At 37.0% G+C, this 144179-nt stretch overlaps 5 protein-coding genes across 8 annotated transcripts; 4 read left to right on the forward strand and 1 right to left on the reverse strand.

Annotated features, from left to right (window-relative positions):
* Positions 1 to 15806: 15806 nt before the first annotated feature.
* MS3_00007501 (uncharacterized protein) lies at positions 15807 to 34315 on the forward strand. Its single transcript, XM_051215785.1, has 6 exons — positions 15807 to 16492; positions 22218 to 22488; positions 23599 to 23735; positions 25870 to 25969; positions 28367 to 28510; positions 33823 to 34315. Exons 2-6 carry the CDS (start codon positions 22224 to 22226, stop codon positions 33975 to 33977), a joined length of 801 nt encoding a protein of 266 aa, XP_051066320.1. The 5' UTR covers positions 15807 to 16492; positions 22218 to 22223; the 3' UTR covers positions 33978 to 34315.
* Positions 34316 to 35590: 1275 nt separating this feature from the next.
* PRIM1_1 (primase, DNA, polypeptide 1 (49kDa)) lies at positions 35591 to 44831 on the reverse strand. Of its 3 annotated transcripts, none has more exons than XM_051215788.1 (5): positions 44597 to 44831; positions 44174 to 44544; positions 42557 to 42868; positions 40763 to 41153; positions 35591 to 36239 (listed from the first exon to the last, which is right to left on the reverse strand). In XM_051215788.1, the coding sequence occupies exons 4-5, from the start codon at positions 41046 to 41048 to the stop codon at positions 35884 to 35886; spliced, it is 642 nt and encodes a 213-aa protein (XP_051066321.1). In that variant the 5' UTR covers positions 41049 to 41153; positions 42557 to 42868; positions 44174 to 44544; positions 44597 to 44831; the 3' UTR covers positions 35591 to 35883. The 3 variants fall into 3 exon arrangements, with proteins under 3 accessions (XP_051066321.1, XP_051066322.1, XP_051066323.1); XM_051215786.1 differs by having other exon boundaries at positions 35602 to 36239; positions 44174 to 44356; positions 44384 to 44831; XM_051215787.1 differs by lacking the exon at positions 35591 to 36239 and having other exon boundaries at positions 39618 to 41153; positions 42557 to 44124; positions 44174 to 44356; positions 44384 to 44544.
* Positions 44832 to 49926: 5095 nt separating this feature from the next.
* Positions 49927 to 73207, forward strand: FIP1L1_1 (pre-mRNA 3-end-processing factor fip1l1; the record flags this gene model as incomplete). 2 transcript variants are annotated; one of them, XM_051215789.1, is made up of 6 exons in its annotated part: positions 49927 to 50009; positions 50052 to 50357; positions 64273 to 65092; positions 67251 to 67322; positions 70124 to 71221; positions 71708 to 73207. In XM_051215789.1, 5 exons carry the CDS (start codon positions 49985 to 49987, stop codon positions 70323 to 70325), a joined length of 1425 nt encoding a protein of 474 aa, XP_051066324.1. In that variant the 3' UTR covers positions 70326 to 71221; positions 71708 to 73207. The 2 variants fall into 2 exon arrangements, with proteins under 2 accessions (XP_051066324.1, XP_051066325.1); XM_051215790.1 differs by having other exon boundaries at positions 49985 to 50009; positions 50049 to 50357; positions 71153 to 71221.
* An 11534-nt stretch (positions 73208 to 84741) lies between these two features.
* On the forward strand, positions 84742 to 98420 carry MS3_00010909 (uncharacterized protein). Its single transcript, XM_012946474.2, has 5 exons — positions 84742 to 85088; positions 85123 to 85221; positions 85253 to 85503; positions 95138 to 95243; positions 97385 to 98420. The coding sequence occupies exons 1-5, from the start codon at positions 84782 to 84784 to the stop codon at positions 97459 to 97461; spliced, it is 840 nt and encodes a 279-aa protein (XP_012801928.2). The 5' UTR covers positions 84742 to 84781; the 3' UTR covers positions 97462 to 98420.
* Positions 98421 to 128022: 29602 nt separating this feature from the next.
* Positions 128023 to 140139, forward strand: PGAM2 (Phosphoglycerate mutase 2). The gene is made up of 6 exons (XM_051215791.1): positions 128023 to 128239; positions 128829 to 129088; positions 131218 to 131392; positions 135528 to 135626; positions 136870 to 136978; positions 138149 to 140139. Exons 2-6 carry the CDS (start codon positions 128841 to 128843, stop codon positions 138268 to 138270), a joined length of 753 nt encoding a protein of 250 aa, XP_051066326.1. The 5' UTR covers positions 128023 to 128239; positions 128829 to 128840; the 3' UTR covers positions 138271 to 140139.
* Positions 140140 to 144179: the final 4040 nt, after the last annotated feature.

Below are 144179 nucleotides of genomic sequence, written 5' to 3' on the forward strand. Positions count from 1 at the left end.
AGTCCCACAACACGATGAAACGGCCCTCCAGTGCTGCCAGGTTTTCCATGGTGGTCTAACTTCAACTGACTCATGATCTTAACCATCGAAATTACCATAATATCCACAAAACCCATCTGAAATTAAATAATCATCAAAAATTGTGCTTGCAAGTTTTTGTATAGTCGGTTTAAAGAACAAATACTGAGGGTACACAAGAAACCAGGGAATTAAAAACGGACAAATCGGTAAGAAGAATTCGAAAATCCATTATCAAGCTTTCTTTGATCAAGACATAAACGGAAGTGTTACAAAATTCTTTTAAATAAAAGGATGAAGACCTCTGACTTGAATCGCTAGAACTTTAGCAATATTTAAGAGGCGAAGCTTATCAGGAAAACTGAATGATACAAAATAACTCACTCTAATTACTTTTGTTCTATCCGCTACATGACTACTATCTACAAAACGTAATATAAATGGACTGTTTTTTCTAACCTCTTTAAAACGATGAATAGAAAAGCCAGTCAATTCGTCGCTTAAGTTACATTCTATTATCCCTGGTTTCACTTTCTCCACTAAAGTGATCGTTATGTAACTACACAATCTTTGTTTATCACTTTCTAGTTGACTAGTGTTGATTAATCATAGAAAGAAAAAATTTTGTTGTAGATTCACATACAAGACAAGTATTTATCGAGGCAAAAATTGGTTTTGTCTGCTATCAGCACTTATGCACTAACCAAGATAAATATGTGTAGAACATATTCATCAAACATTCCATTAGGTTAGGTGCTACCAGAGATCCTTTCTAATCATATCGAGATCTCTTACAAGTTGATGGTGTAAAGTAAACATAATGCTTACAGAGGCTTACAAGCAACTACCTACAGGCTATTTTATTAACGTCCATGTCATCGTTCAGTAAAATAATATCACCTCATACTCAAGGTCGAAAATCATTTCTTCATCAATGAAATCTTTAATAACTGTTCCGAGTTATTAATAGAAAACTTCGATAGAAATCATGTCACTATCCGATCCGTGCTTCTGCGTGGTGATAATAATAAGCAGCAACCAAATCCAACTGAGCTAGCTGATTTTGTTAAATCCAACTGTAAAAACTATTATTTGAGCTACTAACTTGGGATAATAACCTTCAATAACTTAAATCTCCTTGATCTAAGTGAAATAACATTCTTGAAGCAATTAGTAACATCCATGAACTCGCAATTCTATATCCATCAGTGGTATCGGTAGTGGAGTGGTACGTTTGCGTTTTCAAAGTCAATATTGGCGTCAAAAGAATCAATAAAAACAGCACTAAGCAGAACACTTCAAATACTAAATTTAAATAAACATTTTCTTAATGTACTACATTTTTTCAATCACTTTAAAGGGTATAACAGTAAATTATGAAAACTGTATTTGAATTGTAAATGGTTTTTAATATATGTTTAATTTATAAGTTAAGTCATCCAAAAATGACATATTTTTTGCAATCATATGAGTGTATGCATCATGATTCTCCAAAACCAATACTTTTCTTACAAACTACTTAATATAGTAAGTAGTGTTGTATATGTGAAACATGTGATCTTTCTAGTCTGTTTTTCATTCTGATCATATGTAATTAAAATAACTCACAGTGTCATTGAATAAGAAAAAGAGAATTCAGTGAAGACATATATTTTCCAGATAACTATATATATATATACGAATGTACAGCTTAAGTAAATGATTTCGTCGAAAAGAAAAATGTTCTTCGTTGAATTCTCTGATAATATATATCAAAATATCATTTATGAATCATAGATAAACTTAACAGATTAATACTAAGCAATCGACAAGTTGCCAGTTATACATAATTCATTCGATGTTAACTACCTTAGCAAGAATAAAAATTAATTAATTTTTTTGAATTTTGGATGCCGGCTCAGTGGTCTAGTGGTCAAGTGCTCGTGCGCGAAACCAATAGGTCCTGGGTTCGAGTCTCGTAGGGAGCGAGGTCATGGATTCGCACTGCCGAGGAGTCCCACAATAGGACGAAACGGCCCTCCAGTGCTGCCAGGTTTTCCATGGTGATCTAGCTTCAACTGACTCATGATCTTAACCATTGAAATTACTATAATATTCATAAAAAACATCTGATTTTAATTTTATAGTTGAATTCATGAGTCAATTGAAGCTAGACTACAATGGAAATATTTTTAAAAGACTAATATTTGAACGAAGAACATTCTTTTCGATAAATTCTCTCCAGGTTCTACAGTTCATATATCCAAATTAATAATCCGAAAAATGGCCAGGTTAGGGCAAAGTACATGGTTTAAAATATGTGAATTTAGGATTGTTAAAAAAAACAATAAAATTGTTAATGCCGATATGACTCAGATAGAATGTTAACTTGAATCTGCATAAGTGTGAAGTGAAATTTAAGATCCATGATCAGAATAAATATAGGTCAGATAGGATGAGAGAAATAATAGTGAAGTTACAAATTCAATCAAATGTTTAGTGGAAGGCTATATTGTGTGAAAAATTCGTGTTTTAATTTTAAAAATTAATAAGACGTAATAAGGAGGGATAAATGCGAACTGAATGAATCATGTATAGGGGAGATTAATAATGATGTTTAACCAATGGTAATAATAATAAAGGCCAAAGAACACATTACGTCGAGAAATAGAATCAGATATGAAATGGATGAATAACAACTGGAAAGACCTAGAAAGGATTGCCCAGAAGAGGGTTGGATGGAGAATGATGGTGAGCGGCCTATGCTCATTCACGAGGAGTAACAGGCGTAAGTTAGCAAGTATTAATAATAATAATACAAAGATTTGTGAATAAAGATAACAGAGACAATTACAATTGACTACGAAAGGTCGTAGTCAATAGCTAAGATTACTATTGATTAATTGGATTTGATGTTGGCCAGGGGGGGAGGATTGGTTGAAGATATTTCTTCTGTACGCATAGCTCCGGTTTCTTCATCCGGATGGCTACTGCTTCAGTCGTTTGAAGGACTTTAAATCTGACAAGTTTTGGTAAAAAATTACTGACATAAATAATTGAAAAAGACCAGTTTATACTGGCACTATGATCAGTTTGTACTAAATGGGCAAATATCGAGCTGTTCACTTTAAACGATGTACTTCGTCCTTAACCTGGCCATTTTCCGGATTATAAATTTGGATATATAATTGTAGAACCTGAAAAGAATTTGTCGAAAAGAATATTCTTTATTGAAATATTTTTAATGTAGTGAAAATTCCCATTTTGCCATTTGGTAAATAAAGAAGGAGCAAATTGAGCACACTAGTCGACTGTTGTTTCAAATACTTAAATCATAGACATAACACGAAAGGGATTTTGACGAAAAAAACATACAGAAGCTTTAAGAAAACTTAAAACTAATGACAGTTTATTAGTCACGAAACCGGACAAAGGACATGGGATAGTACTCCTGGATAAAAATAACTACATAAACAAAATGAAAGCCCTTTTAAATGATAAAAGCAAATTTCAGAAACTGGCTGTGAAGAACGACGTAGCAGATACGATTGAAAAGCAATTAACAGATTCACTGAAAGAAATTAAACAACAAGGCTTTATTTCAGAAAAGGTGTTCGAAATGTTGAAACCTACAGGAACGATTACACCAAGACTATATGGCCTACCAAAAAAACACACAAGTGGCTTGCCCCTTCGACCAGTTTTATATATGAATAACTCAGCGTATCATACTATAGCGAAATGGTTGGTGCAAATTCTTAAACCATTACACAAAGAAATTGTCAAGCATACTGTCAAGGATTCCTTTGAATTTGTTGAGAACATAAAAAATCTATCAATCAAGAATAATTTCATGACATCACTTGATCTATCATCCTTATTCACTAAAAAATCTTTTTAGTTTAAACGGAACGATAAGCAAATTTTATCAAATGCTAGCTGTTGATTTCTTCTATGATCAACGGTTAGTAGAAAGAGAATAAATAGTAAAGTACTAGAACTAACAGTTGAACCTGAATTGACAGTAAATATAATCTGGAAGAAATAAATAACAAATAGCGTCACAAATTTTAAATGACATAGAATATTAGTTATTTACTTACTTCCTGGAGTGTTTATAACCAATCTAATGTTTTGGATAGAAACTGTGTAATATCCTATCTCTTTTACATATATCTTAAGTCTCGTTTAAGATATGTATATTTTCAAAGTTTAAATCAAACTATTTCTAGAGTTTCACACTAGACCAAAAGTTCTGCTTTAACTTACGGTTCAGCTAGTCAAAAAAAGCATTTAAAAACTTCATCACTAAACACCATTTTTTGGATAATTCACTCTTATTATATTGTGAAAAATACCACTGGTTTGTTGAATAGTCTAGCCCTAATCTACTGAAACTACATCGATCATTAATGACTCAACTTGGTTACCTGACCATATGTTTAGACAATGGTTCAATTGTTAGAGCATTAGATATTTAAGCAGTAAGTTACAAATTCAAATCCCAATCCATCTACATACTTTTGAGCAACCGGACAGTATCACTAACTCTCAGTTAAATAATATGGCTTATAGCCAAGTGCAATTACACGTGCTTTTTAAACGAATGACATTCAAAGAAAGTGACAGAAATTATTTACTGAGGATACCGTCTGCTGAAAGAAATTAGTTCAATTTATTTTTCAGTCTGCCATATGTCACTTACATCACTTAAATACATTAATATTGTTATGAGTATAAATATGTATTGCATTTATGGTATAAAAATCTTATTAACTTAAAACAAAACAGATGATTACTGAAAGTAGTTAAGACAATTATTTGTACAACAAAACTTTGAGCATTGTACAATAATCAACAAGAAAACATAATACGTTTAACGAAAAGGAAGAACAGATACATATTGTTAAATTAGCAAGAGTTAGATGTACGTCTTAAAGAAAGTGCATAATGGTCTAAAGCTATCTTACTAAACAAAATTCTGTGAATCAAAGTTCTCTAAAATTCTATTATCAACTAATCAGTAAGGAGGTTTTTGTCAACAAGGTTATATATCATTAATTGTGTTAATCCACCGTACCAAAGCAAAGCGTGACTCCTTAGAAAAGCTTAGTAACACTTAGTAAACATACACATTTGCATAATTAAAATATATTGGTTTTTTAGATGGTTGTGACAGTCGATATGATATTATTATTTTACGGAACTTTAGTCAATCGTAAGAAAGCTGGTGAACCGGGACGAATTTTCAATTAATCATCTACAACTTAACTGAGAAAAAAATTTATGAGATTATCTTCACCACCGACTGAATTCGAAGAACTATAATAAATCTTACCTCTTTAAACAGTTTATAACATAGTATTTTGACAGTTGTTGTGAATTCAGTCTCACATAATATCTATACTGATCATATACAGAATCATGAGTTGGGGTTTCGTCTTATTAATGATCCTTCTGTTTTCAATATTTTTCCATTTTCTTTCATTCAGTGGGAAAACTGTCACTAAGCTTAAGAGTATTGGAACATATTTTAACCGTGAATGATTTCACTGTAATTCCAATTTATTCAAGCAATGCCTCCCTCATCTTAAGCTTTGTTAATCTAGAACATGGATATTTTCTAATCTTGATAACTAATCTTACCTAAGTAAAAAATTTCACGAATTTTTTCTCGATAATGTTTCCTTTAACCGGTTGTGCTACTTATTAGTAGCTTATTTATAGAATATAAAATTAAGTGTAAACCTGCAAATACTTAAACAGATTATGACGGACAGCAAAATTTCTCGTGTCCATGTCCTTTTGATAGTTGTCTACACCATAAAAAATTAGTTTTGGAGAAAAAATGTTAAGGCCGCAAGAAGAAAAAAATATTTCGATTACTGTTGCGTTTTTAGCAATTTGCTGTAATAACTTTTGTATAATTTATAGAGAATAACGTCATTTAATGTAATTTTATGGTACATTGTTAATACGAATGCAAACTTTTGATACACATCTCCAGAAGTCTACAACACATGAGAAACAAAGGATTCGTTTTTACTATCTGCATTTGATGAGGCATGGAGACGATAAAATTCCTTATCGGTCCATTCTGCACACAAGATGTACATTGATGATAGATGAGAAAAAATGACTTCCTTTTTGATAAAATGTTTTATCTGGCAACTGAATATGTGTACGTTTTTATGTACCACAATATTGAAATGCTGCTGCCAAATAAACTAATTATATGTTACCTCTGTTTGACATATCAATATCAATATACTATTAGTTCGGTTAATTAATAACCAATGTTGAGGTATGTATGTCCAACTGTTGGTCAAATTTTTATAAGTCAAGCTGTGAGAAGACCAACAAGCATTATTTGCCTTTTGATGATTGATCATTCTGCCGTAAATTTTGACTTATAAAATATGATTAATGGACTAAATGGTTCAATGATTACATACCAGATGGCTTCCTCATGGTTTTACATAAGACTTTTGAATGTATCATTTAACTTAGAGCATGTATCCAATGTTTTGTACTCCATATTTTATGAGTTTTTACCAGAATCTTTAATTCTATGTGTTTCTCTGTCATGAACGTTCAATAAACCTCAAAATGACTCAGACTTCATCGTTCTTGAATTTTCATACAAATTGCATTCAGTTTCCATTCTTTACTGTTCGATCCTCTTGTCTCTCTGCTGCCAGACCTTCTGTTCACGACTAACATCATATACTACTGATGTCAATATAAGTAGAACACACCACACTTGTATAAGATTAATTGAATTAAATTGTTCTTCTAAATTAAAATATTTGAAGAAGGACATTTGGTTATGGTTTAAAATAACATTGTGTCATTTAGTTTACAAGAAGGTGCAAACATTTATCACATTCATTTAAAGGAGTTAAAATAGAGAAACAGATTAATCAAAAGTCATAACAATTGATCCAAGTTTTTCTAACAGTCCCCATCATAGTAGCTTAAAGGAAAGAAAAAACTTTCAAAATTAAATCGATCCACCACACACAAAAAATGTTGATCAGTGAGTTATTTTTGCATGAATTTCGCGTTCTTTCCTCACCCCTCTACTCTCTTTCTAGAACCATACAATACATGTTGTATTCATTTTAAAAAAAAACATTACTATATACACCAGCAAGTATCAAATGGAATAATACCCGTTCACATGGCAATAAATAAATCATTGTATTTAGTTAATAAATACCATCTGACCAGACGAAATTGACAACAACTGAAATCATTAGTTGCCTACTGAATATTTATTATTTATATTCCATACAACATTATCCGTTCTAATCAAAAGGATCATTTTGAATTAAGAAATGTTCTTGTTGTTAAATGTTAACATGAATAGGATTATGTTGTTACTAATCAATCGATACATTATTTATCCAACTATTAAACAACTTATTCTCAACATTCATTCGTTTAAAACTATTCAACGTCATGTACAGTAATAATGTCATTTTGAACAATTCATTTAGTTAATTATTATGAAATTACACTAAGCCTAGTTTAGTCAGTTGTATATTCTCATCAACATGTGATTCATCATGTTAATTAATAGTATTACAATCATCTATTTAGTAGATGACAATGTTACTGTCATCTTCGATTTGTTCTTCTTTTTTTTATATTTTATTCACTGCACAAAAATTATGACAGTTGTGTATATTTATCACCATAGTTTGTTTGTTTTTTCTGGTGCCAGTTTCAACAAAAAAATGATAAGAATGAATAGTTAGAACATGACTAAGAATATGGTCAGTGTCTGTATAGTAATTGAAATCGATTTCCGTTGATTTGTATTACTATAATAATAATCATAATAAAAAGTAGAAGTTCTAATCATCATGTAGTTTCTTTGGTTGTTTTAATATGTTTATCTATTTCTATCTAATCTTATTTGTGTTATTTTAAATATTTAACTGTTTTATAAGTGACTATTTTTATGTGTATGTAGTTACATAATAATTCTTTGGTATTTTTACTTTTGTCATTCTACTACCATTATTCTGTTTTCACTAGTGTTTTATTTATTGTTTCATTCATTAATAATGTTAACATATGCTTCTAATAACTATTATTATTATTATTATTATTATCAGCTTTATTCAATATTATATTTTTGGTACAATATAGAATTCTTAGCGTAAAGTATCTCAACAAGTTTCCGTTTCTTTCTTCTTCGTCGGTCCTGGCGATAAATATTGAGTGATCACCAGTTAGATGTTAGCAGTTCAGTAAATGAACATCTGAATATTGTGCATTCTTTTTCGCTGTATATTGCCAGCAACCACATTGGCTCTTATTGAGTTTTTTGTAACTTTGATAACGAAAGGTTGTACACTTTTCAGAAACGCAGCAGAATAGATCATGCGATTACTAAACATAATGATATATTGAAACAAACAAAAATAGATAATTTGTTGAAATATCTAGATGGCAAGAACACGTAGCCCAGATGTCCAAGCAGGCCGCCCTTGTTGTGCAATATAATGTAATAACAATATAATGTATAGAGATATTAATATGTCATATAATATGACAACTATATAAAATAGCAGTAGAATTCATGAAGCACGTTTCGTCTCATTTAGGACTGTTCGATGAGATATCTCTGTATAATGTATATTCAAACACAGTACTTCAACAGGATAACTCATACCCTTCTTAATACAGATACAAAAAAGATAAATAGTTTATGATTAAAAAATCCCTGATAAAAAGTTCAAATATCGGGTTTATCTAATTATTTTTGCTTTAGTTTAAAAAGAAAATATTTATTTATCCTCAAATGCATTAAATTACACATAATTATGTGATAACTAGTTAATCAATTTATATACATTGTCAACTTGTTTTCTAAGGTTTAATCCCATCAAGAAGAAGAATGATAATAACAAAAATATCAACTTTTAGGTCCGAGAATAAAGTCACCAACTATCCCATTGCGTGTTGACAGTTTATAGTTTCTGATGGTTAACCCGAATCTCATGTCTTTCTATACATGGAATGATAGATTGAGAATAGATAACCCTAAAAATAACGCACTCTACCCAGATCCTTTTATGCTTATGAGGGTTGAAAATTATGGAGCTTATACAACAAGAATGACTATTTATAGTAAATCAGTGTACATCGACCTCATGCGGTTATCCGCTAAGTTCTTTGGTTATGCCGTCCGGTTAATGTGACTATCTCGGATCCCTTGAGAGGAAATATCCCTTCTTGATATGAGTGGTAGCGGTGTCATAACCCTACACAACCTCGAAGGCCCTCGTTTTTAATTCATAAATTTTTTCCTGATCCTCTAATCAACCTTATATTTTTAAAATCATCTTCTCCTTTGGGAAAACATGTTATGACTCCTACAATAAGTTTGTTTGCGCCTAATTAGTTACCAAAAAACCTTGACCATATCATTTCCTGTAGTTCTGTTATGGAGGAAATTTTTTGTTTATTTGATTGTATATTCGACTGTCAAAACTAATGACTAGAATCACAATTAATAAATGAACTTAATGAAATAATTTGGCCGAGTAGTAGCTACCCACTAAACTGTATTATTGTATCAAGCTTCCAAATTATTAGAAATCAAGGGTAAGATCACTAACCAGAGAAATAGGTTTCTTAGTATCGCAATCTAACATGCTTATGTACAGAATCGGAACACAAAGTAGGCATGATAAAATCCCAGAGGCGATCAGACGAGACCAACTTGTAGGTCATTCATTCTTCAGTCAATTAAAACCTGCTGGTTAGGCTAAATTGTAGGACATCATATCAAGTTCATTTCAGTCATAAAAGTTTCATATGTGTTTAAGGAAGACCTAATCGGATATTGAGAAAAAAGTGAAGGAGACTTTTATATAGAGTTGACTTGTACTAATCAATATTCCGTTATTGAAACAGCACTGATATCTTTCAGGAATCTTAAACAAAATATAAAAAACCTAATGAAATTCAAAATTTGTTATCAAATTAGTAGATACTCAAAACTTGTCTCAGCAGATCTGAAACCTAATAATGAGAGGAGTTAACCGAAATAGAGTAACAAAATGTCGACACAGTTCTCGTCAACAGTAATGTAAAGAAATAGATTAAATAGGCCGTGATGATAGATAACACCAGATAACTATTTAGATTCAACTAAAAGACAGGAATAAAACAGATAGTTATCATTATTGACGAATCGGCAATCCGCTGGCATACTAAATAGCTGAAACGATGGACTGAACACTATGAAGAGTAATTATGTTTACATTTAATTACTCTCCAGCTTTCATTAATGAATTTACAGTCTTAATATAATGTTTAGATAATCCCTTCAAATATTTAAAAATTAGTTAACAATAAAAATAACTTAAAGTACACCACAGCGATTTAACCCAAGTGGTTTTAAGTGACAGTGGATCAGTACTGACCAAGAATTTATCTAAAAATTAGGGGCTGAAAGTATTTTCATCAGACTGGTTCTAATTGCTGATCATCTCGTCATGTATAAAAACTTAAACTGGACAAACGAGGTAAATTTTGATTCTCGGAGTAGATATATGGGTCAAATCTACATCATTTCATAGCTTCTTGAAAAATCGACACACAAGTAATCGCTTTCAGTTCTATTTTGTTATCTGAAACTGATGTTTTGATGGACAAGCTATTTGTCGGTGTCTGTTAATTTAGGCTTATCATTGAAAAATACTAGCCTACCTAATGATCGTTACTAGAACTTCATTAGTTTAATCAGAACGACCAAATCAAGTGACCTTAATACCCGCTTTTTACTTCTCTCAATCCTAGCTGTTTTGTCAAAGATATATCCCATATTTTTCTATATTTTTATGGCATAGCCTCTCGACTGTAACCCTTCTAGCCAACCTAGCGTACATAGGTAATTTAGTTATGCTTGATGATGCTAAGAAAGTGTTATACTCCAAACTTCTTGAGCAACAGTGTAAGGATGATTGAAATGTAAAGTGATACTTTTAAACACCTTTGTGCAAGTAACTCAACTGAATATATGTAGTGTAGTCTTCTGGTAAACTGATCACTTCTTGTATCTCATAGGTCTCACCAATTTCACAGAATTGGTGATCGAATGACTTTCGGTACTGGTTATGAATCTCTCCCAGACCCTAAAAACTTGGACGACCTATGATACTTGGGATATTCAGCTGTTGATCAACGTCGGTTATGTTGTGCAACATTAATTTCAGCTGTGAAACATGGTATATGAATGAAGAATAACAGGCAGAGGTTATGATTTTACCACAAAAATCATCAAAACATTCCCTAGTTATGGCGCAGCTAACATGAGAGTAATCCAAATATTAGACAAGGTGTATTAGTCAACAGTAATGGATTGATGAGACTGTATATATTCACTGATTTAGGTATTTTCCACATAGCCAGAAACCACCTCCCCAAAAGTTAAACGTTGGCTTTTATTTGAGAAGGATCAAATAAATTTTGTCCGGGCAAAAGACACAGATTCAACTCACAAAATCCATCGGTTACTGATGTAAACGATGCCGGAAGACACGGGCTGCCTGGTTGGATTCCTCATGATAATTGAAATATATAACCTCAGGTCTTATTTTTACGGTTGAATTCGTTGGTCTTAGCCAGTATATTTTTCAATAACTTTAATACCTTGATATCATTTTCTTCCTTTGGAGCTATCTTGTTTGCATTTCTCTCTTCTTTGCTCTTCATTTTGGCATTGCCACTAGAACTGATACTATTATATTAAATGAATATATCTATTCTAAATTACATTCTTTTGTGACCTCTATTTTCACATTTAACTAGTCATTTATTTTCTAGTAATTCAAATTGTGCTCATTGAATATTTTGTACAACAATGGCTTCTCGAATCTATGATTAATCAGTTTGTTAGTTTCTTTATTATTCGAAATTTATATGACGTTTATTTGAAGATTGACTCTGTTAACAAACTACTCACAAACCAACTTTATTGAGGTCACTACCGTAACAAGTAAATTTAAAATCAACTCCTTGATCATTTTAAATCAGTCAAAACAGATAAGTTTGAAAAATGGTAATGAAAAAAACATGTCTGGTAAATTTGACTAAGGTCAAAGTTGACTATAAATGTACTAGACACAAAGAATTCATAAAGTTTTTCAAACATGGTTATTTTAGGGTTTAACAACAGTTTTAAATTTTCTCTTCTTCAGTAAAAAAATATTGATTTGGTCTCTTGACATGTTTTTGTGTGAAGGTGAATGGCAGAAAAATTTAGCATTCGATGCTTTCTCAGACATATTTAATTTACACCAGTTACGAGTTCAGAAATCTGTCTTCAAGCTAGCCATTATTGAGCCCGAAAGGCACTTAAATTGATAAACAAACATAAATAATCTTATACCTAGGATGAATATGAGAGTATAACTTACAGCTATAAAGAAAAACAGTGTAGTAAGTTTGATTAAGCATAATAGTATCATGGAAAAACAATGTCTCAGAATAAACCCAAATCGAAATAATTACACAAAATTCAATATATTATTGAGTCCAAGTATATTTTTATTGGTTTTTTTAATCTTCTCATTGATGTTTAAGACTGCTACCTATCAGTTTCTTTTCAAATATATTCATTTGGTGCAGATTGTTTTGATATTGCTATTGAATCACTAGCATTATAAGCAGATTTGGGTGATGGTTAGAAGTGGACTACAAGATGCGCATTTCGTTCCATTCAGGACTCGTAAGCTAGATGTACCCGCATTCCAAAGTTTATTAAAACCCTAGTACTCGAATACAGTACCAGTCACTGGCTTTTGCAAGCAAATTTTTTTAAAATTTTTTGTTGTGAATGGTAACTTTGTTATTATGTCAAGAAATAATTAGTTCCTCAAGATTTCTTAGAACTATAGAACGTCCACCTATGCGAAAACAAGAATCAATTACTGGGAATTTCAGCACATACTTTATATTTTGGCAGTTGGATAAATCAAGAGGTTTAAATTTTCGTATGGCTAAGGCTTCAATAAATCTTAGTATACACCCTTTTACACTTTTGCACAACACCACAAAATCCGTGTTAAGATCAATCTTATGACCTGTTTCAACTTTGTCGGGCAATAGAGGATGATGGATGTTTATCATCTACTCTTATTGGGTCATTTGATTTTACCTGTTTTTGTAACCATTTAGGGACATGTTCAGACACCCTAACTTGGAGATCATGATTATTCCTTTGAATTCATACTGAAAAAAGCATTCTGCTACTGTCTTCCAAAAATGCATACAATCATCAACAATCTTTGATGGGAAAATTCTTTTTCTGGAAACTTTTGTACCTATTCAATAAATTCATAATTATACTACTATCTATGTATATTTCCACCTGTTATCGTTCAAATATAGATTATCTGTTAAGTATTTTCAAACTGACAACCCATTAGTTTCATAAAACTGTCCACACATTTAATTTCGTGAATCTGCACTGCTGAAAAGTTCTATGTCAGGATGAAACGGCCGTTCAGTGCTTCCGGGTTTTCAATGGTGGTCTAACATCCATCCATTCATGATATCAATTTAAACTCAACAATCTTCACAACCCTATACTGAAAGTTTAATTTCGTTTAGTTCCGAAGGAGTAACAGACAATGAATAAAAAATACAATTCATTTCGAGTGCTTTAACTCTTCCATCCCCATTAACACTTAACTGATAAACAAACTATTTTACAGATACTTTTTTTCAAAATATACATAAAGTAACTCGTTACAGTAGTAGTACAAATCATAAATACTTTTCACAACTATATGCATTACTTTACAATATCTTATCAGTACGGTAATAAATTCTTGTATTTCAATAGTTAAACATTTATCTATACTGTGATATATGAATTAAAGTCAGAAATGAAGTAGTAAATTCCTAACCTTATACATCCCTAAGCTTTAACATTCCTCTGATATTCTTCTTTTAATAAAGACAGTTGACGAATTACTATATTCGAATTTTTACATTAATTACTTAACCGTGTTGGATTATTTGTATTTATGCTAACTGCATACAAACATGTAGAGGGGTTGCCTATATGTCTGTCAAGTACGAATAACGAATCTCCTTTTTTTCTTCATGATTTGATGTGTATTTCGTAAGGACATGAAATTCTGTTAGAAAAATTAAACTTAATTACCTGAAGTAAAACAATAATTGAACAAATAGAATTGTATGTAAAATAGTTTCTAAATATTATGCAAAATTTAAAAAATAATTCATAATTAAATTTTTCAATATTATCTTTATACCAGAAGTAAAATATCTAGTTATATCTACAAATAATAGAAAAGATTCATGATGTAAGAAAAAGTGCCAGTGATAGGAGTGTCCAGTATTGAGGAATAAAAAGGTTATTAGAATAACATAGATGTGTTTTTTCTAAAGCAAAGATGGATAGTGGCTAGCAGTGGAATCCAGGATGCGCGTCCCGTCCTATTTGGGACTAGTCAGCTGGATGTACCTGTATCTCAGAGTTGATGTTCACTCCAGGACTCAAACTCAGTACAATTCACTTCAAACACCATCTCGTTATCCACTTAGCTACTCGCGTTATGGATTCCATTGCTAGCCACTATCCATCTTTGTTTAGATAGCTTTTGGCTTAAGACTAATATCTAGGCAATCTGTACAGGATACACATATGCCAACATGAGACTGATCAATTGCAGTCTTCAATAACAATGGGAAGATATAAGTAAAACAACACCAAGTGAATTTAACATAGATGTGTGTTATTCTGATTTACATTATGGAAATTTTTTGAAATTTTGAAAAAGAAATTGTAATTTGATACCTATAGAAGAATTTATCTGCAGAAAAATATCTTTATCCTGAAGCGTAATTGTTCTCAATTACAGGTATCTGAATAGTTGATTAAATTGGTCACTATTTACTTATTGATTTATTTTTTCATTAAAACAATTATTTTCTAGATAATAAAAAGGAAGAATGTATTTGTAAAATATCTTCCTTGAAAAAGCTTGGACCAGATTGCCAGGCGAAACGTTGAAATTACTTCAAATTCTTTCGCTGAGATCTTACAAATACATTCTTCCTCTTTAATGTCTCACATTAACTCGGCGCCCAAATATTGTGAAACTATTCGTTCAAATTTAGATGAAAGTTCTTATTAATTATTTTGTACTTTCAAAAAATAGAAAGATTCATTAAGTTAAAGATGTGATATATTTTGTATTCATTATCAAATTAAGTCATTTTCTTATAACTTAAGTTATAAAATGTTAGATGGTTTGATTCAGTTACCAAGATACTCTAGAATTAGATGTCGTGCTTATTGGTATTTACTAGCAGGTTATACAGTCAATAAGGATTGACTATTATTATGTAATGTTCTTAATTCTGGCACTTCAATCTAACGTTAACTAAATACTTCATCCTATAGAAAAATAATAGTTAACTATCAGTGCAACTGACAAGTTATCAAAAAATCTAGAATGTTTGTTAGAAATGGTTTTATACATTCTCTACCCTTATTATTCATTGAAAAAAATAAATTTATTCATCCCATTAATAACTATAACTCTGTATATCTTAAAATGCAGATGTTTTACTAAGCAGAAACGATTTTAAATTTTTTTCTTCTCTCTGTAGAATTGAAATTAACAGTTAGTTGCCATCAGTCAACACACCTGTAAATGAACATGTAAATTTGCTTAGCAAACAAATGAATGTATAGAACAAAAAACAAAAACAAACTTCTGTTCATCTTTATCATTCTGTCTACTATTTCTATAATTTTACAAGTGCTTTCTTTTTAGTTTCTAAACATTTGTTCACATATGGCCAATACTAAATTACAGGCAAATAAAATACTACTATTCAATTTATCCATATAGTACATTTATGCACAAATGCACACATATCATAATGCATAAATCATATAAACAATCAGTTATTGTTTTTTTTCTTCATTTATTTGTGTTGTACTGTAAAGAATTCACAGTTGTGCTTTGTTATTGTTGTTTTCTTTCATTGTGTTACTATAAGTTTTATGGGTTGTAACATGAGATAAACTGAACTGTTCATTGGCTATTAAATCTTGTCTTGATTCTATTGTTCTTCATATCCTTCTTCCTCACATCCTTATTTCTTTCTTTTTTTTCCTCTACATCCTTACACTCATGGTTCTCTCTATGGAATAGTTATTCTTAATGAAAATTATAACACCTAAATATATACACATAGATATACGCACGGAATGACAAGTATCATAGTTATATAAAAGCGTGAAAATTGTTCACTGATCATAAAATAAACTATGAAACATTGAACAGATTAATAATTATGTTATGATTAACAGACAATCGAATTATTTCTATTTAATTATCAATTTGTACATAATTCTGATGAAGTTTTACCCAGTAAACACAAAACCGGGATGATAAAAATATTAGATACAGAGAATAATTCATGATTGGTGAGTTAAAGTCTGGTTACTTTTTAGTTATCGCTCTGTTTTTAACTTCCTATTTAATAAGTTTGAGAGGCAAAGCAAATTTATAAACAATGTATGGATTTATGTCAAGTAATTGTTGACAAGTTCGATTCGATGTACTTAAGATAGCTGACAGTAAAGATTGAAGGCATTGGACGACATTTCTTAGTATCGGTCACGATTGTGCAGATACATTCAACCTTTGATGTCAACTTTAAAAATTGTTTCAAACATTTTATTCGACAGATTCATTTCCCTCAAATACTATTCTCTGTGCATAATCTTTTTACTACCACGGATACTACTAAAACTTCGGCATTTATCATAAGTTCGTTTTGTTGTCCTAATGCAGCGTGGCAACTTGTGTTGATCTATGTTTGTGCCAGTTTATTTGGTTCTTATGACTGATTAACAGTGCAGCTTAGGTTTCAAATGATAATGGTAATTGAAATCAGCTGTTCCAGAAAGTGGCTATCAGGACTCAGTAGCTAAGTGGATAACGCGATGGCGTTTGAAGCGAATGGTACTGGGTTCGAGTCCCAGAGTGAACATCAACTCTGAGATACAGGTACATCCAGCTGACGAATCCCATGGAGTCCACTACTAGCCACTATTCATCTTTGCTTAGAAAAACTTGTGAATTAAAGCAGTATCGAGGCATACGCACAGTATGCACATATGCCAATAACAGACTGATCAAATGCAGTCTTAAACCTCAATTGGAAGATACAAGCAAAACAATACCAAGTGAATGTACAGGATTATATGAGGATTTTAATATGACGAATATCACTAGTTCCAACAAAACATAATGTAAATATCATAACATTCGTAGAGGTCGAAATATAAGGTTTACCTTAGAAAGGTTTGTAGTGATACCAAATAAACCATTATCGTTATTGAGAAAGTTTTATTCTAAGTGTTTCATTATTTGTATACTGAAATTCATTTTTACAGCATTCTATTGATTATTGTTGTTCTAAAATTAATCATTCTCACAAATTTGGAAGGAAATCGGTAACGTAATTGCAATCTTAGAAACTAGAGGTAACATCTGTAGACTTAAACTCAACGCAATATACCATACATTATAAAAATTTGTTTGCGAATCGAATATTAGGTGACCTGAAGAAAATGTAGGAATAATAAACAATCCCAGGAAGTTTCTAAATTTATTACGGATAATGAAAACATTTTGCTTTCATCATATACTTTTCACAGTATCAGGCTATAAAATAACTATAGTGTTATACAATTTAACCCCTAAGTAGAATTCTTATTTGTGAATATGCTTGGATTAATATAGTACACTACTTCATAAGATATTGGTGGTGAATACTTTACACACCAGAAGATAGATTACTTCATTAATTTGGATAATTCTGATTCAAATGTAAAATTTACTGGCATTAGAAAGTCTCAAAAATTCCTAAATACATAAGCATGAATAATAAAATCATGTAACAAATAACATGACTCTAAGTAATTTTTATAATTTAATAATTGGAATCATGAGTCAATTGAAGCTAGATCACCATGGAAAACCTAGAAGCACTAGACGGCCGTTTCGTCCTATTGTGGGAATCCTCATCAGTGCGCATCCACGATCCCTCCCAGCGGGATTTGAATCCAGGAACTACCGGTCTGGCGCGAACGCTTAACCTCTAGACCACTGAGCCAGCATCCAACAGTACTAATGTCTAACTTCAACCAATCCACGAAATTGTGCCATACATCCACCATTATCTCATAACAGACCCGGTTGAACTCCATTGGTCATGGCTTCTCACTTGAACTAGTGAACCAAGTAATCACATTATTCACTTAAATAAAATAGTTTAATGATAAATTTGAATAGCAAATATTATTTTGGATTCCTTCTCACATCCTATAATTGTTGTTTTTATTGTATTCAGTGAAAAACTTGAATTAAACATGAATAATTTTGCTTATAGAACAATCCAAGGGACTGTGTAGATGGGGGAAAATATTCTGTTTCATAAAATCTATATGTTAAATGCCATATATTAAAATAAACTCAGTAACTGTATTCAGTTGTTGGTACTTTTCGATAGATTGTTATAAGGCAATGCGAATTTTGTATAACAAAATACAAGTCAATATATCAGGTATTTAAAGAAAATTATTTATAAATTTCTGGTAAATACATTAATCCTACGTCAAAAAAAATTTAAAATAAAGCCTTTCAGCTGTTTATCTTTGAAAGATAATGGTTACAAGAGGATTTCCTCATGCCATAGTTACTCATTTCATATTACATAACGTTAGTTAGTTTTTTTCATCATTCATCCCTTGTCTGCAAAAAGTGAATTTCATTTATCAAGTCTGTTCTCCCTAAACAAAAAGGCAATAAAGTAGAACATGAAAATTTGGGATGTATGGAATGCAAAATGTATGTGTGTGCACGAAAGAATGAGTGTATATACAAGTGTGTCAATATTAAAAAAAGGTATATGTTGCTTTTCAGTACCTTATAAAATGGTTTCTAGCATTTTTATCATTATCCTTTGAGAAAAAAAAACATGTCCTAAAAGATAACTATACAGAGCGAAAATTAAGATAAGCAAGCTTTTCTTCACAAGCAAAGATATACTTAATTTAAATACAATATTTACCCTTAAAAGAAAAGAAAATACATTGAATTCAAACTGGCGAGTTGCGTTGGTAGCAGGTTTATTTGAAACATTAAGTTTATGAAAGATATTTACCATCTGGAAAAATATCATCTTTTTGAATCAATTACTTCTAGGTTTTTTCTATATTCATAGTGCTTTTATTGCATTCTTGATAGCGGTGTCCATTTATCTATTCTACACAACGAACATCGACCTAATTATCGAAGTTCAAGAAACGCTGTACGAAGAGAACTGGTTCTTAAATCATTCTAACATTATAATGTAGTGAACAGAACACGGATGGGGACAACCGAATCATACTTAGCACAAAATTACAGAGTTACTTGGTAAAATAGAAAAACCATAATAAATCGTTAATTTGCAAAATGTCAATCCACAATATCAAACCGGACTGTTCCTGTTGCAAACATCAATCCATTGCCTCACAATTCATTGTTCATGCGTTTCTTACAAATTGCATTGTGTTCCCACTCTTCCTTTCTTGATGTTCCCCAATCTTCTGCTGCCAGACATTACGTTTTTAACTTGCGTCATATACTACTTACATCAATATAAGTAGCACGTACCACAATAATACAAATATAAAAACTCAAAGACAAAAAATATATTAGACGGTATAAAGGTATAAATCAGAAATGCTGAAAACTCAAATAATAGCGACGTAATTTATTAATAAAATGAAAATATCTGAAAAAATGAAAAACAGATCAAGCAATAATCGGGATCACGAACTAAAACGAGTTGATTTGAGGACTGTTTAAACGTTACTTATAGTTAATTAGTGTTTTTAAATGTAGCCGATGAAATAATAAAAGTAGCTTATGTAAAACAGTGATTAGTAAGGCAATAAACACGCAGTTTTTACAAACAATTTAATTTATAATTAGATTTTGATAAAAGCTCATTAGCTCTTAATATGCAGTGAATTTAAGTTAGGTGTTTTCAACAAGTTTATAATGGTCATCGTTACTATTTTATCTGAAATTCGATCTACCCAATATGCAGAAGATGATAGTTTCCTACTTAAAACCCGTAAGTTGAGGACGAATATTTCACATGTAAACCAGTTTATTCTGATAGTTAGCATTCCTCAGAGCCATTGAGTTGAGAATATTCTAATCTTAAATTTGAGCATCGAATTAAATTAGCCGAAAACTCCATAGCATAGAACTAGGTTACTCATGAGTATTCGATAGCAGTCAAACTAAACAGATGCAGTTATTCGTTTGCGTATCAAATATGAATGATGAACCCAGGGAATATACTTAAGATGAGACTATTTTTCTACTTTGATCTATATTTTTCACATGATGATGGGTAAATCTGACTTATGATCAATGAGTCATATCTAACTTACTGTGTATTTATCGGCTTACCTGTATCTATGACACTAGGTTTGCAAGTAATTAATTTATACCATTTTTCTGTATAATTTGAGGGTATTTGAAGAGCAAGTAAGCAGTACACAGCAATGAAGACCAATTATGCCTTTTATTTTTTATTAGTATTGTGATCAAAATGTTCATCCTTAAATTCATTGTTTAATATCGTCTATTTTATAAGTTGAAAGCTTTGATGAATTACATTCTTCTAACATAGTTATTCATACAAATGTAGCTAATTTTATCCATTTAACCACAATGAGCATGTAGTCATCACCTTTTTTCTCAACACGCGGACAAATCCTCTCATTCCTCATTCATTTTCTCCAATCACCATTAATGATTATCATTTATATTAAAGAACCTTTATATTAGCCCATTAAAGTTATTAATCCGATAGTTAGTATCCTTACTCTTATGATATATCTCTTATCTTTAATAACCTGCCTAAATAACTAAATATCGTAGAAAGGTTTTAACCATAACACATAACATTGATATTTTCATACATATAGTATCTATAATAATAATACTTGTATACTAAATTACAGCTTTCGAAAATCGCTCTTAAGAAAGAATCTTGATGTGAAAGAGGTATTTTCTCGAAATTTATTCATCATAATTAGTAGCATATAATAAAATGTACTGAAATATGTGAATAGAAAATGAGAATACATTCGTGTTTCGCCTTCAAAGTACATTTGTTCAAATCGAAATAACACATTACTTTAACAAATATGCTTAACATTTAAACATTCAAACGAACTCTTACGATTCAAAATTGTTATAGAGTGAAAATAAAAAACATTTTAACACAATCCGATAGTAGGGTTTTTTAAATCCTTAAGAGACTATATTATATAATATAGAGTAGAAAGATATTTAATTTAAACACTAAATTAAGTATTTGCCGATATAACTGATAGTAATATACTTGGTAAGTCTTTTTCTTAGATATTAAAATAGATGATTATTGTCAATTAAAAGACATTACTAGTATATCCAGCTGGATTTCAGTAATAGTCAACTTCCATGCTATTGGAAGTTTTCTTAATGCTGAATTGAAAATCCATGGCTTTAAAAAAATGTGTACGTTAAGTTTTTCACTGTGTGACCTTATTCATTCGAGTTTATTCTCCATCACCTGACTGCACAAGTTCAAATTTATTACTAAGTAAAGAATATTTTATAAGCGAAGACGGATAGTGGCTAGCAGTGGAATCCAAGACGCACGTTTCGTCCTATTTGGGACTCGTCAGCCGGATATACCTGCATCTCAGAGTTGATGTTCACTCTGGGACGAGTCCCAAATAAGACGAAACGCGCGTCATGGATTCCACTAGTAGGCACTGTTCATCTTTGCTTAGAAAAACTTGTGAATTAAAGCAATATCGAGGCATACGCACAGTATGCACATATGCCAATGACGGACTGATCAAATGCAGTCTTAAACCTCAGTTGGAAGATACAAGCAAAACAATACCAAGTGAAAAGAATATTTTGTTAGTCAGGCCAAACACTAATGAGTATTAAGAATCTCTTTTAGATACCTAATAGTAAACGTATTAAAAATTAGATTGAACATTTTACTTTCAAAATGTTAAACATTTTCAATATACTGATAACTTTAAAGTATTATCGTTTTGTAATATTTCTTTTTCTCTACAGAATAAAATGGCAATAATGCACAACGGTTGGATATGGCGAAAATATAATTCCCTTATATTTATTGTATTACTTACTGAACTTTATACATATTTATGCAAATATTATTATCCACATTTCTTGTATATCAATTTTCTGAATGGAGTTAATGGTCAATTAAATCTTTGGGTAGATCGTCAATTAGTTATACAGATTATTGAATCAATGCCACATAATCAAAATATCCCTAGTAAATTACGTTGTCCAAGAAGACTACCTGAAATTCATAGACATAGTAAGTTATATTCATATATTTTTGATCTGCTAAAGCCTATAAAAAATGTAAAGTATTTGAAAATAAGCCAACTGTGGAAATCTTAGATAGTCTCATATGGATATTACATATTCATAATTAGTAGTAAATTCCATCAAAACTATGAATTGATTTTGCTGTCAAAAAGCTATTAACAATACATAAACATAATCAAAGTTTTGTTCATCAAGGAAAAATTACTGAGTTCAAGTCTCACTGTTACCACTTGACTAGCTATATATACGTATTATGGATCCCACTGATAAAAGCTATTCTAAACAAAGTATGCTCATTAAGATTGTTAACCGTATGAGATCTAACTGATCAATGGTTCATTTTTTCAATCTAAATAATATACTCAAGGATATTTTAAGGACGAGTTGCGTAAGTTTAAAATAAATCGTTCAGATAATTTTATTTACGAAAACCAAACGAATAAGAAACTGATGAGGTAATTCAGTCATTGAATTGAGGTTTCAAATATTAATTCTTCATATTTGATTCATAATGTGAGATCCTTACTGTTTACTGTTCATTTTTACCACTAAAACTAATGTGACTAAAGGTGGAAATTATTTTTTCCCACGTTCGTCATTATAATTGTAGAGTCCATGTCGTCATCAGTCGACCAGATTCATTTTATATAGTGTGGTTTACAAAAACAGTTAACTGAATAACCCATTTCAAATCTCCAAAATATATTCCAGTGGGTAACTGTAATTTATTGACAACAAAACTCCGTGAATCAGTGAACAGCTTCACTTAGAAGTAGGAATTTTTTAAAGCTATGGCTGAAGAAACAGATGTTACACAAACTGACCAGTCATTCGAAGGTTAGTATTCTTAAATCGAGTATGAATCACTTTTTTGACCACCTCAATAACAACCTCACCGAAGTTACAAAAACGTGCTGGATCACTTCATGTATGGTGAATGTGTAAGAAGACTATGGGTAAAATTGTACAAGATACACATTTCGAGATTTCGTCAGTTTTTGTAAACATGTGTATTCGTTTACTTTTTGAAAGTTAGCACTTTGAACACTATGGTAATACGATACCGTCGTCTACTTATTGATTTTTATTTACAAAGTACCTGAACATTTGTTCCTTGTTTTCAATGGACTACTTTTACACGAAGCACTGGATCGCATTTCATTATCTGCCCATAGACCTATCCCTCCACGCATTGATATGTTGCGCGTTAAGTGGAGAGCTGGTTTTGAACGTGTAAGTAATTTAAATCCTACATTTTGTAAATCTGACGGCGATGTTTAAACTAAGTATGTAGACTTGTGTAAAACCGAGATCGCTAAATATGGCTTACCCATACATTAGTTAAAGTCACCCACTATGTGTATATAACTCCACGCGTTGGAATTATGTCATTTTCTTTTCCCATTCTTATCCCATTGATGTCGTCATATTTTCATGTTTCACCGATATTTCACTAGTGATTTGTTTACTATACCGTATTATAGATTGCTTTACAGTCAGTTATTCCTGCCTTCTACTAGCTGATATGTTCTACGTTTGGGATATACTACGCTGTCATATAAAACGATTCCAACAAGTAGATTCTCCTACGTTTGACCACAAATATGTCCTCACCTGAATCCTCGAAGAATAATTCCCTAACTGAAAACCCTCAAAAACCTGTAGCAAGTACATGATATACTTCAAGTTCTTAAATATGTTGAACAAATGCGAAGCTTTCTAAATAAATTGAGTAAGAATGCCAAAATGTTGGGAATGCTTTGAACTTCTTCCAAACGTAAAATATTGCTCGAAGACCGTTTCACATTAAAATCTTATTCTGATTTTTGAGAGTGAAGTAGTCGACTATTTTGATCACTTGGTTCATATTGCGATTTTCTGTAATCTCATCGTAATATCTGGGGAGATTCCAGCCTGTATACAAAAAAACCATCTACCTCTCAACAGTCTAAGTCATCTATGTCTTATACTGTATTTAGGTTTGGTCACCTGCAAGCAAGTATCCTGCTCAGCAGCTTTCTCTGTATTACTCCATGACCATGGAAGAAAAACTTTAAAGGTACTCCATACGTGTCTCCTGATATGTATATTTGAAGCACTCTTCATGAATTCTGGAATTACCGGATGCGAGAATCCAGGAGAAGAATATTAACGAGATATTGCACATCACTTGATATAATTGTTAAAATTTAACAGCTAAAATGGTTGAAAAAATAGTATTAAGCGAATCCCGTAACCCCACACCTCAACATGTTATTCTGATTAAAATGGAAATTAACACCAGTCTATTAAGTGATTCAATAATGATATGAACTGTGTAGGAATATCCAAACAACTCGTTTACACTTCATATTATAATTATAATTAATAGTTTAAGTATTTAACTAATATAGATGAAAATCAGTCATAGTGAATCAGCGAAATTTATTTTCTATTCCCTCTTAACTTTGACTACAGTACTATCACTTCAATTCTGGTGTTTAATTATATCTACCTTGACTGTATCGCTATTATGATGTTTTGTTTACTTTCTCATTACTATATGTATTATTATTTCCATATCATCTAAATTTGTTAATAGATTTTATTCAAACTAGGCTTTATATAATTATTTATTACCTTTAAGATCATCTCAATATTCCCAAATCTTTCAGTAGCTGGATGATCCAGCTACTGAAAGGTCTGGAAAATCAAACGACCGAAAGCAAATTCCCAAATCTATTTAACAGTATTGTTTCTTTTTGTAACAAAATTACATAATAACAAATCAATGAAAATATTCAGTTATTTTCATTATTTGTTATTAATTTGATATATTACTTAAGAAAAATATAAACAGGTGCTGTATTTCAGTACAGCAAATTGTCTAAAATACATAAAATTACTAATTTATATTGTAAAACTGAAAAGAAAATTGTTTTAATGAAGAGACTATAATTTATGGACAAGCCAATCAGATTTGGGATGACAGGACTTGGATTTTGGCGCGAAATCCATTCACCCACTTAGCTAAATAAAGTTTTGACATTATAGTTGATGTCAGTTCGGGATGAAAATGCTAAATCTAATTCCTAACCTTAATCATCAACTGTAAATTATAATTCTAATTCCTCAAACAGGTTTATAACACTCATTTGGTCCTAGGTATTAGGTGGACAATCTCAAGGTCAGTCTAGGGTTGCTCAAAGGTCGTCCATAAATTATAGTCTCACTGTTCTAATAATCTATTGTGTATTCAAGCTGATATAAACGTTCAATAAAAATAATAACCATTTTTTAAAAATATTATGTTGTAAGACCATTCCTATTTGTTGAAACTTTAATGTCGGTTATATAATTAATATGCTTTTTATCGGTTTATTCATAGTTAACTTACAATATTGATTTGAAGTCAATGAACCATACACTACTGCATACTCCACTTCTGAATATTGCCAAATCTGGTTATATACCAGCTACTCAGTCAGGTAATTTAAATGTTTTTTAAACACAAAACGAATCATTTCAATGTTTTTTTAAGAGACGATTTAATCGAAAAAATTTGATTGATAAATGTATTCCTAACCGTTACTTTCAGTAATGACCAATATTTTTGATGATTCTGTTATTGTACTCATAGCACATTTGTTCATTTACATTTGGTTAGTGAAATAGTATTCACAGCCATTTAAACATACTACATGTTTTTTCTCTCGGAAATGAATTTTAATATGCTTCACATAAAACTATTTATTATGAAAAAATTACTGTCTGTGACTTGATTATCCTATCCCATTTTTGAAACAAGGGAAAAACTAACTAATAAAGATTTTTGGGTGTATCCTCTTCAAATAACGAATTGGGTGGAAAAAAACCTGGATCCTGACAACATTTAGATCAGTGGTTCCTGTGGAAAAAAATGGAAAGTGGTATGTGTGAAGGGTAATTTTTTGATGGACTAATTTTCATAGCTATACATCAATGAATACATGGTTCAAAGAAAAGTGTCCAAGAACTCAGGAGTTAAAGTAATTACACCAGTGAGTAGAGTGAAAAAAATGAGAGAGAAATTTAACTCATTCACTGCCAAGCTTATTTCATTTATTTATTATTAGCTTTATTCAACATTATGATTTTGGTACAGTAGAGTATTCTCAGTACAAATTATTTCAACAAATTTCCGTTTCTTACTTCTTGATCGATTCTGACGATAAATATTAAGTGATCGCCGGTTAGAAGTTAACAGTCTAGTAAATCGACATCGAAATAATGTACATTCTATTCGCTGCATATTTTCAACAACCCCGATATCTCTAATTTGGCCTTTTATTACTTGTACAACGAAAGACTGTACATTTTCCAGAAACTCGCCTGAATAGGTTATGCGATTAATAGATATAGTGATGTATTAAAACAAACAAAAATAGATAACTTGTCGAAATATCTAGATGGCAGGAGCAGGTAGACTAGATGTTGAAACAGTCAACCAAATATAGCACGTGGATCAAATGGGCTTCCTAACCAAATACTAAGAAATACAATAAATCTACAGCAAATTTATTCCCAAAAGTGATTTATGTATATCCAAAACTTGACTACTGTTAAGCAGAATCTAGAATCGTATGCTTTAACTTATGAGATCCAAAAACACATAATGATCGCACTATTAAATGGAAACTTAAAACCTTTAAATGAATCTTACAAACCAACAGACACCTTAGTTAAATTTACTTATCAATCAAAACATGACACGAATGCAATAGAGCCTCCCTATTCAAAGCCTGAGAAAAATCTGCAGGTGAAAATATTTTTCTCAAATGCATATCGAGACCACCAAGAAAAACCTTCTGTGCTGTAAGTCTCTAAATTTTAATTTCATACCAACAGACGATATATCAATAAGTGGTAGACAAACAGGAGCACTTCTATAAAGTCCAATAGGTTGACTAGATGGTGTATCTTCCTGCCATTTGTGTTAGACAACGATTCTGTATTGTTGACAATACATTCTAATTAATTATTTTCAGATTGACTGTTAAACGACATAAGAACTCAGGAAATTCGCAATATATTGACAAATTATACAATGCTTCATGTAGTTCGATGAAATTGTTTAAAGAAACCCAAACTGAGATATATATGCACCACAAGGTGGAAATTTCCCTCCCATGACTTTAGGATGAAATGAGTACATTTAAAATAGATCATCTAAAGATATTTTATGGCTACATAGTTCATAAAATTACTTTTAATCCATTGTAAGTTCTCAATGTAAATTCATTACCAAAAATGTATTGAAATGTATTTCTAAACTGGTATTAGAATATTCTTATTTTAACTATTCATTAATGATTTCACAGGTTGAAATCATGAGTCAATTGAAGCTAGGTTTCGCGCGAGAGACATCAGCTCACTGAAGACAATGGTGTACGATGGCGCAACTTCGTGGATTGGTTGAAGTTAGGCATTAACATCATTGGATACCGGGCGGCTCAGTGGTCTAGTTGGTTAAGCGCTTTGCACGAGGCTGAAAGGTCCTGGGTTCGAGACCCGCGGGGTGCGGGATCGTGGATGCGCACTGCTGAGGGGTCCTACACTAGGACGAAACGGCCGTCCAGTGCTTCCAGGTTTTCCATGGTGGTCTAGCTTCAGTTGACTCATGATTTCAACCTGTAAATTTCTAAAAATCTCCACAAAACCCATTCTGATGTTCATTAATGAGTTAATGATCATTTTCGGTTATAACCGCAAAAATAAACAAGTTATAGAAGTATATCTTTATATAAGATTAAATACACAAAAAAATCATACTACATTTCAGAAATATAACAAACAACCATAGAACATAACAATTAATTGTTTGTTTTTTCTCTACTGATTTTCAGATGTACAAATTTCCCTACCATGTACTGGAAGATTTACTGGTATAGCTCCATTTCAAGTAAGATTAGATGTTCAAAGAGAATTTGAAGGTTTAAGGAAAATTCCACCAATTTCATTTATCGTATACAAATATTGTCTTAGTGCATGTAAGTTATGAAGTTATATATATATATATATTGATTTTATTTCATATTAATCGATAAAAATTCTGGAAACATCCTATTTTACAAAAACATTTAGTAAAATAATGAACTTATTTGATAAGTGATATGAAGCAGTAAGTAGGAAGCTATATATTTAAGTCTCGTGCCAGTAGCCACTCTTTACAGTGGTTATTAAATGCATAGATTTAATAACATTAGAATGATGAGTTGAAATATTTATCATAACTCACAAAAAAGTTTGAATGTCTGTTCGATATTCAAAAGGATTAAAACATCTGTCTGAACTGAAGATATATTTACAAAATAAGTTAACATTACTTTTGTTCAATAGTATTATATAAATTACTCCGAAATTATCATTAGTTAGATAGTATACATTGATTATAAATAGTGCGTACCATTGATATAAATAGTTCGTGTAGAAGAGCAACTTATTGCATGCGAATTGATAAGTCGACAGTTAGTCTAACCTTGATAATGAACAATAAATTGAGTAATTAAAAGAATATCTCCTTTGCAATAATTAGTAGGTAAAATCATTTCAAATAATAAACCGTCAGAAAACTAGTGAAAAAAGATCTTAAGAGGATGGCATTCCTAGTAGCGATGATCAGATGTTAGTTTATCATGCTGATAGCAAAATTAATGTAAGACCTGAAACACCCATTCAGGTTAATGCAATTGGAGGCAAAAAAGAAAATCGTTTTTTTTTTAAAAAGTGGAAAAAATGGGTCTGCAAGCAGACACACTAATCACAAAAAGGAAACATGAAATCCCAAAGTCAGTTATATAATAATTATTATTTATTTACTTATTTGAACACGTAAATATTGGTACGAAGGGGCATGAGATATATATACGCCACACAATAAAAATGAGAATGTGTAGACATAAAAGATGTAAGGTGCGTATAAGAAAAAAGAAGTACAACAATGAACAGAAATTAGTGTATGATAGTTAAATAACAATAATGGGAGGGGCAGTTCAATTAGAAAAGTACGGCCTCAGATAATTCTTTCACTTATTGAAGTTACGTCATTTGTATCAAGAAAGTAAAATAAGGTTACAGCAGGATCACTAATGGCTTCCATTCCGAGCCATTTCTGATAACATATCTAGCCACTGTGTTACACCATCTCCCGGATCCCAACCAGGGAGTCGTGAAGTAAAAACATAGGCAGTCCTGAACAGCTTTCTTTCATACCACGACACAATGTCATACATTGACCATCTCTCCGCCTTTTCCAACCAGTCCCAGAGTCGGCAAATAATGCACGACGTGGAATTCTCTGGGACGACATTCGTAGAACATGTCCAAGCCACCGAAGTCGATGTTTCAAGTTAGTGACAGCAATAAACTTATCGTCTTTGTGCCCGAACACACGATGCTGAACCTCTGCACTACCAACATGGTGTTGCCACTGGATGTCATCAATCCTTCGGAGGCAACGATGATCAAACACATATAGTTGTCTAACATCCTCAACTCGGAAAGGCCAGGTTTCACAAACATAGAGCAAAACTGCTCTCACCAACGCGCTGTAAATCCGACCTTGTACAGCCAGACTGACATCACGAAAACGCCAAAAGGTGGTCCAGATTGGCATAAGCCGCTCTGGCTTTCACTATACGTGCACTGATCTCATCACTCACGCCACCACCAGCACTTATGCAGCTACCTAGATACACGATCTTCGCGACTACTTCTATCTGCTCACAACCAGGGTGATTACAGGATTAGAATCCTGCCAGTCTTGTAGAAAGACTTTGCACATCGAAGGTGCAAAGCAAATACCGGACCTACGGACACTGATTGCCAACTGATTACGTGAGGATTGCATGGCTTGGGCATTATCGCACAGTAAGACAATATCATCCGCATACTCAAGGTCGAGAAGTCTTTCTCCAGACAACAGGTCCACACCGCCATTACTTACATCCATCAGAGCTGTTTCCAGAATGTCATCGATGGCAAAGTTGAGGAGGAATGGTGAGATTGGGCGACCCTGTCTAACCCCACTTCGTAAATGGAACAATGGAGAGAGGTGGTTGTATGCCCTCACTCTGCCTGAGGTGTTTGTATATAGGGCTTTTCGGATGTTAATAAACTTCTCAGGGACACCCTTCTTCAATAGACAATCCCAGAGAAAGGTCCTGTCCAGCGAATTGGAGGCAACCCTGATGTCAAGAAACACTACGATTGTTGGCCTTTGATAAGTATGACGGTGTTCTAACATTTGTCGGAGGGTGAAGATATGATCAATACATCCCCGACCATAACGAAAACCAGTCTGCTCCTCGCGAGCCAACCTTTCTCGAATTTCGAACAATCTACAAAGTATGACGGAAGCCAATAATTTGGACGCGATCTAGAGTAGATTCATCCCTCGACGACTTTTGCTGAAACGACGTGAACATTTTTAAAGACAGGGACAACTACCAACTTATTCGATGAATTTGGAACACACTAGTACGAAAACGTTTGCAAATAACTCAGTTCCTTAACCCAAAGGTCATCACCACCTATAAAATGGCCGGAGGTAAGTCATCTGGGCCTGGTGATTTGTAGCGCTTCAAGAGTTGCAGTTCCTTGCGGACTGCCGCCTCATTTGATGGATCGGTCCTCACAGGCCATGGAGGGCAGGACAGTCTAATCGATTTTGCCGAGACAGCAGATCAATTGAACTGCCACTCGAAGAGCTCTGTCCATCGTCCTAAACGTCGATAGATGTTGGTGACTGGCATCCCGTTATCCCCACAGATTGTTTCGCTCACACCAGACTTTCTTGCTGCCGGTGGCTCGGATGAGTTGAAAGAGCTTCCGGTATTTACCGGGTGCAGCTGATGCTTCCAACTCATTGACAGGCCCCAACCACCAGGCTTCTCGGTCCTTACTCAAGCTATGTCCAATTTCATTACGTAACAGTCGTCATTTGTGGTCAAACGCACGGTCACCCGGAGTAGACCGACGGGTTTCAATGAGTTGTAGGAGCCTAAAGAAACCCAGTGCTTGTAAGCGGGATGTTTCGCGAAGCCGCAAGCGTCATGCAATCGCAACCGATGCTCATCCGTACTTTTCGGTGGTATGCTAACTAGCCCAGAATCTAGTTCTGTTTGATACTTAGTTGCAACCAATTTACTGACATCGATCAGTTTAGGACGATGAATCTGTTGGCCACTGAAAAGTAAGATAAGATTTTCGTAAACAAGGGTGTGATTAGAGTCCAGATACATATACCAAAAGGAGCCGAAGCCTTGTACACAATCACGCGAGCGGTAGCTGATCGCGATGTGATCAATCTGAGTCCAGGCTTGGGATGCTGAGGGAGGACGCCAGGTGGCGCATCGGCGATGACTGTGCCGAAAGTTAGTGCTAGCCAAACACAGATTGTGGTCTGTGCACAGTTGCAGTAGACGGTCCCCGTTATCTGTCCTGCGACCAACAAGTGCCCATCGACCACATAAACGATTCTATTCTGTGCCTAGACGCCCGACCTGAGCATTCAAGTTTCCGACTAGTACTACAATATCTGTCGAACGCACCTTCTGTGGAAGAACTGTAAAATGGTGGTGAAACATCCTTGATTGCATCCTGGGCGCAATCTGTCGGAGTATAAGTGGAGATGACGAAAAAAATCGTTTCTCACGCCGATTTCTTCTCACTTTGATGGAACTTTCTAATATAACAGCAAATAATCGACTGTTAATGGAGATCCAATCGATCAGTACTTTCTCAAGTCTAACGCTTGGTGTGATACCAATGCAAGCAAGGCCAGAAGATGGCACAGGGTCCCCGGATATATGCACGTGAAACAAGCTTTACGAAGCGATAAACGGAGAGCGAATTTGTATTACTTCACTAGAGTCTTGAATATGGGTGTCGGATAGACAACAGATGTCGATATTAAAACTTTCTGAAGGCCTAGCCAACCCTATTTGTTGTCTGATCTGCATTAGGGTCAGAAAGTTGAAGGAAGCCAGTTTGAATGGTATACGTCGTTTCAGAAAGACTGTTTCAGTATTCGCAATCGGTGGAAGCATTCAACTTTCGAAAAGTCAGTAACTCGAGATCGTTTAGACAGAACAGGGTTTCTTCAATAGGCGAGTTGCTGTATAAACTGAAATATAAGGATACACAATGTGGAATAAAAGATTAGATAAGTGACGTAGTATATAAAAAAAAGTATGTTATTAAATGGATGTGAGTTATCTGGATTTTAATTGGATCAAGAACTGTATTTCCAGTAATTACTGTCATTTCCTTTTATTTTTGTGTGGGCTGATACTGCCGGGGGCCCAGACCGAAGCAGGTGGTTTCCCTATGGGGCCACATGCCGAGCCTTTGCCATAATAATCTAACATATAAGGCAGTGGAGCAACGTCAGGATATGCAGTCCAATGGTAACCGGTGACTAAAAATAGGTTCACACGCCATTTGTTTTTCTGAGATAGTTGGGGCTCATTGTTTGGAATTAGGGTTTTCCAACTCCCCCTATGTGGACCCTCCGTGTCCACCAACCCGGTTAAAGGGCCGAACATCCGCTTCCTATACTCTCAACAACACTCCCGCTGCGAGATGGCAGTGAGTAGGACTTCCCTGGCAGTGGCTATATACGCGTGGTCATGTGAGAGCATTTCGAGAGGGAGAGCTTACTCTCCCCACTCTCGGCCGTACCATGACACTTGCGGCTACTTATACCACTCAAGAACATGATCTAACAACCTCGATCAATGCAATTTCGTTATATGATAGGGGAACTCAATCATTTTACTCAGACCTATATGGTTAACTCTGAAATAGTTCACTTGTAGCTTTGACAAAAAGTTGACAATGCTTCCAATATACATTTAACTTAAACATATTTTGCAGCGTTAATAACTACGCCTCAGATGCAGAATATTATGGAATAAAAGGAATGGATTCATACAATGTTTAATGCCATTTTACAAGCATGCAGATCTAAAGATTAGTGATGGAAATCCATTTCAGCAACATCTGCAAAATATTCACAAAATTAACAATCAAGGTAAATACAAAAAATACAACCACTCTTGAAATTTAAGAATAGCGAGACAACCATTTATCATTATTAAACTAGTGGTAAATTTGTTTACGAACAAAAACATTAATTTGGGAGAACGCTTCTTTGACACAACTTATGATTATCATATTCTTGTTTGTTTTCTCTAAATTTCATTTCCATTCACCATTTTATGTGGATAGCACTGTATACAGACGAACATACAATAACGCAAAGTAATTATATTATTCTATCCTCTTCCCTTTCAATTAGCTCAACACACGCGATTCATTATCAAATGCGAATGTCGCGCTCAATGCTTACAATCAAACACATACAACCACCGACATCCAATTCGAAAGCGCTGTATCCGACGTTGCAGAAAACGTTTTGGACTAAATAATCCAAACCCGAAACAGACTAAATGAAAACCAATATTCGGAGGACAAAGACGAAGATATTGTAGAGAACTAGTTTTCCATTTTGACAGTTATCAACATACATGATAAATTCTCAAACGATAAATTCTTTAAAACTGATAGACATTTAAGTGCTTCTGAAAAACCTAACGTAATGAAAGTTCCTCTTTTCCAAAAATTAGAAATTAAAGCTACCAAGATTTACTTTAGATAATATTATACCTGAGCTACATGCAGTGTATCTGTAACACGAATCTAAAAGTGTAACAACAGTGATATCTCAATAACCTAAATTCAAGGTGTGAACATTAATTGTTATTAAATTAATTATACTACTTTTTACTAACAAATAGTATGACTGTCGTTTAACAAGTTACAGAGCAGAAAACATGGGACTTCGTTGTGTTATTTTATTTTGAGTAGAAAACAAATAGAAACACATTTGAATTTATTGATTTGGAAGACATGAGAAGGACAACGATAAGGTACAAACAGAATGAATTTATGGTGAGAACAATAAACTTTTGTAGGATCTTTACTGCTTCAGTTTCAGAAAGGTGACTGTCACCTCAACAGCAATCTAACTCCAAACCAAAGATTTTCATGTCATACTATGTAGGATATATTCACTAAAAAACTAAAAATTTCCAGTTCGAAAATATCTAGTGGTAAATAAAATATTCTACAATTGAGCCTTGAAAAGTCACTGTATTCAGTTAGCTTTTAGTATACAGCAGTGAGTAATTTGAGAACCATTTCAATCATGCACTGACAAACTGAAGGAATACCGTGTTCGCAAGTGTTGAAACAAGTAGGAAATGGCAGAATAATTACATATAATTATCATCTACACCATTCATATGTAAACATGAACCAATCATAGGATAGATTCCCTCAACGAATTTGAATAAATCCAGGACGATAACTGAAGCAGAGCAATATAATTTCACTACATATTGTGATCTCATTAACTTTGAAGCAGAATAAAAACAACATTTACTTATGAGTTATATTTTGCTTGATATTTCCACTGTTTTTGTGTGCTCAGTAAAAAAAACTGCTGTGGAAATCCATTTTTCCGTCAAAAATTGTTCAAGCCTCTCCTTTGAAAAGAATCTACGAATATGGGTTGGTAAAATCGCTCGCCTGGAGCATCTTGGACAAGTGTTATAAATTAGACCAAAACGGTTATAAGTACCTTTGTGATACACCTTTTTAGCTTATTATTTTTATCCCCGAGATCTAGAAAGCGGAACTTTATTAAATAAGAAATTCTACTTCATAATGTGCTTCAGTGAAAAAATTAAGTACACACGTGGGATGTCCAACATGATTAGACGTAAAAAATGTATTACTAAGATAACTACAGTAGAATGTTGTCTTATAAATTTTGTTCTTTATCTGTGTTTGTCCAATATTTCTCATCAAGACATTATCCTTTAATATGATTTAATTTGTAAGCAACTGAGTTCGTCCATGAGACATAACGACTTATAGGAAAGGAAACCAATATCGATTGAGACGAATTTCCGTCGCATTAAATTGTTCGGTGTGAACTATGCTCATGGAATTCTAATACATTTTTACTATGATTTCCACTATGTGACAAAAAAGTCAGTACATAAATTCTAACCATTATACTTGATATACAAAAGATCAATTTAAGTGTGTTTTTAATTGATACATTGAGGTTATGATCAAAAAGCTCCAACTACTTAACTGATCCTCTTGACTCTAGTTAGCAGGATAAGAAAGAAGAGGATAGAAGTAATGCTGTTGACTGTAATGAAGTCGGAGTTGAGAAATATTAACATAGTGTACAAATAAAAAAGCTTTTGAATACTAACAATAATAATAATAATCTAATAACATAATTCATATACTGTCTTTAAAATCTCTTTTACAAAAGGAAGTGTTAAAATACAGGAATAGATTTAAATGAATCTGAATTACCTTCAGCTTGATTAACATTAAAACATGAATTTTCTGCTTTTAAAACATGTTTTATGAAAGTCTCAAAATATTCAATTGAAGACCTTAAAGAGGTATTCTTAAATGATAATAAATGTCTATCATTGGATGAAATATTTTCATCATTATTACCACAATCATGATCATTATTTGTTACAGAAGAAAGCTGTTCTACAAGTTCATTTAATGTTGGTACATTAAATGGATCAAGTTTATCGACTTCTTGTGGATTAAATGGTATACATATATAACCAGTTTTCGGATGCACACAAAATGGACTTTTCAGTAAATGATTAAGACCTATAAGGAATGACGGATAATAGAAACCCAATAAGATAAAAAACAATAAAGTGGAAAAAATCTCCAAATATTAAAACTTATTTAAAGTTATCTTGAATTAAAATGTTTTTGATAGTTCTAAGTTCTCTGAGTTAAGTGGTTTAGTTGAGAAATCTTCGATGTTATCCTTGACAGTATCAATAGTCTCTAATTCTAGTATAAATTGGCTTTTTGATTAAATCGCAAGCACTATGTCAGTTCTTTCTGATGATTTTATTTATGACTCATCGTATTCCTAGGAGTTATTATTTTTTACCTACTCACTATGTTGCCACTGTTTTGCTGTGTTGATCTCTAATCGTGTAATTCCATTTATGTTGATGTGTTTATCGATTCAAAATCGGACAAAATGGTCGCTGGAATTATTGGACTTACCTCGATTCAGTATTTTGACATTTTCTTCATTAAATGTAGACCGGCTATAGCTCCTACCTTCACGTGGTGATCGGGCTTGCCCATCGTGATGACTTAACCGAGCTACATTGACTGAAACATATGTCCCTTTGGGTCCTACCAGGTCAGACAGGTCGGTCGAAGAACGGTGAGACTAAAAGAAGCCCAAGGACGAAGTCCTACTGCTGACCACAGAGAGGTGTGACAACAGTAAGGTGTTCCCTCGGATAACCAGCATCTGCAACGATGCTGCCTTCTCACGAGAAAGGAAGGGGCAAGAAAAGGCCGATCTCAAATATATTACATCTCACTTTACCCCACGAATTTCCATCTCCGATGGTAAGGCCTTCTGAAGTAGAGAGCTAAAACACCAATTTTTATGAAAAAAAGATCGTGCGAGACCGATCTCAAGCAGTTGTCTTCTGGGCTCTGAAGTTACGCTCTCAGGTCGCTAAGACAATTACTAATTCAGGTCCCCCAAATAAAACCCTTCCACAGTGTGGGCGGCGACCGGGAATTAACAACCGCCCTCACACTTCTACCAGCACCCAAAATCATCTTGTTGACTATCACATCCCTCCCTGACATTTTAATAAACCTTGTATCCCTACGACTAACCCTTTTTACTTAACCTTACCACCACGCACCAGAAATGGTAATAACTAGAATTCACGAAATATTATTCCTGGTCTCCTAAAACCGCTCTCTAAACTGAGTGATAAAGCTTTTAATGTCCGACTGAAGACTGTCGATCATTCTGGAGCACATTTTTTAGACTCAAACCATGCTTTAATTCGAGTATATATTTGTTTGTGTCTTACGGGACATAGAAAGGTCACAAAAAGAAAACCCCTTAGGGTACAACTTAATGATGAAAAAGAATACATTTCAGAATCAGCAAGAGGAGCTGCTTAACCTTATAAATAGCTTGGTATGATAACCAAAAAGCTGCAGAAACAGCGGTAATATATACTAGTAGCTTAAACCAAAAGATTGGGAAAAATCAGTGGATTTCATAGGCGTCTACAGAACTGATAAATACTTGAGAACTCACCCCGTCTGGCTCAGAACATGATGAAGAGCTGACGCAGCTTAAGCGTAGGTTGATAGGAAATCTATATGATGATCGTGAGTAGTGGTGGGCAGCGAAAGCAGAAGAGATGGAAAAGACAGCAGCGATAGGTAACAGTAAACAACTGTTCACACTTATCAAGGAAGCGCGTATTAAAAATACGATGTATAGGAAAAAGTCGAGACTATTGTTCTTTCTCGATCCAGGATGTTGAACCGAAGAGCAGAACACTCTAAAGAACAGTTAAACTGGCCTTCAGTTACCCACTATCTCTAAGTAATCTGAATGCCAAACTGACGTAAGCCCTTCAACTCTTAGTGAGGTTGAAAAGGCTAATCTAAAGCAAGGGACAGCAACGGAGCTTGATGGACTAACCCCTGAAATTTTTAATAATGGCAGTTCAGTTTTAGCAGTTGGATAAACTGAAATCTTAGCTAAGTTATGGGAACTGGACGTAACCCCATATGACTGGTCTTAACCGTCCCAATTTATAAGGAAAAACAAAAATCCTCTTGTGACAATCACGGAGGAATCAGTTTAACTAATGTAGCGTCTAAAATATTAGCCACAATAATACTTCGATGTTTAACTGGAATTCCCGAAGAGCAAACTCGAGAAAACCAGCTTGGTTTCAGACCTGAATGTGGATATATAGACCAAATAATCGCCTTTCAGCAGATTCTGGAATATAGACATACTTTACGACGTCCTACCATAGTTGTATTCCTTGACTTTAAGGCAGTGTTTGACTCTGTTGATCGTGAGGCTTTATGTCATTGTTTGTCATTGAAAGACGTACCAAAGAGGTATATTAATCTTTTACAGGCTCTCCACTCGAACACCTCTGGTCGAGTCAGAGCTTATGGTGAACATTTAGTGCCCCAGTATCTGACTCCAGTTAGATCGTTTGCTGATTGCTGTCGAAATATACATGCCGCCAATCCTCGTATATAATTATCGAATTAAATCGTGTTAGCGAATAAGAGGATTAAATAAGTCGAATAAAAGAATGAATTATGAATTCTCATATTTCATACAATCATGGATCTGGACATACAATCAAGGAAACGAAGTGGAAAAAGAAAAGAGAAGAGCAAAGCGAAACGAAATGATGCTCAATGGAGAAGGCAAGTGAGCCAACACGATTTAACTAAGCGTGAATCTATATTTATAGTCAGATAAAAATAACCTACAGACATATGACGAGTAGGATAAGCAATGTATACACACCCTCACATAAAAACGATCAAGTGAATAAGTGACAAAGTGAAAATTTGGCTTGAGAAGAATGAATGGACTGGTCTGTCCAGGGGCTAGAATAACCTATGTGGGCTTAACATAGTACCAGCTCCTACAAACTATCATCGGAACTGGTTACTTCAAGCGGTGTTCGTCAGGGTCGTCTGTTTTCTCAATATTTGTTTAACTTTGTCACAGACATGCATTTGGAAACAACAATTCCATCGTCTGATTCTTCAAGCGTTGGTCTTCTACCAAGATTTACTTGTTGACCTAGAGTATGCATATGATATAGTACTGTTTGAAGACACTGGCAAAATGCAGTCTTCTGACCACCTTAAACAACACTACAACCATATTTGGGATGTGGTTTTCTCCCGCAAATGAAAAATGTTACTTCAGGACTGGCCGGTGTCAGTGCCTGAATTGATGATAGGGAATGAAGTAGCTGAGCATATCGACAACCTCACTTATCTTGAAGATCCGGTTAGTCCCGGTGAACTGGTGTCTGACGAAACACCGGCACCGATTCAAAAATCTCGATTGGGTTTTGCCAATATGCGTTACTTGTGGCGTAGGTGAGGTATCTGTTTACCAACTAAAACATGAGTTTACTGCACGGCAGTTCACTCAGTTCTACTTTGTGAATTTGAAACATAGTTGTTAGAAGTAGAGGTTACCATTATTGGATCATAGGTGTCTTAGAAGCATTGTTTGTGTATTTTGGGACCACCGAGTAAGCAATGGCTAGGTTAGGAATAAAGCAACAGGAAAACCAATTGATGAGGTAGTCAACCTTCATTAACTGAGTTGGTTGGGACGTGTTACATATGCCTATCAACCGCCCACCACGACGGCCGATGTTCTCTGGTGTAGGGGTAGGCATGAAGAGAGCTAGGAGAGGTCAAACTAAAGCATGGCATTAAATCATCAAGTCGTTAACAGTTGAACTGAGCCATTTTAGTGCATACTACCTTGTTGGGGTCCGCGTGACTATCGTAACCAATGGTAAGAGACTGAATTACATGGCTCAAAATCGTTCTCAATGGCACAGGTGCATCCATTCCCGTCCGTTGCTGCTATCTTGACGTGATGGTCGGGCTTGCCTATCGTAATGAGCAAATCGAGCTATACTGGCTGAAGCAATCGTTTCTTAAGGTCCTACTATACCAGACAGGTTGATTGAAGAGCGGTAAGATTGAAAGCAGCCAAATGATTCATCTAGTAGGTCGTTCAGACTTATTACGACCGATATGCTTTGGAATGATATTCATATCATTCCAATATATATTAAGTGAGAATATACTGTACCGAAGTACTTCCGTAAGTTGAATAAAAAATAAGGTTATTTTGACTACGCATCTGTACATCTAATGAGTAAATGATCATCTGCTCAAAAACTTGCTCCTTTTATAGTTAATAGTAAAATAAAAGATCAGTGGCATTAATGAACATGAATAAATCAATTTACTGTAAACTCTGAAGGCCGAGAACCCTAGTGAAGAATCAAATCGTACAAATGAATTCTATTCAATGATCAGTAGAAGTGTGATGAAAAGATAGTGCATTACCACTAGCCAAAATTGCATGGCTTGTTTACTTGAACTATCTTGCTTCAAGTATCCTAACTGATACTTACTAGGTGATTTTTGGGTTGTGATTATGGACATGCTGTTTAACAAAACATGTAGTTGATAAAATAACTATACATGTGTAAACATGATGCTTAGTAACTTAACGTCAATATGACGTGCCAAACGAACCGGTAAAATGACTTTACCTGTTGACACATTAACATCTAGTCTAGGGTATGTGAAATTTAAGACTATTTCCTTCAAAACATTTGCGCGACCATTTTCTTTCAAAAACTTTCTTAATGTGTTCCATCTTTTTGTAGATACTTCTTCTTTGTTTTCTTGAGTATCGGTAGACCACTCATCTAAAAGTCGTTCACGAAGATCTTTTAACTCAACCGGTAAAAACGACAGTAACTTATCCAGACGTTTTTTATTTCCGAATAAATTTTGACCATTTGTTGTACTGCAATAAGTTGTGAATCGAGGCATCAATATATCACAAGCTGCATCCACACAAGGATGAAAAATTGGCTCAATATTCCCATGTGAATGTGAATCATAAGATTTTGAGAAGTTACCAGCAGTGAGTGTGGGCTAGTTGAAAAGTTTAATGAATATAAATCTATAAGGTTATTTCGAAGTTATTTCAATTTTTAATTCGAATTAATCACTTCGTTAAAAACAAATCGCACAATATACATTTAGTGATATAAAATTTTTAAAAAAACACAAAATGAGCAAACAAAAATACTAACAATCCGGAAAGTAATAGAGGGAGATTTTAGAAACTAGAAATATTATCATAACATCCAAGTATAGTCGTAGCTACATTTTGGTTGAGAAAGTCAAGAAAGGTTAGTAGTGCGACATGAAGACCGAGATTCTTCAATCACCCTACGTGGATGCACATGAATACCTACTAAGCGTATAAAGGACAATATCACTCAGAACAGGGAGACCCGATGTGTAATAGGTCTATCTAGAGATATCACAATAATATTAATCTGACAGTAAAAGACCAAATGTTGAACACTTTGGTGCAAACGTAATGGTTTAATTGCACCATCTCTGCCTAGGTTGATAGATCATGACCATGTAATTCAGCTATATGAAAACTAACTAGACATAGTTAATGACAGGAACGAATTTTCTTTTACGTTCTTCACTAGTAGTAAGATAACGTTTAAAAAGCGAATATAATTTGATTTTTATGACCACCCCTAGTGCCATTATTCCTGTTAGTACATTGCTAGCTTTACACTTTTCTATAAAACCCTCGCCACTTCTATAAAACATCTACTGTTGCTTCAATAAACCAAGCTCATTTATTCTAAAGAGTCAAATACGTTTAGGGCTAGAATATTTTGGTTGGTCCATCAAGCTATGAACACTGAGGAGCCATCATTCACTCTGTTTTAACTGCTGATCCTACGAACTGTAGCAATTAGTTTTGAGTAGGTAAAAAAAATTACTGTGAACAGAAACGAGGATAGTTATATGTGAGAAAGCATGTAAACGATTTTTGATGCATTCTTGGTAAAATATATGTTTTAACAATTACCTAAAGTCACCTATTTTTCGGCTATAAACCTTACGAAAAAATTCATGCGAAACAATCTGGTATGCAGAAAGGCGAACGTAGAGGAGTTCGAATCCTTTTGTGCACCAAACAAGAGTATTAATTTAATAGACTCCTCAGCATAACTCCTAATAAAACAATTTCTCGACATTCTTAATTAACTTTTCACACGTAACGAAAAGCAAACATAAAAATTTAACCAAGGTCAGTAGCGTTCGTGTTTCAACCTTAAAATGTTGAATATCAAATCTAATAATAACCGACTGACTGGTTTTTTATACTAATTAAATGTGTCAGCCTTAATATTGTTCTTTGTAATCTTAATAAACACCACTATTGAAAATACAAGTGTGGTGTTCATAAGCATTTCTTCTAAAGTCAAAGTCTACACAATAAGAATTAAAAATGGTAGAATTACCTTCTTACCGTTACCCCCTCTAACCAAAGTTAAATACTCCGCGATAGCTGTACGCGAAGTTTGATCTAAATGCCGAGCGGAACGATCACATACCCAGCAATGAACTCCACGACGACCTGAATACACCCACAATAAATGCTGGAACCCAAAGTCTTCTCTTAAGGCACGGTCGATACAGAGGACTGCAGAACGAGCAAGTTGCCAGCAGCGAAGGCAAATAGAAGATCCAGAAGTACTTTGTTCACCACAACAATAACGAACTTCATCATAATCAGTCAAATCAATATCGAAAACTAATTCTTTCCATTCAGGCTAATTATAAAAGAAAATCATACGCATATGTATACGGTTTACAGCGATAATTGTGCTCAGCTCCATGTGATCTTTACTTCTAAGTAATACAAGTGTTTAAGGTTTTGTGTTTCAGTAAAATCAGATACATAACTGTCAAGCAAAACCATATATTACTATCACAAGCGGTGATAATTTCCATTTTTAGCCGACTGTTTATTATATGGTATAAGGACCTTGATTTCAATCACTGAATTACAGCCCGATATCTCCCTCAATGATCCCAATACAAGTACAAGATTAGTGTTTTAGCCCAGAAACAAAGTTTCAAATTTAGAAATTGAACCTGTAACTGAAATATCAACTACAAAGACGAATATTGGGTATCACAGCAAACATGAAATCTGAGTGCATACAAAAAAATGCGTGCACAAGTTATGAAGCAGCTCAATTTTCTTCAGTTTTGCGTGCAGAATAAAAATTCTGCAATGGTTTGATTGACTTAAACGTTCTGGATTGTTTTTTGTTGTCATGAATCATGTATAAAAACTTCACTTCGAATTATCAATGCCAATATATGCTTGGTAAACATGAATGTCGAATTAGACCGAGAATTAATTAACACATTTATGGTAAGTAAAGAACCGTGAGCCAATACCGAGATGGGAGAGATTTGTTTGAAAAGTCAAAAATATCATGATGACATGAACTGAGAGTCATTGGTCACCAAATACCGTCACGTAAAATAAAACGAGGAAAAAAGTGGTTAGCAGAAACTTTATTTTGCACGTTTATTCAGAAAGGACAAACTAGTTAACAGGCACACAACCGCGTTATTACTACCAGCCAACAAAAATGAACCAACTTTGTCACAGACCAAAGAGAATTAAAGCCACGAAACGTAAGTGCCTCTGTCTAGTTTCCGTTCATAACTATACAAGTGGAATTACGAAATAACCTGTCAGCTTATTAAACCAGAGCCTGATGGGTGTGTTTTTTTTTCACCGCTTGTATCTTCAGGCAAAACGTTCTTATTTAATTTGCTTCCAGTAGAAATAAACTTGCGAAATGAAAACCAAGATCAAAAATAATGGCTTGAAAAAGTTAATCATCCATCGATTCAATGCAACAAATCTTTCGAGAATGGTATGATTAAGTAGCTGTTTTATAAACCTCAGTATACCGAGAACTCCAAATCGACATCACTGTTACAAATCAGTCGTAAACGATCTGATCTGAAGGACTATACACACTAGCTACCCAGGCGCAAAACGGTTCTATAAGACAACCAAATGAGATAATGAACAAAACACTGAGAAAGTTTACCTTGAGTGAAGAAGATAAAATTGAACGATGAAGCCTGGGAGAAGTTGAGTAAACTGCCCCAATATCAATCTTAATAGGGCATAGCTTGACTAGATCCTTCCTAAGGTCCGACGACGAATCAAAACTCTGATATCTAAGATAGATATCACCATTCAGTGTGAAACTGAATTCTCTTTTAGAAAGCTACGAAGATTATATAACACAATTTACCCCACTACTTCGAGAATTATATGTAAGCCACTGTGCAAATAGATCGCATGGGAAAAGTCTTCGGTAGTAGATCCTCAATAACTCCACTGAAAATGTAGATTCCATTTGAATCAAATCCTGAACATGATTTTTCCAAGGTCAATCTCCTTTTAGTATCTCCACTAAACGACATGTTGAACGGGAGGAAATTGATCCGCTTTTTATTCCCCTTACCTGATAGTTTATTGCGGTATTAGTTCAAAACCCTGGAAATAAGCAGTGCAGTTGTTGTACACATGTGAATTTCGGTTTTTACATCAGAAATGCTTGTGAAACCATAAATATGGCAAATTACTGTACTAAATATTAGAATGACGGTACTATCAGAGAGATGATATCTTGGTAGACATTAAATGTAATCTGCTATCTTTTGTTGTTTTAAAACTCTTTCAACAAAATGTTGAATTGCGCCAATTTCAATTGTGAATTTTCCTATAAGTATGACTTCCGAACCAAATCTGATCCCAAACTAATTACAGAATCGACGATTGACATGTAGTCTATCTAATAATCAGGATCTTACTTCACTGATAGATAAAGTCTAATATTTCCTCTCCGTAAGTCGTGATGGATGCTATTTCTCTCGGAGTTGTTTTATCTCATTTATGTCTTTGTTACAATCGTTGGTGTTCCAGCTGGCCTTAATATCCTTGACCATATCACATACCGCCGACTAGTATTCACTTACCAACTCTACCCTAGGCTTTTCCTTTCCAGCTTTTCCAAGTTGTATTCATTCTTTTGATGTCTTTCTCTAATTCCCTTCACAATATGTTCCTCGGTCTGCCTCTTCTCCATCACACTTCGCGACTCCAAGTTAGCGCTTGTTTCGTGCTACAGGTTGAAGATTTCTATAACGTATATCCTGTCCACATTCAACGTCTTTTCTTATTTTCTTCTTGTGCTGGAAGCTGGTTTGTTCTCTTCCACAGTAGGTTGTTGTTGATCGTACCCAGTCAACGGATATTATGTTTCTTGCTCAAACAACTGTTTACAAATACTTGTACCTTTTGATTATGGTTGTGGTAATTCTCCGAGTTTCAGCTCCGTACAGTAGAACCTCATGGACGTCCACATTGGACATTCTCACTGATGTTGGTTGAAATTTGTTTTGTCCTCCATATATCATTCAACTGTAGGAATGCTGCCCTAATTTGCCACATCTTCCAGAGTTTCTCCATCAGATGTGATTGAGTTAGTGCTCGCTGTGTTCTATTTGAGGATCTTGCTTTTTCCATTGTGTATGTTGAGACCCACTTCTTCAGAGGCTGCTGCCACATTGGCTATCTTTACCCTAATTTGTTGATGTGTATAGGATAGAGGAGCTAGGTCGTCTCCAAAATCCAAATTGTCTGCTTTTATCTAAGCTGTCCATTGTATCCCGTGCTTCCCCTCAAATTTGGAGGTTTGTATAACCCGGCCAACCACTAGAAGCCTTATTTGACACTGACCTTCATTTGAAATGAATCCGTCAGCTGTCCTTCACTCACGAATTAGCAGTTTGGTCCATCACATGAATTCTGGATGATATTTCCTATCTTTTCAGGTACTCCATAGCATAGAAGAATATTCCATAATGTTCTCTTAGTCACGCTGTCGAACTTCCATATCCCCATTTCACTAATTGTTTAAAAATGATCCGTTGTGCCACGATTCGGTCTGTGCACGACCAAGCCCAACGGAATCCAGCCTGTTCATCTCGAAGTTCGGCGTTTACATGTTGTGAACAGGAAAACAAGAAGCCCTGACAAACTACGAAAGCCATTTTTCGGGACGGTATTCCATTTTATTCAAAGCTTGTAAAACACTGACATTTATTTTTGTCCTTAATCTATTTTACAGGACATAAGATTACGTTCGATGTATGATTCATTGTCATACCCTTTTTGTTCCGAAGCTATTGTAATTTAAACATAATATTTTGCACCCTAATTTCTACTCTAATTCCCAGCTTTGGACATAATTGTATTTTTCCTAATTATTGTACGTTGTGGTCGGGTTATTCACTTATCTATTCATGTGTCTTTTTACACTAATCCGAACTAAAATCAGGATATCGGGAATAGATCGAGCAGTGTTCCAGTTGTCTTGTCTTCCCTCATTAGCGTGCCTGTTATCCAACAAGGTGATAGAATAGTTTTCTTTCTACCCCACTTAGAACCCACGCGTACTAGCCTCAAGGTTAGGTCGGTCAGCCTATCGCGCCAAGGTCTTAATCTGAATTAGATAAGTATCCTCAGCACCAAGAGTGGGTAGACAGACCAAACGACATAACACTACTGAACCTTTCATTCGGTTCTGCAATACTTTGTTGAAAACCTTTCCTGTTACTTACATCAATGTGATTCCTCTAAAGTTCCCACATTTGCTGAGACCTCGTTTCTTTGGTATCTTGATGAGGTATCCTCAACATTCGTCATCAATTTCCAACGAAAAACGACTTTCCAAAAATTCTGTCTGATTTAGAAAAACGATCCACATATGAATGGCCATTTTCTCACAGGTAATTTTACCACGGTCTTCAAGGGTTTCAATGACATTGAGGTCTTAATCACATGTGTTTTTTGCATCTGGCAAAAATAAGATTTACTCCCATTGTGATCCCAACAGAAGTAAGCGCATGTAGTTTTGTCAATCGCTATTCAGCATGAAATGATTGTTAAGTCATCTTTCATTACTTGTTGATCGATCATTTCACGCTTTTTTAGGCTTATTGATTTACCGGTTCATTGAGTTGCAGATTTACTGTAATTTGCGTTTCGTACTAACATTAACGGGTTCGAATAGTACAAATCAGTTATCCATCAATGTGTGTGCGCAGGAAGTGGGAGACTGATTTTAAGGCTTTGGAGATGTTACATATTCACAGTACTTGACAACGCTATTGTCCTTAACTTCTTTTAACTTGAGGAACCCAAAACAGGTCGAAACAGAATCCAAGAATTAAGAGGTTCTGAGGTGTATTTGGAAAATCATCCATCAGTCAAAAAATACATGATCTAAACAAACACTTCGTTATAAGAGGTGTGCAACAAAGCGTACTCAGACGTAATTCTGCGCAAATGCGTGACCGAGAGCCTTTAACTAACATGTGTCCAGCAAAACTAATGAGGTCAAGGCTGGTGTTGAATACTTGTAAGACTACTTATCCTGACGAATTATTTACCGCTACAGCTTTTATGCTTGCGAAAATTGTGGGCAGCTTTCTACTTTGTGCAACGACGTATTGATTGGTGACTTTCCTAAATTATTAGAATCCATCTGTATAGAGACACAGTTTGGATTACGTAGATGTTACTATGAATTATAAGAATCCCATTTTCGGTAAGGACGTAATTATGAAGTCAGACGTTTTATTTATATTTCCTCTGCTCTTCAGTTTAGTCTTCCGATGGTAAACTTTCCACTTCCATTCGCTGCTACATACTACGTTTGTCTGTCCACTCAAATAGCACACACCACACTGGCTGCTGCTAATGAAGTCAACCGTAGTTGATCTACGGACATGATAATACAGAAACAAAGGGCAATCAATTGTGTGTCCCAAGGTGGATTGGATCTGAATGATGAAGAGAAAGTTAAAGTTAGAATCGGAAAAGCGCATCGAATGAGAGAAGCGTTCAGAAATGCTAATAACTATATTGCTTATCATCCGTCATTTTTCCATCACAATTCTCACTCGCTTATCATATAATGGCGACCACCAGATCATAGCGTAAAAACCTGAGTTAGCGTGTTATATGTCGTCTCGGCAAAATAACGAAGCCAGCACAAATTTTCAAACATAGGTCTGGGTGGCGAGAGTAGAAGAACAATCTGACCATCGCTGATTGACTACTTCGTTCCCAATTATAAAAAGCCTGAAACAATATGATCTGTCCCACAAACATAGGTAAACTGAAGTCATATCCCTCACTATCAATGCTCGCTGATCATTCACACCACCCTCCCTTCTTTTGTGATGTTAGGCTGATTAAAGTTTATATTTAGATAAATTTTCCTGATATCGGAGTATAAAATAACTAATAGTTGCCTTTAGTCACGTATGCGATTAACCTCGTTAAAGAAGTCTATCAGGATTTTGATAGGCTGCTGGATTATATATTGTTAACAAATTTTCTGGCACCCTGTCACTATGCTCTTGCGAAGGTATACTTCTGCATCGAACACAAACTGACTACATAAAGTAGATTCGATAACAAAACTGATGGTACAGGTGATGTCGTTATAATATGGTTCGACATTTCTGATTTCCATGTCAAGTATTTATCGTTGGTCCTATCGACCATCATAGAAATTAAGTGTTTGATCACCCCAGAACGGACTACTTCACGCCACCGTAAAACGTTTACTTTTGGAATACAAAATGTCCAATTGCGGTCGTGTAGGGTTCTACAACTTTGTCACCCCTTTCCCTATGTTGCAACAATAAGATTCTTGGACAAAAATCGAACCATTTTTTCCATTTGCCTGGCGAACTAGAACTCGAGTAAGAATTCCAAAATCAGGATTAAGTTCAGCTCACAAGTTACTCAGTATTAGGGATTGAAAAGTATCACTCAGTCTATAGGTAAACTCATGTGTACAAGACATACAGTTTGAGTGATTAATAATCTCAATTGTTTGAGGTAAAATAATACTTGTGCCAGAGGAAATGTAATATGCACTACAATTTTACTGGACCTAAAGGCATTTGGGCTTTATGGTCGCCCAGCTCCAGATACCTAGGATGATCCGATTGGATGGTAATTCCACAACTTGAATACGACCTAACTTAAAATATTTCATTCAGGCAGCTGGTGAACGTTATTTTTATTATTAAAAGTTTTCGAAGAGGCACTCTTTAGAAGGTAAAACTTTCTAATCTGCCTTATGTGGGTTGATAAAAAAGAATATACACTATCCACGAAAAAGGCTCGAACATGACAGAACTGGAAGCTCCACCGTCGACGAACTGCCCCCATGTAATGATGTGTTCAGCAAGACTAACATGTTTGACATCAATATAGAATGCATAATAGCTGTCTATTTCGATTTGTTTGCCACCACATCCACAAATCGTAGAATAAGTGGCGATCTTATGCTAGCCCCCTTTATTTTCAATAGTGACTTGATGGTTATCATGTCAAATAGCTTTGATCCATCAGGAATAAGCATCTCCTGTGAGATAACGATAAAATCCAAGGAATAAAATTGAAGTGACTACTAGTCGACTGATGGAACATATTTTAAAAAATGGCTATGATTATTAAAAGTATCCAACTTATTGAAATAACTAGGAATTCCGAAAATGGTGCAATTTACGGGAAGTAGAGCTAGATGAATACCAATGAACGTATGATATTTGGGATTCGTAATAAGCGGGTCCTCCAGTACAATAGAATCACTAGTTCATAAAAATACCACAGATATATGTTCTATCTGTAATTAATAATAATAAGAACATATTTTTCTACTGATGTAGTTGATTTAAAGGTCATTTTACAACCCTTTGAAGACATTATCAGACTTTTCATATTGGAATACTGAATGGGAGCCGCGTAGTTCACCCTTGCCTAAAGGATGGACAGTGAAGTGATTCCCAATGGTATGTCACTACTTTCCAACTTACGTGGGTTCTGAAAAGCAGATGAATGTAATGTCGATAATGCAACTTCACCAACTGTGGATCCTAAGTTGCCGAATGGTGGAGGTATGCAGACAGAAAGCATTGATGCGTCAAAGGTCCAAGAAAACGATGGTTGCTCGTTTATAGAAGAGGAGAGAAATGCGGTAATTGCTGCTGCTGTTGCCGACTTTGATGCAGATGACCAGTGCGAAGAGAATGATGGTGATGACGATACAGTCAATGTGATTATAAAGCCTTCCAGCAAAACAGGGATTTACAAAACCGGCGCAGCTTACCAAGCGCGATCAGTCGCTCACACAACCCAACGTAAGTTTTGAATGATTGGTGACTAGTATCTGGCGCTTGCCATGAAGTTTTTTATTCGTGCATTGATTTCCCGGCAGCAGTTACCTAATTGAAAGTCTTGAGGCATTAGTGTTAGACACAAGAAATAATTTATCTTAATACTTATTACAATGGAAACTATGTCTTTTCATAGTTGCTCCTATGTGTTGCCATAAACCAGGCTAATTTATTAAAGTTAATGTGGTCCACAACCAACCATGCAAATGAACACTCTAAAGCGCGGTAGAAAATTGACTGAACAATAATTACTGTAGAACTCTGCTAACGGGATAGTTGTTTTGTAAAAATACGGATATAAAATCGATTTGATGAGTGGGTAGAAAGTAGATTATCCAAAGTTAGTGTAAAGTCATTGAGCTTTAACTAAATTGTGAGAAAATACTTCATTCTAAACGCTTTTCATGTTTACACAACACCATCCCTACAAACATTTGCACTGACACATCATAGCCTTATTTTTCACCTTAAAATTAGAGGTCCTGAGGGCAATTCACATCAGATGGTTTATCCAGTTGTGTGAAGTACCTAATATGGCTTATTTGGCTTTCAGAATTATTTTGTGAAAGATTATACATATCATGTATAAAAAAGTTGGTTGATCTTACTAACCGGAGATGTAAGAGAAAATCAATGAGGACTACAAAACCTCTTATGGCACTTTATTGTTCCCAAGCGTGCATATGAAACAAGCTTGCTGTGTTTACGTATATAAAGGCTTGATAAACTATTTAGTCAATTTTCCAGGAATTCTAGGTATTGTTATCTGAGTATCATGAAGGGAAGTTGCAAGTCAAAACGTCATAGTTGGAAAGTATTTCATTCGTTTTCCGAGAACTCCATTTTCATTATATCATGGTATTCATTGCGAATAAGTTTTGTCAGTCAGTCAGCTACAAAGTAGGACCAGGCACATATGTGCATCGGTCCAAGTTGCCATACCGCATTAGCACAGCAAGATGAACACCGGATTCGTGGGAGTGGTTAAGTCAATGGTAATAATATATAAAAGATTGCATATAAGGACATAGTACATGAAGAAAGAATTAGTTCGTAGAAAGAAAGATATGAAGCGATTTTAATCTCCTAGTTTAAGGGAAGAAAGAGAGTGTATACACCGACGCCATTGTGATCGATTCTGAGCCATGTCACCAAGAGTCTCCAACCATTGGGTACGATAGTCACGCGGACCCCAACCAAGTAGTCTGTATCTACCAACATGGCTCAGACTAGAAGTTAGTGTCTTCAAGCGCTGATGTCACGTTTTGGTTTGACCGCCCCTAACTTTCTTCCAACCATCTCCAATACCGGATAGCATTGCACGTCGTGGTAGTCGGTGTTCAGGCATACGTAACAGGTGGCCGAACCATCTCAGTCGATGAAGATTCACAACCTCATCAACTGATTTACCATCATTCCCTAATACCCTGCGTCGAACCTCACTATTACTTACCCTGTGATCCCAGCAGACGCCAGCAATATTTCTAAGGCATCTGTGGTCAAATACTAGTAGCTTACGAGTGTCTTCTACTCTTAGTGGCCATGTTTCGCTGCCGTAAATTAAAACAGAACGGACTGCCGTGCAGCATACTCGTCCTTTTATTGATAGACGGATATCTCGCCTTCGCCATAGGTGACGTAAGTTGGCAAAAGCCAAATGAGCTTTTCGAATCCGTGCTGAGATTTCGTCAGACACCAACCCATTAGGGCTGATCAGACTTCCAAGATAAGTGAAGTTGTCGACGCGTTCGACTACTTCACTCCCTATCCTTAGTTCAGGTGTTGACGCAGACCAGTCCTGAAGCAACAACTTGCATTTAGAGGACACCCAGTTGTGTCCACTGTATTTCGTTCTTCAGCTGAAAGATGAAGGTCTTTGTACCCTAGTCAGCGTCTAGCAGAAATAGAAAAGATGAGAGTAGATAGTCTTGTTGAACACTAATCACTATGAATGCATCTTGGACGTGCCCACCATAAATGACTTTGGAACTCAGTCCCCTGTAGGAGTTTCACATAAGTGGCGATCTTCTTAGATACGTTATAATATTGAAGTTCCCACAAGGCTTCCTTATTATCGCTGTAAAATGCTTTCTTATGATCAAGAACAGTAATGTATAGCGATGAGTCATTCAGTTGATTGTTGGTCGATGATCTTCTGTGTCGATATATGGCCAGTTCGTACGAAAGCCATCCTATTGATCTCAAAGTTGTGCGTCCACTCAATCTCCTTCGGTTCAGCAACACTACGTTAAAAACTTTGTCTAATAGTGATAACAGCACATTCCTTCTGAAGTTGTTGTACTCTAGCAACTTGATACTGTATCCATCTTTCTAATGTGTTAGTATTTGTTGTTCCTAAAAAATATGGAGGACCTTGTATTCTGACTTTAGTACTTAGGCTGATATGTTATCTGGACCTGTTACTTTGTCATTCTGATTATTCCAATGTCCTTTCAGATTTCTGTTGTTGGTGCGGTATCATTTACAGGGAGGTCTGTATGTGATGCTTTGATGTCTGGTGTGTTCAGTGGCACTGGTATATTCAAAAGCTCTTCAAAGTGATCTACCCACCTCTTCCGCTTCTCTAGATCCTGATTATTCTTTGTTCCTGACCGGTCTCTCTGGTCTACCATATTTCCCTGTCAGCTTTTTGGTTGTATTATGTAGTTTTTTAATATTTCCTTCTGTTGTAGCTTGTTTTCTTGTAGTTCCCTGGCCTTCCACACACTCCCTTGTCAGGACCAATGCTCTTCGTCACTCGTTTGTTTACTCTTTATTTAGTCTATCCATTTGCTGTCACCGCTTTTTGTTGTTGATTGGTGTCATGTCATTCCTTTCTTGAATCTTGCCCAGGCTTTCTACAACGATCCATTCTTTATCTCGATACTCCTTGGTGCCTAGCACTTCCTGGAATGTTGAAGTTACTTCTTCTTAGGTCCTCTTCCAGTTGATTCTCATGGTGATTTTCTCTTTCAGTAGATCTTACAGGACTTTGGGAGGCGACATTTTATCTGTAACAACATTTCTCCTGTTGCTAGTATTTACTTTCCGATTTGTGTCAAATCAGCCTCACATATTCCAATCGGGACCAAATTGTGTATCTTGATGTATGTCAGTCATTCAGCTACAACGTATGACCTGGCAAATATGTGCATCGTTCCAAGCTGCCATACCTCATTAGCACAACAAGGTGAACACCGAATTCATAAAGTAGTTAGTTCAATGGTGGTAATATATAAAAGAAAGATTGCATATAAGTATATGGTACAAAAAGAAAGAATTAGTTGATAGAAAAAAAAGGTATAAAGCAATTTTAATAGTTTAAGGGAATACAGACTGTGTATACAATTACACCATTGTGATCGATTCTGAGCCATGTCACCCAGAGTTTCTAACTACTGGTTACGATAGTCACGCGGACACCAACGAAGTATTCTTCATCTACATCGTCACATACCAGACCATAAGGGCTGATGAAACTCCCAAAATAAGTGAAGCGGTCGACACGCTCAACTACTTCACTCTCTATCATTAGTTCAGGTGCCGATACAACCCAATCCTGAAGCAACATTTTGCATTTCGAGGGGGAGAATCGCATCCAGAACATGCTTGCATTGTTGCTTAGAGTGATCAGAAGACTGCATTTTGTCAGCGTCTTCATCGAATAGAACTATGTCATCGGCATATTCTAAGTCAACAAGTGAATCTCCCGGTAGAAGTTCAACCCCTGGAAATTTAGATGAGGAAAGTGTTATGTCTAAAAGCACGTTTACGATAAAGTTAAACAAGAATGGAGAGAGTAGACAGCCCTGACGAACACCACTTGTGGTAATCAATTCTGATGACAGTTCGCCATAAGCTCTCACTCGACCAGTTGTGTTGAAGTAGAGAGCTATTATAAGGTTAATATACTTCTTTGGTACTCCTTTCAGTGACAAACACTGCCATAGAGCCTCACGATCAACAGAGTCAAACACCGCCTTAAGGTCGAGAAATACTGCGATTGTGGGGCATCTGAACGTGTATCTGTGTTCTAGGACCTGACGTAGTGTGAATATCTGGTCTATACAGCCACGTCCAGGTCGGAAACCAACCTGGTTTTCTCTAGTCTGCTCTTCACGAGCTTTCGTTAGGCATCGAAGTATTATTGAAGCTAATATTTTAGACACTATATTAGTCAAACTGATTCATCTGTGATTGTCACAAGAGGACTTTTGTCCTTTTTTATAGATTGGCACAATCATTGATTGAGACCAGTCGGATGGGATTCCCGGATTCTACCTAAGATCTCAGTCAATCTCAGTGCTAATACTGAACCGCCATCGTTAAAAATTTCAGGGGTAAACCTGTCAGGGCCTGCTGCTCTCCCTCGCTTCAGATTTCCTATAGCTTTTGCGACTTCGTGAAGGGTCGGAAGACTTACATCAACTTGCCATTCAGGTTGGCTGGAGATCTTGGGGAATCGAAGTGTGACTGGAGGTCAGTTGAACTGACCCCTAAAGTGTTCTGCCCATCGATCCAATCTCATGGATTGAGGATGAATAGTATGTCGATCTTTTTCCGAGATAGTTTCGCTAACAGTCGGGTTCCTAATACCGGTTTCTTTAACAAGTCTGGACAGTTGTCTGCTGTTGCCTATTGCCTCTGCCTTTTCCATCTCTCTTGCTTTCGCTACCCACCACTGTTCGCGATCATTGCGTAGGCTTCTTATCAGCCTGAGCTTAAGCTGACTCCGCTCTTCGTCAGAGCCAGGTGGAATGAGTTTTCAAGCATCTATCAGTGCGGTAGATGCTGCTTCGACCCAGTGTTTCTCTCTAACCTTATGGTTTATCTTACTATCAGATATCACTGTTGTTTCCACAGCTTTTCGGATATCATTCCATGCTGCCTCGGGGTGGGCATCACTTACATGTCTGCCTAACTGTTTTCCTAGTTGTTCAACTATTTTACTGGATGATTTTTTTGTACTTAAGATGTGTATATTTTCCAGCTGCTTTTGACACATATTTGTAAATGTCCCTAGGCTAAATGCAGTAACTTCTTATGGAATGTTTATAACGCGTCATATTCCTGCCTGAAGTTTCACAAGCAGTCTTAGCTTTAAAATTATTTCTCTGGTGATGTTCATTATTTTTAAATTGTCATATACGTCAACAACCTACCTGCATGTTAACCTGGCCCGTACATACGTTGCACTATATCTTCATGTCTTTTAAATTTAGAAATCATCTGAATCGCCTTTAACATTTATCAATAAACCCATCATAGTCGTTGTTGCTAATCGTATTTGGGTTTATGGATTGGTTTATCATATTAGCAGCCTAAAATGCGGACACAGTTTAGATAATAAAATTAGAAATTTAGAGACTATCAACTACACTAGTCAACTAATTAAATTCTCATGTAGTTTTTGGCTAAATAGATGTTTAACATCAAAACTCTGGAGCCTACTAAAATTAACGCTTGACGAATACTTTCGAATTAAAATTTATAATATAGTAAGGTAGCTCTGATTCTTTAACGCTACAAATTTCTGATAATTTCGAATCACCTAAAGCAACAATACCTATTTTCCCACTGGCTAATCCTCAATCAACACTATAACTAGTCAAACATAATAGTTTCAGGATTTCGTCATAAAGCATTGTCACGACTTGACAATCACGTAATATGATTGATGAAATTAATGAAATCGGTCAGCAAATTGACCTATAATTATCACTAGTGTTGTTTTTGTTTTATCTTCATTCACTACAGGTGATTACAGTATGTTTCTCTATAAGTTGTTCATTCAGTAAATATCTCAAAACCTTGTCAGTCTAATTGATGGTTTAGCGACACAATCATGCATGCAAATAATCAGTATAAGCAGTCGAGCAAATCTCCTGCAAACTGAAAACATTAATGTCGAATTTACCCCAACACTGACTAAGGTTCAAGCCATTATCATTGCCCGACCGTTGTTGCTACCTTGACGTGGTGGTCGGGCTTGCCTATCGTGATGAAGCAACCGAACTATACTGGCTGGAACAACCGTTCCTCAAGGTCCTACCATGTCAGACAGGTCGGTTGAAGAACGGTAAGACTAAAAGCAACAAACCCAAGGTCCGAAGGCGAAGTCGTACTGCTGACTGTACAGAGGTGTGATAGCAGTAAGGTGTTTCCTTCAGACAACCAGCATGACAGCGATGCTGCCTTCCCACAAGGAGGGATGGTGTTAGAAAAGGTCGACCCTAAAAATGCACACCTCACCTTACCTCACGGATTTCCGTCTCCAGCGGTAAGGCCCTTTGAAGAACGGAGCTAACACGTCAAAAACCTCCCACGAAAAGGCCGTGCGCGACCGGCCTCAAGCAGTTGTCCCTTGGGCACTGCGGTCACGCTCTCAGGTCACTGAGACCACCTCTAATCCAATTTCCTTTTCAGGTACCTCCAGAAGAACCCTTCCTCGGTGTGGGCAACCGGGAAGTGATAACCGCCCTCATACCTCTAACAGCACTCGAGACCACTGTATTCATAATCAACCTTCCTCTTCAATTCCTATTATTCCTCCTACGTCGACTTTCCACTCTAAACTTCCTCTTTCGGCTTCCTCCTCAAGTGTCACCATAGCCAACGATTCTAGTGCTCAAATCCCTGTCCCAGGCCTACTGAAACCTCGCTCTAAACTACACATTGGAGCCTTCAACGTACGCACCCTATGTCAAATCGGTCAGCAGGCTTCCTTGGCTAAAACCCTAGAGTCTCTTTCCATTGATGTATGCTGTGTCTCCGAAACACGCATACAGGATTCCAGTGTGGTCATTCACTTGACCTCACCTCGGCAAAACGGAGAGCCAACGAGATACACCCTACGTGTATCTGGTGACCCGATGGCCAGTTCTCGTGGACTGGCAGGTGTAGGCATAGCACTAAGCATGAGGGCGGAACAAGCACTGCTAGAGTGGATCCCCGTCAACAGTCGTCTATGTGCTGTTCGGTTAAACGGCTCCGTAAGAACTCGGAAGGATAGGGACACACGTCGTTGCCTTTTCGTCGTTTCTGCCTACGCTCCCACTGACTGCAGCTCAGATGATGTAAAAGATGAGTTTTACAGAAAGCTTACCGACCTTCTCCAAAAAGTTAGGGGCTCTGACTCCGACCACGCCCTAATACGGGCACGCATCTGCTTGCGCCTCACTGGACGCAAAAAAAGCCACAGTAAAAAGACCCATTCGAACCGAACTGAGTAGCGAGGAAACCAAAAGTAGGTTCCAGGAACAACTGAGGTCACGATTAGGTAGTTCTGAAGACGAGGTTGACCCAATTGTTGCTTGGAAAGCCATACAAACAGCTGTGGAAACAGCAGTGACATCTATCAGTGATTTAAACCACAGGGTTACAAAGAACCAGTGGATTTCTTCAAAGTCTATCACACTGATGGATTCTCGCAAACTCGTCCCATCAGGTTCCGAACATGATGAAGAGCGACAACAAATCAGATCTAGGTTAAGAAAAAGTCTAAGAAACGACCGTGAGCAGTGGTGGGCAATGAAAGCAAAAGAGATGGAAAAGGTGGCGACTATAGGGAACACAAGACAGCTTTACAGACTAATAAAAGAAACTGGAATCAATAAGTCAAGTGTAAGTCAGACTATTTCGGAAAAAGACGACACCCTCATCTGCTCTCAGTCCAGACGTTTAGAACGATGGGCGGAACATTTCAGAGAACAGTTCAACTGGCCTTCAGCTACTCTACAACTACCCTCCATTCCCAGACAGTGTGAATGGAACATTGAAGTAGGTCCCCCAACTCTAGCAGAAGTTCAAAAGGCTATAGTTAATCTGAAACGAGAAAGGGCAGCTGGTCCAGATGGACTGGCTCCAGAGGTCTTTAAGGATGGTGGTCCAATTTTAGCGATTAGGTTGACTAATATTTTAGCTAAGATCTGGGAGTTAGACGTTATCCCATCTAACTGGTCACAATCACTTATCGTCCCAATAATATAAGAGAGGGTCAAAATCATCCTGTGACAACCACAGAGGGATTAGTTTAACTAATATAATATCTAAAATACTAGCTTCGATAATTATCAGACGCCTAACTAAGACTCGTGAACTGCAAACACGAGAGACTCAAGCTGGCTTCAGACCTGGTCGTGGCTGCATCGACCACATATTCACTATTCGTCAGGTTCTAGAACACAGGCATACCTATTGGCGGCCGACAATGGTGGTCTTTCTTGACTTAAAACGGGATTTGACTCGGTAGACCGCGAGATTCTGTGGCAGTGTCTGTCATTGAAAGGCGTACCTCAGAAGTACATAAACCTTGTGAAGGCTCTTTACTCGAACACTACTAGTCGAGTCAGAGCTTATGGCGAACTGTCATCTACTTTTGTAACCTCAAGTGGTGTCCGTCAAGGCTGTCCACTTTCCCCATTTTTGTTTAACTTCATCATAGATCTTCTGATGGAAATAACGCTCTCGTCGACTGAATTCTCGGGTATTGATCTCCATCCAGGAGGTCCACTTATCGACTTAAAATACGCAGATGACATAGTCCTGTTTGGTGAAGACGCTGACAAAATGCAGAGTCTTTTGGTAGCACCAAGCAACAATGCCAGAATGTTTGGAATGCGCTTCTCTCCCTCTAAATGCAAGTTGTTGCTTCAGGACTGGTCTGCGTTAACACCTGAACTAAGGATAGGGAGTGAAGTAGTCGAACGCGTCGACAACTTCACTTATCTTGGAAGTCTGATCAGCCCTAATGGGTTGGTGTCTGACGAAATCTCAGCACGGATTCGAAAAGCTCATTTGGCTTTTGCCAACTTACGTCACCTATGGCGAAGGCGAGATATCCGTCTATCAATAAAAGGACGAGTATGCTGCACGGCAGTCCGTTCTGTTTTAATTTACGGCAGCGAAACATGGCCACTAAGAGTAGAAGACACTCGTAAGCTACTAGTATTTGACCACAGATGCCTTAGAAATATTGCTGGCGTCTGCTGGGATCACAGGGTAAGTAATAGTGAGGTTCGACGCAGGGTATTAGGGAATGATGGTAAATCAGTTGATGAGGTTGTGAATCTTCATCGACTGAGATGGTTCGGCCACCTGTTACGTATGCCTGAACACCGACTACCACGACGTGCAATGCTATCCGGTATTGGAGATGGTTGGAAGAAAGTTAGGGGCGGTCAAACCAAAACGTGACATCAGCGCTTGAAGACACTAACTTCTAGTCTGAGCCATGTTGGTAGATACAGACTACTTGGTTGGGGTCCGCGTGACTATCGTACCCAATGGTTGGAGACTCTTGGTGACATGGCTCAGAATCGATCACAATGGCGTCGGTGTATACACTCTCTGTCTTCCCTTAAACTAGGAGATTAAAAACACTTCATATCTTTCTTTCTACGAACCAATTCTTTCTTCTACTATATCTCTATATGCAATCTTTCTCTTATATATTACCACCTTTGACCCAACCACTGCTATGAATCCGGTGTTCATCTTGTTGTACTGATGCGGTATGGCAACCTGGACCGATGCACATATGTGCCTGGTCCTACGTTGTAGCTGACTGACTGACTGAGATACGCGCTCGCACTAGAGCATGATCTGAATCTAAGAATGTGCTCCAGGATGAGCGACAATCTTCTATCGATCCCCTCCATCGGTGGCTGATTGTGATGTGATCTAGTTGGGTCCAACGTTGGAACGAATTCGGGGGTCGACATGTCAAAGGATGTCTTTCCCTATGCTTAAAGTTAGTATTTGCTAGAAACAGGCAGTCATCTGAGCATAGTTGTAACAGAGGGTCGCTATTATCTGTTCTTCGAGCCGCGACACCATAAGACCCACCTAGGTGTCTTTCCTTTTCGCTTAGTTTACCTACTTCAGCATTAAAGTCACTAGCTACTATTGTTGCAAACACTAACACGAGTGGGGAAAATCGAACGTATTTGACGCGAAATTACAGAGCATCTCAATAAAATCTGAGAACTAAATAGTAAATATCAATCCATCGTCGTAAATTTGGTTGTTTTTTTGCAAATATCAGTCCATTGTCTCAGATTTCATTGTTCATGCCTTTTCATACCAATTGCTTTCCGTTTCTGTTCTTTCCTCATCCATCTGCTGCAATACATTCTATGCCTGACCACTGTTATATACTACTTATATGGATATAAGTAACCCACACCACAGTATTACTTCATCAGAGCGCCTAACTTTTTGGAGGAGGTCAGGAAGCTTTCTGTAAAACTCGTATTTTACCTCATCTGAGCTGCAGTCAGTGGGAGAGTAGGCAGAGACAACGAAGAGCGTCCCTATCCTTCCGAGTCCTTACTTTTCCATTTAGTCGGACAGTACGTGAGCGACTGTCTACTGGGATCCAGTCTAAGAGAGTTAGTTCTGCCCTAGGACTTAATGCTATACCTACATCAGCGAGGCCATGGAAAGCAGCATTAGTGTTTACAGATACACGAAGTGTGAATCGAGATGGTTCTTTATTTTGATATGACGAGGTCAAATGAATGACGCTACTTGGATCCTGTATGCGCGTTTCAGAGACGCAAGATACATTGACGGCGCGAGATTCTAAAATCCCAGCTAAGGAAGCCTCTTCTATTTGGCATAGTGTTCGGACGTTAAAAGCTCCTACATGTGATTTAGAGCGTGGTTTCAGGAGACTGGAAATAACGTTCCGCGTACGCGAATCGTTTTCATTATCGGTGCAAAGTGATAGAGAAACGTGAGAAGGGTTAGTCATGAAGATAAGAGTTTTTAGGAAATGTAGGAAGGATTTGATTATGGCCAACTTGGTCTCGTGTGCTGTTACAGGTATGAGGGCTGATGTCGCTTCCCGACTGCCCACACCATGGAAGGGTATTTCTTGAGGAACCTGAAAAGGAAGTCGGATTAGTGTTGGTCTTAGCGACCTGAGGGCGTGACCGCAGAGCCCAAGGGACAACTGCTTGAGGCCGGTCACGCACGGCCTTTTTGTGGGAAGTTTTTAACGTGTTAGCTCCGTTTTCCAAAGGGTTTTACCGCCGGAGATGAAAATACATGAGGTAAGGTGATGTGTGACATTTTTAGGGTCGACCTTTTCTGACCCTCTCCTTCCTTGTGGGAAAGCAGCATCGCTGCAGATGCTGGTTGTCCGAGGGAGACACCTTACTGCTGTCACTCCCCTCTACTGTCAGCAGTACCACTTCGCCTTCAGACCTTGAGTTGCTGTTTTTAGTCTTACCGTTTTCCAATAGACCCGCCTGATATGGTAGAACATACAGAAACATAAGTTCCAGGCGATATAGCTCGGTTAGATCATCACGATAAGCAAGCCCGATCACCACGTCAAGGTAGCTGCTACGTTCCGGTTACCCGGGCTTTGGACCAGCATGAGCTACAGAGTGACTCCAGGTGAAGTTAACTATAGGGCACTGTACTATTTTGCATATTCTTAGGCAGAGGCTCTAGCGGTCTTCTCTGAATCGTCCTGATGTTGGTAAATATACAACCGAAGCGAGTATGAACAGGATAGTACTAGATATTAGCTAGTTAATAAAATAATGTATAAATATAGTTCACGATATTATAAGTTTAAACTATTATAACCGACAAATGTAATGAATTTGCTGAGTTGTATAAATACTCCTTGCTAATAATAAGATGACAAAGAAAACTTTATGGGTACTGTACCGTACTCGTACTCTGGTGTATCTATGTTTTATATTCCATTTTATAATTGAAATATCTTCCTCCATATTTTTTTCCGTACACTAGTTGAAGCTTGTAAACATAAGACTTTGAACAACACTTGTTTTCACTCTCAGTTGATATATTGCCTTATGATGCGTCTACTATTTTAATTAAGTAAAATCATTATGCACTAACTGATTGGTCTCATTAATGACAGTGTTGTTTTCACAATGTATATTTCCAAATCGGTTTTTTTTCGTTTGAAAATTAGTGTCCAAAAAGAGTAATCTTTGCACTTATGATATGTCCATTCATTACTGCTGTGTTGCTTCAGGACTGGCCGGTGTCAGTGCCTGAATTGATGATAGGGAATGAAGTAGCTGAGCGTATCGACAACCTCACTTATCTTGAAGATCCGGTTAGTCCCGGTGAACTGGTGTCTGACGAAACACCGGCACCGATTCAAAAATCTCGATTGGGTTTTGCCAATATGCGTTACTTGTGGCGTAGGTGAGGTATCTGTTTACCAACTAAAACATGAGTTTACTGCACGGCAGTTCACTCAGTTCTACTTTGTGAATTTGAAACATAGTTGTTAGAAGTAGAGGTTACCATTATTGGATCATAGGTGTCTTAGAAGCATTGTTTGTGTACTCTGGGACTAGCGAGTAAACAATATTAAGGTTTGGTGTAGGGTACTATTAAGTAAAAATGATTAATCGATTGGTAAGGTAGTAACGCTTCATCAACTGAGGTGTCTAGGACATGCGTTACGTATGCCTAGTAACTACCTACCTCAATGAACGATGTTTTCTGATGTAGGGATAAGTTGGAAGAAAATTGGGGGTGGTCAGACCAAAACATAGCACCAGTTTATGAGCTCATTGACAATCGGACTGAACCATGTTACCAATTGTAGACTACCTGGTTGGGGTTGGCGTGATTATTGTAACCAGTGGTTAGAGACCTCGAATGAAATACCTGGAAGTCGTTCGCAAAAATACTGGCCCATACATTTTTTGTATTCTCCCAGGTCATAAGTTCCTGGATTCTTCACAATCTTTTTTCACTACTTTGTGTCTTTGCATCGCATCTTCGATATCTAATCCTTTTTGTTATCACTAGTACTGTTAACTAGCCCTGCTACATTGGAATTCTCCCTAACAATTCCACCTCACTGTCATTATAGGTTGTAGCAACTTTTAATTTCTTGATCAATAACAGACTCCAAAATATTTAGCTCATATCTGGATTTTAGACGTGATCAAATCGCATCACCCCGTTGCTTATTTCTTTACCTGGACTTGTTATTCTTGTGAGGAAAATTAATTTAGTGACGCTCTTTTACATAACAAACATGTTTTTGGACTTCACAGTAAAGCACACCCTGCGAATGTTATCATATCAAAGTAACTTGTCAATGGAATCGTAACTTAGTCGTCAGAGTTAGTTTTTCAAATTCTCTCAGTGTATACTATGAATTTACTTATTCTTTTCCATAAAAACGTAGGAAAAGAAACATCCAACTTACGGAAGTTCGATAAACATACTTGTATTATTCTGAGTAGCTGAAGTAATAAACGAAATTCACTCATTTTCGTATCGTATTAACAATACACGCATGTGATCCGTTCTGTAGAGACTAAATTTAATTATTATTAGGTCCCGATAAACAATGAATGGTAACTTTGAATCCTTTTATGGACCAATACTAAACGTATATTTTTCTCGTATAATTGTTAAATAACTAAACTATTCATATTCCTCTTATTATAAACCTTATTTTGACATATGAACCATTATTATACGTTTTACCATTCTGGAATTATGCCCTGTCTATTAGTCATAGCCTCCCACATTTGGCCAGATTTTGTACAAATGTTATTTTCTATTTTATGCTACGTTGTGGTCTGTTTGATTGGTATATAAACTCAATATGTTTGAAATATAAGAATTCATATTGCAGAGGCTGAGACTGGTGTTCTGGACTTAACTGGCTGGGCTAGGCGGAAAGCAGGACCAATCAGGACTCTAAGCTGCTCACACGTGTTTTACGCGTCCTTGGTCTGATCGATAATTCGCTGCTTCTGATTGGCGGCTTTGGGCTATAACAGTTGTCCACCTTAAAGTTTTTCTAGCCACATTTTGTATCCATAGTAAATTGCTTATTAGGCTTTTTTGTTCACTATTTTAGATCAGAAAGTCGCTCGTCAAGGTGTAGAATTGGATGATCCAGGAAATATTAATGGAATCCCAACTGTTGAGTACAATCTTTCCACATTAGGAGATGAAGAAAAACCATGGAAGCGACCCGGAGCCGATATAACAGACTACTTTAATTATGGATTTACTGAAGAAACGTGGATCCAGTATTGTGAGAAACAGAAAATCTTGAGACAGGAATATGCAAACACAACACTGAAGCCTGTTTTAAGTAGTGGGGGTGCCAATTTGTTACAGCGGATTCGTTCTGGCACAGTTTCTTCCAATACCCGTTCATTTGATGGTTCTAAACAAGCTAGTATCAATGTAATAAATCTGAGTGGTCCTGGATTAAACATGCGATATTTAAATTCTATTTCCAGCTCTAAATCCGGAAATTCCCCATCTGATGTCTCAAATCGTCTCTTAAATGGAACCGCAAATAATTCTTCAAACTTACTCAGTCAATTCAACCAACCACCACCTGGCTATTTAGGTGGAACTCAACAAACGAATGGAAATACAACTGGTACTGGTGTTTTTAACATACCTCCTCCAGGTTTTGGAACATTAACACCTGGAAACAATTCACAAGTCTTAAATGCTACAAATCCCGCTGCTGCTGCTGCAGCCGCTGCTTTGTTTCCTAACCTTGCAGTTCCTCCTCCTGTTGTGAACAATCTAACCGGATGGCCTACTGGAAATATGGCACTATCTAGTCTGATTGCATCTGGTGATGCTATTATCGATCCTACTACTGGTCAAATTAGTGGTATAATTGATCATGGAGATCGTAGCCCAGGTTCAATGTAGTAAGTAACCGATTATTAATGCTCAATACAATTCGATCAACCCACTTACTATTTTTCATAATAATGGTAGTAATGATAGCTTTATTCATTGCTATAAATTTTATTACGGTAAGGAATTCTCAGCTTAAATAGTTGAATATTGCAATATATTTCTATTTAACATACATTCAAACTGTATTTACTCAAAAATTATATTCAATGAATGTTTTTTCTCACAAATCACCATCTGTTCATTTTCGTCAACAAAAGTTTACTCTTAATTCTGGTGCTACCACTACCTTTTTGGCCATCAGATATGAAATGTTTGAATTACCACTCATTTATCTCCTTTTCCAAAGAATAAACAAGCAGGAGAATATGCTAATATGTGCAATGTTTTGTTTTAAGAATACTAGTATTTAGCATCGTATTAAGTTCGTACACCATTCATAATATCAAGCCAGTACACGATTCGTATTTGTAATTATTTGATTCAAACAATAAGGTTTATGATGATATGTGCACATTTGAATAATAAGTAGCCTAAACGTTTGAGCAGACCAGACCACCGTAAATATTAATTTTTTCTATGAATTATTTTCTATTAGGAAGTGTTTGCAGATATTCACCTTTATCTACTCAAATGTATAAAAATATGGCATCTTTATTATCTCTATTCAAATCCTTACGATTTTGTTTTATTTATTTCTATCAGGATAACAGTATGTTTTGTTGTGTAATAAGATTAATAACTGGATACATATATAATTCTTGTTTAGAGTGATAGTTATATTACTTATTACTTTTGAGATCATGAAAGTTGTTTTGTGTTTGTGTTTCCATTTTCTCGTGATTAATATTGCTTTCATTTTTTTGTCGCTGTGATAACTGGAAGTTTTACAAAAATATGATGAAGTGTCTCTATTAAGTGTAACATCTTTATTGACAGTTACTGTTTCACCGTCCTATGTAGTTGATGTTTTACTCGACACTCAGAATGCTTCCCCTTTTGTAACTGAAATGATTTTCACACCATTGTTTAGTTTACTCAGTGCGCTTTATAATAGTATGGAATCTAACTGTCGATTTATAAAAGATGTAGTCAGAAGTTATTACTCGTTAATAGGCACATGTTAGATGTATTTATCAGTGTATTTCACAACTGTACGATGTTCTTCAGCGTAGGGTAACTTCTGAAATCAGAATGGGCAACTTAATACACGGTACGTTATTCAGAACTGTGGTTTCTGTGGCTCAAGTTTTCTCTGATTAGTTGTGCATTGTCTTTATTTATTTTATTTTATTTATTTAACGCATAGATATTGTTACAAGGAGGCACCAAATACATATGCGCCACACAGATCTCATTTGATATATGTGAGGGCTGTGATACTGCCCAGGTGCCCAAATCGAAGCAGATGGTTTTCTTAGGGAGCCACACCCGGAGCCTTCGACCTGGAGGTCTGATCCACAAGGCAGTGGAGCAACGTAAGGAGATTTAGTCCCATGGTAGTCGGTGACCAACGATTGGTTCATACGCCATTTGTTCCTTCAGGATACTGGAGCCCATGTGCACCATTGGTTTGGAATCAGGGTTTTCCAACTCCCCTAGGTGGACTCTCCATGTCCACTAACCCGGTTAAAGCGCCGGACATTCGCTTTTCGTCCTCTCATTTTCGTAAACAACACCCGTGGTGCGAGAAGGCAATGAGTAGGACTTCCGTGACAGAGGCTATATAAGCGTGGCCATGTGAGAGCATTTGGAGAGGGAGAGCATACTCTCCCCACTCTCGGCCGTACCTGGGCATTTGGGGGCAAATATACTATTTTAGCTCAACATTCTTCATGTACATGACAGTTTATTTAAGATATATTTTGTTGACAGTTATTTCTGTATTCTGGTATCCATTTGTTAAAGTTCAGGACGTGTTTTACTTTGCAAAATATGTTTATTTAGTCATACAAACATTTAATTCTACTACTTTATCAATCAGTTGTCTCATTATTACAAGTATTTGAACGTCTACATCACTAGACCCTGTTATTTACTGTTATTGGTAATGAAATCAAGGTAACGTAGTACAAATTAATGTCAAGTTATCTTCGTTCTCATTTCTCCTTACCTTTTCTTTTTCTCTGGATGGTTTCATTACAGATAGGTTTTATTTTTTATTTGTAGCTCTAATGAAGATCCTATGTCTCGACGCGGACGGCGTCATTACCATCCAGACGAAATTAGTTATTACGAAAGGTAGTTTTTTCTCGTTTTTTCAGTTTTTAACTGCTGATATTTACAGTGTTATTTTATAGCAACGGGTTATAAGTGTACATTAAATGAAGGATAAAATCAAACTTGCATAATTTATTATTTGCAATTAAGAACATGTTACGGATAAATATATTGCTTTTAATCTCAACAGTAATTAGTTAGTCTCTACATAAGATCTGTTCGTTGGTTATTGAAGTATAATAGCGAAGAACCTTCCTGTTTTCTTTTTCTTCAGTATAAATTTCTTGATATGAGTAATACTGTTGTTTGCATTTCTTACCTTATACCAGACATTTTCTGTAAGTCGAAGTTATATTTTTGTGTTACTTCTCTCTCAAAATGTAGTTTTCTAGTGTGATGAATAATGGTGTTTACCATAAATGTAAATAGGTATTAGATAAAAAAGGTTTTAGGCTACGATTTAATTATCAGTGATGGCTTTTTCAGTACAAAACCATGCTTCAAGATAACCAATACATGTTTTTCGAATATATATATATATAATAAAAATATCAGTTTACAGTAAAAAGTCACACTTCACTACCTAGTTAATAACAATAAGATAAAGTATGTATCATTTAGTTGAAGTTTTTGGACGTTCGAGTTGTCTGTCTTGAAACTCCGACTTATGTTGATGAAACTCTTCACGGTTCATCTTTTAAGTGTAATAGATTGTTTAATGGTGTTTAAGTTAATCTCGAAATCGTACCTGTACTTCTTTTCTTTATGCATCACTGTTAACAAGTGTGCTAACAAAATAACTTAGATATTTGTGGTAATGTTGACAATCAGTCAGCCATTTATATGCACTCAATATTGACTAATGATGAATTAGAATTTCCAGGTGTCTTTAACCACTATTCATTACTTATCACAATAGAAATCGGTAGATAGGATATATTCCCTTACCTATCTACTACAGTGAAGATTATATATAGTATCTTGTTTTCAATGCATGATATATCTCGATTTTCTGAATATTACTAGTTATCACTAACATTTTGTGATCAGGTGGCTTATAATTCGAATGTTATGGCATTTCGCTTTTGATACATGAGCACCGAATACAAATAATATATTTGTGGCGTATAACCAGCATAAATTTGGGTCCAAGGAGGTGAAGTAACTTCATTAACTGATAGTCATAACAAATACCAACAACACATCCTTGGTGTTTCTGGGATTCAGTGACTTCTGTTGTCTGATATCCTCTCATTGAACTATCTAACACACCATAACGACTTAATCTGATTGCCTTGTTACATCTAGGGTATTTGTTCGGTTCATCGTAGTTATGGATCACTCAAGTAGCTGGGTAATATCAAGTCATACAAAGTGTCTCAAAGACAAATCTACCATGTTGTGGTTTGATTGTGTCATATATAACACAATTCACTACACTTTCCGACTTCTAGCGCCCCCCCAAAGTGGTTTCAATTTGACAGAAAGCTAAGACACTCCAACTCCTAAGACACCACAAATGACCAGACCCTTTTTAAGTTCAGTGATGACCTTCAGGTTAAGCAACTGAGTTGTTTGCAAACGTTTTCGTACTAGTGTGTTCCAAATTCATCGAATAAGTTGGTAGTTGTCCCTATCTTTAAAAATGTTCACGTCGTTTCAGCAAAAATCGTCGAGGGATGAATCTACTCTAGATCGCGTCCAAATTATTGGCTTCCGTCATACTTTGTAGATTGTTCGAAATTCGAGAAAGGTTGGCTCGCGAGGAGCAGACTGGTTTTCGTTATGGTCGGGGATGTATTGATCATATCTTCACCCTCCGACAAATGTTAGAACACCGTCATACTTATCAAAGGCCAACAATCGTAGTGTTTCTTGACATCAGGGTTGCCTTCAATTCGCTGGACAGGACCTTTCTCTGGGATTGTCTATTGAAGAAGGGTGTCCCTGGGAAGTTTATTAACATCCGAAAAGCCCTATATACAAACACCTCAGGCAGAGTGAGGGCATACAACCACCTCTCTCCATTGTTCCATTTACGAAGTGGGGTTAGACAGGGTCGCCCAATCTCACCATTCCTCCTCAACTTTGCCATCGATGACATTCTGGAAACAGCTCTGATGGATGTAAGTGATGGCGGTGTGGACCTGTTGTCTGGAGAAAGACTTCTCGACCTTGAGTATGCGGATGATATTGTCTTACTGTGCGATAATGCTCAAGCCATGCAATCCTCACGTAATCAGTTGGCAATCAGTGTCCGTGGGTACGGTATGTGCTTTGCACCTTCGATGTGCAAAGTCTTTCTACAAGACTGGCAGGATTCTAATCCTGTAATCACCCTGGTTGTGAGCAGATAGAAGTAGTCGCGAAGATCGTGTATCTAGGTAGCTGCATAAGTGCTGGTGGTGGCGTGAGTGATGAGATCAGTGCACGTATAGTGAAAGCCAGAGCGGCTTATGCCAATCTGGACCACCTTTTGGCGTTTTCGTGATGTCAGTCTGGCTGTACAAGGTCGGATTTACAGCGCGTTGGTGAGAGCAGTTTTGCTCTATGTTTGTGAAACCTGGCCTCTCCGAGTTGAGGATGTTAGACGACTAGTTGTCTTTGATCATCTTTGTCTTCGAAAAATTGCTATCATTCAGTGACAACATCACGTTAGTAATATGGAGGTTCGAGAACATGTGTTCAACCGTAGTGACGATAACTCAGTTGGTATCACCATCTTCGTTGTTGCTCTTCTTATTTTTATACTCATCCTCCACTCTAACTCTTCTCAATATCATTGTTATTGTACGGTGCATATGTATTTGGTTCCCTTGTAGTGTCGGTTGCTATGTCAAGCCCACACAGCTTATTCTAGACTCCGAACAGGCTAATTTATTCATTCTTCTTGAGTCACATTTTGACCATGATAATTCGCTTATCAACCTTGACTGTTTTTATGTAAGTGTATGTGTACGCATTTCTCATATTACTTATCACATGTCTGTAACTTATTTTTGTTTGACTATAAATATTGAGTAACGCTTGGTTAATGGAGTTGATTCGCACGCCTCCACCGCGCATCATTTCGTTTTTTGATCATCTACCTGAATAAATGTTTGAACGAAATATACGTTTTCGAGTTCCATTCTCATATTTGACTTATTTAATTCCGTTATTCACTAACGCGATTTAGGTTCTTAATTGTATACGAGGTTTGGTGGAATTTATGTTTTGGTAGCAGTTAGCAAACGACCTACCTAGAGTCAGATCTACGGGTTACTAAACCTCCTTGTACCAACGTTTATGTGTTCAAGTAAAAATTCAATAAATAATCAAACTCAAGGTAGTGAGAATTAATTGTTGGTAAAGTTACATGGATAATTCGAATTAAACCATACTAGTAATTATTCAATCTTCATTCTTATTTCATATACACTTCAGTACTGTTTATCGAGGTTTTGTTAGCTCAATTTTTTGTATTTCTTTCGATTCCCTCTATTTTATTGTCGTCCAGTATGGTAGTTTAGGTCTACATACTTTGCTAGATCAAAAGTATTTGTTTAATGTTAGAGTAATTACACTTTGAACTTATTTCCATTAACCTCTCTATCAAATGGCCAATAAAAACAAAGTTTTTTGTGCATCTGGTAAAATGTATGTTTGTAATTAATCAATGATTATTCATCTACTATTCAGTGTGAAAAAATGTTTTCACTCATTTGCTTTGTCAAGGCACTGCATTGTAAAAACCCAGCGTAGTTTGTGTTGTATAACGCTAGGGGATGTAGTTTGATCTGAAGTTTTCATCTTAAGAATTGTGATTCAAAATTAAGGGTTTTTAATAATCTTTCTTGTTTCGCTTGCAGAGAAGGCTATCGATCACGTCGTCGTAGTCGTTCAAGTAGCAGAGAACGTTATCATTCTCGGCACCGTCGGTAAGTATATCTCTTCGTTTTCATATGATACTTAACTGGTCGTCAAGACTAATCCACAGCAAATTGAGCGATTTAAAAATCATCTGATTAATATTACAATGTTTTCCTACAATTCCCCTCTAAAAAGTTGTCAATTTTAATCATGGGTATCATATGCTTTCGCACTTTTAACCAAGCCACTTGTGTTTTGCAGGCGTAAGATGTTTCTTTTCAAAAGAGATATTTGTTCATAGCTGTCTAATCTAGTTCTCCTCTTAGACCTCGTACCTGTCTAATTTATGCACATCTAGGCAGTGATTGGTACAAATGAATTCACCATGCATTGTCGTTGTTAGTGGATTATTTTTGGTGAAATTCATGAGCCTATAGCTGCACTTATTTACAATACATTATTATCCCTTTGTGGATTACTGATGTTCTGTTTGGCAATTCCTTGTTCATTGTTTGATATATTTATGCTTTGCTGTTTATATGATTTACTTAAAGCCATCGTGATTCATCAAGATCTGGAAGAGAATACGAACACCGTAGAGGAACATCACATCATTCTCGCCGTTCACGCGAAGACCGTTACTCTGGAGGGGTTGTTGGTGCAGAGGAACACGCGCCTACCGAAGCTCCCTCACCAAATCCATCTGGCGTTGGATCACATCGAGGCAGTGGGCGACGAAGTGATCGCGATCGACCTGGTCGAGACCGAAGCCGTGAAAGAGATCGTAGTAGGCATAGAAGTGAACGTCGTGATCATGAACGGTCAGTTCGCCCTTCTAGACAAAGCGATCGTCGTTCATCGCGTCGCAAAGAGCAACCTTCCCCACCAAGACCCCCTGTTACTTCAGATAAACAACCAACTACCAAACCTGATCCTCTTTCGGCTGCCGCAGCAGCAGCTGCCAACATTGCCGCCGCCTTGGGAGCTACGAACTCCAGCGGCAAGGCTTCTTGACAAGCCATTTATTTCTTTGGACAGATATTGCTGCACTGTACAGTTTTTGTATTTTAAATGAATATGTTTTTCAAATTTCGTCCATTTTGTGGTTCTTTACTATTTGAATCTTTAGTCCATTTTTTATGGTCGTAGTCTTTCACTCGAGTATTCTACGAAAGACTCCATTATACTCATTATAGATATGCTTTGTCTTCAGTGAGTTTACTGATTGCTGGGTTTTGTATCCCTCGTCTAAAGCTTGCAAATTGTATAGTCAATCTTTTGATGACATATAGATACGATGGATAGTCCCCTAAACACAGTTACGCTTAGGAGAATACACTAGTAGTAATCGAACGTCCGGGCCAAGATCCGTGATAGTAAATCTGAACCCAGTATAATCGTAGCAGAGTAGCTAGTAACATAAATTACTCCAAATCTTACTGTACATCTGCAGTCAAACTGACGAAATCTTTGTCGACTTGCATAACCAAGTGTCGGTATATGGACCATTATGTTAGTAGACCAAGTTGGTTCACAGATGGGTTTTTTCCAACATAGTATGGAATTAGACTGAAATCAATCCTGTGGTTGGAATTTCCATTGTATCATATCTACTGGTGAAGAGCTTTGAGTAGATGTTTTGATGGTAACTTACTGTTGATTGGTCCTAAGTATACCCTTGCACAATGTCTCTTAACGTAGACCCGTCATTGTTATGTCACGGACGTCCACATCTCACACGCTTATAAGCGTTGGTCACACTGCACTTTGCCTTACGCCGTTAGTAGGAGTGTACTGTAAGAATAAGATAATGGGAGTTGCAAAAGTGACTTCAAAAGTATAGCAGGGAGGTGCATCAACCTAGAACATGCTCTCCATTTGATTACCGTTGATTGAAATGAAGAGCGGTGGACAGTAATCAAATAGTCAACTTTAAGTGGTGTTCAACAGGACTAACTACGTTTTCCATTTTTGCCCAGCCTAGTAATAGATGTCCTTTAAGATGCAAAGGTCTCGATCTTCCTACTTTGCAAACAAACTCCTAACCATTATATTCACATACCGGCCTGGAGAAAATCCTATTTTTCATAGCGGCCGACTGACTACGCTGTAAACTAACAGTACCGTGTTTGACGTGGGGCTCTCTGTCTTTAGTTGCAAAACATCGCTTCTGGACTGGTCTACGTCAATACCTGAGTCTCACCAACACTAATGAGCAGAAAGACAGTTAAATAAAAAGTGATGGCCAAATCGGGTTTCGATTGTATTTTGAATGTATAAGCCAAGAATGAAGTTCCCATCAAATGTCAGATTTCTCTAAAATGACATATAAACATTACAACGTATGCTGTATGGCAACGAACGTTGTTTATTAGTATGGAAGATAAAGCAGTGCTTACATGTGATTATGTTTTATGGTTGATTTAAAGAGGGGCAATCTCTGCGAATCTCGACCTACTCTGTGCAGAAGTTATCATTATGAAACAATGCCAATGATTACTCGAAAGCATTCTAGGTGATGCGACTGGGTTGGAATTCGACATTAATTACACATACAATACTTTAGGACAGGCCTGAGTCAGCGCTTGAATTGGTGATAGGGAATGAAGTAGTTTAGCGTATCGGCATGTGTTACAAATGCCCAATAACTGCCTACCTCAATGAACGATGTTTTCTGATGTAGGGATAAGTTGGAAGAAAATTGGGGGTGGTCAGACCAAAACATAGCACCAGTTTATGAGCTCATTGACAATCGGACTGAACCATGTTACCAATTGTAGACTACCTGGTTGGGGTTGGCGTGATTATTGTAACCAGTGGTTAGAGACCTCGAATGAAATACCTGGAAGTCGTCCGTAAAAATACCGGCCCATACATTTTTTGTATTCTCCCAGGTCATAAGTTCCTGGATACTTCACAATCTTTTTTCACTACTTTGTGTCTTTGCATCGCATCTTCGATATCTAATCCTTTTTGTTATCACTAGTACTGTTAACTAGCCCCGTTACACTTGAATTTTCCCGCTTATGAGCACTGGGTTTCTTTAGGCTCCTACAACTCATTGAAACCCGTTGGTCTACTCCGGGTGACCGTGAGTTTGACCACAAACGACGACTGTTACGTAATGAAATCGGGCAAAGCTTGCGTAAGGACCGAGAAGCCTGGTGGTCGGAGCGTGCTAATGAGCTGGAAGCAGCAGCTGCATCTGGTAACTACCCGAAGTTCTTTCAACTCATCCGAGCCACTGGCAACAAGAAGTCTGATGTGAGCGAAGCAACCTGTGAGGATGACGGGTGCCAGTCACTGACATCCGTCAACGTCCTGGACGATGGGGGGCGGAAATCCGCAAGGGACTCAAACTCTTGAGGCGCTACAAATCACCGGGCCCAGATGACTTACCTCCGGCTCTTTTTAAAGATGGTGGTGACTTTTTCGTGCCTTAAGGTAACCCTCGTGCTATTGATAGAAGAAACCAGAGAAGTAGTGAATATGTCTTTATTTCGATCTTCGCGCAGTCACAGTGGAGCGTGGGATTATCTGTTCAGACAAACAAAGGCTCTCAACATTCAAGATAATAGGGAATATAACGCTTATAAAAAATAAGGAAGTGAATGAATACTTGAACAATACTGTTTCGGCATAAGCTTGGTTGTTTGGGGTCAACTCTTAACCAACCAACCTGAGCTGTTACATTAGCTTCCCCCTAGAATCGACTTCCGTAGGAACGTCGGTTCGATTAACCTATCTATCGAAAACACCTTAGTTCTATTTCTCATCCCAAGGGAAAATTATCAACTCGCTCACTATTTGACTTACAATCAGTGACGACTGACGCTGTCAACGATAGTCCATGGATGTCTCCTCATTTACTAGCTTGTCATCTTATTTTGTAGCATGTGATCTATTCTACAACTATCGCTGACGGTTTACTGCGTGCTTTCAAGAGAAAGAGTGTGAGAATGTGGAATAAGAATATCTGAGGAAGTGCCGTGAGCGGGCTACCCAACACCATGTTGGTGAGGTACGATTTTTCCATGCTCAGACCGGCTATCAGGTGTTTACTCACCTGCCTCTTTAGTCGCCCTCAAGTAAAAAGTAAAGAAGAATCTACTTCAAAGGTAATGGTGAAAACCAATCACACCTGAAGAACTGCTCCACTGCCTGCATAAAAATAATAAGATACAAAATGGAAATACAAAAATATAATTAATAATTGTTCGGTTCCACGTAAGTGATTGGTCTCCAGAAAGGATTGGTATTCTGGAAGAAAATAGACATAGTGTAGCCATCTTATGTACGAAAAGGTATGAACACAAAAAAAATTTTTTATAATGCATATATGTAAAAGTGTAAACTTGCTAGAAGTTGGACTCATTGTCAAACCCGATCAAATGTATGACCTTGGGCCTATGACGACCGTCTTTTATAACCAGGTACGTAACCAAGGGTGCATAGTTGTACTCCACAAAACGGAAAAGAATATACGGTTAAGGAGGAGAAAAAATTGTGTAGATTATGAGGATTAAGTACAATTGTGTCAAATACTCTTTTCTGGTTTGATCTAAGTACGTATGATATATTGAAGCAATATTTCGTCAATTCATCCAAGTAACGAATTTGTCTGCACCTTAGAAATGTGTAAGTCCTATTACTCGTTAGTATTATATATGATTAATCGGTAAAAGGAAAGATTGCAGTCATTCGCCCGTGGTTTGATGTGGTCTAATGGCTAGGCACACGGTCTAGCATCCAGGAGGGCAGAGGTTCGAGTGCGTGTGGGGCTAGTGTTTTCGTTCACCAAAACCCCCTTCAATACGATGTTTGTTGGCCATATGTTGCTCAGATATGAGAGAAAGATAACAGGAGGACGGATTGATATGTCAAAGTGCCATATTGGAATAGTACAAGTTCTTTGTTTTTATTAATAATAATGCTATAGAAAAAAAACTACAAGTGTGGTAGATTTCCATTTTACGTTATAATTAAACCAACGAGAAAAAAAGGTATATATATATATATATAAGTTATTGACATAACATGTTTTTATAACGCTAGTGTTAAGTTCCAGGATTTTGTATGGACCACTAATAATAATTGGTTTAACGTTAGCATAGCTGTGATATTCATATTAGTTCAATGTTGTGATTACTTAACAGTTCCCTTATAAGTTGTGTTTAAAATTAGGTATGTGGAATCAATGCGGCTAACATAGTAACCTTACAATAACGCACTGTACTATATCTTCACGGTTATTGATTCTTAAATGTCAGAAATTTAAAAAAAAATTTGAATATTGCCAATAATGATGGGTTATATGATCACACTAAAAAGCATGCTGTAGGAAAACTGGTTAAGTCATTATGTAAGTTTCCTAAACATGAAAAAAATGATGAGAACTTTAATAAGTATTTGACCATGGTTTAATCCAAAATGTTTTGTCTAGAAAACCACTTAATAATAGTAGTATTAAGCGTATCAAGCTACTGAACACATCTTCGACCGAAAACTTTTAGAATTAGTTCATATGGTATATATGTATAGCCAGTCAAAAATGTATATAGATATATAAGAAGTACAGCCAACATAGTTAATTAACCAGAAAAAGAAATTATAAAACTCGCCTGGGTTGCTTTTTGAATTCGTTGTATTTGCCAGTGTTAGTTGTATGAATTTGATTAAAATCCGCAGCCATCGTTTCGGAATACCTAGCTTGTGTCCAGTATTTAAAAAAAATTTAACATAACACTTATATATCAAAGGCAAAAGGTCTGGGGAGTTGTAGGTGAGGCGGAATGAGGAGAAAAGTTATTTTTAAGTAGATGCAGGGTCTGATTAGCTACGTGGTTAGATTTTATCCTGCAGCTGAAACTGTCAACATCCTTGATTGGCTAATCGGATGTGCCCAGCGAACCGTTTTAGTCATTTGTAAAGATTTATCGTTTTTGCATTTCGATTCCGTAATGGATTTGTCAGTTAAACGATCTAACGACACGTATGGTGGTTCATGATCTAGATAAGCCGGCTTTAGCCTATCAATACTTACTGTGTCGATGTTTCCGTGTTTTTCTATCACGAAATATTTAGATTTTCTTGAGACGACTTTGAAAGGACCTTCAAATGGAGGGCTAAGTGGTGCTTTTATTTTGTCACATCTTATCCAGACGTGCGTGCAATTGCTTAGGTCTTTAGGTATATATACGGCACGCGATTGTTCACGAGTATTAATCGGCTTAATTTTAGACATGTGGTCCCGTAGTTGATCTACATAATTTTCTAAATTAAGTTTTTGACTGTTAGTATTAGGGTTAATAAATTCACCTGGTAGTCTCAGAGTTGTTCCGAAAACCAGTTCCGCAGCTGAACACTGTGCGTCAGTTTTGACAGATGTTCGTATTCCCAACATAACTAATGGTAGGAATTCTGTCCACTGATTGGGGTTTGAGTGAGATATAAGGGCGGTTTTTAGCTGACGGTGAAAACGTTCTACCATCCCATTAGCCTGAGGATGATATGCAGTGCAGCGTATCCTATTGGAGCCTAGAAGTTTAGCCAAGTTATTAAATAGTTCGGATTCGAATTGCGCTCCTCTATCCGTCGTTATTGTTATGGGTGTACCAAAAATGGTTACCCAGTTCTGCATGAAAACTTTGGCTACTGTTTCCGCTGTGATGTCCGCTATCGGGATGGCTATAGGGAATCTGGTAAATCGATCTATGCATGTAAAAAGATAATTGAAACCGTTTGAACGTGGTAAAGGACCTACCAAGTCGATATGCACATGGGCAAAACGTGCATCTGGTTGCGAGAAAACACCTATGGGTGAATTTGTGTGACGATTAATCTTTGATTGTTGACATGCTGAACACTCTCTAACCCATTTGTGTACATCCTTCTGTAAATTCGGCCATATATATCTGGCATTGATTAGTTTTGTTGAAGCTTTCGCGCCAGGATGAGACAAAGAATGAAAGTTATTATATATCAACTTTCGCATATTTTTGGGAACGAAAGGTCGCGGCATTGCCTTGGTCGTGTCACAATAAATTAGAATACCATCGATAGGTGATGGGAATTGTTTTAAATTAAGACTTGAATTGTTTGTTTTAAGTAGGTTTTGCAATTCTAGGTCCTGCTCTTGTTCGTGTCTTAACGTCTCGAAGTTTACTGTAGACTGCTGTAGCACGTTCATTTCTAGTCTGGATAAAGCATCTGCCGCCTGATTGTCCTGACCTTTGACATGTCGGATATCGCTTGTGAACTGTGATATATAGTCAAGGTGTCGGACTTCTCGAGGTGAGTATTTATCGGCTCTCGCTTTTAAAGCATTCGTCAGAGGTTTGTGATCCGTAAAGACTATAAATTCCCTACCTTCTAACATGTGTCGGAAGTGTTTAATGGTCAGGTAGATTGCAAGAAGTTCTCGCCCGAAGGTAGAATACCTTGTTTCGGCTGGAGCGAGTCTTTTCGAGAAGAAAGCAATTGGTTTCCAGGCGTTTTTAACCAGTTGGTTAAGGGTACCGCCTACTGCTTTATCTGAAGCATCCACCATCAAAGCAAGTGGGGAAAGAGAATTCGGATATATCAACGTAGTTGCTTGAGCCAGTTTATCTTTAAGCTGTTTAATAGCTTCGATGGCGTCAGAAGACAGTTTGAATTCTTTTGGTTTTCCTTTAAGTGAATCTGTCAAAGGTTGCATTAATTGTGCACAACCTGGTATGAATCTGCGATAAAAGTTAATTAGGCCTAGAAAACTTCTCAGTTGTGTTAGAGAACTAGGTACGGGGTATTGTTTGATAGTATCCACTTCTTTTTTGATAGGTTTAATCCCTTCTGGGCTTATTGTGTGACCGAGAAATTCTAAAGTTTGAACACCGAAAACACACTTACTTTGATGTATGTTTATTCCATGTTCATCCAGTCTTTTCAACACTGCTTGTACATGCTGTTCGTGTGATTGCAAATCGGGGCTGGCAATTAACAAGTCGTCTATATACCCCTGCGCAAATGGCATATCTCGAAGTAGGTTATCTATGAATCTTTGAAATGTCTGTGCCGCATTTCTCAGGCCGAATGGCATGCGTACAAACTCGAATAAGCCAAAGGGTGTAGTAATAGCTGTCTTGGGAATATCTTCATCAGCCACCGGGATATTGTGATATGCCCTGACTAAATCAATTTTAGTGAATATGTTCATACCCTGTAAACCGTTGGTGAAATCTTGGATATGAGGTATTGGGTACCTATCAGGTACGGTTTGACGGTTTAGGGCTCTGTAATCCCCGCACGGTCGCCAGTCACCTTCATTCTTCTTTGGGACCATATGCAAAGGGGATGCCCATTGACTATCAGAGGGACGGATAATACCCAGTTGTAGCATATAATCAAACTCGGCCCTAGCGATTTTGAGCTTATCTGGTGCTAGTCTCCTGGGTTTTGCAAAAACCGGTGCACCTTCGGTTTTGATAGTGTGACTTACTTTTAGTTTGTCTTTAGAAGGCTGTGGGTTTGGTTTAGTTAAGTTTGGAAATTCCGCGAGTATATCTTGGAATTTCGCTGTTGTTACTGGGGGAGTTTGAATCAAGTTAAGAGAGCTGATGTGACTTTCTTTGCCTTTTGTGTAATACGAAGTTTCTTTTAGTGTTAATCGCCGTTTCTTGGTGTCAACTAGAAATTCGTATCTCTCTAGAAAGTCCATCCCCAGTATTGCCAGATCTAAGTCGGCTACCGTGAAAACCCAAGGGAATTGCCTCCTGAACCCCAAATCTAGGGTTAAAGTTTTCTGCCCAAATGTCGCAATTTTAGTTTTATTTGCAGCTTGAAGTGTAATTGATGATGTTTCTCGACTAATCTCAGTTTTGTTTCGAGGGATGATGCTAAGAGCAGCACCAGTATCCACCAAGAAATTCAAGCCCGAGTTTCTGTCTCTAACATAAAACAAGCGACTGTTTAGGCGCCCCTCTTCAGTCGTCGCGACCTGGGGAGGGGTTACTCGTTTCCCGCTGCCTTAGAATTATGCTTAGGCCAGGCGCATGGTTGCATGCACTTGGTTGAGTTGACACCAAACTTCCAGTGGTACCAACAAAACTGCCCAGATTGTCTGGACATTTGTGACCTGTTTTGTGACTTGGATCGTGGTCGTTGTGGTGACCTGCTCCTGTTTCTATGACCCATTTGCATTCTGGTGACAGCCTCAGTGAGACTCTTAACACTCGCAATGAGTCCTTCTATTACGGGGTCTTTTGCTGATTCTACTTTTTGTGTGTGATTTATTGTGCCTGATCCAGTTGGAGGACCTCTTTCCATTATTCTGTCGGCTATACGCGCTAAGTGAGATAATGAGGTTTCAGGATCTTGTGCATCCAAACAGTGTTGGACGTAGCATGGGAGAGCTTGTATCCATCCTTGTTTTAGGACTGCTTCACCCACTGTGTTATCACCCACTAAGACTTGGAGGTGACGTAAAAACTGTGACGGCGACCGATCACCTAGTGTTTCACCTTGAAAAAGTCTTTGGATTCTTTGACTATCTGATAATGATAAACGGTTCATTATCTCTCGTCTTAAGATGGTGTATGGTTGTGGTGATGGTGGACTTAAAATCAAGTCACGGACTTCTTTGGCGACTGAAGGAGGAAGGATAGAACACAAGTCTCTATAGCGAATCCCTTCAGATTTGATATTGTGTCTCGTAAAATAATGCTCTAGTTGAGCAAACCACAACTCAGGATCACTACGATCAAATTCTGGAAGTCGGGATTTCGTAGTCATAACAGTGTCTATCTCCACTGGTGACAAATCCTCCAGATTATGGGTTTCTATTGAGTCTGACATGAGGTATGTGACAAATATAGCAATAAAGTTAGCACAAAAAGTGGTTACTATGACACGAATAACTTAAGATAATACGGAATAAACTAGTTATATACTCAAATTAGTTTACGGATAATCAGGTCTACTTTTACGATTGAGTAAAAAAAAATGTTAATAACAGAAATGAGGTTAAATTTGTGTTCAAAAGGGCTCACCAATTTCGTGCCTTAAGGTAACCCTCGTGCTATTGATAGAAGAAACCAGAGAAGTAGTGAATATGTCTTTATTTCGATCTTCGCGCAGTCACAGTGGAGCGTGGGATTATCTGTTCAGACAAACAAAGGCTCTCAACATTCAAGATAATAGGGAATATAACGCTTATAAAAAATAAGGAAGTGAATGAATACTTGAACAATACTGTTTCGGCATAAGCTTGGTTGTTTGGGGTCAACTCTTAACCAACCAACCTGAGCTGTTACAACTTCCCGATCAAGGAACCTGTTATATCTTGTCACCACCAATTAGGGAGCAGTGAATTACCGATCGTATCAATGACACGTAAACCCGTATGAGCAGTCTAGAGTCCGTACTGGTCCCGCTTCCTGTCTAGCCCAGCCAGTTAATTCCAGAACACCAATCCGAGCCTCTGCTATATGAATCATTATATTTCAAACATACTGAGTTTATATACCAATCAAACAGACCACATCGCACCATAAAATAGGAAACAACATTTATATAAGATTTGGCCAAATGTGGCTGTGAACGTGGGAGGTAGTGATTAATAGACAGGGAATAATTCAAGAATGAAAAATCGTATAATAACAGTTCATAGGTTAAAATGAAGCTTATGATAAGAGGGAGAGATCAATATGAATAGTTTAGTTAATTAACAATTATACGATAAAACTATACGCATTATTTATTTATTTATTTAAACACATAAATATTGGTACAAGAATGCGCCACACAAAACAATGAGAAGTTGAGGGGAAAGAAAAGAAAAAAGGGGAATAATAACGAAGAGCTTGATGTAATATAAAATTATACTACCTGTGACTAATAAACCAACTACAATGAGTTCACATAATCGATGTCAGTGAATTCGATGAATTGGTGACCAACAAAGAATCAGAATGTGTTTTCCACGGTAACTGTGATTCTACAAACGGCTAGCAATCCCAAAAAGCGACATATTCGGAAACCATATAACACTTTGGAGTTACGCGGTCAGTACATTTACAAATACTTCCAAAGACCAAGACAAAGAATGATATATTTCCATGCATCAGCAAACAATCGATATTACGAATTATTCGTAACGAACTACAGTTTTTTACAGCTAATGGGCATATATTAAGTTAAACCAACCATCATGTACATCACGAAAACGAGAAGAACAACTTTTTACTTATGTCCGCAGCAAAACAATCAAATCGCTGCTTAAACGCCCACCACGTCAACCCCGTCTAATGTGTCTGCAGACTATCCCTGTTACATGTGACCTGCCAATTCAAGGACAGTATTTCCTATCATATTAGTGAGACTACAACTCATGCTTGTTTTGTTCACATCAATAAGACACAAACTATTGGTCGGCATGTTTATGCGTTTTACTTAATGACTACAAATCCCTTAATTATTTGTACTAATCGAGTTGTTCGTTTTTACGTTTAGAAACAGATAAAGGTTGGAGCCAAGTTGTCCTTGTTCTGATGATTGCTTTCACATAGACTCTGAGTCTTCAGTATCGGGTTTACGTTTGCAGTGGAATGTCTGTAGGACAAGTTAAACACTACGAATTTATTTTGTTAAGACTGAAAAATGTTGGGTTTTTACAACCACCAATCGCCTAAGAATTCAAGAATTATCGTAGGTCATTTCTGAAAGAAAACTGCACATTACAATACAGAAAATGCTTAGGATCTCTCCAGATATATCGGTTTCACAGAGCCTTTAAATGTCTCGATGATGTGGGTTTTGGATATCAACGTATTGCGAAGACTGTTTACGGGGCGCTTAACTTTTTCCACTTATTGTGGAACATTCCGTTTGAGGTTTTTGGTGGGTAGACAATAATATACTAATAGAAGTTTCAAAACTCAAATGAAGAGAGGTTGAAGTTCTTCCTCATCCTTATTATAGACTGGGAGACAATCTCGTACTAGCGTTCCGTATCTTAGATAACGTGTAGAACGGAAACATGTTCTACTGGTTTGTTCTTTCTAGAAGTGCTGATCTCCGACGCTCATAAAATGGTCAAAAAGTACTATCGTATGGACTGTGGTCGAGATTTCGCTATCCAGTCGAGTGGTGAATGACTGGAATGACTTTAATGAATTCTTGAAGTCACCCCTTTTGGTTAATGCTTCCAAGGAGGAACTGGATGTTCTTGAGAAACTTTACTACCAGATCAACATAAGTTAACAGGACGTCCTTGCGCGCTATGTAAAAAAAGACAGCGGTATTATTACGCGTTGGGTTAAATTTACTATTTTGTACGTAAATTACGCATCAAAACCACTGTTTCCATTTTAATTGAATTTATTTAAGCTGAAGTGATATTGTACTTGAGTGCATTGACTTTGCTTATATATATATATATTGCATCAAAGCATACTTGGTTGACTTTGACTTGATTTATACGCTTAAGGCTTGAAATGTTTTTACATATTCACTTTGGGTTACCATTTTTGGTTAACTTTTAGGATGGTCTGGTCTGCTTACAAATCTGGACAGCCATATTGCTTATTCCTTGTGGAAGAGGGAATGCATTGTGATAAGTGAGAAGAGGTTCCTCATGGTGTGTACATAGTCACACGGAGATACCAACTCCAAGACCTGTACATGTTGTTGAGGAAACTTTTCTATTGTTGATCACGAACCTCAAACCAGGCCTTGATGGTTACATCCACGAATTCTGTCCTCTCTTGCGGACCACTCGCGACGCTCTTCGACATTTTACTTTCACCCGCTCAACACCCTAGAGATTGGAAAGATGCTATAGTCAGCCCCATATTTAAAGATATTTCGAGACAGACCGTATCTAACTATCTACCTGTCAGTTTAAGCAACATAGTCGTTAAGTTACTTGGAAAGATAGTTCGGGTCAAGTTATTAAGTTGCATAGGTTAGTACAATCTGTTAACTCTTGGTTTCGAAACGAGAATTCATGCCCGACCAACTTTTTGCGAGAGAGGATTGGACAGCAGCCCTGGAAAACGGACTGTCTGTCGATGTGATATCTATAGACTATAGCAAAACGTTTAACAATGTTTCACGCTTAGGGCTTATGCAGAAGCTATCGAGCTTCGGCATAACAGGTGTTGTACAGGAATGGATAGAAAACGTCTCGTGTGACCGCAGAGAGAGAAAGAGAGTGTGGGTTAATGGAACACTATCTGAATGGAAGTTGTTCGAAAATGGTGTACTCCAAGGCACCACCTTAGGTCCCTTACATTTCCTCTACATCAATGAATTACCTCTATTGCTTTGGTCGTCGACATTAATGTTTGTGGATGACGTCAAAATCTTAATAACAGAATGACTTGGAAGTAATAATGAGTCACGGCTTGAAAACAACTGTGCATTGCAGCGCAGCCGCTGCTTGGTGGTTAGTGACTGGGACGCCTTGCACGAACATTTGATGTCAACCCCATCAGTGAACATTTTCAGGTGGAAGTTGGACCTTCACTAGAAGAAACATTGTCAGGATTAACATGGGTACATCAAACTACTATTCTTATTACTAAAGTCTATTCTTATAACTGAGTGCAAAATATTGCGCGCAATTCCGCTGTTGCGTTACAGCTATTCTGATGGTGTTTCGAATAGAGTGTATCCTTCTCATCACTCTATGGAGTGGGGTCAGCTGCCTAGAGATACCTCCACATGGAACATCAAAACTTCCAGTCATAAAAGATGATCAAATCAAATCGACCAAGGAAGTTAATTCAGCATGGAATTTGTTTTTATCGGGATTTTCGTCTTCATTTTACGTTATTATAATATCTGAAATTGGTGATAAGACATTTTTCATCGCTGCTATTATGTCTATGCAACATCCACGAGCTTTGGTTTATTGTGGAGCGATGCTCGCTCTTATCACCATGACAATGTTGTCGGGTAGCGATATTTATTCCTAACTGTTTTCTTACAGCGTTACTTGGTTACGCAACAACAATCATCCCGCGATTTGTAACCTTATATTTATCCGGTGCTTTATTTTTTATATTCGGCCTGAAAATGCTCTATGAAGGTAACGCTCGACAAGCTTCATAAGTGCTTAGCATATACTATGTCTTCCAGTACAGCCAAAGAAGAGTTCGATGAAGTTCATATGCAACTCACACAGTCTAGAGCAGATGATATAGAAACTGGTCGTTCAACCCCAGACTCTCCCCAGGGATTTCCCTCCAAATTACTTACGATCACAAGAAACATATTTACTCCAATCTTTGTGGAAGCTTTTGTGCTCACATTTTTTGCAGAATGGGGTGATAGGTCTCAGATAACTACAATTGTTCTTGCAGCTACAAAGGTAAGTGACCACCTCGACACCGCAAGTTAGTTTTGTTAACATAACGTTCCATAATAAATTTGCATAAACTAAGTATCCAGCTATCTTTAGTAACATATTTCTTAAAATTCTTTAAAAGTACATGAAAATTCCGGATCTTTCTCGTCCCTAATGAGGAGAGCAAATGCAGAATATTCTCACTCCTGACTGTGAGTTGTGGGTTTATTGAAAATGACATAACGTACATTGTCACGCGTACTGTTAGTGAGGGTAGTTGTCATTTACTCGTTGCCCAAACCTTATTGCCGTTACGCCTCTGTACATTTCGAAGTATGACCACGCCCTCGGATCTTACGTTGCTGTTTTTAGGCCTACTGTTTTTCAACTGATTTACCTGGCATAGTAGAAACTAAAGGAAAAATTGTTCCAGCCAATGTAGCTCTGTTGGATCATTAAGATATAGAGCTCGACCATCACCTCAAGATAGAAGTTATAGTCGTGATGTCTACAATGTATTAATTAAGTTTACCCTCTAACTGGTTGTCATACTTATGTAACCCGTCAGTTGCCGTTTTATCCCCGCTTTGAACAGCATGATTTTACTCTACCCATAGGTAGAACACCTACTTACTTACGCCTGTTACTCCTCATGAAGGAGCATAGGCCGCTCACCAGCATTCTCCATCCAACCCTGTCCTGGGCAATCCTTTCTAGCTCCGTCCAGTAGTAATTCATCCTTTTCATATCTGCTTCTATTATCCGACGCAATGTGTTCTTTGGCCTTCCTCTTTTTCGCTTCCCTTCAGGATTCCAAGTTAGGGCTTGCCTCGTGATGCAGTTTGACGATTTGCGTAATGTATGTCCTATCCATTTCCATCGTCTTTTCCTAATTTCCTCTTCAGCTGTAAGCTGGTTTCTTCTCTCCCACAGAGAGCTGTTGCTGATGGTATCCGGCCAGTGGATGTTGAGTATCTTGCGTAGACAACTATTTATAAATACTTGTACCTTCTTGATTGTGGTTGTTGTAGTTCTCCAAGTTTCAGCTCCGTACAGTAGGACTGCCTTGACGTTCGTATTGAAGATTCTCACTTTGATATTGCTTGAAAGTTGTTTTGAGTTCCATATATTCTTCAATTGTAGGAATGAGACCCTTGCTTTGCCGATCCTCGCCTTTACGTCTGCATCTGATCCTCCTTGTTCATCGATGATGCTTCCTAGGTATGTGAAGGACTCTACATCTTCCAGAGTTTCGCCATCAAGAGTTGTTGGATTGGTGTTTTCCGCTTTGAATTTGAGGACCTTGGTTTTCCCTTTGTGTATGCTGAGGCCTACTGATGCAGAGACTGCTGCTACACTGGCTGTCTTCATCTGCATCTGTTCGTGTGTACGTGATAGGAGGGCTAGGTGATCTGCGAAGTCCAAATCGTCTAACTGGTTCTGAGCTGTCCATTGTATTCCGTGTTTTCCTTCAGATGTCGAGGTCTTCATAATCCAGTCGACCACCAGAAGAAAGAGGAAGGGAGAGAGTAAACAGCCTTGTCTGACTCCAGTCCTTACTTGGAATGCATCTGTCAGCTGTCCTCCATGCACTACTTTGCACTGTAGTCCGTCGTATGAGTTCCGGATAATATTGACAATCTTCTCAGGAACTCCGTAGTGTCGAAGACGTTTCCACAACGTCCTCCTATCTACACTGTCGAATGCCTTTTCATAGTCAATGAAGTTGATGTACAGTGACGAGTTCCGCTCAACAGATTGCTGGACGATGATCCGTAGTGTCACAATTTGGTCTGTGCACGACCGATCCTTACGGAATCCAGCTTGTTGATCTCGAAGTTGGGCGTCTACTGTGTCTTCCACCCTTTTCAGCAACACTCTGATAAAGACTGTCCCTGGTACTGACAGTAGTGTAATGCCTCTGTAGTTTTCACATTCGCTCAGATCTCCTTTCTTTAGAATCTTGACGAGGTGTCCTTCTTTCCAGTCCATCGGCACTTGTTCCTCATCCCAAATCTTTTTGAATAGAAGGTGAAGTATGTTTGTAGTTACTTGGATGTCTGACTTCAGTGCTTCAGCTGGTATGTTGTCGGGTCCTGCTGCTTTCCCGTTCTTGATTTGTCTGACGGCCATTCTAATTTCTTCCGTCGTTGGTGGGTTGACATCTATAGGAAGATCTATGTGTGCTGCTTCGATGTCCGGTGGATTCATTGGAGCCGGCCTATTCAGGAGTTCCTCGAAGTATTCTACCCATCTGTTACGCTGTTGTTGAATTTCGGTGATTGGCTTGCCTTCTTTGTCTTTGACCGGTCTCTCTGGTTTACTGTATTTCCCTGCTAGTTTCTTCGTTGTATCGTGAAGCTGTTTCATATTTCCTTCTCTAGCAGCTTTTTCTGCCGTCGTTGCTAGTTCTTCCACGTATTTCTTCTTGTCGGCTCTAATGCTCCTCTTCACGTGTTTGTTTGCTTCTATGTATTCAGCTTGTGCTTGGACTTTTCCTGCTCGTGTTCTGCTGTTGTTTATTGCTGCCTTCTTGTTCTTCCTTTCTTTGATCTTGTCCAGTGTTTCTGTAGAGATCCATTCCTTATGATGGTATTTCTTTAGACCCAGAACCTCTTAACACGTTGAAGTTAATGCTTCCTTGATGCCTTTCCAGTTGTCCTCCATAGTAGTTTCTTCTTCTTTCAGTAGATCGTGTAAGGCTTGGAACCTGTTGTTGAGAGCTATCTTGAATTCATTGAGTTTGTCAGTATCTCGAAGGAAGGTTGTATTGAACCTTTGTAGTGCTGTTTGTCCAGTTGTCCAGTTCTTCTTTAGCTTCAGTTTTAAATTGGCTACAACTAGGTGGTGATCTGAAGCTACGTCAACACCTCTCCTGGTTCTCACATCTTTCATTGTCCTTCGGAATTTTTTGTTGATGCAAATATGATCTATTTGGTTCTCTGTAGTGTGGTCCGGTGAGATCCATGTAGCCTTGTATATACGCTTGTGTGGAAATATTGTGCCTCCTATGACCAATTTGTTGAATGCACATAGATTTGCAAATCTTTCTCCATTTTCGTTTCTTTCTCCCAGTCCATGTCGTCCCATAATGTCTTCATATCCAGTGTTGTCTATTCCGACTTTGGCATTTAGATCTCCCATCAGAATAGTTAGGTCCTTCCTTGGGCATTTCTCAATGATTGACTGTAGCCGCTCGTAGAACTGATCTTTAATGTCGTCGTTGCTATCATTGGTGGGTGCATAACATTGGATAATATTCATTAAGATCCCCTCCTTCTTTGTTTTGAATGATGCTTTGATGATTCTGGATCCGTGAGATTCCCATCCTACAAGTGCATTTCGTGCTACTTTGGACAGCATAAGAGCGACTCCATGAGTGTGTGGAACGTTGTCCTCTTCGTGACCAGAGTATAGCAGCATCTCTCCCGTAGCTAGCCTTTTCTGTCCAGCTTGGGTCCAGTGGGTTTTGCTGATTCCCAGTACTGCTAAGTTGTATCTCCTCATTTCCATTGCTATTTGACTGGTCTTCCCGGTTTCCCACATTGTTCGAACGTTCCATGTACCTATAAAAATTTTTGCTCTGGTTGTTAGAAGGGGCATCGGCCTCGTGGCTTCCGAAGGAGCTCGGCTTTCACCATGAAGCGTCATAATTCTTCTAAATGAAGACCTAACTCCCAGGACAGAGTTAAAATGGTTTGGATTATTTTTTCTGGTAAGCGTTTTTTTAGCGAGTTAGTTTTCTACGGGATGGGGACGCTAACCCCATGCCCAACCCTCCTTCTTTACGCGGGCTTGGGACCGGCAGTAACCCCATGAGAGCTACAGGCGGAATTAGGTAGAACACTTAGCTTAATCTAAATAATGTATATTTCGAATAAATCCCCTTTTCCCACACATTTCCAAAACTGTTGGTTTTGCTGTATCTATTACATCTGTATTTTAAAATGACTGATTAGTCTTTGCTCTGGTGTCAAGTCTGAAATGTCTTTCCGTAATCTCTGCCTACACACTGACAGATTGTAGCTCGGATGAAATCGAAGATGAGTTCCACCACCAGTAATGTGATCTCATGAATTCGCATTCGGTAATGCGAGCCGGAGACTTGAATGTGTAGTTCGTATCTAGGCACATTATTTATTTGTTTGTTGGAACACAAATATTGGTATAAGGGGGCACCAGATATATATGAGCCACACAAAGCAATGAGAATGGGAAGAGGAAAATAATGTAAGGTGTGTATAAGAAAAAAAGAACAATAACGACTACATATTAGTGTATGGTAGTGTAATATTAATAATAATAGTGGGGGAAACGCAAAGGTACAACCAGAAGGATTCTTTCAGTTAAGAAAGTTACAACCACTTTTTATGAAGAAAGTAAAGGAAGGTCACAGCAGGATCGCCTCTCTTCTATTCTGAGCCATATCTGATAACGTCCCTACCCATTGTGCTGCACTATCTCTCGGACCCCAGCCAGGGAGTCGAGAAGGACCAACAGAAGCCAACCTTTTGCAGCTTTCTTTCATACCACGACACAATGTCATACACTGACCACCTCTCCGCCTTTTCCAACCAGTCCCAGAGTCGGCAAATAATGCACGACGTGGAATTCTCTGGGACGACATTCGGAGAACATGTCTAAGCCACCGAAGTCGGTGTTTCAAGATGGTGACACCAATTGAATTATCATCTCTGTGCCCGAACACACGATACCGAACCTCTGCACTACTAACATGGTGTTGCCACTGGATGTCATCAATCCTTCGGAGACAACGATGATAACACATATAGTTGTTTAACATCCTCAACTCGGAGAGGCCAGGTTTCACAAGCACAGAGCAAAACTACTCTCACCGACGCGTTGTAAATCTGACCTTGTACAGCCTGGCTTCTGTTGGTCCTTCTCGACTCCCTGGCTGGGGTCCGAGAGATGGTGCGACACAGTGGCTAGAGACGTTATCAGAATAGAAGCCAGTGGCGATCCTGCTGTTTTTGTGGCCCGTGAATCTGACTCCTATTTAGAGCGTACGAATGTTTGTTGTCGCCTTTTCTCGTATATCATCGTCGACTTAAATCGCGTTATCCAATAACGGAATTAAATAAGTCGAATAACGAGAATTGACTTGAGAATACACATATTTCGTACATGAAGCGAATGAAGCACAGCAAAGCAAAGATGACACGTATGGAAGATGGCTGGGAAGCCAACTCCCTCTTTGTCAAGCGTTACTCAATATTTATAGTCAGACAAAATAAAGCTACAGACATGTGATTAATGGAATAAAAAGGGCACACACATATACGCTCATATAAAAACACTCTAGATTGATAAGCGAATAAATAACAAGGTCAATGTATGGCTCAAGTAAAATGAATAGAATGGGATGTCCGAAAGCTCGAATAAGGTATATGGGCTTGGCATAATAACTGACACTACACTGTAACCTTCTTTTACTTTCTTCATAAAAGGTTGTGTCCTCCTTAACTGAAAGATTTCTTCTGATTGTACCTTTCCGTTCCCCATTTTTACCATTATTATTATTACACCACCTTACATCAATCTCTTCGTTATTATTCTCTTTTTTCTTTTCTTTCCCCTCAACTTCTCATTGTTTTGTGTGGCGCATTCTTGTACCAATATTTATGTGTTTAAATAAATAAATAAATAATGCGTATAGTTTTATCGTATAATTGTTAATTAACTAAACTATTCATATTGATCTCTCCCTCTTATCATAAGCTTCATTTTAACCTATGAACTGTTATTATACGATTTTTCATTCTTGAATTATTCCCTGTCTATTAATCACTACCTCCCACGTTCACAGCCACATTTGGCCAAATCTTATATAAATGTTGTTTCCTATTTTATGGTGCGATGTGGTCTGTTTGATTGGTATATAAACTCAGTATGTTTGAAATATAATGATTCATATAGCAGAGGCTCGGATTGGTGTTCTGGAATTAACTGGCTGGGCTAGACAGGAAGCGGGACCAGTACGGACTCTAGACTGCTCATACGGGTTTACGTGTCATTGATACGATCGGTAATTCACTGCTCCCTAATTGGTGGTGACAAGATATAACAGGTTCCTTGATCGGGAAGTCACCACCATCTTTAAAAAGAGCCGGAGGTAAGTCATCTGGGCCCGGTGATTTGTAGCGCCTCAAGAGTTTGAGTCCCTTGCGGATTTCCGCCCCCCATCGTCCAGGACGTTGACGGATGTCAGTGACTGGCACCCGTCATCCTCACAGGTTGCTTCGCTCACATCAGACTTCTTGTTGCCAGTGGCTCGGATGAGTTGAAAGAACTTCGGGTAGTTACCAGATGCAGCTGCTGCTTCCAGCTCATTAGCACGCTCCGACCACCAGGCTTCTCGGTCCTTACGCAAGCTTTGCCCGATTTCATTACGTAACAGTCGTCGTTTGTGGTCAAACTCACGGTCACCCGGAGTAGACCGACGGGTTTCAATGAGTTGTAGGAGCCTAAAGAAACCCAGTGCTCATAAGCGGGACGTTTCCCAAAGCCGCAAGTGTCTTTACTCGCCACCTTGATGGCGTCATGAAGTTGCAACCAATGCTCATCTATAATTTTCGGTGGAGTGGTAGCTAGCCTAGAAGCTAGCTCGGTTCGATACTTACTTGCAACAGAAGTTGCGACCAACTTGCTGACATCAATCCTTTGGTGGCGGTCACTTCGTTGGCCACTGAAAAGTAAGGTAAGATTGCCGCAGACCAGGGCATGACCGGAGTCCATAGATAGGTACTCCAAAAGGAGCGGCAGTCTTGTACACAACCACGCCAGCGGCAGCTAATCGCGATATGATCAATCTGAGTCCAGGCTTGGGATGCTGAGGGAGGACGCCATTTGGCGCATCGGCGATGACTGTGCCGAAAGTTAGTGCTAGCCAAACACAGATTGTGGTCTGTGCACAGTTGCAGTAGACGGTCCCCGTTATCTGACCTGCGACCAACGAGTCCCCATCGGCCACCTAAACGACTCTCTTCTGTGTCTAGACGCTCGACCCGAGCATTCAAGTTTTCGGCTAGTACTATAATATCTGTCGAACACACTTTCTGGAGAAGAACAGTTAACTGGTGGTAAAATTCATCCTTGATTGCATCCGGACTGCAATCTGTCGGGGCATAAGCGGAGATGACGAAGAGTCATCTAATAGCACATAATCGACTGCCTCAGCTCTAGCGCTTAGTGCGACACCAACGCCAGCAAGACCAAACGAAGATGCCACAAAGTCCCCGGATAAGCGCACGTAAGACAAACTTTTTGAAGCAACAGATGGAGAGCGGATTCGTAGTACTTCACCAGAGTCTTGAATGCAGGTCTCGGATAGACAACAAACGTCGATGTTAAGACTTTCTAAAGATATAGCCACCTCTGTCTGTTGTCCGGTCTGCATTAGTGTGCATACGTTGAAGGAAGCCAGTTTGAATGGCGCATGTGGTTTCAGAAAAGCTATTTCAGTATTTGTATTTGGTGGTAACATTCAATTTTCAACCAGTCAGTGACTCGTGAACGTTTAGATAGAACCGAGTTTCCACCATAGGCAAGCTGCTGTTTAAGTCGAAAAATAAGGATAAACAAAGTGGGAATAAAAGAGAGTGAATAAGTGACGTAGTAAAAAATAACAATAATAATAATGTGAATTGTTTGACTATTAATCGAAGCGAAAGTAGTATTTTCAGTAGATATTATCATTTCATTCTATTTGACGATATCTACTGAAAATACTAGGCGCATAGGAAAGTTGTGTATGCACCCAACAGGGACTCGACGGTCTCACATCAGATAACGGTGAGCTTTGCATAGACTACATCCTGTTTTTGGCTAGCACCAATTTTCGACACAGTCATCGTCAATTTGCTACCTGATATCCTTCCTCCTTAATCGAAGCTTGGACTTAGATTTATCACACTGCTATCAGACCTCACTCATGTGGATGTTTACAAGACTCCCGCTCATTTATAAGTACCTAACCGGAGTCTGATTATGGCCTGGTTTTCAGCAAGCCTATCTAGCGTTTCGACAGATTGACATAAGAAATTTGGTTGTAGCTACCGTTGCAATCAATTATCAAGCCCAGTTATCAACCTACTAAAAGGTGTAGATGAATACTGTATGCATTTTTGTAAGTCTGTGAAGGTAAATGGCAGGTAAAGTCACTTACGGCTTCTCAAAACGTCCTGCTTATAAACACTTGTTTTCTGCAGACTCTTTCGTACTCCTTTTGACACCTCGATCTACGGATAACCTCAACTTTGATGATGCTACATACAGATAACTCCAGGAAATGTTGAGTAAGGGCTAATAAACTTGTTCGGAGCTTGCTTACGAGTTGGGAACAACAACCGAATCTTATAACTCCCAAGACACATTCTGAATCATCCGAATCATTGCATAAAAAGGAGTGGTGTCAGTAAATTTTTGTGTAAAGTTAGTGGTATACCGATTGGTAACGTCCGAAGGTATCTTGGACAATAGACCGAGTTTTCTAAGAAAACGTTCAGCTGGCTTTTTGCCGCTAACAAATTCGACCAAACTGTCTTCTCTGTCGTGGACGATGACAACCAGTCCACCTAACAAAGCGAAGGTTCAGAAGGAACTCCAACTTATTAATCGCTACCATTCGCCAGTCCAAGTCTATCTATCCCTGGCTCTTTTTAAAATAGGTGTCAAACGTCTGGTCAGAGAAATGATACGGATGTTTAGAAAAATTTGTTGGACCGAGAATGTAGTATAGCTGCTCATGTATATTTCAGTTTGTTCATATTAAGTTTGGTTAAGCCCTTTTATTAACTTATTTAACAGACAGTCATTCGTACAATAACAACAACTTATGTATACCATTGTATCTTTATTATTGTTTCGCTTGTGTGAATATGTATGCTTAAGCATTGTTTACCGCCTACGCACATATTCATTCTGATAGCTTTAGTGTTAGTCGCTTAAGTGATTCGATGACGCATTCATTTTCCTATGTATATATATTTACATTTTAATCTTATTCATTAACTCACTCGCTTGCTTGCTCTTCGGCACTCGCATATCGTTCTTGCTTCGTGTGACTGGGGTTTTGGTGGTCTGTGCGTAGTGCAATGACAAGCGTAATCAACGCTTCGCATTAGTCTTCTGATTTATGCACCGCTGGGCGTTATCTAGTAACGGTTATCAGGACGAGCAGTATACGAAGTTAAATAATCATACCGAATACCGACCACCACAGTAGCTTCAGACTTTATCAGATGTGGCTTAGGATAGAAACTAATGGCGATCCTGGTGTTTTTACATAACAATGAACGGAACTTCCTTAACTAAAATAAGTCTCTCTCGGTTTTTCTTAACTAAATTGTACCCCTCTATTTCTTCACCATGTTATCTCTATATTTGTGTGATGCATACTTTTCTTGGTTCCTTGTTGTACCACAATGTATTTGCATTAAATAAGAAGCAGATAGCAACAAAAGTTATTTTCATACCTTTAATTCATACATTTTCTGAAAAGCTTTCTAATCAGGCTTTGAAAAACTTAATAATTCAGGATTTTACTACAGTAGGCTTTTTACGATTTTAGTAGTAGTGCTTTCACTGGCACATTGTTCTCAGCATTTTCTTTTCTGATTTTCGTTTTCATCTGTAGAGTGCTTTGGGTGTAATCGTAGGTGGAGTTGTTGGTCATGCTTTATGCACAGGTTTAGCTGTCCTTATGGGTCGTTTTGTTGCTCAACGCATTCCTGTACAGTGGAGTAAGTAAATACTTGATTCTCAGAAATTCAGTATCAAATACATATCTCGATTATCTTTTCATAATTTCCACGGTCTATTATCTATTACTTGCTTGGTGAAAATTCAAAAGTAATCAGTTTGACTCATTGAATCCATCAAATCTCTAAATCTCCTTAGAAAGAACGCTTTTAAAACATTACAGCAGAGTGTAGACTTATAATTAATAGAAATCCCGTATCATGATTGATTAATGTCCTTTTCAGTGATTAAAGCATGTAACCCAGAATCAAAGGACTGTCTACACATATATCAAAAGCAAAGAGCTATTACTGAAGCTAGACTGAATAAATATACCACAGCGATGGAACGAGACTCAGACCACCACAACCTTTTTGATATGTTATTAAGCAGCACATTTAAAATGTAAGTAATCATATCCGATGTTAATTATATAAATTATAAGAGTCAGCTATTGAAGTGATCAAAAATATTACCTCTAAACCTTCCGCCTTGCCAATATTAAGTATATGCCCGTAAATTAGGGCAAAAGAATATCTGATCACTTAAGGCTATGAGCATGATAGATTTAGAAATAAACTATAACTTTCAACTTTTTAAGCACAAGTTTGAATTCTTCATTGTATTTATATTTTACCTCATATTCATTGTTTTAGACCGTTTTTTTGTCGATTGTGATTTTTCAATGCCTCAGTCTAATAGGATTGACGGTTTAGTACGCATTCTTAATTCTTTTAACTCCGTGTTATCCTAATTTATGCTTAGTGACGGTTGATCAGACGTGAAACCGTTCAACTTTCAGCCACTAATTTGGAGGTTTAAACTTTGAGCAGCTAGAAAGTACCACTAGCTCTCACATTTACGTTGTGCCTCGGGGCCAAATGTATGGATCTGCATTTATAATTACTATTAATGTCTTAGGTAATGATATATTAGTGTAGAGCTCATTTTTCTAAAATTTTAGTGCACTGAAGATATTACAAAAGTTTGTAGAACAAACGTTTCTACTGTCTCACGATTATACAAGATTTTTTTGAATTGATGGCACTTTCCATGGAGTATGCGAAATTGATTCACAGGTCTTTCTATTTGGATGAAGTTCATAACATAAAGTCTCTGAAATTTGTAGTGTTTGTATCGAGATTGAAGATGATAGCAATATATGAATATTTGGAGAGATAGTAGAAGGATGTGATATCGTATGAGTGGTCGTCGATTTCAATTAAGATTTTATTTTTTAAAGTGACTAAATCTGGTTGATACTTTGCATAAAAGCGAATCACTTTGAGTTTTCATGGTCTGAACCATGAAAAACGAAAGGGTAAATGAGGAAATGGTACAGACAACTATACACATAACTAGCATATTTGTGTATCATTTCAAGTTGTGACACTTCACATCAACATAATACAAGAAAATAAACGGTTAGAATGTAAAAGGAGTGAAAACAATTATACCGACACACTCAATTATTTCAGTTGCATTAAACTGAGCATATATTCACACGGTCCCTGAAGGAGCGTTTATTAGTAAGAAGGTAAGTAACGAATTCTAAACATCTTATCACTCTCATTCAATGTATAGTGAGGACACTATGTATTAAACATATACATATCTAAGAGGAATTTGTCTTCACTTACTTGAGGTATGGTCAAGTAATCTTCGACTGTAAGACTGTTCCATGAGAAGTTGTAGAAAGAAAGTCTTACCCTTAAAAACTTATTTAGAACAAAAACGAATTAAAACGAGGAAAGTTAAAGTTTCTGACAATTAGTAATCCCTGATAACTTACCACAAATTCTAATACGGGTGTTGTAAAAATTTTACAACATTATCACAAACTTATTCAATACGCATTTTCATAAACCATTTATAGATGACATCCATTTAGTAAACATAACTGATGTGACCACTTGTTTACTGTGATTCTTGTTAGTCCTGTAATTTAAAAATGTTGTCATAAAAAATGTTTCTTTTTGTAACCTGACGACGGAGCTGTCTTGCCGTTTTGATATTTCTCTCATTTTTTTTCACTGTTTGGGAATTGTTACGATGTATGAGAATCCATGTTTTATTTTCTCTCTACTTCATATATATTGTTAATTATGTAACTTTTCTTTTACATCTCTTTTTTTACATCTAGTTACATTTATCGGAGGTGTGACATTTATAATATTTGCGTTCAGTGTATTTTTTGGGAATCCAGACACAATGTCTTAACTTTGACGTTTGCGATCATCAGTTTTTTTTTTAAAATATATATATAATAACTTATTTTCAGTTTGTATTGGTTAATAATATTTTTGAAGCACTTTGAAATTGATACTACTCACGGTATATTTGTGTTATTTGTACAACTATCCAATTATTCCTAAAATTTCTTTCATTTCAGATAAATTTATTCTTTTTCCATGTTTCTCATATTATGTTTATAAATAAAAGGTCTCTTTATCTAACTGAATATCAGATATTATATAACTGTGATTACATAAGAAACAGACAATAAGCTGTTTTTTTTGCTTTCTGTACATTCCTTTTATATCTAGTATTCTATGTACTTCTCTATGTAATTTCTTTTTGGTCAGTTCTTTATTTTTTTTCTTCCTTCAATATATCACTTCGGTAATATTTCTTATACATTAATATTCTTTATGTAAAATGATCAGTTTATTTTTCTCTACAAACTATATTTTAGTAATATCAAAGATATTTGAAGAAAGTATTAGTAAATCGAATAATAAACAATGTAGTTTGTTGAATAGAAATTGACATTTACATTGTATTTTCATTGTGTTGTTTACAAGTTTATTGTCTTTTTGTATTGCTACTAACTAAATAGAAAATTTAGGAGAAAAATAAAATGAAATTGTGTAATAAAATACATACGTTATGTAGTTTTATGGATTTTGAAAATAAATTCTTTTCTTTTTTTTAACATAGAGACATTGAATGCTTTAATCTCAATCAGTATTCATAATATTTAATTGAGTATCCAGATAAGAAATTGTTTTATTTAAAGGTTTAAGTAGATTGTTAATTGATTTTTCGTGATAATCTATCCTGTTGATAATATGAACTCATTTTTAATGTTTGTATAGATATGCATCTAATACAATTATTAGATCTTGAACAAAACAATGTAATTTGATATGTCAGTAATAATAGAAGTGAATACAGTGGTCTTGAGTGCTGTTAGATGTATGAGGGCGGTTATCACTTCCCGGTTGCCCACACCGTGGAAGGGTTCTTCTGGAGGTGCCTGAAAGGAAATTGGATTAGAGGTGGTCTTAGTGACCTGAGAGCGTGACCGCAGTGCCCAAGGGACGACTGCTTGAGGTCGGTCACACACGACCTTTTTATGGGTAATTTTTGTGTTAGCTCCGTACTTGTTGAGACCTTACCGCCGGAGACGGATATTCGTGGGATAGGGCAAGGTGTGCATTTTTAGAGTCGACCTTTTCTAACCCCACCCCTCCTTGTGAGAAGGCAGCATCGCTGTCATGCTGGTTGTCTGAAGGAAACACCTAACTGTTGTCACACCTCTGTACAGTCAGCAGTACGGCTTCGCCTTCGGACCTTGGGTTTGTTGCTTTTAGTCTTACAGTTCTTTGACCGACCTTCTTGGTATGGTAGGACCTTGAGGAACGGTTGTTCCAGCCAGTATAGCTCGGTTGCTTCATCACGATAGGCAAGCCCAACCACCATGCCAAGGTAGCAACAACGGTCGAGAGTAATAATAGATAATACTTATGAAATTATAAACTATGAAAGTTTTTCAAAGAATGATTTTATTGCCTTGAAAAAAAAAGTAATCATATGAAAAGCACTATTGATAATATACTATTTCCGTAGCCTTCAAATGAAGACAACAAATTATCTCATTAAAAAAGAATCTGAAGTAAATAGTAAGGAAAAAGGGTCAAAACTAACCATAGTCTATTATATACGACAAGTAATTATTTACTGATTATTATTTAAAATATGAAAGGACTCTAAAATTTTTGAGATTAAAAGGTCGTCAGATTATCTTTACTTTCTTTAAATCAAATTTTATACTTCTACTAACTATAAATCTTATTTTAAAATTGAAGATCTAACTTGTATTATTGATAAATAATCACTGTTACATTAGTTATAAATTAAATTACAATTAGAACATTATTAATGTGCGTAAACAAGTTCATATCGACACTTACTTTCAGCCTAAGATTAGCATAAACCGGGGATGGACAAATCTCTTCATTAAATGATCTCATAAACACCATTTTTGTGCAAGACGATCCCATATGTGAAATACCAAAGTATTTTTCATTAATACACTAACATGAATTATATATTAACCATCCAATCTTTCCTAAACGTTTTAAGGTCTTCTTGGTCATTTATTTATTTCGTGGAAATTTGTTACAAGTGAGACAATCTCGTATATTTGATCAACATCTGACTGAATAATCAGAAACGTACCTTGTGAGTGATCTAAGTTTATTTCTACTCATTTAAAAAATGACTTGTATGGGAGATAGAAGGTTAGACTACAATGCAAGGGCAGTTCCAGTTTACGAGATTACTTATATTATAATTCCACTAAAACGAAATCTGGACAAGAGAAATCAACCGATATTCAACGTAACTAGTGAAATGTTTTCTAAGGTTTAAATATTTTGTAAAACGATTTCAAACATTCAGTGAGGTTGTTTTCTACAGTATGGGCTTCCTGACCCCATGTCCAACTCTTCATCTTTATCCGGTCTTGGGACTGACAGTAATCCTAGAAGTGATACAAGTGGAGCTGAAGTCAGACAGATATTTCTATTCAGGAATATTTGGGAGGAAGGACGAGTGACTACAAGGAAGGATATGTCATCAATGTACTAAAGAAAAGAGAGCTCGGCGAGTGAGAACTAAGGAGGCATTGCACTACTATCAGTAACAGGAATAGTTTCCAACAGTATTGTTGAAACGGACGAAAGATTCAGTAGACGCACGACTCCAAGAAAAATAGGCTGTACTTCGTAAGAATCAGTTGTGTACAGACCAAATCTCAACACTACGGATCAGTGTTACACAATAAATAGAATGGAACTATGGAAACACCACTAAACATCAACTTCCTTGACTATAACTGCATTTGACAGTGTGGATAAGAGAACATTATGGAGACCTGTTCGACACTATGGGGTGAGTAGCTGTGAAGTCGGTCATCATCATACGGAATTAATGGACAACAATTCAAAGTGGTGCATGGACGATAGTTGACAGATACATTCAAATTGAAGACCAATGTCGGACCAAACTACTTAATCTCACCCTTTCCCTTTTTTCCTGTGTTTGACTGGATTATGAAGACCTCCACATCTGAGGGGAAGCACGAAATATTGCTGACATTGTAGTAGTATTCGGATACTAACAACACGATTTTCGAAGCTAAAAATATATTTACTGAGAAGACTCACTTTCTACATGTAACACTAAGAGAAGGTCAAGAATGGTGTACGCGGGAACATTCATTCAGTCGGATGGCATAGCTCAGCGTCGCAGACATAGTCATTCTGTATAACTTGTCTTTATTCACATTAAATATATTATTCAATCTTCAGCTCAATTGTGTTTTTCAGAAATATTAGACGTTATGTTGCAGATTCTTACGATACGACAAGTCAGTGTGGAAAATGATGGGACTTCCACGTAAGATCACATTGATTAGGTCGTCACATCATGACAAATCTACAATTTTAGGACTAGGTCTAGTATTATAGTAGTACTAATAAAAAACCAGACAACAATTCTACATTTTGGTTGCGGCTAGACAATCGGGTCTTAAAAGATGAGCTAGCTCTTCTAGCTCATGTACACCAACAAACGCCGGTAAAGACTGCCAATGTGGCAGCAGCCTCTGCAGAAGTGAGTTTCAGCATACACAAGGGAAAAAGCAACATAGTGAGCACTGACCCAATCACACTTGATGGAGAAGCTGTGGAATAAGTCAAAACATTCACATATCTGGGAAGCTTAATCGATAAGCAGGAAGGATCAGATGCAAATGTGACAGCAAGGGTGGCATCACTACAGTTGAAGAATATATGGAACTCGGAACTACTATCAACCAACATCAAAGTCAGAGTCTTCAGTACTAACTTAAATGCAATTCTGCTGTATGGAGCTAAGACTAGGGGATATAATTTATCCTATAGATATTCTACCGCAACCGTAAACACGATACTGAAGACTCAGAGTCTATGTGAAAGCAATCATCAGAACAAGGACAACTTGGCTCCAACCTTTATCTGTTTCTAAACGTAAAAACGAACAACTCGATTAGTACAAATAATTAAGGGATTTGTAGTCATTAAGTAAAACGCATAAACATGCCGACCAATAGTTTGTGTCTTATTGATGTGAACAAAACAAGCATGAGTTGTAGTCTCACTAATATGATAGGAAATACTGTCCTTGAATTGGCAGGTCACATGTAACAGGGATAGTCTGCAGACACATTAGACGGGGTTGACGTGGTGGGCGTTTAAGCAGCGATTTGATTGTTTTGCTGTGGACATAACTAACAGAAACATGGAAAATCACTGCAACCACCATCAAGAACCCACGGGTATTTATAAATAATAATAAGATATTCAATGTCCGTTGGTTAGATACCCATCAGCAACAACCTGGTGTGACAGAGAACAAACCAACGTCCAGCTGAAGATGAAACTAGGAAAAGGCGCTTGAAGTGGATAGGAAATACACTGCGGAGGTCGCCAAACTGCATCACAAGACAGGCGCTAACTTGGAATCCTGAAGAGAAAAGGAAAAGGGGCAGACTCAAGAACGCATGGCACCGGAAACTGAAGGAAGACGTCAAAAGAATGAAAAGCAACAGAAAACTACTGGAAGGGATAGCCTCGCTCATTATCAACTGGAAGACCTTAGTCAGCAACAAATGCTTCACTAGGGGTAACCGGTTTAGATAAGTAAGTAAGTAGATAAGTAGGTGTGATAAGTAGAAATATTCGAATGTGCTAACTAAGGACTTTCGAGATAGTGCAATTTGAGTCAAGTGGAACTAGATGAACACAAACGAACGTATTATATTTGGAATTCGTAACGGGAATGCAATCAAGTACTAAGGAATCATTAGTTCATACAAATACCACAGTGAGTAGGTAAGTAAGTATGTGAGTAAGTCTCTCTATTCCTCACTTAGAATTTTCCTAGTTATATCTTCATAATAACATTATCTTCGGACGATGAATGAGTGGTAACCTCCATGGATTAATTAAAGGGTATTGTTATATGTATTTTTATACTATGTTTACAATTATAAGTAACTAGATCATGCACGTAATCATATTCCTTTTCATTCGACCCATTAACTACTGTTATACGACTTACTGTTCTTGATTTCTTCCAAACCTATTAGTTACACTCTCCTATATTTAGAGCCCTTTTCGGATTGACCTTGTATAATAATTATTTTTCATTTGTGTTGTGGTCTGGTCTGGTCTGCGTGTATATAAGCCATATATGCCCGAAATATTCGATTCCTATAGCGGAGGCTGATATTTGTGTTGTGGACCAAATTGGCTGGACTAGTTGAGAAGCCATTATACAGAGGACCAATAATGATTCAGAAATGACTCTAGATCGCTAATGCTGGTTGCTGTCATTGGTTTAGCACAGGGACAATGTCGTATAAATCTGTATTTCTACTAGCGATTCCGCGAGACTATAAGTTATGAACGAATCAATCAGATTTAGGACAACAGGTCTTGAATTTTGGCGCGAAATTCATACATCCACTTGGGCAGATAGCGTTTTCGCATTTTAGCTGATGTTATTCCGTCATGAAAACCCTAAATCTAATTCCTAACTCTAACTATCAACTGTAAATCATAATCCTTACTCTTCACACAGATTTATAAACCTCATTTAACCCTGGTAGGTAGGTGGATATTCCCAAGGTCATTTTGACGTCGCTCGAATGTTGTCCACAATTTATGGTTTCATCGGAGATTTTTTCACGTAATGTTTGGCGGGCCATAGGACATAACACATAGTGAAATACATTTGTATGAGGGATGATATAGCGTGATACCTACTAACAATTTCGCTTGTTAATAACAGGTTCCTTAAAGCGTATACAAAACCTTGCTTCTTTCAGTGTGTCAGTTACTTTGAACTTCTACGTCCACTAAATAAAGCTGCTTAAATTTTGCTATTAAATAACGTTCACTTCATGACCTAATCAAAAATATTAAGGAAAATAGGGTAAGAATGTAGTATAAGAACGGGTTCAAAACTAAACAGCTTTCTTAAACAGATAGTTTATGAGAAAAAAACAAAAATATTACAAAATGTAGACGGATTTTACACGCCCTGCCTGTAAATTGAAATAACAGCCACGTATAAATTCCTTCTTACACACGAAGATTATTCATATTCCCCGAACCTTTGAAATAACCCACAGAAATTTTTAAGTCCCTTCATAGTTCTTGGTTAGAGTTAGATATTTAGGGTTAGGAGTAAGGGGTTATGATTAGGGTTTCGTCAAATGCTGACATTAGCTGTAATATGAAAATGCCCTATAGCTTAATGGGAAATGAAGTTGCTGTATGATTAGTTCGTCTATATAATGTAGGGCCACTTGGATAAGGATTTTCTCAAGATCAAGTGTTTAAGGTTACGATTAATGAATACGTTAATTTTCCTGATATTTACAATCTATAGAAATGTAATTGAGCATTCGATACATTTAACATCATTTTTACTCTGTGGTGACATGAAATAACCTGTTGCTATCAATTTAAATGTTTTGAGCAGTATACAATGGTATTCCCACTTATTGTTATACGTGATACTCAAATTGCGCTCAAAAACCTAAACGTTGAATTTTCGACTCTGTTTTTTTTGTTCTAACACCGAATGACCTCAGACCTGTTCTTGCATATATGCATATATATAGTTATGATTGATAACTTTTATCATCCCCATTCTTTTCATTCGTCTATGTCAACTGTTTCACACTATATCTTACCTCAATGTAAACTTTTAGTTCATATTTGATTGTAAGCAGCTGATTAGAAAACACGAAATATAAATTCTCCATCCATGTTTGTGCTGACTTTATTTAAATTCATAAAGGGAACTAATTGCATGAAATTTTAGACTCTCATTGACTCGTCTCTATATTACACTTTTACCGAAAATAGTAGGTTGAAATTATAAGTATTAAGAGCTTGAACCACAAATGATTACGTTTTTTTGTACTGTTTATCTGGTAATGTTATTGGAAGTTTCACTGATATTATTTCGTAAGATATTGATTACTGCATACGTTTTATTATAATTCTTAGCACATAAATGAAACCTATTATTTATTAGGACTGAGTGTATCTGTGATTAAATTCCATAACTTAATTAACTAGTATCTGTCGATAAATTTGATCTTCTTGAATGAATCTGCTTATATTGTATATGTCTATATGTTGGTTATAGGGCCATGTTATAAAAACAATCATTCAATGGGTTACATAAAGTGTATGAATTTAATCTATAAACAATCACAATCATAAATTTTATTTACATTTAAGTGTTTATGGAAACATAATAAGTTAGATTGAATAATTTTTCCATAAATGAAAATTACTGGGACATATTTCACAAATTTATTGATACTTGTATGCTGTCTAAACATTAAGAAAATAGAAAGCAGCAAAATATTTTTCTATCATCCCCATCAGTTTGTTCAAGATTTCAAAATAAATATTTTTAAACTTCATTAGAGACAATCTTATTGTTCTATTTAACAAGATGAACAGGTTCATGCCAAAACACGCCTTCGTGTCACATGAAAACCTTGTGTAGTCAAGAGTGAAATCAACAGCAACCATACGATAAAGGTGAAATGATCAAGATTATCAAGGTCTGTAATGAAATAACGATAAGCTATTTTTACTAGTTATGCAATTCGTAACCAATCTGAAGTTTTGTATAGATAAATGAATTGTGACAATATATCAGTAGATTGAAGTCTTATCAGGATGGGAGAAAAGTTGCAAGTGAATCCGCTACATTTATCAAAACGTACTTGATATCTTTCATGACTATGTTTCTGAATTTTCAAACGGCAATATCTAACATCTATTTGATGTATACTTTATAAATATAAATTAGTGTAAATTAACATTGAAGGTTGGAATAACGTTCGGTTATCTCCCTTACACAAACGTGACCCTCATTTGCCTTAGACGAATACATACACCAAATACCCTCCCAGTGTTTATTCTACAAGATGTCAAAACAACTTGGATCAGTAACACGTGACTGGGCTGACTAGAACGCGAGAACACTTCTACGTCAACATCCAACAACAATAATAAGGTTAAGGAAACATTCAACTCATCTAATACCTGCCAGACTATCTACTAGTCTGTCTAAGTGAGCAACCAATCATTGCTTTCCTCGCCCACACATTGTATATATAAGTAAATGGTTATTTCACTGCTTAATCTAAGGGCTGAATGCAAAAAATCAAGATGAGAGTTCAAAATAATACTCAGAAACGATACTATTTGTAAAGCTTAACTTGTAGGATATCGTCCATAGTTCGTAAACAAAATGAGTTGAAATAATTTAAGTGAAGAATACTGGTTGGTGCTTGTGATAGACAACCCTGCTTCTCAAGTCAATATATTCAAATGGGTCAAATGCGATAAAACTACTTGCTGTATTCATTTACATCACAGTTGTTGTTTTCACAGACCCACTTTTGACCTACGTGTGCACAAGTAAGAGGTAATTTTGGTTCGGTCTATTAAATGAACATTTGAAGAGTCGGTGAAACTGTGAAGATAATTTTAAAACATGAATTAGACGGCGTTTATCGCAACAACAAGCAATATTCTTTTTCAAATAGAAAATGCGTTCGAATTGTTGAATCTAACATTATGCAGAAACCTGGTGAGCCCATCACGGTAATCAGTCTTAAAACGAATATTTTTTTATCTAGGTGCATTCGGTAAATTTTTATCGTTTTAAGACGATTGAAAAATTTCGAAAATGTGTTGAGAACTAAGTAGTACTGCAACATTTCTCCGTTCTGAATATAGGCTACTCATAGTGAATACTAGATTTTAAACGTTATAAAACATAGGACCTTCTGGTCTTGCTTTGAACATATTATTTTTCAATCACTAAATCAGAATTCATTGATCTTGAAACAATTGCAAAATTACAAGTAGACGACGCAGACCTAAAAAGCTGCAAAGAAAAGTCTAACTTGATCCTCAAACACGTACGCATTCCTTTCTCTAACGCATCTATTATTTGTGACGTTTCAACGGGCAGCAACCGCCCCTTCGTACCTCAAGCCTGCCGACGTCAAGTATTTCGACAACTGCACGAACTTTCACATCCAGCAATCAGAGCCACCACTAAATTGATTACTGTACGTTTCGTGTGGCCGAAGATTAACTCAGATATAAAACGATGGACCCGAAGTTGCATACAATGTCAACGCAGCAAAATTCAGAAACACACAATCAGTCTCGTTGGGAAGTTCCCTCTGCCACAGAAACGCTTCCAACATATTCATCTAGACATAGTCGGTCCACTGCCAACATCAAATTCATTCACGCATATCCTCACCGCAGTGGACCGGTTCACAAGATGGGCTGTAGCATGTACTATTGCCGACACCTCTGCAGAGACAGTAGCCACCGCATTCCTTGACCGTTGGATATCAAACTACGAAGTACCATCCATCGTCACTACAGACCGTGGTCCCCAGTTCCAATCTATGCTATTTCAGGAATTCACAAAACTTCTGGGTGTGAACCACATCGAAACTACAGCCTATCATCCAGCAGCTAATGGTTTGATCGAAAGGTTTCACCGCCAGTTAAAAAGCTCGCTGACGGCAGAGGATGATACACCAAGGTGAAGTGACGCATTACCACTCGTACTCCTAGGAATCCGTCCAATCATAAAGGAAGATATAGGTTGCACAGCCGCTGAACTAGTTTACGGCACAACTCTTACGTTACCAGGCCAATTTGTAGACCCAGACACATCAGTGCCAACTGATCCAAGTCGTTTTGCTAGTCAACTACTACAAACAATGCAAAGAATCAAAGCAATACCACCGCGAGAACATAATAATCGAATACAACTCGACAAAAACCTAGAAACATGCAAACTTGTCTTTGTTCGAGTTGACGCTGTTAAAAAGCCACTAAAACAACCTTACGATGGACCAGATCAAGTAGTCAAAAGAACAAGTAAACACTTTATAATCAACAAGTGCGGAAAGAAGGAGACTATCGCTATTGATAGAATAAAGCCAGCCTTCTACGAAGCGCAACAAGACAAATGAGATAGCACTGCAATCAATCAACCCCTCCCACTAACCACTAATAGAGCAGAGAAGGATGAAAAAATCGAGTACCAAACCCACTTGCTTAACACGTTCAGGTAGGACTGTAAAGAAACCCAAACGTTATGTACATTTTACCGAATAAAAATAACAAATAAATAAATCAAAACAAACAATTATCGGTGTATTACACTGTTAAACTCACCCAATTTCCCAATAAAATCTACTTTTTTTTTAAAAAAACGTGTATAGAATTGATCATATTTTTCCACAATTACGCGTTTTGTCACAGTTTTTTTTAAAAATACATTTTTGTTACAATAATAAACGAGTGAATTCTAGTTAATTATTTATTAATTGCACCAAAAGTAATAATAAACAATCCAATTTTCTTATGGGTTTATTAACAGTTTTGCACATTATTGTTATAATTAGCAAACCAAGACTTTGAATGACCGTATTTTCATTCGCATTTGTGGTTGTTATGCTATGCTACATCAATGCTATTTTACACAATAACACATTATATATTACTAATGCGCATGTCATACCTATCTCCACCTCTTCTTTTTGGTTATTACTGTAAATATTATTTTGCATACATATATATACCATATTCTTACAAGTTTTTGTTGTTGTTTTTATTATTATTATTATTATTATTATTATAACCAGTGTTATCTCCAGACACTCTAGGGGGAGCTACGTGGAGATAGGCCTGATAAGCTTACTTTTTAAATAGTTTTTGATATTATTTGTATTTGTTCTGTCAATTTTTAATGCATGTAAACTTATCATTAAATGATTGTATGCGTTGTTTAAGTGTATGACCTTGGACACATTTTCTTCCGTCGTGTTACATTCATAGCATGATACACTCTGTTAACTGTTAACAAATACACTGCTATACACACAACTCTTGTTCTACATTCGCCCGTGATTGTGTTAACTGAACTCTAAATCAAATACTGTCTAGATTTATAGACTATAATCGGAATATATCATATTCTGTATTTGGTTATACCAATGGGACATCAACCTTACTGGAATCTGCAATCATCTATAATTGTGGATTTTGGTACCAGACTCAATCAGAAGACGCACAAACCCGCTAGATTAAGTAACGTCTGTAATTTTTGTTGTGTTTATAACATTTAACTGATATGTATATACATTACTTTTTGTACTCAATAACTCTGATATCATTTTTGAGTTCATATATTGTTTGGTCCACCACATGCATGATTGTCAAATCTCTCTTCCTCTATTCGAATTTTTTCAGGTTGATCACTTAACAGTTACTATCACAGTTATCCTGTGCTAAATGTATTACTTTACTCAAAATCTATTTGTATTACGGAGGGTGATTTTGTTGTTTGAATGAACTAATGACTCTTTTGTATTTGTTGAATGCTTGGTTTCCAATTTCAAATACAATACACTCGTTCGTGCGGCACGGACTAGCGGGTAAGCCAGGGATTTTCGCGCACACGTTACATATTGTCGTGGATTTTTTGTGTCGTTATTTATCAGCTATTAACAGGCTTTTTTGCATGACACATCAATTTCTGTATTGCTAGTGCTTGTAACATAGTTTTTATTCCAATTTATTGGCAGTTTGACGTATTTCTTGCTCACCACGTAAGTAAATCTGAAGTTAGCTTAATATAGTTATTTGTAACAATACAAACTCAAGCAAGTAAAGTTCACCGTGTTTCTAGTCAAAAAATACATCACAGATTGAGTTTTCATGAAAATGAACCGTAAAATCTTTTACATATGGTTCACCTCCTTGATTGCGGTGACGGTGAACATGGATGTCGGTAGTTGTTTATAAAATGTAAGTAGAAGCAATCAAGCGTTAACCTAATTGTGAATATTATATAACTTGTTTGTATTTAGCCATAAAAAGTTATATCCATTAGAGGTACCATTGTTTTGTACTGAAGTGACATAATTATGTAACGTATAAAAAAATATGTGAGTAACAATTGACGTTTATAGTGTTGTCCAGCGGCTTTCTGAATGTCTGCAGTAATAGTGTATAACACCACATCAAGTAGGAACAAAATCTTCATGAATAAAACGATCGGTGTTTCTTGTGAGAATGGTGACACAACCATGTTTTTTAGTTAATACTGATTTGTGACGTGTCTGTTATAGGGTTCACAAATGAGTTATTATATACTCTTCACTCCGTTTCGGTAATACAGTTGTTGTGTTACTTAGGAAGTTATGAATGAATGTCACTACTTGTTAATAAAAGACTTATAGGCACAGTCTGTTACTTGCTATTTGAATAACTTATTGAATATGATACTGAGAACAAAGTTTAATTGTTTGTCTCAAAACGGATTTGTTGTTTTTCAGAATAGTATGAAGCTTATGGAATTTAGGATTACGGAAGATCGTGTGGAAAACCGGTTTACAAGTTTACGATAACTGTTTTATATTGCCTACTGCTATGCTCATTCATCTAATGAATTATTTAAATATAAATATAACAACCATACGCAGTGTTTTATATTATAAATCCTGTAAGTTTGTATAATTATGGTCTAAATAAAGCCAAAACAAATATTGACGCACAATCATGTGACTGCATTACATTTCGTGGTTTCTTATAAGTTGCATACAACTGAATATGCATTATAATTTAAGATTGAGGGAAGAAATAGTATGAAATATAATAGAAAGCAAAGAATTGGAATGACCTAGGTTATCAATAATAACTATACATATGTATATGCTTGAACAGGTCAAAGGTCATTTGGTGTTAGACTTAAGGGAACATAAAGGATGGGTGGTGTAATAGTCGAGTGAAGCTCAGAAGCATATAAGATAAATTGTGTGATAATTCTAGATGTAATGAATAAATCATTGAATTAAGAACTAATAAGATAAGTGAAAACAATCTGAAGAGTTAACATAATTTAGCAAAGAAGCGTGAGTGGAAGGGTGGTCTAAGGATTACGTAATCCATCTTATCAAGGAACTAGCTGCATGAAATTGTCTAGTTCCATACTAATACTAACTTGATAATGGACGTAATCTGACAACGGAAAATATGTAAGGCGGTTGTTTAATCTGTAAGGTTTTACGTGGAAGTCGCATTATTGTTTTATTTGACTCATTGATTCCTGACAATGAACAACGATATAACGCTAAGTTCTAACGACAGTTCGTAACTAATACAGTAGTACAAATTCTTAATTTTCACACACAATTATTCGTTAAAGCGATTGGTAAACCTCCCCATGAAAGTATGAAGAAGACTAAAATAAAAAATGAGAAAAAGTTTATTGATTTTTCATGACTACTAAAGTGGAAAGATAAGTCTACAAGTTGTATAAATAGTGGTATAAAATAAAGCCACAAAGAACTGTTAATCGTAAACCTGCTGTCTAGCTGTTTATAATTCTTAAGTAAAAATTGTAGACCCTTCTCTCCACCTGATTCGCGAAGCGTTCACCATATTTCTCAACAATTCGTTGTTTGCACATTCTTTGGAGCCGTTGAAGTTGTATATATTCTTTACTTCGTCTCCGTAATGAAATTACTGTGTTGTTTTGTAAATTGTGCGTATTGTCTAATTTCCATCTACAGCAACACCTAAGAAGTTGATGAGCTATGCAGTTTATATTTTATAATTTAAATAGCTTACCTGTTAGACTTCGTCCGTCGACTGACAGTGCAATATAACTGGGTTCAAGTTTTCTTTTTCTTCTGATGACAATCGTCTACTCAACGGATCACAAACCATCCACGAACTTGTACACGGATGGTTGTGAGTCATGTTGTAAGATTTTATAACGTATTGTTGACCCTCCAATCTTACGCGAAACATCGATTGGCAATTTAAAAATTTAGACCTTAAAGGTAACACATTAGTTAGAGTCCTCACGGTTTTTTAATCACATTCAGACCTTCTGATTTACGTTTACGACCAAACGTGCAACGAAACACTACGAACAAGTATTTATATCTCACATCCTTCAACAATCTACCTTCTGCGTGAACATAGTGTGTATGGGTCATCTGAGAAAACATAGATTTATCCCATCATACTTTATGGAAATCCTTTAGCGCATTATCTAATTCAATCCAGCTTCCGAATCTCTTATTCAGCATAATACGTTGGAACGCGTCGCTTACGTTCACTGAAATTTCACTTGAGCATGAAGCACTAGATACAACATACAATAGCTATTAAAAAAAGGTTATTCCTTGAAAAAAATTAACTGAAGGAAGAACAACAAATATTTAAGACTTACCCTTCAGTTGACATTTCGTCTTAACTCACAAAAACTATGCGCATCTATAACCTTTTACGTTATTTTATCTTTCTTACGTTGTTTTCCGGACCTTATCGACAAATTATATATAGCTGTTGACTTTCACTACAGCACTTAGGACCACAGATCAAGTTTCGAAGGAACAACAGAGCTAAAGTGTGCACTACAAAACAGAAAATACTCAGCTAATGCTCTTAGCAGTTATTTAGTGTTTATTATGCATCAAAAGATGACTTATATATGGAAACATTTAATACTCATAGGACCCAACACACACACGGCAATTGAAATACGGAATGCCCGCTTCCAGTCAGCGCGTTCAAGGTCGTTGAAACGAAACGGCGGACAGATTTGAAAGGGATTACCGTTCATACCTTGCCGACTGCAGGTTTTGATAAGCAGCGTTTATATCGATCGATTCGGTGACACGTAAAACACGTAATGAACGACCTAGAGTTTCGATTGGTCCCACTTCCATGTCTAGCCCAGCCAGTTGAGTCCAGAACGCAAGTCATAGCCTCTGAGATATGAATCATTATATTTCAGACATACTCTATTTATATACCAAACAAACAAACCACATCGTACCATAAAATAGAAAACAACATTTACACAATATTAAACAAGTGAAACAAATATCGACCAATAGAGAGTGTACATTTAAAGTCCAAGGTCACCGTTAGACTTAACATGATAATTATTGGTATATTCCTCTGCATCCCTAACAAATATATTTCAAATCCATCTTATTATCATATTGACGTCGCGATGGAGCCTGCGATGGAAAAGTTAGATATTCATTTAACTTCGGAAGCTTTTGGGGATTATTTGGAAAGTTTTGAAATCTGGAGCATGACCACGAAAGAGGTTGAAGGTGATAAAATTGTGGCACATTTCCTAACATTCATTGGGAGAGAAGCGTACAGCTCATTAAAAACTTTGGCATATCCAGAAAAACCTATCTCACTTCCTTATGCAACTCTTAAGGAGCTATTATTAAATCATATAAAGTGCACTAGTTTTGAATGCCGTGAAAGGGCGAAATTTCATAATATGATTCGTCGAAATGACCAAAAGGTTAGGGAATTCATCCTTGAATTTCAGAAACAAGCTGCCAACCGTAATTTTATGATCAACTTCATGTGCAACTGAGAGATCGATTAATTGCAGGAATTAACATACCGGGTTCAGAAAGAGAACTGTTAAGAATGCCGAACTGTTCCTTTCAAGATGCTAGAACTGCGTGTATTAACTACGAGGCAGTGAATGGACTTGATATCCAGTCGATGAAGATTTCTAATATTTTGCTTAGTCGTCATGACTAAATACAATGTCGGGGTCAGCCAAACTTGCGTTCGTTTGACAGTGATTCCTATTCTCGTGTAAATATGAAAGGTGTTTCAACAAGGAATTACAAAGCGAATCCCAAAGGTGAGATCAAGTTTGGTAAATGTTTATCATGTGGAAAGTTTCATTCTCGCAATTCATGTGCATTTCGTAATGCTAAATGTTTTAAATGTGGTAAGATAGGATACATTCAGTCAGTATGCAAAGCTACTGTCCATTTTGCTTCAAGTAGTACTAAATCTTGTAATTTAAATCTCAATAATTGGGATATTTCTAGTGATCATTTATCTCTGTCTACTATTTCGAAAGGTAATGCTCATATTCAGAAGCGACTATATACATCGCTTGGTTCATTTCATGACTTTATTCTGGACACAGGCAGTATAGAGTCCATTATTTCATTCAAGAACTTGAAAGCTTTAGATCCTAACGTTGTTGTACGACCCGCTGAAGTATCAATATTGAGGATTACTGGACACAGACTGCCCATACGAGGATGTTGTGAATTGCGAATCAGAGATGATAATTCTTCATACATACCTTGTGAATTTTTAGTTAGCGAAACAGGACTGTCAGTACTGGGTTTAAGGAATTTGAAAAGGCTGAAAGTGGAGTTGTCTTTCCTAGTTTCTAAAGAAAATTCTGATGCTTTACTCAAAGATTTGATAGCTACGTGTGCTAAGTGAAGTGGAGGTATGAAACTTCAGCCTATAAAACTCCAAGTACAGGGTAATCCAGTCTTTCTCAAAAGACGAATAATTCCTTATGGTCTTCGAGAATCAGTACGTAGAACATTAAACGATGTGTGTGCGAAAGGCATAATTGAACCGATTCAGTCTTCAGCATGGGGTACTCCCACTGTTACGCCACTGAAGTCAGACGCCAAGACCCCTAGAATTTGTGGTGACTATAGAATGACATTGAACTCCCGTTTGTTGAAGCAAACGTGCACGACCGTAGAGGCTGAAGATATTTTAAATCGACTTCATGGTTCTAAAGTGTTCTCGAAAGTTGTCCTAAAAGATGCTTATCTTCAAATCCCTTTAGATCGGTCTTCATCTATTTTGACGACAATTAACACTCCTTTTGGTCTGTTCAAATACAATTTCCTTCCATTTGGTCTAAGTTGTTCTCCAGCCATATTTCAGGAAGTTATGAATAAAGTAGTTAGTGATCTTGAAGGTGTTGAAGTTTATCAAGATAATCTTCGACCATCCACGGGGAGTGTGCTGAAGAATGTCGGGAAATGTATGGTTCGAATTCTAGATATCAATGACTTAAGTACACACAATCGACATGATTATCAAATACAATTCCAGGAACCAGGTGAGTCCGTTCCAATTTCGATTGTTAATTCTAATGCTAGTGAGTACATTCTAGATAATACAGAGTCATTATCCAATACACTGTCCGACGAACACAGGATGAACTTAAGAAGAAGATGTACAATTGATTACAAACACCTAGACTGCAATTTAAGCTGTGGCAGATGTAGCGTTTGAACGAACTAATGATACATTTGTACTTATTGAATCGTCGATTTCGAATTCCAAATACAATACATTCGTTTGTGCTTGTGGCTTAATTCTTGATTCAATTGCGTTATTTCTGGGATTCTTAGTTTATACTATAATTCAAATACTCCTAATTGTCACAGTAATGCGCACAAACCGTTTATTCGCAGTCGAGTGTTTGAGTTGATCAGATTACTATGGTTGAGTGATGACTACTCAAAATCGAATTACTAACCGTATATCCCAGTGAAACGATGTCAGGAGATATAATAAGTTATCAGCAAAAATAAGTCTTTTTATAAAAAGGCATGGGACAATTCTATACAAGGGTTTTCCATACAAAAACTAGAGAGGTTAAGATTGATTAGAACAAAGATGATTGCATGGATTAAAATCAGTACCTTGTTCACAAATCTGTTAGATGACTTATTTGGACCTAATTTTCAAGTAATTCATGCGATTTCTATAGTAAGTATTTTCCTCTCCTAAATAGCTGCTACATTAACGAGCTCCTAATTTGCTCGCCATGTGCTTTCATAGTTGATACTACTTAGTGTCATCCTAATATATTACTAATCAATAAATCGAGGTCTGAGGTGATATCACATCCATGGAGCACGTTGTTACGTGAACATAGTGTTCCGTAAAAGAAAGTTCCTCTGTTCGATAGACATGAGAAGAAACTTGCAGAGAATATCACTCCGATTTCATTCATCAGACCATACAATGTATTGCATTGATCAGTCACGAAAGGTATTAAGTGAAATTGAAGCTCTGGAAATTGCATATTTCACTCACTCATGAGTCAAACAGCCATCCGTCCAATCGACCACTCACATTTTGTTGAATAAGAACCAGCGTACCTAAAATCTGCAACTCATGAGAGCTGATAAAATTAATTTACGTTCAGTGAAAATAGTTAGGAATTAAATCTTCTATCCTCTGCTTAACAGACACTTGAACCTAATCTAATATTGAAAAATGAGATTCGTGTTATGTTTGTAAGTTTTATGGTGTGTAAATTTTCTCAGAGATTTTCGGTCGCTAATGATCATCCGTTTAACCGAATCCTACGCTCATCTTATCAGAATGAGGATATTTTATTCTAGCTGCGTAGTTTCACTATGTTGGCTAGTGTGTACGTACATTGTATTTCTTAAATCTACTGATTAGTGAAGCATGTTCGTTTTGGCATTACGTACATGACTAAGACAGTCACCAAACGTTTAATGTCTTGTAAAACAAATTTGTTATTCTTGAAGTCACTAAATTCTCAGTTGTTTATCTTAATTAATAAGACCTATCAAATGGGTTCCCTAGTCTTCAAAGGATGTCACCAAGGTCTTGAAACCATCACCTAATAAAGCGCAGATGGACAGACATTAATTACTTACTACGGATAAATTGAGCACATCCTTTTTCGTAACATATTACTACCATTGTGAGTATTAAATTTCACTTAGTGTCGTTATGCGTTATTATGTGCATTATTTTTTGATATCTGACATCTCTTTCAAAGGAGGGAGTTACGAAGTAATACATATTATATAAAAAAACCAGAATGGTTATTCTGGAAGAAGATTCTTCATTATTATAAGCTACGAAACGTCTTTGTCTGTGCAAATACACACGCTCAACTACCTGCCAAATCCGCAGGACCTTGGTCGATTCAGAGTTCAAAAATCAACCGGGTGACTGTGAAATTACGCTGTGATCCACATTTACCACCACAAGTCACTGACGGTGAATTTCCTCCTGACAACTCTTAGCTGTCTTTCGACGATAAATTTGGTGCTCAAGTTGATGGGATCGTTTATTATATACCCATGGCCTAAGGGCTCATGAAATTCTGTCTTTTAGGATAAGCCTTCGTGACACATTATGGTGGGGTTGGAAGAGTAAACGGGGCTTCTTTCTGGTAGATGCATTTTACAGTCTACCTGAAACCTCGGCTTCGCAAAATACTTCACTTCCTCAGAACAGCACCATAGTAGCTTGCAGGTTCTAGATTTCTTCCGTAATGATCTCGAAAAATGTTTATCTGTAGTGGCATTGGGCCATGCAATGAGGTGGTGTGAATAATAGTGTGACTTCCATGTAAGATCTTATAGATTAGGCAGTTACATCATGACAAATCTACAAGTTTAGGATTGAGTCTATCATTAGAGCAGTACTAATATCATAGCAGATCATAATTCTACATATCCTCCCACTGGTATGACATTCTGTTGTAACTATGGTAAAAAGGTTCTTGTTGTTTGTTCAATAGACAAGATTTTTACAGCTCGATTTGAAGGAGAGTGGTGAATTATAGATGAAGATTTGTTTATGTATCACAGTAATACACAGGCTCTCATAACGCTACCAAAATGCACAGAAGGCATATATCTCCTTACACTTCTGGCCAATAAATAAGCTTGAATACACTGAGCTAGCAGTTGTTGATATTAATTATCAAGAATTTTATTCAAACTTTCCCAACCAACAGTCACATTTAGATTACTTTTCATGCCGATAGTAGAAACCGGACTAGAAGCAGGTAGATTTATATTTAAATCATCAACCAGCAGATAGAGGAGGGCGAGCTTACTTTTCAAGCACACAAAACTTTTCAACTTTCGATGTAAAATAATAGGTATAATCTCCATATAAAGTAAGGAAGTGAATAAATAATTTAGCTTTAGTTTTCCGACGTTTACTTAGATATTTTTGGTCAATTCCTAACCATTCAACTGGAGTTGTTACAGTAGCTTCCACCAATAATCGACTTCCATGGGAATGTCGGTTCGACCAACCTACCCAACAACAATACGTTGACTCTGTTTGCTCAGCCTTGAAGAGAATTATTAACTCGTTCAACTTTTGACTTTCAATCAATGAGGATCAACACTCCGTCAGTAATCAGTGTTACTTCATGGATATCATATACTCAAATAGCTTGTTATCTTATCTCGTAGCATTTAATTTCTTCTACAAAATATGGCACATGACTTGCTGTACGTTTCCTCTGTATGAAAATCAGAGCTTTTAGGTGATTTAAGGTTGAGAAAATAAAATATAAATATATGAGAAAGTGCCACGAGAGGGCTACCCAACACCATTTTGGTGAGATAAGGTTTTCTCATGCTCTGTCCAGTGTTTACTTACCTACATGTTGAGTCACCCCCAAGTATAAAGTAAAGGAGAATCTACTTTGAACAGAAAAATAATTAAAGTCGGTCAAATCTGAAGAAGTGCTCAATTGTTCGTGCAAATTGTACAATAGTAAGTGGTAAGTGTTCGGTTTCCTCAACGGACTGCCAATCTGGGGAGAAATAGACACGGAGTAGACATCTTAAGCACGAGAATGCATAAAAACGGGAATCTACTCCTATTTCTGAAAAATTATAAATGTATGAACCTACTAGAAGATAGGTACATCACAAAACTCCACCAAATATGTAACATTGAGTTGATGGTGACCGCCTTTTATAGTCGCGTTGGAAACCGTGGGTACGGAAAGTATTCTCTAGCCCGGAAAGTCAGAACATATGATTAAGGATAAAAAGGAAAAATCAAAAATACCAAGATTTCGAGTACCGAATAGGTTTCATAGGGTCAGTGACATAATGGATGTCTTACAGATTTACCATTTGATTGACTCGATGTAAGTATCCATGTTGTAGTGAGACAATATTTGCTAAAGTCGCCTAGGGACCGAGTTAGGTTGAACGTTAAAAATTTGCAAGCCTCATTGGTTATGTGTATCGTTAATAATCGACCAATTTAAGAAAATACTGCAGTCGCGCCTAAGTCAAGTGCGTGGTCCATCACTCGAGAGGATGATAGTCCACATGCACCCGGGGACGGTCATTTAAAACAATCAGTCCCTTTGATAAATTTCGATAATGTAGTAAGAAGACGAAGATTATCAGAATTATGTGCTATATTGGCGTAATACATTTCGAACACTCTGATCACACGGTCGTTTATTTCAAAAAACTCATATTCATACGATGTTCACTGACTGAAAGTTACTCAGGCATGAGGAAAAAATAGAATGATTTGGTAAATCAAAGTGTCCTAACAATCCACACTGGAACGCACAGTGTAACGGAAAGAGAACGGTGAAGACCCCTCCGCAGCCTTTTTGTTCGACAGTACTGTCATTTATTTGTTTCTTCTCCCTGTCGTGTATTTTAACCTTTATTCAGATCTCGTTTAATCACACATTTTGTTTTTCAGTCTTCCTCGTCTGAGCCTTTATTATGTGATTTTGATTAAATACTTATCTTGTTGCCTAATTTTCTATTGCATGTTTCCGGACTACTGGCAGTAAGGTCGTGTTTGACTAAGCTCAAGGCCACAGCGTGGTTCAGTGTGTTACTGTTAACTTTTTGACTGTCTACTTGGGAGGATTAATGAAATCCCCGCAGATAGATATCTGATCCCATCTTGTTGGGAATATTTTTATTGACTCTCATGTATCGAACCCGTTGTTGTTAACTGTTTCTTTTATTGTTTAGCGCGCTACTTTGCATTAGAGAATCTTCTGGCTGTATAGCACGGGCTGTACTGTCTGAGATGTTTTGTATTTTTGATATGATTTGTTCTTCTTCCTAAATTAGAACCGCTGAAATTGAGCACATAGTTTGGGTTTTGATATAATTAATTGCGAGCATCATAAAAATGCTTGGTACGCTATATGGAAGAACGTGGTCTGGCGTAGTCGAATAAATTTCGGTTCATCAGTCCTGCGTTGGTCGTTACACAAATTCTTATTCAGCGGTTAGCCACTTTACGTATGAACAGCACATGTGTTTTCTGCTCATGATAATGATAATCACTGACCGTTTTTTCTTTCCTTGTGTCTTCTAACAATGTAATCCCAAACTTAGCACTACCATGAGTGACTTGGTGAGAGAATTCATTTTTTCCGAACACATGTGAACACACACCAAGATGGTTGTAGAAACAAATACAATCAAGTGACCCAATAAGAGCAGAGGATAAACATACATCATCCTATATTGCTAAACATATAATCGAATCAGGTCATACGATTGATCTTAACTCGGCTTTTGTGGTGTTGTATAAAAGTGTAAAATGTCGTATACTAAGGTTTACTGAAGCCTTAGCCATACGAAAATTCAAACCCCTATGTGTATTGAAAAACACTTTGTTCTCACCTTAAACCTACCCTGATAGTATTACCTTATTATCCAGAGTGATGAGGTTTCGAATTGTGTTCACATCATTATTACTACTCTTATTATCATTATTATTATCATCCTTGTCTCCTCTTACCCCATTTCCAGTCTAGTTGGCCTTTTATTTTTACACATAAATTTTCATGACATGCATATGTGTGATCAAATTGTTCGGAATGTGTTGCGCTAATATATCACATAGTTTTGAAAATCCTCATGTTTTTATTACATTGAAGATGTCACAGGTATTCGGAGTTTGACAACGCCTTGACCAGTAACACCTAATATGAAGCGTACCCACCAAGTGAAATCAAAAGACAGAAGCGAGGAGGTTCGATGATATATTTGATAGGCTATCAATATATCGTGAATCGACAGATCTAGTCTGGCTAGCGATTGCAGTAGATGTACGGCATTCGCACTCGTGGTCTGGTGCGAATGCATGACCGAGCGCCTTCAGCTAGATGAGTCCATTAAAACATGTGGTCAGCATGCAATGTCGAAAACTTACAGAGCTATTTATTTTTGGGATTTATTTACCGCTACAACATTATCGAAATTTATCAAAGGGACTAACTGCTTTAAGCTTTTCGAGTACGCTTTTTCAATCTACCCATCGTGAACATAGCTGACGAGTTTCTAAGCCATATTGTACATTTGCCAACCGAGCAATGGAAGCTACAAAGTTCTAAGATTTGCATCTCCTTGAAAAAAACGTTCACACCTATATCGTTCTATCTTTCCGTACTTGAGTGTGTCCCACATAAAAAATTCCGACAAAAGGAGTATGATACCTTTGGAATGGACCCCTCAGGTGATACTGGCTTTATGAAAGAAACTTACTCGATGCGGACGAATTGTGGAGACATCACATGGACATTACTGTAAAACCCTGTCATGAATATATTCAATTTCGCTTGTCTTCTTCCAAACCCCCTCACTTTTTCCTCTAGATATAATAATAGTAATAATTTATTCTCAACTAACAGTTTGTTACATGAGGCATGCCAGTTTACAGGCAATTTAAAACAATTGAAATAGTGATACCTTCTTCAGTTAGTATAGCTGGATCCCGTTGGTAAGAAATAACCACCCCGTGCATACTTTCCTCTTAGATTTCTCCAGAGGATTCGACAAATTTGATCATTGTGCACTATGTCGGAAACTAGACTAAGTTGATATCAGTAGACGTTTAATGATGTGGCCTTAAAAACACTCAAGCGAGTCATCAGTCACCTATGGTTTTTTTCAACGCCGCCTACCTGGTATTCAACGTAATTGGTGACACAAACCTCGATCTTTGGACAACTCTGAAAGCTGCTTGTTGAAGAATTACCTACTGTATCAGAGTTCTGAACCCTAGTAAACACAGATCCTGAGATTTGAAGAGACTAACTATGTTCAAAATTTTTCTTAAACTCTAGCTTATACTTTGCAAACCAGTAAAGTACAGAAGTGTTGATATAGTACGACTATGATATATCATATCACTAATAATCCACTACACCATTCTTAATCGTCAACATACTTTAGTAATACGTTGTACCGAAAATGAAATTTACTTGAATTACCAGACGAAATAGTTCGAGGAAAAACTCGTGTAAACAATTCCGATATCTGAATTAATAAGTTATGATGATCCCTAACGGACTCTATAGTAAAGCGAACCCTAATTTAAGTCATTCAGTGGAAAACTCCACCTCAACTTTAATATAGTATGTAATGAAGTCAGTGACTTTATGTATCGATACTCGGTCAATTATGGTTCAAATGCTTGTGGACGGAATAAAAGAAGCTTTCGCTTAACAGGCTTCCATGTCAAGTAGCAGGAGATCACCAATACCTCCGAGCAGGGACCTAGGTATATTAACTATAATAGATCATAAAAAAAAGAAATTAATGACTCATAATAAGATATTATCCTGAGTCCTTAAGAATATGTCATGTTTCCTCGTAAAGGACTCCTGGTAACTCACTTGGACTAGCTCAGCCAGCATTTGACTACTCTTAAGGAGTAAACGTTGTGTCTACAGTCTGTTCTGCTATGTTGTATCTACAATTTCTGGGTGTTACCCCTTAGGTTTGTGTTGGGACTAAGCTTAAGTAGCTGTTTAAGGGGAAGTCCAGATGTATTTAGGGTGCTGTAAGTCATTAAAAGGTCACATCTAGAACATATGTACTCTAATGGGTATAGGTTTGGTGATTGATGGCTCTCTTTAAAAGGCTTGAATTTGAGTCCCCGAACTGATTTTGTGGCTAGCCGTTGGATACACTCCAGAGTGTCCTTATAATTTTGGAGTGAGGGAGGAAATATTATGTTTCTATACTCTAAATTGGGACGAATAAAACTGTTGAAGATTAGGTGGAAAGTTCTTCCGTCAAACTGGCCAAAAATGCCCTTCAACATTACCAGTTCAAGGTTTGCTCGAAAGGCATTTTTGTCACAGATAGCGTAAGAATTCAAATCGTAGGGTACCAGGACTCCTAAATCTTTGTCAACTTGGGATACTTCTACAGAGGATTTTCTTAAGTTATAACTGTAGTCTGCAACATGTCTCAAACGGACTACTTTGGACTTCGAGGTGTTAAAGGTAAGTCCCTTGTCATCTGCCCAACTTTGAAGTCGAGTCAGATCCCCTTGAAATGCCAGTATATCCTCTTGGTTGCGTGTCTCCCTCCAAAGTTTCATATCATCAGCAAAACGCAATAAGTCGGATGATACCTGTTGTGGAAGATCATTTATATAAATCAAGAAGAGAAGAGGTCCTGGTACTGAGCCCTGAGGGACTCCACCAGGACATTCCATAGCCTGAGATAGTGTGAAACTAACCCTGACCTTAAAATGTCGATTTTTCAGATATGAAATGAGCCAATCCATTAGGGGTGGTCTGATACCCGATCGTTTGAGCTTATTGATAAGACATATATGATTGATCCTAACGATAGCTTTTGAGAAGTCAAGATAAATGATGTCAGCCTTCCCCTGCGATCAAGGATGGTTGTCCATCTGTCCACCGCAGTCAGCAGGTTGATTATACAAGAATAACCCTGCCTGAAACCATTCTGTTGAGGTCAAAAGAAGTTTAAGGTAGTGACTTGTCGTGTATACCATTGCATATCAGGAACTTCATAATTTTTCAAGGTATAGAGAGAAGAGCCACCGGTCGGTAGCTTGAAGGTCCGCTGCGTCGACCTCCCTTGAAAATTGGTGTGATGTGAGCCAGCTTCCAAATTTCCGGTAGTTTGCCTCGGATTGGAGACAAATTTATCGACAAACTTTATCTGGTACTGAAGCCTGTTTTCTCTTACTGCCTCTGTGCATATGCTCCTTATATAGTTGTATTGCGTGTATGCGCCGTTGTTATCAGTAGAGCTGACATATTTAACCGTTTGAAATTCCAGCGCCTGTTGTTAATGGGATATCTTAGCTCAGTTTCGCTGACAAAACTGAAGGCTGTAACGGAGTAATCGCTTTGCCTCAGAGGAGCCAGGACTGAGAGGTTGTCAACTAGAAATTCTTGGTTTGTAAATACTCGGTCTAAGCGCGACGGTATCTGACTGTTTCCCCAACGAGTTGCCGGCTTTACATTTTCGTATAATCCCAGATCCTCAATGAGGTTGAAGAACCGAGCTTCAGTTGAGGTTTCTTCCCAATGTACGCATGTTACGCGAAATTGACTCTAGGAAGATTGAAGTCCCCTAGAATCAGGATATGAGTGAGTCCGTGGCGCGTAGAGCGGGATAGTCCTCCCAGCAGCAGTGGGCTTCCTGTAGATGACAGCGACTAGGCTCCTCGTAATGGTAGACAATCGTACTGAACACCGTACGGGTTAATCAACATTGTTAAACTCATGGTTGTGAACTTGGTGTACTTCCAGGCCGGATCGTATGTATAAATCCACTCCACACCCAATTTTCGTTTTTCTGTCATTACGAAACAAAGACATCCCAGGTATTGCTAGCTCCTGGTCCGCAAACTGAGAAGATATCCAAGTTTCAGATGAGCTTTAATAACATTGCTAAGCTCATGTAGCTCATCCATTTTATTTGGAAGACTCGCGGCCTCCATGTATAAGCAGTTTATGCTTTCAATTTGAAATGCATGAGCTTCTCCTGTCTGTTCGTCTGTATGAGCCTTACGTGAAAAAACAGGTAGCCTACCTATACAAGACTTGCCGAGTTAGTAGGCCCTGTTCTTGACACGTGTTTTTATGAACAAGACAGTCTGTAAGTGGAATGGTCAGCTCCAACTTGCCTTTGTGCTTGGTCGTGGCGTCATGTGGCCTATGCGGGTGCATATAAATTCCAGTTGGCAACCGACGTCTGTTGGCACGTAATGCTCCCAGAGTTGTAGCCGCCATATGGGAGGATGGGAAAGTAGTCCTCATTAGTCGGGGTCTAGAATCACCGCCGTTCTTGGCCAGTCTCGTCACATGTTGAGTCAGTATGTTTTTGAGCCTCAAGGACTGCTTGATGAATTTTCATTCCCTAATATCAGAGTTTCCTTGAATAGGATCCGTGTTTTCCGGTACACCTTGCACGATTATCTTAGATTCCATTCCCCGAGTGAGCCGTCTGACCTTCAAAAGCTCCATTCTAGGAAATTCAAGCTTCTTGTTCAATTCACCCCAGAGCATCCTGTCATTTTCGTCCTGCAAACTAAGAGGAAGGTCAGGGTTGTCTATGAGGTTCATGATTATGAGAGAGCCATCACGAACCGTTATTGTTTTCCCAGGATCTCCGGTGCGTTCAGGTTCAGAACCTTGTTGTTTGGAGGTCAAAGCACGTTTCTGAATCCTAGGATCTTTGCTGACCGAACGGACATTCTTGTGGGTAGACCGTGAGACCAAATCACCATTTGGTTTCTGTAGAACACTTGGGATGTTCAGCTTAGACGGTGACGTCTGGTCCTTTTTAGCTCTGTTAACGTGGGTCCAATCACCTACAGAGTTTTTGGGAACCACTGTTGCATTCAAGGCCCCTGAGCTGGCAGACCCGTGTTTGCTAAGGGAGTCTATTAACCTCGAAGTAACGATGGTGCTGAGTTTCAGCATGTCATCAGTAGTGCTAATGCGTGTTCCATCGATAATAGACCTACCGACATCCCTATATCCGTTTTCGTTGCGCGCCCTTGTTTGTCTACCCGTTTTGTGACTATCTTTTTCCAAGTTTGCTGACAACTTATTCTGCAGACCTGTCAGTAGGACAATGATGTTACTCAGCAAAACTACAGAATCCGTATTGCACGAAACACATACCCACTTATGATTCGACCAGCTGAGTCTGTTGTAAGCAGTTGCTGTGAGATCTGTGCACGCTTCATGGAACCAACCTTTGTAGTTGTCGCACTTCATACCAGATGTAACAGCAAAACGGCATCCAGGTCGTTTGCGTGAATTTTTCATGACTATATTGATGTAAACTGTATAGTAGATGCTAGTAAAAGCCTAAATGAATCACTTTTTAGCAAATCTCCAGAGGGCATGTGCAGTAAGAGCCGTATATGTTCGTACCCAAAATCAATTCTACACAATATAGATACAAATTCAAAGGAACAAACACTTTGTTAATTCTGCAGTTACTTACTTACTTACGCCTGTTACTCCTAATGGAGCATAGGCCGCCGACTAGTATTCTCCAACCCACTCTGTCCTGTGCCTTCTTTTCAAATTCCATCCAATTCTTGTTCATTTTTTTCATGTCTATTTCCATTTATCGGCGTAATGTGTTCTTTGGTCTTCCTCTTTTCCTTTGGCCTTCAGGATTCCATGTGAGGGATTGTCTTGTGACGCAGTTGGGTGCTTTCCTCAATGTGTGTCCTATCCACTTCCAGCGCTTCTTCCTAATTTCTTCCTCCGCTGGGATCTGGTTTGTTCTCTCCCACAGTACGTTGTTGCTAATAGTGTCCGGCCAACGGATCCGAAGTATTTTGCGTAGACAACTGTTAATAAACACCTGTATTTTCTGGATGATGGCTTTCGTAGTTCTCCAGGTTTCTGCCCCATACAGTAGAACTGTCTTGACATTCGTATTGAAAATCCTGACCTTGGTGTTGGTTGACAGGTGTCTTGAGTTCCAGATGTCCTTCAGTTGTAAATATGCTGCTCTTGCCTTACCGATCCGCCCATTCACATCCGCATCAGATCCACCATGTTCATCAATGATACTGCCCAAATATGTAGTGGTTTTTACATCTTCCAAATCTTCTCCGTCAAGTGTGATTGGATTGGTGCATTCTGTGTTGTATCGGAGAATCTTGCTTTTCCCTTTGTGTATATTGAGACCTACTGCTGCTGAGGCTGCTGCCACACTGTTCGTCTTCTCCTGCATTTGTTGTTGCGTTTGGGATAGGAGGGCCAGATCATCTGCGAAGTCCAGATCGTCCAACTGCATCCTAGATGTCCATTGTATCCCGTGCTTCCCTTCAGACGTTGACGTCTTCATGATCCAGTCGATCACCAGGAGAAAGAGAAAGGGTGAGAGTAATCAACCTTGCCTAACACCGGTCTTCACTTCGAACGACTTTGTCAACTGTCCTCCATGCACGATTTTGCAGTGTAATCCATCATATGAGTTATGTATGATACTGACTATCTTCTGAGGCACGCCGTAGTATCGAAGAAGCTTCCATAGTGTTGTTCTGTCCACGCTATCAAATGCCTTTTCATAGTCAATGAAGTTGATGTAGAGTGATGAATTCCATTCAAATTGATTGTTTCACAATGATCCGTAGAGTTGTGATTTGGTCTGTACACGATCTATCCTTACGGAATCCTGCCTGTTGGTCACGAAGTTGGGCGTCTACGCAGTCCTTCATTCTGTTTAACAATACCCTGTTGAAGACTTTCCCTGGTATTGAGAGAATAGTGATGCCCCTGTAGTTATCACACTTGCTGAGATCGCCTTTCTTCGGTATTTTGATCAGGAGTCCTTCTTTCCAGTCTGTTGGTACTTGTTCCTCATCCCAAATCTTATTGAACAGAGTATGGAGTATCCTTGCAGTTGCCGCTACGTCTGCTTTTAGTGCATCTGCTGGGATGTTGTCCGGTCCTGCTGCTTTGCCACTCTTGATTTCTTCAATTGTTGGTGGGCCAACATCGATTGGGAGGTCCGTGGGTGCTGCTTCGATGTTGGGTGGGTTCAGTGGGGCTGGTCGATTCAAGAGTTCTTTGAAGTGTTCTAACCACCTGCTTCTTTGCCGTTCAATGTTGGTGATTACCTTGCCTTCCTTGCTTTTCACTGGTCGTTCTGGTTTACGGTGATTTCCAGAGAGTTTCTTTGTTGTGTCATACAATTGTCTCATGTTTCCTTCTCTTGCAGCCTTTTCCGCCGTCGTTGCTAAATCTTCCACATATTTACGTTTGTCGGTTCTGATGCTCCTCTTCACCTGTTTGTTTGCTTCTGTGTATTCAGCTTGTGCCTTGGCTTTTTCTGCTCTTGTTCGGCTGGTATTGATTGCTGCTTTCTTGTTCCTGCTTTCTTGAATTTTATCCAGTGTATCAACAGTGATCAATTCCTTGTGATGGTGCTTCTTGTGACCCAGGACCTCATGACATGTTGAAGTTATTGCCTCTTTGATCCCCTCCCAGTTGCTCTCCACAGTAGTTCCTTCTCCATTGAGTAGATCATGAAAGGCCTGGAACTCGTTGCTGAGGACTATCTTGAATTTGTTGAGTTTGTTAGTATCCTGAAGAAAGGCCGTATTGAACTTTTGTGATATTGTCCGCCCCGTTGTCCAGTACTTCTTGAGTTTCAATTTCATCTTGGCGACCAGCAATTGATGATCTGATGCTATATCAGCTCCTCTCTTGGTTCTCACGTCCTCTATAGTCCTCCTGAACGTTTTGTTGATGCAAATATGGTCGATTTGGTTTTGTGTAGAGTGATCCGGTGAAGTCCATGTGGTTTTGTGTATGCGTTTATGTGGGAATATGGTGCCGCCTATGACCAGTTTATTGAAGGCACATAGGTTTGCAAATCTTTCACCATTTTCGTTTCTTTCTCCCAGTCCGTGTCATCCCATGATGTCTTCATATCCAGTGTTGTCCAATTCTGCAGTGTGTGATGATTAAGCAAGGTTGCATGTCATGCAGGTAGCTTCATTGGTAGTTTTATAGGGTTAAAGTGTTATATAAAAAGGTTTAAACTTTTGTAACGACTAGTCACAAATACATGTGATAAATGATGCGATTTTGTTTAGACTAATCAAACAACTTGTACCGACAAGCAGTGGGTTTTGAGGATTATTGGTTGGTGTACGTGATTTAGTCTTCGGTTTGTTAGGTGCGTTGAGTCTGCTGGATTTAATTCGGTTGTAGTAAACTAAGTCGTCCTTTTGCATCCTCCATTCACTAAGGGGTACTCTAAGGCCCCCTTTGAGATTTAAAGTGGGATATTTGGGTCGTTAATATTCCATTTGACATGAAATGGAATAGACTTTTCAACTTTGGTATTATTAGTCTGCGGGGAGTAGGGATATTTCGTGGTTATTCCGACATTACCAGAGTGGTAAGTATTGAAGTACAGTTATAGTCTGTGACAAACAAACTTGGGCGCCGCTCAAGCTACCTACGTTTGGACAAAATTGATCAGTTTTGGGACAGTCTCATTGACAATTGTGGGTGAATTTTGGGATAATACCACGAAATGAGACTCAAATCTGCATATAATTAGGGGTTTCCCCCTAAATTTACACAGGGCTAGGATGTTTTTGAGCATTTATATGAATTCAAACACTCACTATAGCCTGAAAGCTGTCTCCAACTAGTTGAAAGCAGACTTTCAGTTTGCGGCCTGATTTTCGATTGTCAGGTCTGTTATTTCCTGTTAGTCAAGAAAAGGCATGGATACCAATGTATTTGAAACTTTTCAGGTTTATCGCGGCATGGCTCCTTACAGGATCGTGTTTATCCGCCACGGAGAGAGTGTTTACAATGAAGAAAATCGATTTTGTGGTTGGCACGATGCAGACCTTTCAGGACAAGGTATCACTGAAGCTAAGCAAGCTGGCCAACTTCTTCACCAAAATCATTTCACCTTTGACATCGCCTATACAAGTGTTCTAAAAAGAGCCATCAAGACTTTAAACCTTGTCCTTGATGAACTTGATCTTAACTGGATACCTGTGATGAAGTGCGTTATTCTGGTTTTTCATTTTTTATGTTGTGTCACTCGAGTGTTTCATGTGACTTTGATTTCCATCCCTCTTTTCAAAATTTTCATTATGAGTTTATGATACTGTCAGTGATCCTGTTGACAGTCGCGGGAAATATATCTGAAATAGTTGCACATTTCATAGTTAAGATCCGCTGGAAACCAGCAAAGAGTAGCGTCCAGAAATTATAGACCTACTTAACCCACTTATCCATGTTCTGTTCCTTCCAAAGTAAGCGTTATATTCCCCCATTTCGGCATGACAAGAAAAATATTTGGTAGGGTTTGCGGAATATAGTACGTCTCCTTGTCTCTCCCACAACTGCTTTTAGATCAAAATAGGGGAGTTAAAAAGATAGCAACATTTAGTTCACAATTAAGGTAATTAAGCCTCCAAATCAAATAGATCCTACAATCCAAATTAATGTAATTTAGTAGTCTCCCATTGTTTCAGAGCCAAGTAACTTCAATTTATATTCACTAGCAGTAATAAAACTTCTATTTCTTGGTCATGAGTTTTGTTTTGTGCTTGTCAAATGTAGCGAAAGAAACGAGAGAATAATTCTAGAGTTCGACGTAGAATACTAAGTAAAAGTAGCAGTTCGATTATTCAAAAAACTATTGGGTTGGTAGATGAAGATATGTCAGTTTGCAAAATTTATTGAGTTTTGCTTTCAAATATATACAGTTCTCGTTAGATTGCAAATACCTTCACATGTATTTACAAGATATTGGTAGTTGCCCGTCAAATAAACAACTTGTTAGGATCGCACTTTCTTATAACCTGCAAAAGTTCATCCTATGGTGTTTGTTATAGACCTTGTAAGAGCACACCTATGTAACAAATAACCTCTGATTATTCCTCTACTTAATTCTCGAAAATCTCGATTAGCTAACAACATACTGTTCAAACTTACAATCTAGTCTTCGTTATCATCCTCCCTAATTCGCTTGTCAATTTTCACTCAACGAGTGTTTTGTCCGTATCACTGCTGGTGTATCTCTAGTCCTACTGCGTATTTATTTATTTATTTGAACACATGAATATTGGTACAAGAGAGCGCCAATATATATGCGCCACACTCTGTGTGTGGGCTGTGATACTGCCCGGGTGCCCAAACCGAAGCAGGTGGTTATCTTAGGGGGCCACACCCCGAGCCTTTGACCTAGAGGTCTGATCCACAAGGCAGTGGAGCATCGTAAGGAGATGCAATCCCATGGTAGCCGGTGACCAACGATTGGTTCATACGCCATTTGTTCCCGCAGGATACTGGAGCCCATGTGCACCATTGGTTTGGGATCCGGTTAAAGCGCCGGACATTCGCTTTTCGTCCTCTCATTTTCGTAAACAACACCCCCGCCACGAGAAGGCAATGAGTAGGACTTCCCTGGCAGAGGCTGTATACGCGTGGCCGTGTGAGAGTATTTCGAGAGGGAGAGCGGACTCTCCCCACTCTCGGCCGTACCAGGGCATTCGGGGGCTTACTGCGTATTTATCCAAACACAAACGTTGGTACATGGAGGCACCAAACATATATGCGCCACATCTCGTCATTCGAATTTATGGGGGCTGGAGTACCCAGGTGTCCAAACTGAAGCAGATAGTTTTCTGAAGAGAACAGTCCTTGAGCCTTTGACCTGAAGTTCTAACGTACTAACCAGTGGAGCAACGTAAGGAGATGAAGTTTTATGATAACCCGTGACCAACAATAGGTTCATACGCCATTTGTTTTCTTAGGGTTCTGGAGCCCATGTGCACCAGTAGCTTGGAATGCACGTTTATATACTAGTATTTACATATACTTAATGTTCTTACATGGGGGCAAATACATTGTTCCTGCAGAAACACTGAATATAATCCACATAGATGAATACATAGAATCAATTAACAAGAGATAGTGACCTAAAATAGTGTTACCTTTTTGTCCCATCTTATCGCGGAAGTTGTTCCGGTTTCCTTGTTCATTTTTACCCACTATTTCATCGAACACAAATTTTCTGGTTTTAATTTCATGTAAGCTAACCTCTAGATTAAACAAAAGTACACTTGACAAGTTTTATTCTAAAATACTGACTTTTAAAATTCATATGTTTTCTATTTACCACAGAACATGGCGTCTAAATGAAAGGATGTACGGTGCTCTTCAAGGTCTAAATAAGTCTGAAACCGCTGCCAAACATGGAGAAGAACAAGTTAAAATATGGAGACGTGCTTATGATATACCTCCCCCTCCTGTTGATACTTCAGATCCTCGCTTCCCCGGTAATGAGCCAAAGTATGCCGTAAGTATTTCCATTTCTCTTAAAGATATTTTTAAAAAACATAATGGACTGAACTTATCATACTCCTTATACCGATTAACGTATGTACCAGGTCCTACATTATACAGGGCTGACTTTTAAACTCGTTTATTCTATAATTCGTCAACCTGTTCAATTTTTCACGTACTCTTAATCCCCTAAAATGAAATATACTTATTCACCCTGGTATACTTCTTCACCCGGTCGCATTGCTGGTTGAAACGGGTGCAGTCGCTACACCTGGTTATAAAAATCATGTCTGGTTTTATATTGATTCATAAGGATCTGTTTATGTAGTATTTGTTTTTTCAATCCGGTCATTAGATAACGGAGGCTCAGAAATGACCTCATTTAACTACGAACATATTGTAGACCGTACAGTCCAGATTCTGTTCACACATTAATCTCAAAAGTCCTAAATATTCCAACAATTTCAATACAATATTAAAACCTAGTTACCAGTTTTAAACCTTTGATGTAGCATAGACATTAGATTTATCTATTGGAAGTTCGATCAGAAAAGTGCTTACGGTTGGTCTCTTTTCTGGGAATATATATACTGGACTCAACAGTAATATTAGGATTTTATAAATATTAACTGCAGTTTGTACGATCATAACATACTTAATATATGTGCGTAATGAACGAAGTTTGACGTTTAAGAATTCAATTTTACTGGCGATCGCTTGACTGATGAACTAGGAATATTTTCTATACTTTTCAGTCACATACTTTAACTCAACAAAACCCAATGGCATACACAAACATTAAGAACCCTTGTTTAGACTTTCTAAGCACACACATGGGTGTGAATATAATTTATGGACGATCTTTGAGCGATGCTAAAGAGACCATGAGAATATCCACCTACATACTACGGCTAAATAAATGTTATAAACCAGTGTAAGGGATTAGGACTAATATTTACAGTTGGTAGTTAGGGTTAGGAATAAGATATATGGTTTTCATCACGAACTGACATCTATAATGCCAAAACTTTATTTAGCCAAATGAATGATTGAATTTCGGGCCAAAATTCAAGACCTGTTATCATAAATCTGATTGGTTCGTTCATAAATTATAGTCTCTCTCATTCATGCTATACTGCTTTTGCAAAGTGCCACCTGGTAAAAAACGACTGTGATTTACCATTACGTCTTGAAACCAGATTCACTGAACTTCTTGGTCTTTTCATGTAGTACATGTATTCTCATGTTATCTGTTTCTGTACGTGCGGCGAAAAGAATGCTTCCTGCTTTCACCTTAAAAGTATTCCGGAGCGTTAGCATTCGTATTTAAAATAAACATACATCTACTAGATTAGATAAACTCGTAAATCGTTGGTGAATTGTTGTGTCCTGTACTTGATTACGGCAGAATACGATATGCGACTAACGGCACTCGAACGTGTAGAACCCCGTAATCTCGAATCAAAAGACGGAAGAAGCAAGGATTGTTGGGTAAGAATCAAAAATTTACAGAAAAACATGGGTATTTGTAGTTATTAGTATTGGCTATAACATCATTACAATTCGGCCGATCCGCAAAAAGCAAGTCATGCTATTGTCCAATCTTAGCATGCCCCGTAGTATTCTAAAAGTTTCTATCAGGTTCTGATTGGATGGAATTTCTGGCCCCTGTAGAGCCCCTAGAGGATTTGTCGTGCTTTTCGAAGCAGTTCCGACATGAATAATTATCTGTAAATGACACTGTTAGATTTTTAGCGACAAATCCCCACGCTTTATTTGTAGATGAAAAATCAACAAGTACAAGCTAAAAGTAATAATTTGGAGTATATGAGTTTCCCTGTAAAATCCCGGATTATTTTTACTGTCAGAAGTCACAAGGCTTTACACACCAGTAATTATATTGGTCATCAGTTGGCTCTGTTCTTCTTTATGGCTGCGAAACATTCTTTAAAAATAGCGACTATTCGTAAATTACTAGTATTCAATTATAGGTATCTTCCAACCATTACTCATATATTATGAAATCATTGTCCTAGCAACGCAATAGTTAGACAGATTAATAGGTAAGGATGGTAAGTCGATTGATGAAACAGTATCACAGCCCTCACACAAATCAATAATAACTACTATTGGTCTCATCGCTATTGTGTGGCGCCTATGTATTTGGTGCCCCCTTGTACTAATGTTTATGTGTTCAAATAAATAAATAACCATTGGCTGAGATGGTTAAGATATGTATTATGTATCCCCATCCATCGGCTACATCAACGCGCAATAATTACTGGTGTACGACCCCTAAATGCCCCGGTGCGGTCGAGAGTGGGGAAAATCAACTCCTCTCGAAATGCTCTCAAGTGGCCACGTGCATATAACCACTACCAGGGAAGTCCTACTCACTGCCTTCTCGCGGCTGCGGTGTTGTTTAGGAAATTGAGAGGACGAACAGCGAATATCCGGTGCTTTAAACGGGCTGGTGCATATGGAGGATTCACCTAAGAGAGTTAGAAAATCATGATTGTAAACTATTGGTGCACATGGGCTCCGGGATCCTAAGAAAACAAATGGCGTATGGACCTATTGTTGGTCACGAGTCACCATAAGACTGCATCTCCTTACGTTGCTCCACTAGCTTGTAGTTTATATCTTTAGGTCGAAGGCTCCGGGTGTGGCCCTCTAAGAAAACCACCTACTTCGACTTGGACGCCCTGGCAGTATCCTAGCCCTCACAGCCCATAAAGTCACTGACTGTTGAGCTAAGCCAATTGGGTAGACAAACTTCCCTGGTATAATCATCTATGTTAATGCCCACTTTGCTTATTTTTATGATCCTGTTTTGTAACTTTCAGTTATAAAGTGTTAACGTTCTCACTAATATTCACCCATCTTTATCGTTCTTATATCTGTGTAATATCCACTAAACTCAGTTGGGTTGTTAATACGATAAAAAGATCTGGCAAACAACGCAGAAGTGTTAGTCGATAGTCATTAATGTATCTTTTGTAAACTAATTACGCCAGAGTTAAGTAATAAGAATTCATCGGTGTGTTGTACTTTGCTCCAGCATATATCCTACTTTTGATTTTTCGGCATTATTTTATCAATCACGGTTTTTTGGGTCTTGAAACTATATGAAAGGCAATGAGGCATTCATTAAATAAAGCCGTTCAAATTAAAGGCAGTATTTTCGTTTCGTTTCTGTTTGCAAACCATGAAATCTGTAGTTGTATAAATTATCTAATTCTGTAACTCGAGATTTTATCAGCCACTCATCAAAATCCCTAATAATGTTATATCAGTTTTAACTTACTGTACTAAAAAAGTGACGAACTTTTTTAGTAAGTAGAAACTCTTAGGATTTTCGCATTTCAATTGCTTGCTTTAGCATTTGTATTTGTATCAGCATATTATTCTCTATCCCCTGTGTTAACGGTACATAGATAGGATTAGATCGCTCAATGCACGCTTGCGTTGGCGCACACTGATTGGCTAATTGTTATCCAATCAGCGTTAGTCAATACTTAGTGAACACTCCAGAAACCTTCTCATGTGAAAAACTATAAATATACTAACTTTTTCCCTATTGTGCTTCTTGCTTCCATCTAACCTTATTATTTGGAATATAATCTCTTTCCTGTTCAACCGTGTTCTGATTTGGGGACTTGTCGAGTGATTTGGTGTCCAAGAATACTAAGCAATAGGAATAGCTGGGTTATAACCGTAAGAGAGAAATATAACACCCGGACTCGCAACACTTGTTTTTGTTTATATGATACTTTTCTTTATAAATCTACATTACAAAGTTCCATGATTTAAATTATAGTGATTTCATCCAGCCTCCATATAAGCGTAATTTAAAGCCTAGCACATAAACCTCTACTGTATCACGAACTGTTTTTATTGATAATTGTATTACACTACAATTATATGTTTGGAAATATACCAGTATTTGTATACTTCATTCATTGTGATCATAGTTGAGAGAGAACGTAAGTGTTTACAGTCGTAAACAGGATTCCAGATTTCTCAAACGTTTTTACACTAGTTACAGCTCTTTTGTTACCTGTTTCTGCTTGTGATATTCAGTTACTTTACTGCATACTTACATGACGCAAGCTTGATATTATCTTAATGATTGATTTCGTTTTCAGTTACTTGACTCTTCCTGCATACCACGTACTGAGTGTTTGAAGGACACTGTTCAACGTGTACTGCCATTTTGGTTTGATACTATTTCTGCAAGCATCAAGGTATAAACATATTACATTTTTTCATTTCAAACACAATTTTTGTTTCATCAGTTTTACATTTTCTGATATATTATCATTCTATTTAGAAACTGGAGACTCTTTATTTCGTCAAACATTTAACAATCACTTTAATCGACTATAAATTCATCTGTATTTCAAAGGTATCGATTAAGTATGATACAATGTAAATAAGAGTACTTACATTTTGATAAACAATTCAGGATAACTATAGTGAAAGTAGGTTATTTCGAATGTAATGGTAATATTAGGTAGCGGTGATATTGTAATTTGTATGTTTTCATATTATAGAATCTAGCGATTACCTTTCGAAATGTAGAATTCTAAAAACTGTAGGGCTATATTGTAAAATGGTATTATCTAAAAATTAAAGTAGCTGTGCCCGCTAGTGGAAATGTATTTAAGCATTACTTGTCACTCAAATATAAAGTGTTCATTCTGTGACTAAAACATTCCTTATATGGTCTTTTTGATAACTTAACCTACATTGATTGTGTAGTATCAAGTTAGCAGATAGGTTAACATTATTCGAGACCAGTTTACTTATCAAAATAAACTTGAATCCAGTTCGTCAGTCCAATAAAAGAAATCAATTTTGATCTAAAAATTTCCAAAACACTTAAAAGTCTACATAACAGGAGTTTGATCAACATTTTATCCTTTCTTTGAGAGCTTTTTTCATGTTGATTAGTCAATAGTCAGTCATTACTGCTGAGTTGTATCTTGTTTCTACTACAACTGATAATCTACTAATGTAACATCTTGACGCATTACAGTCAGTCTTCACTAATAAAAACTGATCATAAACTAGCTCTGAAACTAGTTTTATTTTCGATCACTTGGACTTGCACAATTTTCCCCATTGATAAACCTGGCTTGCTGTTCTTGCTTTGTCAAACTTGCTCGTGTGATAAGGACCTCTTCCTGGAGGTTTCGGAAATCCATCCCGCCCATTCGCCTAGTAACAGAATTTAAATATTAAACGGATCAGATTAATTTAAAATATAAAAAAAGCGGATATCATCAATGTTTTCACCTGATAAAGCTTCTATTATATAACTGGACTAAGCCCTATTTTACTAGTTGGATTAGTTTAGACGATTAGACGTTTTTAGGCAATTAACAATAACACACACAAACGAGGACTTTTTAATATTATCAATTTTCTTACTTATTTTGTGCTGTATTTGACTGACGTCGTGGTTCATTCCTTCTATAAATTTAGAGGCACGAACAGGTTCTGATTGTCGCCCATGGAAACAGTTTACGAGCGCTTATCAAGTACTTGGATAATACATCGGATTCAGATATTGTGGAGCTTAATATACCCACTGGTTAGTTTAGTGTTGTTTTTTCTAGCTTGACATTAATAAATATATCGCTGATAATTTTCTTAGTAATCCCATGGAATGGTTTTTGCGAAGAATTTGATCCTTTCTTGTATCTTTTCGATTCCTAAACATATTTGGTATTGTGGTTGTTAAGCGTCAAGGATATATTACGTATGATACTTGTGAAAAGTTGTTGTCATGATAGTTAGTTTAAAATATCTTCATTCTTTTTAAAAATTTACTTGAGTTTGTCCGAAAATTTTGAAATATCTTTTGACACTATTTGCCTGTTTGTTTCAATGTGTAAATAACTTATAACAATATTCTGGGTGCTCTTTTTTAAGAAAAGTTACTCTTTTATTGACTTCGTAAACCAAACGGCTGGTAATTCGTTTTTTATTACAGTGTATCAGGAAACTCGTTTACTAAAGTATTAAACGATTTTCGGAAAGTAGAATCAGCATTCGTTAGTTATAAACTAATTTTATTAAATTCGTGAAACACTAAGACTAATTGTTAGCTTTATATCAAATGGCATATTTTTTGTGCACATAACATATTTGTATTTTGAAACCTGTAGACGAGTAGTCACTTAGGAGAGAAGAATTGCACAAAACGTCTTTTTCTTAACCTTCTGTATTCTCGTGATATTATGTAATGAAATTATTTGAGACATTTTAGAACTGTCTCTCCTATCATTTATATGATCTCTGCTAAAACTTTAATTCTTAACATAATTTGCACTTTACGGTTATGGTAAGATTTCAAATCACTAAGCTTATTAGCTTTTATGTAACTGGAGCGAAACAAAAAAACGGTCGATTCATTGTATTCTGCAAATATTGCCGTTCTTGGTTCACAAAATGGTACGTTAAAATATCAAACCAATACTGAATAACTTGTTCGACAAAACCATAAATAAAGAGAACAGTAAATACAATTAGCATGGAAAATTAGTTGATGAAATATAAAACCTTGAGTAGTTACTGGGCTTCCTCAACATGACATGACTAATTAAGTTCATTAAGAAAAGGTTGATTAGCTAATGATATGAGTAATGTATAACAGCTGGCTAACCCTCGAAGTTTTGTTAACCTAATTGCACAATTTCGTGATGAAGCTAAATAATATCGTTTGGTACACTAACGTTCAATGTATTTTGCGTTTTTCTAGGTATTCCACTAGTTTATGAACTGGATGCAAACTTGAAGCCAACCAAACACTATTATCTTGCCGATGAAGCGACAGTAGCAGCCGCTATATCACGTGTGGCGAACCAGGGAAAAAAGAAATGAAGCGAAGAATGATCCCTATCGATAATTGCTTCATTATTCATTCATCCACCAGTATTTATACATGTTTTGGATAATTTTAGTCATCTATAGCTTACAGTAATGAACAGATACTCTGATCGTCCTTACTCATAATCGTATTGTACGAAGTAAATATTTTCCTTCATAGCGTTTGTTTTGCATGTTATAGTTATGATACGGCCAATAAAAATGATCGAAAATATACCAGGATTTTTTGTAGTTGGGATTAGGAGACCGCAGGAAATGTTATTGGAATTCGATGTTAATCCACATCACTGAATGTACGGTATATTCTATTGAGATGATGGAAGCGATGTTTTGTTAAGTAGGAGGATTTAAAGTGACATGTTTCTTGAGCTTGATGGGTTCTTTCTGTCCGAACTATTTGCCTCAAAGAACAAAACATTTATCGTTTCATCCTGTAATAAATCACAATCACCCAAAAAACTTGTGTGGCAAGCAGTAATCTTGTTATTTATCCTAGTATTCAAATCTGAACCAGTTTGTTTCGTGGGTTCTACTAATATTTCATTGCGAACTTTCATGCACATTCACCACAACGTTTACTCGAATAAATCGGGAATGATATTTCAACAGAATAATGTACCTTCGTGGATCTACAATTTAAAATATTATTACTAACCATTCATAACATAAATAGACAGATAGAGTGGCGATTGAAAGCCCCCCAATGCTCCGGTACGGCCGAGAGTGGGGAAAGTCAGCTCTTTCTCTCGAAATGCTCTCACGTGGCCACGTGCATACAAGCACTACCAGGGAAGTCCTACTCACTGCCTTCTCGCGGCTGGGGTGTGTTAGCGGGACATAGACTGGATTAAAGCATGCTCAATGCACGATTGCTTTGGTGCACGCTGATTGGCTAATTCTTATCCAAACAGCACCAGTCGATAGTTGGAGAATACTCAAGAATCTTCTCATGTAAAAACTATAAATATGCTGACGTTTCTCCCTATTGTGCTTCTTACTTCCATCTAACCTTGTTATTTGGAATAAAATCTCTTTCCTGTTCAACCGTGTTCTGATTTGGTGTCCAAGAATACTAAGCAATAGGAATAGCTGGGGTCATAACCGTAAGAAAGAGATTATAACAGGGTGTTGTTTAGGAAATTGAGAGGACGAACAGCGAATATCCGGTGCTTTAAACGGGCTGGTGCATATGGAGGATTCACCTAAGAGAGTTAGAAAATCATGATTGTAAACTATTGGTGCACATGGGCTCCGGGATCCTAAGAAAACAAATGGCGTATGGACCTATTGTTGGTCACGAGTCACCATAAGACTGCATCTCCTTACGTTGCTCCACTAGCTTGTAGTTTATATCTTTAGGTCGAAGGCTCCGGGTGTGGCCCTCTAAGAAAACCACCTACTTCGACTTGGACGCCCTGGTAGTATCCCAGCCCTCACAAAAACCGAATGATTTATGTGGTGTACATCCTTGTACCAATGTTTGTGTGTTAAATAAAAACTGAAGAGATAACACAAAGTATGGATTGATCAAAAGCAATGTATTTGTAGTAGTCGTCTATTGTTTAGGACTTCTCGCAAAATAATGACATGAAGAGAATTCCAATACATTTTCATCACATCCGAATTATCAGTCAGACCTTTAGGTCAAAGGCTCGGGGTGTGGCCCCCTAAGAAAACCACCTGCTCCGGTCTGCGCACCCGGGCAGCATCACAGCCCACACACAAATAATATGAAAATTACGATATTTACTGAAAACACTATTCACGCTTCGCTTTACAGTCAAACTGTTCACATTATTATTATTTACTACGTCATTTATTCACTCTCTTTTATTCCCGCTTTATGTATCCTTATTTTTCGACTTATACAGCAGTTCGCCTATGGTGGAAACTCGGTTCTATCTAAACGTTCACGAGTCACTGCCTGGTTGAAAATTGTATGCTACCACCAAATACGAATACTGAAGCAGTTTTTCTGAAACCACTTTGCAGGCTGGTTTTCGTTCTGGTCGAGGATGTATTGATCATATCTTCACCCTCCGACAAATGTTAGAACACCGTCATACTTATCAAAGGCCAACAATCGTAGTGTTTCTTGGCATCAGGGTTGCCTTCAATTCGCTAGAGAGGACCGTTCTCTGGGATTGTCTATTGAAGAAGGGTGTGCCTGAGAAGTTTATTAACATCCGAAAAGCCCTATATACAAACACCTCAGGCAGAGTGAGGGCATACAACCACCTCTCTCCATTGTTCCATTTACGAAGTGGGGTTAGACAGGGTCGCCCAATCTCGCCATTCCTCTTCAACTTTGCCATTGATGACGTCCTGGAAACAGCCCTGATGGATGTAAGTGATGGCGATGTGGACTTGTTGTCTGGAGAAAGACTTCTCGACCTTGAGTATGCGGATGATATTGTCTTACTGTGCGATAATGCTCAAGCCATGCAATCCTCACGTAATCAGTTGGCAATCAGTGTCCGTGGGTACGGTATGTGCTTTGCACCTTCGATGTGCAAAGTACTTCTACAAGACTGGCAGGATCCTAATCCTGTACTCACCCTGGTTGTGAGCAGATAGGAGTAGTCGAGAAGTTCGTGTATCTAGGTAGCTGCATAATTGTTGGTGGTGGCATGAGTGATGAGATCAATGCACGTATAGTGAAAGTCAGAGCGGCTTATGCCAGTCTGGGCCACCTTTTGGCGGAGAGGTGGTCAGTGTATGACATTGTGTCGTGGTATGAAGGAAAGCTGCAAAAGGTTGGCTTCTGTTGGTCCTTCTCGACTCCCTGGCTGGGGTCTGAGAGATGGTGCAGCACAATGGGTAGGGACGTTATCAGATATGGCTCAGAATAGAAGGGAGAGGCGATCCTGCTGTAACCTTCTTTTACTTTCTTCATAAAAAGTGGTTGTAACTTTCTTAACTGAAAGAATCCTTCTGGTTGTACCTTTGCGTTTCCCCCACTATTATTATTAATATTACACTGCCATACACTAATCTGTAGTCGTTATTGTTCTTTTTTTCTTATACGCACCTTACATTCTTTTTCTCTTCCCATTCTCATTGTTTTGTGTGGCGAATATATATATGGTGCTCTCTCGCACCAATGTTCATGTGTTCAAGTAAATAATAACCGAGTTTATTATTTAAACTATCAGAAGGGGTTTGTGGAGATTTTAGAAATTTCACAGATTGAAATCATAAGTCGATTGAAGCTAGACCACCATGGAAAAACTGGAAGCACTGGACGGCCGCTTCGTCCCAGTATGGGACTCCTCAGCAATGCGCACCACGTGGAGTTCAACCAGGTCTATTGTGAGATATCAGTTCTCTGAAGACAATAGTATACCGTAGCGCAACTTCGTGGGTTGGTTGAAGTTAGACATTAACACCATCGGATGCCGGCTCAGTGATCTAGTTCGCTAAGTGCTTGGCGCGAGACTGATAGATCCTGGGTTCGAATCTCGCTGGGCGCGGTATCGTGGATGCGCACTGCTGAGGAGTCCCATACTGGGACGAAGCGGCCGTCCAGTGCTTCCAGGTTTTCCATGGTGGTCTAGCTTCAATTGACTCATGATTACAATCTGTGAAATTTATTATTTAAAATATATTATATAGATTTAGGATTATTTGTCATGTTTGTTAGCTTTCTTTGTGTTGGAATGACTACTAGGTGATGTATACTGATCTCGGATTTTCATTCAAATCAAATCACGAAGTTAAAATTGTATGTAAAAACCAGACAACGTAGGTTGTGAATAATAACAATGTATTTATCCACCAGATCAATTGGGTAGTCAAGGGTCACGTAATGTGCAAATTAAATGAGCAATAATAAAATGGTGTGAATGTTGCCTAAACACATACAACAAAAATGTCAACATGTTTGAATGAGACAGCTAAGCTACGCAAATATAGTGGCAAATGTATGCCAGTCAAACGGGATCTTATATTTCAGTTTATTAACAGCTTGTCGAACCTTCCTAAGATAAGGTTACATCATGATATATTCCCCTAAAACTCAGTAGTTTTGTCCCTGAATCATTTCTTATTTAAGAAATCTTCATATAGCTATACTATAACATCTTCCATTTTATAGCTATATCCTGTATTTTAAATCTAATTTGAGGTCGAATTTCATAATTCATCTTATCATCACAAAATGAACTCCATGGTTTTTTACTCAAAAAATTTACCTATTCAAATACGAATCTGGTTCATCACGTTAATTTCTTTGTTCCATTACCGTTGTTCGTTAAACATTATTCGCGTTCTGTACTAAGACAGTGTAAAAATAGCGTGGCGTCTATTTGTGAACTATTATGGGATGATGTTTGGGATGTATCTTACGCAGTAGTATCCATAAAGATTAATATATTCTATAGAATTCGTAGTGGTGATGAATTTACGGTTTGATACTACGAAACGACTAAAATCGATTTGATAACATTATACCCCGTTAAACTTATGGTGTAGTAAAAGAAAGTTCACTTGATCCTGTCCTTGCATATACATTCATGGCTAACCTTGAAAAGGCCAAGCTTAAAGGAGTAGTTGATAGAATGATGTATTATGCAAATTATGTTGATGACACTTTTATTATATGTAACGTTCAACGACAACTAAAACTTCTCAACGACGCTTATTAAAATAGACAGTTTACCATGGGACCGGAAAAGGGAGATAAATTCCACTTTCTTAACATTACCATACAACAAAGGGAGGATGGTACAGTTCAACATTCAGTTTTTTGAAAAGATACATGGGATGGTGTTTATCTAAATCTTAACAGCTTTTGTCTGATTAGTTACAAAACAGAATGGAGCAGATATGTTGTATCGATACACGAGTAGAATTAATGAAAGTTAAAGAAGGCTTAAAGAACAGTGGGTATCCAAGGAAATTTATTGTGAAATATGGGATATATAGAGACAAAATGCCCAAGAAACTACAGCAGAAATGAAACCGATTTTCATTCAACTTGAATTCGAAGGTGACGATTTTGAAATAATTATATAGAGAATATTAAAACCACACTTAATAGGACTTATCCTACAAGCGGATTATTCTGCACAAAACAATATGTTCCTTACTCCTGTCAAAGTTCGATAGGTACCCCTTCTGTGTTACAACCAACTGCCCATACAAATTTACATTTACCGACCAAGCAGTTACATTGGTTGAACGGAAAAAGGGCCTGTGTTCGATTTCAAGAAGATATCCCATAAATCTCAGGTCAATGAGAGTAATGGCTTCTAGCAGTGGTATTGCAAGACATCAAGTTGATGGACTGAAGTCTTTCAGCATCATCAGTCGATACTCAGACTCACCAAAGCCATAGTCGACTTACGTTTCCAAAAAAATGTTTCCTCACCATAGCTATTTTATCGCCAGTTTACTACATCATTCCTGCAGTTTTTTTTCCTTGTTTTACATGCATCGCCTCCAAAGTATTCGCAACAATATGTCTTCAAACTCATCGCTCCACCACTTATAAGAATGTAAACTTCACAATTATTTTGATTTCTTAAAATATAGGTCGCAAGCAGCTGGTGAGAATCTTACTAAATGAAGTGAATTCATATTCTGCTCAACTCTTTCTTCTTACTCTCTTCAAGATAATGAGGGGAACTAAATGCATGAAACAAAATCAATGTCGACCTATTTTCTAATTCATGCATTACGTCTCACTTGCAAAAATCGTATTACTCGGTCACTTGAAGCACAGCAAAAGCTTGTGTTAATATGAATTTGGTTTTCTATTTGTTTTTTATCACCAATAAGACCAACTTACGAGAAAAATGAATCTGATCCCAGTTGTTCGAACTGCTCTTAAACTTAGTATGGTTGTAACTTACACGATTATCAGACCTGAATTTCTCAACAATATTGTTATTCTGTCTGAC

The sequence above is a fragment of the Schistosoma haematobium genome, chromosome 4 (assembly GCF_000699445.3).
Source record: "Schistosoma haematobium chromosome 4, whole genome shotgun sequence".
Taxonomy (NCBI): domain Eukaryota; kingdom Metazoa; phylum Platyhelminthes; class Trematoda; order Strigeidida; family Schistosomatidae; genus Schistosoma; species Schistosoma haematobium.

Bases quoted from the DNA above. Each gene is read 5' to 3' on its own strand.
- MS3_00007501 (XM_051215785.1), top strand. From the start codon at position 22,224: ATGGCAATAATGCACAACGGTTGGATATGGCGAAAATATAATTCCCTT. The intron at 23,736-25,869 runs GTAAGTAATTTA...GTTTATTCATAG, and splicing joins GGAGAGCTGGTTTTGAACGT to TTAACTTACAATATTGATTT. The intron at 28,511-33,822 runs GTAAGTTATGAA...CCTTTCAATTAG, and splicing joins CAAATATTGTCTTAGTGCAT to CTCAACACACGCGATTCATT.
- PRIM1_1 (XM_051215786.1), bottom strand. From the start codon at position 44,488: ATGGAATCTACATTTTCAGTGGAGTTATTGAGGATCTACTACCGAAGA. The intron at 41,154-42,556 runs GTAATTCTACCA...CTTTTCAACTAG, and splicing joins GAGGGGGTAACGGTAAGAAG to CCCACACTCACTGCTGGTAA. The intron at 36,240-40,762 runs GTAAAGTCATTT...CATTCCTTATAG, and splicing joins AGATGTTAATGTGTCAACAG to GTCTTAATCATTTACTGAAA.
- MS3_00010909 (XM_012946474.2), top strand. From the start codon at position 84,782: ATGGTGTTTCGAATAGAGTGTATCCTTCTCATCACTCTATGGAGTGGG. The intron at 85,089-85,122 runs GTAGCGATATTT...GTTTTCTTACAG, and splicing joins CACCATGACAATGTTGTCGG to CGTTACTTGGTTACGCAACA. The intron at 85,504-95,137 runs GTAAGTGACCAC...TTTCATCTGTAG, and splicing joins TTGTTCTTGCAGCTACAAAG to AGTGCTTTGGGTGTAATCGT.
- PGAM2 (XM_051215791.1), top strand. From the start codon at position 128,841: ATGGCTCCTTACAGGATCGTGTTTATCCGCCACGGAGAGAGTGTTTAC. The intron at 131,393-135,527 runs GTAAGTATTTCC...TTTCGTTTTCAG, and splicing joins GTAATGAGCCAAAGTATGCC to TTACTTGACTCTTCCTGCAT. The intron at 135,627-136,869 runs GTATAAACATAT...CTATAAATTTAG, and splicing joins CTATTTCTGCAAGCATCAAG to AGGCACGAACAGGTTCTGAT.